Source organism: Mercurialis annua, linkage group LG7, assembly GCF_937616625.2.
Source record: "Mercurialis annua linkage group LG7, ddMerAnnu1.2, whole genome shotgun sequence".
Taxonomy (NCBI): Eukaryota; Viridiplantae; Streptophyta; class Magnoliopsida; order Malpighiales; family Euphorbiaceae; genus Mercurialis; species Mercurialis annua.
The window spans coordinates 3,260,157-3,404,335 of record NC_065576.1 but is presented as its reverse complement, the minus strand read 5'-3'; the positions used below and the strand labels follow the sequence as shown (position 1 = coordinate 3,404,335).

At 31.4% G+C, this 144,179-nt stretch overlaps 9 protein-coding genes across 12 annotated transcripts; 4 read left to right on the top strand and 5 right to left on the bottom strand.

Annotated features, from left to right (window-relative positions):
* Nucleotides 1–11,721: 11,721 nt before the first annotated feature.
* On the bottom strand, nucleotides 11,722–16,955 carry LOC126655616 (uncharacterized). Its single transcript, XM_050349855.2, has one exon. The coding sequence runs from the start codon at nucleotides 16,944–16,946 to the stop codon at nucleotides 11,742–11,744; it is 5,205 nt and encodes a 1,734-aa protein (XP_050205812.2). The 5' UTR covers nucleotides 16,947–16,955; the 3' UTR covers nucleotides 11,722–11,741.
* Nucleotides 16,956–18,772: 1,817 nt separating this feature from the next.
* LOC126655615 (uncharacterized) lies at nucleotides 18,773–20,629 on the bottom strand. The gene is made up of 3 exons (XM_050349854.1): nucleotides 19,256–20,629; nucleotides 18,934–19,019; nucleotides 18,773–18,866 (listed from the first exon to the last, which is right to left on the bottom strand). The coding sequence occupies exons 1-3, from the start codon at nucleotides 20,627–20,629 to the stop codon at nucleotides 18,773–18,775; spliced, it is 1,554 nt and encodes a 517-aa protein (XP_050205811.1).
* Nucleotides 20,630–21,798: 1,169 nt separating this feature from the next.
* On the top strand, nucleotides 21,799–22,739 carry LOC126656505 (precursor of CEP9-like). The gene has a single exon (XM_050351086.1). The coding sequence runs from the start codon at nucleotides 21,840–21,842 to the stop codon at nucleotides 22,437–22,439; it is 600 nt and encodes a 199-aa protein (XP_050207043.1). The 5' UTR covers nucleotides 21,799–21,839; the 3' UTR covers nucleotides 22,440–22,739.
* Nucleotides 22,740–63,086: 40,347 nt separating this feature from the next.
* On the top strand, nucleotides 63,087–68,924 carry LOC126655337 (uncharacterized). The gene is made up of 3 exons (XM_050349467.2): nucleotides 63,087–63,247; nucleotides 64,422–66,279; nucleotides 66,862–68,924. The coding sequence occupies exons 1-3, from the start codon at nucleotides 63,174–63,176 to the stop codon at nucleotides 68,896–68,898; spliced, it is 3,969 nt and encodes a 1,322-aa protein (XP_050205424.1). The 5' UTR covers nucleotides 63,087–63,173; the 3' UTR covers nucleotides 68,899–68,924.
* A 9,161-nt stretch (nucleotides 68,925–78,085) lies between these two features.
* Nucleotides 78,086–82,532, top strand: LOC126656313 (uncharacterized). The gene is made up of 10 exons (XM_050350850.2): nucleotides 78,086–78,336; nucleotides 78,711–78,821; nucleotides 79,003–79,119; nucleotides 79,698–80,225; nucleotides 80,309–80,676; nucleotides 80,760–80,859; nucleotides 81,066–81,125; nucleotides 81,570–81,653; nucleotides 81,764–81,880; nucleotides 82,103–82,532. The coding sequence occupies exons 1-10, from the start codon at nucleotides 78,259–78,261 to the stop codon at nucleotides 82,403–82,405; spliced, it is 1,866 nt and encodes a 621-aa protein (XP_050206807.1). The 5' UTR covers nucleotides 78,086–78,258; the 3' UTR covers nucleotides 82,406–82,532.
* A 698-nt stretch (nucleotides 82,533–83,230) lies between these two features.
* On the bottom strand, nucleotides 83,231–101,322 carry LOC126656312 (uncharacterized). Of its 2 annotated transcripts, XM_050350848.2 has the most exons (24): nucleotides 100,986–101,322; nucleotides 100,781–100,890; nucleotides 100,267–100,432; nucleotides 100,072–100,172; nucleotides 99,060–99,132; nucleotides 98,831–98,966; nucleotides 96,883–97,043; nucleotides 95,574–95,698; nucleotides 95,383–95,482; nucleotides 93,835–93,931; nucleotides 93,573–93,627; nucleotides 91,000–91,101; nucleotides 90,767–90,913; nucleotides 90,456–90,618; nucleotides 90,126–90,356; nucleotides 89,887–90,041; nucleotides 89,135–89,263; nucleotides 88,912–89,029; nucleotides 88,593–88,788; nucleotides 88,273–88,384; nucleotides 88,039–88,193; nucleotides 85,248–86,667; nucleotides 84,421–84,615; nucleotides 83,231–84,034 (listed from the first exon to the last, which is right to left on the bottom strand). In XM_050350848.2, the coding sequence occupies exons 1-24, from the start codon at nucleotides 101,119–101,121 to the stop codon at nucleotides 83,561–83,563; spliced, it is 4,857 nt and encodes a 1,618-aa protein (XP_050206805.1). In that variant the 5' UTR covers nucleotides 101,122–101,322; the 3' UTR covers nucleotides 83,231–83,560. The 2 variants fall into 2 exon arrangements, with proteins under 2 accessions (XP_050206805.1, XP_050206806.1); XM_050350849.2 differs by lacking the exon at nucleotides 100,986–101,322 and having other exon boundaries at nucleotides 100,267–100,418; nucleotides 100,781–100,864.
* A 15,660-nt stretch (nucleotides 101,323–116,982) lies between these two features.
* On the top strand, nucleotides 116,983–120,978 carry LOC126654661 (uncharacterized). Its single transcript, XM_050348597.2, has 5 exons — nucleotides 116,983–117,386; nucleotides 117,581–117,843; nucleotides 118,490–118,583; nucleotides 119,134–119,248; nucleotides 120,144–120,978. The coding sequence occupies exons 1-5, from the start codon at nucleotides 117,251–117,253 to the stop codon at nucleotides 120,334–120,336; spliced, it is 801 nt and encodes a 266-aa protein (XP_050204554.1). The 5' UTR covers nucleotides 116,983–117,250; the 3' UTR covers nucleotides 120,337–120,978.
* A 4,840-nt stretch (nucleotides 120,979–125,818) lies between these two features.
* LOC126654725 (zinc finger CCCH domain-containing protein 62) lies at nucleotides 125,819–129,939 on the bottom strand. Of its 3 annotated transcripts, XM_050348682.2 has the most exons (10): nucleotides 129,717–129,939; nucleotides 129,521–129,605; nucleotides 129,418–129,487; nucleotides 129,132–129,249; nucleotides 128,008–128,069; nucleotides 127,883–127,934; nucleotides 127,659–127,764; nucleotides 127,374–127,508; nucleotides 127,163–127,286; nucleotides 125,819–126,754 (listed from the first exon to the last, which is right to left on the bottom strand). In XM_050348682.2, the coding sequence occupies exons 1-10, from the start codon at nucleotides 129,824–129,826 to the stop codon at nucleotides 126,153–126,155; spliced, it is 1,464 nt and encodes a 487-aa protein (XP_050204639.1). In that variant the 5' UTR covers nucleotides 129,827–129,939; the 3' UTR covers nucleotides 125,819–126,152. The 3 variants fall into 3 exon arrangements, with proteins under 3 accessions (XP_050204639.1, XP_050204638.1, XP_050204640.1); XM_050348681.2 differs by having other exon boundaries at nucleotides 129,418–129,605; nucleotides 129,717–129,938; XM_050348683.1 differs by having other exon boundaries at nucleotides 127,374–127,472; nucleotides 129,418–129,605; nucleotides 129,717–129,936.
* Nucleotides 129,940–131,122: 1,183 nt separating this feature from the next.
* LOC126654723 (CDPK-related kinase 5) lies at nucleotides 131,123–136,915 on the bottom strand. Its single transcript, XM_050348680.2, has 11 exons — nucleotides 135,976–136,915; nucleotides 135,762–135,892; nucleotides 135,633–135,674; nucleotides 135,420–135,528; nucleotides 134,525–134,603; nucleotides 134,119–134,415; nucleotides 133,930–134,042; nucleotides 133,149–133,256; nucleotides 133,002–133,064; nucleotides 132,723–132,890; nucleotides 131,123–131,706 (listed from the first exon to the last, which is right to left on the bottom strand). The coding sequence occupies exons 1-11, from the start codon at nucleotides 136,609–136,611 to the stop codon at nucleotides 131,566–131,568; spliced, it is 1,887 nt and encodes a 628-aa protein (XP_050204637.1). The 5' UTR covers nucleotides 136,612–136,915; the 3' UTR covers nucleotides 131,123–131,565.
* Between the last annotated feature and the right edge of the window lie 7,264 nt (nucleotides 136,916–144,179).

Below are 144,179 nucleotides of genomic sequence, written 5' to 3'. Positions count from 1 at the left end.
AAATTATTCAAGAATGAACGACAATGAGATGAAAGGACTAACTAATTACCACAATTTAACTTCAATGACAACAACTAATGTGATAATTTAGGAACCATCAAATTAAGTCTACATGAAAAATATTCAACGTTATTGACAAATTTACATGATCTCTACATTATGATGGATTTTAATCAATTAATTAATTCGTGGTGGGTTTGACTTGCGATATTATTTTAATTTCCCAACGACCATTGTGCACTAAAATTAAGAAAATAATAAATGGAGCCGCCTAGATTTATATTAGGTCAACGCAAATTAACAATTTAATTTTCGGTACTTACTACAAGAACATTAACAATGGTTAGAAGCCAATCCTATCTTCGTTCCTAAAATAATCTCAATGATTGCTAAGCTAGATATATATTAATTTTAAATGATTTAATTTTTGTTATCTTCAAAACCAAACTCTTCATAAGATTTAAATTAATTAGCAAAATCATGAGTATAATATACATACCACTAAGAAGGAATCTTTAACTTTCAGAGGCCATAATCATTTAAACCTATTTTAAAAAACAGAAAAATATATGAAACGATGAAGCTAAGGGACAGATGTGTTTCACTTGAAATTGTCGACTAAAAGAATTGTAAGCTTTTCATACTAACCATCAACATTTAATACTATACATACTTAAGTGGAGAGTACATCAGAATCCCTCTCCAATATGTGTTTGTTGTATTTTTATGGTGGCTGGAGAATGCCAACTTTATTCAACCTAGGGTTTTCATTTTTTGTTGGATACAAATACCGTCTGATATTCGAAACACTTATTATCATCAATTCAGACCAAATCAGGTAAGATTCGTTAAGGCGACAAACTGCTCTCAATTTTTTTAAAATTGCTCAAAATCCGGGTTTAGAATCTGAAACCTTTAATTTAAGAGGAACGAACCCTTGTCACTTAATTTCAAACTGTTGGTTAATTTTTTTAATTTTTAATGTAAATAAAATTAGATCTAGCTATGTACACATATTTTTAATCCAATTACTTAAAAAGATTTTAAGTTAATTGTTCATTGTTATCGTCAGTGGTGGTCCCGTAATTTTTTACAAGGTTGAAATATAAATCGGTATTCATTTTTTATTACAATTTTTTAAAAATGGAATTTTGGAAAAGTAAAAAACTTAAAATGAACAAAACTCTGCTATTAAATCCTATATTAATTACATTATTTTAAAAATTAAATTTATAAATTCAAAAAATTAATAATTACTCATTATAAGCTATGTAAGACCGCAATGATTGCCTCCTTTATCATATCATATATAGGCAACATTTCAGCATAGTGAAGGGCCAGGGATGAAGCTATTAGGTATATGAGATTTGATCACGAGTTCCACAAGTAATGCTATGCATGAGATTCTACGGGAGGATGTTATTTTATGTATGGAATAGTACTTTATCAGTCAATTTGATTACCAGACCACATGCTTTTCTTTGTTGGATGTTATTTTGGAACCTCTTAATACTAAAATCAAGCTCAATTAGCAAACTACTCCCTTGCTATCCATGGTTCAGTGTTTTGCAAAAACATTATTAGAGTAATATTCTTTCCCTTTAATTTTAAAAGTTCCATTTATTATTAGACATAAATTAAAAATAATTTATTATTTTTATTTTTTCATGCTTTTTTTTTATATTAATAATAGTAAAAAATTTCATAGAATTCTTTTAAGATGACTAAAAAAATAAAAAGAGAAGTTCAATAGAAAATATTCCAAAAATAAAAATAATACTTTCTTAATAGGACATCTCAAAATGGAATATGAGACTTCTTAAATGGAAGAGAGAGAGTACTATTAAATGTCATATTTTGATACCATTTTATAATATTATCTCATTGATGATTATATTATGTGAATTTTACTTTCTTATAGTATTTGTTTTGGAAAAATAAATGAAATTTATTTTTTATATTGATTGTATATATATTTCGAAGAATATAATACTCCTTTGTATACAATTGATATTTGAATTTTCATTTTAGGTATAATAAGTTAATATTTATTTCTATTTTTATAAATTGATTAATTAGAAGCTAGACAACATTATAAAATTTGGTCAAATTTAATAAAGGATGCAACGGTTTGAATTTTAAAAACTAAAATTTAAATTTTTTAATACAATTGCAAAAAAAAAAACTTTTAAATTAAACATAATAATAAAAATTTGAAAATTTGTCGAAATTGATAAAAAAATATAAAAATTTAAATTAGTTAGGTCAAATTAATAAGCTACGTTTTAGAGTAATGAAAGTAATTTATTACTTTCTTATATAAACAAAATTTACATTTAATAATCAAATATTTATTTTAATTTTTAATTAATTATTAAATGTTAATGAAATCTTCCATTAAGTTATCAACTAATGCTAAATTAATAGGGACTATATGGTACTATATGTTTATCCTCCTCCCACAGGGGCGGACCCAGCCCTTTAAGGTGGAGTGGCTTCCACCCCTGCAAATTAAAAGGATCAATTTTAACACTTCAACTTTTTTTTAAATATAGTATAAATTTTATTAACATTCTAATTATTTAGTTGAGTATATATATGCATTATGGTTTGATATATATTATTTTTATTTTTATTATGATTAGTTATATTATCTACGATAATTTTTTTTTCTGCCTCTTTATTTCAAATTTTCTAGTTCCGCCTCTGTCCTCTCATTCACACACACACATATATATATATATATATATATATATATATGATTTTTATTTTGAATGTCCTAAATTGTAGGTCCATTTCTAATTTTAGAAGTCGATTAATAAACTAAATATCTAAAATATCCTTAACTGAATTAGTTTTAGTCAATAAAATTTATGTTGTTATAGCTTTAATAACTACATAATTAGTAATTCATGATAACTTTAGTATGTATTTTATGAGTCATTTTAAATTGTTATTCAATAGAAGTACATTAAAATTATAAATAGATTTAATTATCTGATAAAATATTCTAAATAGCCCGCACGGGTTTGGTCTAGTGGTCTAAACCTCAGCCATCTGTATAAGAATTGAGAGAATACAGAGAATAAAGATTTGAAGAAGATGAAATTAATTCATTAGATTAAAGCTGAGTTCAGCTTTCTAATTATATACAACTGCTATATTGACACTTGTCAATATTCTACTTGTTTAGAAAATAAAGATGCAACGGCTATTTCTGTTAACTGAAGTTAACAGAAATGCTGACTGTACATGCACTAACTAACTGCTAATTGACTGCTAACAGAATTTAACTAACTAATGAGCTGGATTTCTTCAATCTTGAATCTGCTTCTTCTATTCTTGATTTTGATACTCTATTACCCCCCCCCCACAAGCTGGAGTATATATATCATGTATACCCAGTTTGATGAGTAAACTTTGAAAAGAAGATGTAGGCAATGGCTTTGTAAAGAAATCTGCCAGTTGTTGATCTCCAGAAACTGGAAATAGATGAAGCAATCCTGATTGTATCTTCTGTCTCACTATATGACAATCAATCTCTATGTGCTTGGTTCGCTCATGAAAAACAGGATTGTGAGCTATATAACAAGCAGATTGATTGTCACAATATAACTTTGCTGGAGATATCTGTTCTTCTTGAAGTTCTTTTAACATAAAAGTTATCCATTGAAGCTCACAGGTTGTATTAGCTAAAGCCCTATACTCTGCTTCTGAACTTGATTTTGATACTGTAACTTGCTTTTTTGTTTTCCAGGATACTAATGCCTCTCCAAGGAAAACACAGAATCCAGTTATGGACTTTCTTGTATCAGCACAAGTTGCCCAATCTGAGTCTGAAAAAGCCCTTAAGGATATATCATTCTGAGATGGAAAAAAAATGCCTTGACCTGGTGACTTCTTAAGATATCTCAATATTCTGGAAATTGCTGCAAAGTGAGTCTCAGTTGGACAGTCTAAATACTGAGATAACTGCTGAACAGGAAAACATATATCTGGTCTTGTGCTGCAAAGATATATCAACTTCCCAACCAGCCTTCTGTAAGCTGTAACATCTTTGTATGGTGGAGAACCATCTTCTTTGATTAGTCTGGTTTGAGCAGTCATAGGTGTTGAGGTTGGTTTTGAACCTATGAATCCAGTTTCATTGAGTAAGTCCATTGTGTATTTCCTTTGACACAAATTAATACCAGACTTTGACCTTGCTACTTCAAGACCCAAGAAAAACTTCAATGATCCTAAGTCTTTGATCTTAAAAGTGTCATCCAAGTAACTTTTGATGCTGTCAATCTGTCCTTGATCATTTCCAGCCAAGATGACATCATCAACATAAACTAGCAATGCTGTAAATGATTGATTGTTTTTCTTTAAGAATAAAGAGGAGTCTGAAGTTGCTTGAACATAGCCTTGAGAGAGTAAAGCTTCTGTTAACTTCAAATTCCATTGTCTACTTGCCTGTTTCAATCCATAAAGAGATTTTGTTAATTTACAAACTTGATTTGATTTTGTAACAGACAAACCTGATGGAATTTCCATGTAGACTTCCTCATGCAATTCTCCATGCAAGAATGCATTGTTGATGTCCAATTGACTAAGAATCCATCCTTTTGCAGCAGCTATGGCCAAAAGAACCCTGATTGTTGTCATCTTTGCCACTGGTGAGAATGTGTCTGTATAGTCCACTCCATTTTGCTGAGTGTATCCTTTAGCAACCAACCTTGCCTTGTATCTTTCTATAGTACCATCACTATTATATTTTATTTTAAACACCCATTTACAGCCTATAGGAACCTTATTTGCAGGCAGATCAGTTAATACCCATGTTCTATTCAATTCTAGAGCATCAAGTTCCTTTTGCATAGCATCTTGCCAACATTTATATTTGATAGCTTGATTATAAGTCTTAGGTTCTACTGTGTTATCAATACTTACTGTAAAAGCTTTATGAAACATATTCAAATTATCATATGACACAACTTTAGAAATTATATGAGGCGTAGTTTTTGGTTTTTGACATACATAATCTTTTAAATGTACTGGCTCAGTTATTCTCCTAGTTGACCTCCTAACAATCTGTTGATTTGGTTGCACTTGTGACAAAAGATCTGAATTAACATGTGTATCATGATCAATTTGTCTATCTACAACAGTTTCTGGCATAACATGAGGCAAATAATAATCTACAGTAGGAACTTCAATACTAGTAGGCAAAACCACAGAGGAATTAGACAATACAGATACATCTTTACAAGGAAACAAATTTTCGTAAAATTTCACATCTCTAGACACAAAAACATGCTTAGTCTGTAAATTATAAAGTCTATAGCCTTTAGTATTAGCTGGATAGCCTAAGAAAATACATTCAATTGCTCTTGGTGTAAACTTATGTCTGCTATGTGTTAATGTAGATGCATAGGATAAACAACCAAACACTCTTAAATTATCAAAAACAGGAAACTTATTATAAAGAATCTCAAATGGTGTTTTATTATCTATCACAGGTGATGGTGTTCTATTAATAAGATAAGCTGCATGAGAGACACAATCAGACCAAAAACATAATGGAACTGCAGAATGAAATTTTAAAGCCCTTGCCACATTTAAAATGTGTTGATGTTTCCTTTCTACAATAGCATTTTGCTCAGGAGTATACACACATGTAGTTTGATGTATGCTACCTTTAGAATCATAGAAAGAAGGCATGTTAAACTCTTGTCCATTGTCTGTTCTTATACACTTTGTTTTTATAGAAAATTGTGTCTCAACATATATGCAAAAATTTTGTATTAACAACCTAGCTTCAGATTTAGTTTTTAACAAAAATAACCAAGTGTATCTACTCTTGTCATCTACTATAGTCAAAAAGTATCTATGACCATAAATAGAAACTGTTCTAGATGGTCCCCATATGTCAATATGAATTAAATCAAAACAACTAGATGTAACAGATTGACTCAAAGGAAAAGAAAGCTTCTTTTGTTTAGCTAAATGACAAACTTTACAATGAGAATCAGAAGGCAACTTTATTAATGAATACTTAGTTTGTAAACATTTCAATCTTGATATAGCTAAATGACCTAATCTATTATGCCATAGAAAATCATCACTAGCAGATTTTGTAGTTACAGAATTGACAGAAGCAGCCATATTTTTATTCTCAAACTTAGATTTATCAAGTTGATAAAGTCCTTGAATCTTCTATTGGTGAAAATACGCAAGCGTACGTATGCCAACTTGTAATACAGACTATGAAGTCCGGATATCGTACCCACAGAGAAAGTTCTAAAGACAACCAGTTGAAAGACTCGATTCGAATAGCCGAAAAGATAATTGTGTTTATTTTGTAATTAAAAAGAACAGAAATAGACAATTGCCAGTTAAAGATAACTGAGACTGTAATTAAAGTAGAGTTTTAACAATAATGGGAGAAACAGGGATTATTAATCTTAGTTATGCTGTTTACTTGATTCGGATTATGAATTATATGGTTCTGATGACGTTCGAACTAATCTAGAGCACCTAAAATTCTCTCTCGAGCAATTACAGGCAAAAGCATTAAACTAACTAATACTGGGTTAATTATTCACTCTCGCACAATGATTAACCTAAGTATAAATCGATTTAATGATTATTAAGCAAATTCTAAGAACCCGCACTCGTTAATTCACTCTCGCACAATCAACTCTTGCGTTCTTAATTATATTGTTCTATTCCAATTTTACTCTCTCGAGCTAAAATCAAAACACACGGCAAAGACTAAGTGATCAGTTTAGGCTAAGCATTAAGCATAATAATTAAAACCCATCAAGAGCACAAAACCCATAAGTCCAATTCAATTAAACAGACATAATTTCGATTAATAATCCCCAATGAAGGGTTTAGCTAGACATAATAATGAAATAACCCAAAGCAATAATTAAAGAAATCATTCTAAGATTAAATTGAATACTGAATATAGAATTGAAAATAATCGTACCTTGTTCGAAAGTAAACTAATAATAATCGACAAGAAAATTAATGAAGAACTGAATGAATCGATAATCCAACAATAAGAAAACTCTAATCTATGGTTTATGTGATTACAAAACTACGCGAACCTTTGTTCGATGTTAAACTCCCTATTTATACGGCTCCCAACTTCATAATCTGATACTAGGTCAAGATAGATGAAAACCCAGAAGTGCCCTTTGAGTTTCTCGGAGTTTGGAGTTAAAACGGACAATTTTGTCTTTTTCTAGTCGCAACTTTCGACACTTACACGACCGTGTAAGGTAGTACACGTTCGTGTTCTTTATGCCTTAGCCAAATCTTCAAACTTCACAAAATAATGTCCTTCGGCGAAAGTACACGATCGTGAACTCTTGTTCTTCGAGGTAGTACACGTTCGTGTACCCTAGGACTTGGCTAAATTTTCATTCCTTTTGGCTTCACAAAACTCACCCTTCGGCGAAAGTACACGATCGTGTACTTTAACACTGCAGGGAAGTACACGTTCGTGTACTACATTACTTGGCCAATTTTCTGCTTTCTTTCTCATCTCCTCAAATACTACCCTTCGGCGATATTACACGTTCGTGTATTCTTGTATTATGAAGGAGTGCACGTCCGTGTACTTGGTCACTTGGCCAAAATCACTTATTTCTACTCCTCGATTCTCCCATGCTCCACTTCGACCTCTTGCAATCTCTGAATATCATCAAAATCACTCCAAATTACGCCATACTTGCACATTTTCCTGAAATACTCAACATAGCAATAAGTACCCAAATAGCGCTCAAAAACACATATCAACATGCAAATACCGTATCAAAAGTATACCTAAATATAGGGGTATTTCTACCCCTATCAAACATCCTCACACTTACCTTTTGCTTGTCCTCAAGCAAACACAAAATACTGCTACACACTAGTCAGATAACCTTGCTACAATGCGTGAAACTAACACATTTTTAGACTCCCCTAATTAATGAATTGATCAACACATAGCCGTTTAAGCCAAACAACATGAAGTGAATAACATTAAATAACGATGCCAAATGCTCACACATGAGCTAATAACACCGAGACTACTTAAAAGTACATACTCCTGCATAAAGTTCCGATTCACTTCGATCATTAGGGCAGTCCAAACAATCTCCAAACAATAGCGAAAACAATTGCTGAGCGGAAAAACAAAGTATATAGCAAAAATATGGGGAAAATCATGAAGCATGCATCTCACAGGATATTCTCTCACACACAAGTGTTTAAGGGTATAGAAATCTGAAATTCTCACATCAATACATGCAATTCTACCATAAGTTTGCCAATAGTCCACAATTCTACTGCTGATTACATCAAATAAAAAGAATCAAAATGGACTTTCCACAGGTTGTAACGGGGTTTAGGTAAAGGTGTGGTACGGGTAAACAAATATGGGTAGTGTGACTTGACAATTTAAATAAATATCAAAACGAACTACAATTAAACGCTTAGCTCGAAGACCAACTTTCAATCTCTTTTTCTTTACTTGTAATGCTTCAAGCTTTACACTCTATCATTATATTTTTTCTTTCTTCTTTTTTTTTTTTTTTTTAGAATTTCTTTTTTTTTTTTTCTTTTAAGCTCAATTTTCTAATTCACTTTTTTATTTTATTTTATTTTTTCTTTTTCTTAACTTCACGAGGCATACTAATCATATAGCACAAGAGATCATCAACTAACAACACGAGCTTTGGATGTTTACCATCCTCACACTAGTTCTTTTAATATTTATTCAATTTGACAAGTCAATGGGTAGAAAGAGGTAACTGAGAAAAGGAAAATGTGTAAACATAGGTGTAGCAAAACAAATAAGGCTCAGGCTCGACTTGGGTTATCTAGGGGACATTGGGTAGGCTATTTCAAGTGGTTTAAAGAAATGGGTAATCCTAGGTGCCATTTATCATTTTTCAATCTATTCAACCAATCAATGCAATTTTACTACGGACCCATGGCAAATTCTAGAGAATTAACATGCATTGACTCACACCACAACAAATGAGACATAAAAATAATATGCTCGATATGGCTCAAAACCTCTCACAAATTTGGTTATGCTTCATGACTTGCTAATACTTTGTTTAAATGCTCAGAAATTCAATTTTTCTCAATGTTCTTTTCAAGTTTTTATGCCTAAATTACGACTTTCACAGACGTCATGCAATTGCAAAATACAAGCTTTCACCTCAGTCCTATTAAGTCATGTCAGCAAGAAGGTACATTATTTAAGAGTTATTCACCATATGTTGCTCAGACATAAAAAACCATGATTAAACAATTCATTAAATAGGGGAGACAAAAACAAGAAGGTTCCAAACATTCTAACGCAGTATCTTCACAGTATGAGCACAATTATAATCACAAAAAATAAGAGAGAAAATGTCTGACCATCACATCCACTAGAAGCCAAATGATATCAGAGTCATAACATCACAACGTCACGTTTCCTACAAAAAGAAAATGACATAACAGAAAAAAAATAACAGACTGACGCTGACATAGCAGAAAGAAAACAGACAATAACAGAAAATAAAACACTAGTTTTTCTATCCACCCCCACACTAACCTATGCATTGTCCCCAATGCATCAAAAAGATAGAAAGTAAAGAACAATAAAAATAAGGATAAAGTCTAAAAAAAAATAAATGTGAAAGGGTGAAAAGAGAATAAAACTCAGAAATCCTCCGGTGGTGGTGGCGATGGATAATCGCCCTCTGGATGAGTAGCTCGCATGTAAGCCCTCTGCATCTGGAAATGAGCTCGCTGCTCCCTCAGCATCTGTCTCTGAATATCCAGCATGCTTCTCTGATAAGCGTCCTGAGCCTGTGGCTGTACCGGTACACCTCCATCGAGGGGTACCTCAGTAGCCTCTGCGCCCTCTTCTGCTTCCTCTACCTGCTCAACCAAGCCAAACTTCTTTTTGGTCCCTTTACCGCGCTCTGCCACTGACTGAATTTTTCCCTTGGAATCCAGAAACAAAGTCGCCTTGAGATGCTGAATATCGAAACGAGTTGGCTCGCGCAACTCCATCTCAGCAACCTCTTCAGGAGTGTACGCGCCTAACTCTAAAGCAATCTCGCGAACCAAATGACCCATACCCAAACACCTGGATACTCCGGTCCTGCTAGGAAGATCTCGCAGCATCACAAAGATACGAAATCCCATGTCGACGCCCACACACTCAGGGTGCAGCAAGCTGTCCATAATCAGCAAATCTTCTTTGTGAACCTTGTTGGCCTCAGATCGCCCACAAATGGTCTCCACATACCACTTATGCATGATATACAGCGCCGGGTCCTTGATTGATCGGGTCTTGTTAGAAACCCTGGTGCTAAATTTTGGTTCACCAGTCAGCGCATTCCAGATGGCATCCTTGTTGAACTGAGTCGGTAACTCTCCCATGCCCTCCTCGCCTGTCTCAAAAAGTGTGCGCATCCACTGTAAACTAATAGAGTATTCCTTTCCTTTCAACCGAAAGGTAAGAGTCATCACCCCAGGCTCTGGCTGACACACGGTTGTGAAAAACTCGAGTGAGATAAGCTTCACAGTATCATGGTTCACATCCTCGAGTGCAGTCAAATTCCACTGTTTCAGGTGGTTCCGCACATCCTTTTCGATTTTTAGCTTCTTCAGGACCTTAAAATCAAGCTCTCTGGCAACCACAATCTTCCTATCCTTCAAACTCTGATACAAAACCCCCTCTTCCTCTGTCCAGATATCAAACGGCGCATCATACTGCTCTCTGAGATTCACACGCGGCTGTTCCGCATCAACAGTCCTACTACTCTGCCCTATTTCTCTATTATCATCATCATCCTCAACATAGCTAGCAATCTTAACCCTAGGCATAGTCCTAAACTTGTTGAAATTAAGAACGAATGGCACAAGGTAGTAACACTTACGGATGTGGAGAGAAAATTTTGCTGCCCTTATCTGATTCGGATTGGATGTGGACTGAACTGAGCCTGAAACGTAACCCTAATGCTTGTGAGATGGAGGTGCGTGGTAACTAGTCTGCCGGTGAGCAGCGGCTGAAACGTGCGGCGGAGATGGTGGTCGTTTGTGGCGGCAATTAGGGTCTGTGGGTAGAGCGGGTTGTTGTTGATGGCGGTGGTTAGCAGTAGGGTTTGGTGGATGTGGCGGCTGGGGTACGGCGATGTTTGTGGTGGTAGTGAGGTTTGGTGGTGATGGTGGCGTTTTTTCTGGTGTGGAAGGGAGTTAGGGTTTTTGTTGAGAGGAAAGGGGTGTTAAGAGATTAAAAACCTCGCTGTCATTAAATGCTCACGAAACACGACCGTGCTGCATTATACACGTTCGTGTTCTTTTGGGGTACACGACCGTGTAAGGTAGTACACGTTCGTGTACTTTCCAGATGAGGCACGTTCGTGTTCTTTTGTACACGTTCGTGTACCTTTCAAGGGCACGGTCGTGTAATCCAGTACACGTTCGTGTACTTTTCCTGGATTTCAGACCTGACAGCAGATTTGCATCTGTTACCTGCACAATCAAAAACTCCACTACCGGATCATTCTGAACTAGCAAAAATTGAAAAACAACATAGAAAATAAAATAAACAAAAATAAGAAGGAGCTAAAATAATGAAAATTCACCCTAACTAAAATATAAAATAGAGCCAAAATATATTAAAGCATAACAAATTTGGACTTTCGTCCAAATATAGCTTGTTTAAGGTCGCTAGCTTTGACCGTATAATACCTGACTCAGTTTGGAGTGTCGAGAGTGTAACACTCTCTTCCTTCGTCTGTCAACGGACCTAAGTACGGCTTGCACCTCTGACCATTGACTTTAAAAGTCTCTCCATTTGCGTTTTCAAGCTCAATTGCGCCATGTTCAGCTACATGTCGCACCTTAAAAGGTCCACTCCATCTCGACTTCAGCTTGCCAGGAAATAGACGCAAACGAGAGTTATACAGTAGCACATGACTGCCTTCTGTAAACGTCTTAGGCACGATATGAGCATCGTGCCATTTTTTGGTCTTTTCCTTGTACAGCTTTGCATTCTCATATGCTGACAAGCGAAACTCATCAAGTTCATTTAGCTGCAGAAGTCGTTTTTGCTTAGATAGCCTTGAGTCGAAATTAAGCTCTTTAATAGCCCAGTATGCGCGATGCTCAAGCTCCACAGGTAAATGACATGCTTTTCCGTAGACCAGCCTGTAAGGGGACATACCGGTTGGCGTTTTAAATGCCGTTCGATATGCCCATAACGCATCACCTAGCTTCTGAGACCAGTCTTTACGAGAGCCATTGACTGTCTTTTCAAGGATGCGCTTCAACTCTCTGTTGGACACCTCGACCTGTCCACTTGTCTGGGGGTGATATGGGGTTGCCACTCTATGATAAACGTTGTATTTCTTCATCAGTGCGGTAAAGTGCCGATTGCAGAAATGTGATCCCCCATCACTGATGATCGCCCGTGGTACACCAAATCGATTTATCAACTTCTTCAAGAACGCTATGACCACCTTTCCATCATTAGTAGGTAAAGCAGCTGCTTCCACCCATTTCGACACATAGTCGACACAAACCAGGATGTAAAGGTTGCCACAAGACATAGGGAATGGTCCCATGAAGTCGATACCCCAGACGTCAAAAATCTCCACCTCCTGAATGGAAGAGAGAGGCATCTCATCGCGCCTAGAAATATTGCCTGTCCGCTGGCATCTGTCACAGTGCTGCACAAAGTCTCTCACATCTCTATGCAATGTGGGCCAGTAAAAGCCACTTTCCAGTACCCGTGCTGCTGTCCTTCCCGAGGCATAGTGACCCCCAAAATCTGAAGAATGGCACTGAGTCATAATAGCCAACATTTCTTCCTCTGCGACACATCTCCGGATCATCTCATCTGCACAAACTCGGAATAGGTATGGCTCATCCCACAGATAGCGCTTAACATCAGAGAGGAATTTCTTGCGCTGGTGACTGCTCATGTCCGGAGGCATAATGTCAGCTGAGAGATAGTTGGCGAAGTCTGCATACCATGGATTCATCGTCTCCTTAATGAGCATAAGTGCCTCATCAGGAAACCGTTCATTGATGACTTCACCTTCTATCACTGGCTCGGGCACCTCTAACCGTGACAAGTGATCTGCTACTACATTCTCTGTCCCTTTCTTGTCTCTGATCTCCAAGTCAAACTCTTGTAAGAGCAATACCCACCGAATCAATCTAGGCTTGGCATCTTGCTTGGCAAAAAGGTATCGTAGCGCAGCATGATCCGTATAAATGATAACCTTTGAGCCAAGTAGATACTGCCTAAATTTGTCCGGTGAAAACACTACAGCTAGCATCTCCTTCTCCGTGGTAGTGTAGTTCAGCTGAGCGCCTGTTAGAGTACGACTCGCATAATAGACGACATGAAGCTTCTTGTCCTTCCTCTGCCCCAGAATGCTTCCCAACGCCTGATCGCTTGCATCGCACATGATCTCAAAAGGTAGATCCCAATCCGGGCTAGAGATGACTGGGGCAGTGACCAATGCTTCCTTTAACCTGAGAAAAGAAGCTAAACAGGCATCAGTAAACAAAAAAGGCGCGTCCTTGACAAGTAAGGTAGTCAAAGGACGCGCTATGGACGAAAAATCTTTGATGAACCTGCGATAAAAACCTGCGTGCCCGAGAAAAGCACGGACTCCTTTCACTGTGACTGGAGGTGGAAGCTTTTCAATCACCTCTGTCTTTGCCCTGTCAACCTCGATACCCTCTCTGGATATCTTGTGCCCCAAAACAATGCCCTCCTCAACCATGAAGTGGCATTTTTCCCAGTTCAGCACTAGATTTGTCTCCTCACATCTCTGCAGGACCCGGTCCAAATTACGAAGACAACACTCGAAGGAGTCTCCAAAGACTGAAAAGTCGTCCATGAATACTTCCATGATGTCTTCGATCATATCATTAAAGATCGAAGTCATGCACCTCTGAAACGTAGCGGGCGCATTGCAAAGACCGAACGGCATGCGGCGGTAGGCGAAAGTGCCATATGGACAAGTAAAGGTAGTCTTCTCTTGGTCCTCTGGGAAGATAATGATCTGATTGTACCCAGAGTAACCATCCAGAAAACAGTAAAACGCATGTCCTGCCACTCGCTCTAGCATCTGATCAATAAAAGGAAGCGGGAAGTGATCCTTCCTAGTTTCGGCATTCAGCTTCCTGTAGTCAATGCACACTCGCCACCCAGTAACCGTGCGAGTAGAAATCTGTTCTCCCTTGTCGTTCTCTATGACTGTCATCCCGCCTTTCTTAGGCACACACTGAATTGGGCTCACCCATGAACTATCAGAGATGGGATAGATGATGCCCGCATCAAGTAGCTTCACAATCTCCTTGTGAACCACCTCCTTCATGTTAGGGTTCAGCCGTCTCTGTCTCTGCGCAGATGCCTTAGACTCATCCTCTAAATGAATCCGATGCATCACTACTGAAGGGCTGATCCCTCTGATATCTGAGATCTGCCACCCAATAGCCAAGATACGTCCCTTGACTACCTCAATGACCCTCTGCTCTTGCTTCTTGGTGAGCTTGTTGCTGATGATAATAGGCAAAGTGCCATCAGCTCCCAAGAAAGCATATCGCAAGTGTGCAGGCAAGGTCTTGAGCTCCACTTTTGGTGGCTTCTCTGAGGAGGGAGGAGTGATGTGCTTGCTTTTCAACAGTGGTTCGAGGACTGGTTCCTCTAAGTACTCCTCCCTTTCATTCGGCATAGACTGCAGGATGGCATTGGTTTCTGCCAGTTGTTCTTCCACTAACTCATCCACCATGTCTACCCGCATGCATTCACCTCCAGAATTGGGATGGCGTGTGATCTTTCTCATGTCGAACTCAACTCTCTCATCCCCAATTCTCAGAGTCAGCTTTCCATCATGAACATCGATAAGAGCTCTGCCAGTGTTCATGAATGGTCGCCCCAATATCATCGGGCACTCCTTGTCCGCTGCGTAGTCAAGGACAACAAAGTCCACAGGGAATATGAATTTGTTGACCTTCACTAGGACATCCTCCACAATCCCATGTGGCTTTTTCAGAGAGTGATCCGCTAGCTGCAACATCATCGGCGTAGCCTGTACCTGTTGATCACCAAACATACTACGAAAAAGGGATAAGGGCATCAAATTAATACTAGCACCTAAATCGCAAAGGCAATTAACAGACTGCATGTTACCGATAGTACAAGGGATAGTGAAACTTCCTGGATCCTTAAGCTTGGTCGGTAGACTGCTCAATATGATTGAGCTGCAGTTTTCTGTCATCGGTACTGGTCCCTCTGCATCCCAACTCCGCTTGTTGGTGATGATCTCCTTGAGAAACTTTGCATAGTGCGGCATCTCTCTCAATGCGTCTGCCAGACTGATGTTAATCTGTAGCTTCTTGAAAGTTTCAAGAAATTTGTGAAACTTCCAAGTGTCCTGCGGCTTCTTCACTCTGTGTGGGAATGGCACCTTTGGCACAAAAGGAGGTGGTGGAGGTGGTTTAGCAACTACCTTTTCAGGCTCGCCACCCTCACACTGTTCCTTTTCCGCCTCAACTGTAGCACGTCCTGCATATGGATCATCCAGTGCTTTCCCACTTCTCAACTCAATAGCCTTGAGATGCTCTCTGGGGTTTTCCTCAGTAGTGGATGGTAAACCCCCCTGACTTCTGCTTTGCAGTGCTTTAGCCATCTGCTGATTCTGCACCTCAAGGTTATGAATTGTAGCAGCATGATTTTTAAATGTTTGCTGCGTCTCGGCATCCTTCTTCATCATCATCTCCATCAATTTATCAAACTTGCTGTGGAGAGACTCGCCTTGCTCTCTTTGTTGGAAGCCAGGAGGATGCTGCGGTCGGTTATTCTGATGTTGGAAATTCCCTTGATTCTGAAAGTTCCCTTGATTCTGGTAGTTGCCCTGATTGTGTTGTGGCCTCTGTCCGCCCTGAAAGCTCGGACCTGCCTGATTGTTGGCATTACCCCCATTGTCCTTCCATGAGAAATTCGGGTGATTCCTCCATCCTGGGTTGTAAGTTGAAGCGTATGGATCATTGCCCTGTCTTTGCCCTCCCACAAAATTAACTTGTTCATTGTTAGGCTGACCCCATACAGAACATTCATTCGACATATGACCATGCTCCCCACATACCTCGCAGTTACTCTGAATGGCAGCTACACTGTTAATATTAACTCCTGCAGCCTGCCGTGTAAGAAAATCCACTTGATTTTGCAATGCTGCAGTCTTCGATTTTAAAGCCTCCATTGCAGACTCAGCAGTAACTGACATAACTCCTCTCTGCGCAGGTGCCTTCGCCCTTTCAGATGGCCAAAAACAGCCATTTACTGCCATCTCATCTAACAGATCGAATGCTTCATCCGCCGTTTTTCTCATCAGAGACCCTCCTGCGCCTGCGTCAATCGTGCTTCTCCCCAATTCAGTTGCTCCATTGTAAAAGGTTTGGATCAAATTCTCCCGAGTGATGTTATGATGCGGAACTTGCCTCTGCATCTCCTTATAGCGCTCCCACGCTTCATGAACTGATTCCCCATCAAGTTGCTGATAGAGCATAATATCCCTGGTCAGCTTTGCAGTCTTTGCCATGGAGAAATACTTGTGCAAGAACGCTTTCGCCAGATCGGACCAAGTATTAATGCCTGCGCTAGGTAGAGCGTGAAGCCATTGTTTTGCCTTATCCCTCAGAGAAAATGGGAACAGGCGAAGCCATACCTCGTCGTCAGTCATGTTGTTCATCTTGAATGTGCTACATACTTCCAAGAAGTTTGCAAGATGTGCGTTAGGATCTTCCCTAGGCAGCCCATAGAACTGGCAGTTATCCTTCAACAGCTGAATGACACTCGTCTTGATCTCATAATGGGTAGTCGGCACAGGATGTGCAAAATAGCCATGGGTGTTGTTTCCCACATTTGGCTGAAATATTTCCATCAGTGTTTTCACTCGAGGCTCTTCATTGTTCTGTCCTTGAGCATTCTGCGGATTCTGCTGATTTTGATTCTGCGGGATCACTAGATTATCACCCGCATTGTTGAATCCAGGAGGAGCATCGTTTTCGTTCTCCATGTTGAGATTCCTTTGAGTTGAGTGTGTTGCTTTTCTGACACTTCGCTCAAAGGTAGTGAGGTCTTGTTGAAACGGTTCTAACGGTAGTCCTTTGCGTCGTGTATTATGCATACACTAAGAGAAGGGTACCTGAAACAACAAAATCAACAAACCCCACGCGTAAAACAAGAAAAATAAAGACTAAAACAAGCCAAGCAATCCCAACTTAGTTGTTAAAGAAAAACTTTCCCGGCAACGGCGCCAAAAACTTGTTGGTGAAAATACGCAAGCGTACGTATGCCAACTTGTAATACAGACTATGAAGTCCGGATATCGTACCCACAGAGAAAGTTCTAAAGACAACCAGTTGAAAGACTCGATTCGAATAGCCGAAAAGATAATTGTGTTTATTTTGTAATTAAAAAGAACAGAAATAGACAATTGCCAGTTAAAGATAACTGAGACTGTAATTAAAGTAGAGTTTTAACAATAATGGGAGAAACAGGGATTATTAATCTTAGTTATGCTGTTTACTTGATTCGGATTATGAATTATATGGTTCTGATGACGTTCGAACTAATCTAGAGCACCTAAAATTCTCTCTCGAGCAATTACAGGCAAAAGCATTAAACTAACTAATACTGGGTTAATTATTCACTCTCGCACAATGATTAACCTAAGTATAAATCGATTTAATGATTATTAAGCAAATTCTAAGAACCCGCACTCGTTAATTCACTCTCGCACAATCAACTCTTGCGTTCTTAATTATATTGTTCTATTCCAATTTTACTCTCTCGAGCTAAAATCAAAACACACGGCAAAGACTAAGTGATCAGTTTAGGCTAAGCATTAAGCATAATAATTAAAACCCATCAAGAGCACAAAACCCATAAGTCCAATTCAATTAAACAGACATAATTTCGATTAATAATCCCCAATGAAGGGTTTAGCTAGACATAATAATGAAATAACCCAAAGCAATAATTAAAGAAATCATTCTAAGATTAAATTGAATACTGAATATAGAATTGAAAATAATCGTACCTTGTTCGAAAGTAAACTAATAATAATCGACAAGAAAATTAATGAAGAACTGAATGAATCGATAATCCAACAATAAGAAAACTCTAATCTATGGTTTATGTGATTACAAAACTACGCGAACCTTTGTTCGATGTTAAACTCCCTATTTATACGGCTCCCAACTTCATAATCTGATACTAGGTCAAGATAGATGAAAACCCAGAAGTGCCCTTTGAGTTTCTCGGAGTTTGGAGTTAAAACGGACAATTTTGTCTTTTTCTAGTCGCAACTTTCGACACTTACACGACCGTGTAAGGTAGTACACGTTCGTGTTCTTTATGCCTTAGCCAAATCTTCAAACTTCACAAAATAATGTCCTTCGGCGAAAGTACACGATCGTGAACTCTTGTTCTTCGAGGTAGTACACGTTCGTGTACCCTAGGACTTGGCTAAATTTTCATTCCTTTTGGCTTCACAAAACTCACCCTTCGGCGAAAGTACACGATCGTGTACTTTAACACTGCAGGGAAGTACACGTTCGTGTACTACATTACTTGGCCAATTTTCTGCTTTCTTTCTCATCTCCTCAAATACTACCCTTCGGCGATATTACACGTTCGTGTATTCTTGTATTATGAAGGAGTGCACGTCCGTGTACTTGGTCACTTGGCCAAAATCACTTATTTCTACTCCTCGATTCTCCCATGCTCCACTTCGACCTCTTGCAATCTCTGAATATCATCAAAATCACTCCAAATTACGCCATACTTGCACATTTTCCTGAAATACTCAACATAGCAATAAGTACCCAAATAGCGCTCAAAAACACATATCAACATGCAAATACCGTATCAAAAGTATACCTAAATATAGGGGTATTTCTACCCCTATCATCTTCCTAGCTAATCCAATCATCTTCCAATTGATAACATCCTGTATTACACAAACATCTTTGTGTAAAATTAAGCAATATTGATAATAAGATGTTAATTTACTAGTTGAAATCAAATTAAAGAAAAACTTAGGAACCTATAACACATCATGCAATTCAAAATCTTTGCTAAATTTTACTATTCCTATATGTGTTACACTTATTTTCTGAGAATTTGGCAATGTAACAAACACATTTTCTACTGGTTTATAGCTACTAAAACATTTAATGAACAAACAATGTGGTCAGTAGCTCCTGAATCTATGATCCAACAATCATTTTTAGAACTAATAAAAGCAGAAGTAGAAGCAGAAAAATGCACACCAGAATCATGGTCTGTTGGTGCTGAAATAGGAACAAAATTTGTTGACACTGTATTAACCTTGTGACCACTAGTTGAAGCATTATGTTGAAGCATGCTCATGAGTTGCTTGTACTGCTCTTGTGTAAAGACAGGTACCTCTTCTTTATGAACATTCTGTTCTTGATTTTGAGTAAAACCCCTTTCTGCCTTCTCATTTTCAATGAATTCATCCTCATTATAACACATTTGTTCTTGATCACTATAAAACCTGTCTTGTTCATTTTCAGCAACAAATTCTCCTACCTGATTTACATAACCCTGCACTCTAGGTCTAGGCTTGTAACCAGGTGGATAACCATGCTTTTTAAAGCAAATTTCCACAGTATGTCCACTAAATCCACAAAATGTACACATTGGTTTATCTATTCCAGAAGATCTATCCACATATGACCTATTTCCAGCAAAATTTCCAGGTCTATTGTTGTAACCAGAAGATCTATTTCCATAAGGCCTATTATTACCAAAATTCCCATTAGATGGTCTTTTCTGAAAATTAGAATTTCCCTGAGTTGCAAAAACTGCAGGTTCAGCAATTTGTAAAGCAGACAAAGAATCTGAAAAACCTATCCCAATTTGTCTTTCATGTTGTAACACCAAAGAAAACACCTTATTAATCTTTGGTAAAGGATCAACCATTAAAATTTGAGTCCTAACAGTTGCAAAGTTTTCTGTTAAACCCTTTAAAAAACGAATTATATAATCTCCTTCTTGCTGTCTCTTAACAATCTTTAAAGCTTCACAACTGCACTGAGGATTACAAGTGCAAGTTGGAACAAACCTCAAATTCATATATTCATCCCATAAAATCTTCAATTGAGTGAAATAATCTGTAACTGACAAATTATTTTGTTTAAAAACATATATTTCTTCTTGAAGATCAGATATACGAATTGCATTACCTTGCGAAAAACGATCAAACAGATCTTTCCAAGCTTCCAAAGCTGTATCAATCCAAAGAATACTTTGTGCTATAGAGGGGGATAAAGATCTAAGTATCCAAGAAAGTAACATTGTATTGCATCGCTCCCAAATAGCATAAATTGGGTCTTCTCTTGCTGGAACAGAAATACTTCCATTGACAAACTTGAGTTTGTTCTTAGACATCAAACACATTTTCATGGATCTTGCCCATGAATGATAATTTTGATCATTCAGTAAAGGAGAAACTAAAACTAAAGATGGGTTTTCACTAGGATGTAAGTAAAATGGACTTGCAGGATTATCAAATTCAGAGTTGATAGAAGACATAATTTCTGATATTAGGGTTTTGAATTAAAGAAAGATGAGAAATAAAGAAAGAACAGAAGAAATTTTAACTTCGTATGAATTAAAGAAATCAAAAGAAAGAATGACTGAATTGTTTGAACTAATCAGATTTGTGAATAAGAGTTCTTGAATAATCGATTTGACTAAGAAATTCTGAAAGAAATCAGCAGCAGTGTTCTTGAGCGTGAATTCGCTTTGATACCATATAAGAATTGAGAGAATACAGAGAATAAAGATTTGAAGAAGATGAAATTAATTCATTAGATTAAAGCTGAGTTCAGCTTTCTAATTATATACAACTGCTATATTGACACTTGTCAATATTCTACTTGTTTAGAAAATAAAGATGCAACGGCTATTTCTGTTAACTGAAGTTAACAGAAATGCTGACTGTACATGCACTAACTAACTGCTAATTGACTGCTAACAGAATTTAACTAACTAATGAGCTGGATTTCTTCAATCTTGAATCTGCTTCTTCTATTCTTGATTTTGATACTCTATTAATCTGGGCGCCAAAGGTCGCGGGTTCGAATCCCGGCTACGCCCTTTCTTAATATGAAGTGGTTGAGGTTGGATTGCTGGCCATTATAGCCCGGAATTACAAGGTATGTGGGCTTGCGGGCGGTCCACATCGCGGGGTTTGACAATGATATTGAGTTTCTGCTCAGTAGAGTGAGTCCTCGTCACCAAAAAAATATTCTAAATACATAATAAGTCTAATTTTAACTAAACATAAATAGTTTTTTAATATGTATATAAAACAAATAAATTTATCAATCCGGAACGGAGAGAGAAATAAAAATTATGTAATATTGCTTCGGACAAGATTTGTTATAAATTGTTGGATGAAATAATAATTATTATAAGCAAATATAAGTGAGAAAATGTTATCCAAACCAACAATTTATTTATTTTCTCAAAGAAGATCTTTAACACTAACGAAGTCAAATCGTTATGCACTCTAACCATCCAAAATTATAGTCACCTTCCTAGTCCACAAACTTTAATTTATTAGACTGATTAGAGGTGAGAATCCTATCACAAATTAGTATAGCTTATAAACAAATGTGCATATAAATTATAATACACAATTATATTGCTATAAATACCGAGTGGAATTCAAAACTTGTAACCATCACTCACTCATATTAGCTATAATAAATCAAATTCTTTCAGCTTCTTTAATTCCATGATCATGGCAGAAACCCATTACTTTTTCAGACATGCTCTATTTCTTCTTACATTCATTTCCTGCCTTCAAATTCTGTTTACTGAAGCAAGGTTAATCAAATCAACGAACAAACAAGAACTTGGCAGGTCTGTAAACTTGCACCGGGTCAAAGATTCTCTGTCAGGACAAGAGCAAACACAAACTGACAGGTCCCGTGTTTCCGCTGCTCCGACGTCCCAGGATGCTTTCCGGCCAACAACCCCCGGTGTTAGCCCAGGCGTTGGCCATCACAAGGCGGTAGAACTCGCTGCTAGCTCGGACATTGAACATTCTTTTACAAGATTTAAAGATAACTACAAGAATCATCCTGAAATTCATAAAGAATCGGTTTCAGAAACAGAAAAACTGCCATCAACTGTGTCTGAAGCTTCTGCTGCCGAATCGAAAGATGATTTCAGGCCGACTGCTCCGGGTTACAGCCTTGGTGTTGGCCATCCGAAGGAAGTTTCCGGCAATGAACATTTTGTTGCAGGAAATAAAGATGATTACCGACCCACACAGCCGGGTCATAGCCCAGGAGTTGGCCATTCTTATCACAATGCAGAACAAAATCCATAGAATGCAGATTATTTCTTAACTGGGAATATTGGCTCAGTTCAGTCAGTATAGTAATGATGCACGGAAACTTGTCGAGTACATATTTTATCAAGTACCTGGCCGGAAAAATGATCGAGAAAATAAAAAAATAGTGGTATATAAATGATTTCTTCCATTTTGGTAGACCGTGAAGTTCACATAGTTTGAATAATTGTTGTTGTTATTCTCATTAACTGTTTAATCACATTTAAATTATAGGATAAGCTGGCTTACTGTTTAATAAATAAAAAAAACTCAAATAATAAAAATCTTTTTATTGTATTTTATCTCTTGTCTTTTCTGCTATTTTACAATATATATATTGAAGATGAAAGTTGGGTTTAGAGTGCGCATGAAACAGAAGAAAATAGGGAAAAATTGAAAAATATGGAAATAGGTAAAAATAATACCAAATATACGCTGGTTTTTATTTTATTGGTGTCAACACTTGATTATCTTCCTAAAACTCTTCTAGCACTTGATTAATGAAAACTCTCTCACCCAACACGTGTTCATAAAATACACAAACTCTCAAATTCAACAAACTTTTCACATATCCAAAATTGATTTCATCGAACAAAAGGTTTGAGCATTCTTCGTCTCCTTCTTCAATATTTCAAATTATTTCAGCTCCGATATCAATTCCTCCTGAAATTGATTTGATTTCAGCTTCGCTGAAATTAAATTGATTGGATCAAATCTGAGATTTCGATTTCAACTCTGCTTGAATTGATTTCAGCTTCAGTATCGATTTTGTCTGGAAACTAAATTCAGCTTCGCTGAAATCAATTTGATTGCATCGAAGTTGAAATTGATTTCAGATTAAAATCGATTAAAATAGTTTCCATATTGAAATCGATTACAGATTGAACTCAAATTTTATTTCATTTCAGCAAAAATTTATGCACTCCATGTGTTTGTTATATGTTCACTAAATCTATGTAGACATTGATTTCATATTCAAAGTGAAAATCAAAACTTCGGAGATGAGCGATTTCAAATCTTGTTTTATAATCTCATTTTGTATTCTAAACGCATTGGGTTGCTCTGTTTTGATTTTTATCATGTTGTTGTTGCTATTTTTCTTGTCTACTGATGATGAGATTATTTTATGCTTTTATAGCCGTTTTTCTTGCAGCTACTGCTGTTGTTTTTATTGCTACTGTTGTTTTCTGCCGTTAATAAATCCGTACATTTTATGTATATTATCAATATACTTTATGTATTTTTTAATGCTTCACAAATGGCAACAATAACAATTATAATACATTTGTGAAATAAAATTTCACATCATCGATAATTTTCATCCTTTACATGTTATTGTTGTTATTATTTTTCATATGTTAGTATACTATTGATTTTTGCAACACCTTGTGTTAATTTGTTAAGTTTTCAAATTAAGGAATTTTGGTATACCTTCTACATGTTTTTATATTTTATGTATATTCGTAATATGTATTGCTTTGTTATATCTACTCATTCTTTTATTTTTTTTGAAGAATAATGATTATAGTATTTTGGTATACTTTCTGTATGTTTTATACACTAGTAGTTATATATACTAATTGCTATATGTACTTATTCTTTTATTTTTTTTAATGATTACAATGTTTTCGTTTACTTTTTGTATGTTTTATGTATTACTGTAATTGCTTCTTCTTTCAAAGATCTAATATCATAATTCGTGATTGATTGTTTATGCTTATATAATGTTGTATACTTTATGTATATTTTTCATATACTTACTGTGTTTTTTTATTCAGAACAGGAATCAATACTGATTATCATCTTATAATAGAAAGATGGATGAAATGTATAATTTTACAAACTATCAAATCAAATGAGTGTACTTTCACCATATGGAAAAATTGCTTCAAAGAGCTCTAAAATAGAAGATAGAAGACATCTTTTGGAAGAAAAAGCAATCGGTAACGCGGAATATACGGATAATAGGGGCATAATAAAAATATTTATTGGAATTTGTCTATGAGAAACATGTAATATTAATATATTTTAGTTCATAATCATAATTGAATTTTTAATTTTTATAATTAGTAAAATATTACTACTCACATTGTTTGGTATAATTTATATATACTTTATGTATATTTTACCGAAGTCTTTTATTTTTTTTATTTATGGTTATATTGTTCTTGTATATTTTTTATATACACTATGTATGCCGACAATATTAATTTAATGCGAAATTGATTAAATGCTTGTTCAAATAATATAGATTTTTTGATTATTTGAAATAATATAATCATTAAATGAGCTATAATATATGCCTACTCTAATTATACTAAATGTATATTTTATGTATACTTCGTCTATCCTCTATGGATAATGTATGTATACCCTATGTATTTTTTATGTATACTTTATGTATAATTTATGTATATAAAACAAGAACCTGGAAAAAATACGAGTAAAAACTTCATAACAACAAAGAAGAATCTACATTTTACTCTTAGTATACCTTATGTATACTTTATGTCTATCACGCATATCATTTTTAGTTTTTTAATTTTTGAATCCATTGTAATTGTATGTTTCTTTATACAATTAGAATGCCAGTAATATTAAATTAATCTTTCAATTCACTTGTGCAATTAAACAAAATATTGAACTGGACTCTTTTAATTTTTGGAACTAATATTTAGTATAGCAGATGCATATACTTTATGTATGCTATATATATTTTATGTATATAAAATGTGCACCTATAAAAAATCACATCAACTAAAAATTTCATAATTGGAAAAACAATCATCTATTTACTTTAAAAACGCTAAAAGTATATGAACACTATATTATATAATTTGCGACTGAAAATACATATAATTTTTATATAACTTATTTATATTTTAATATACAGTACTACAGCTCTAATATGATCTTGTATATACGTAGTATTAATATTTGTATATTTTTAGTATACTTTCAGTATACTTTTAAAAACATGGTTTATCCATTTCATAATTCACAATGGACATGAGCTTGAACATATAGACATTTCAGGATTGATGAAAGAAAACTTAAGTAGAAACAAACTGATTGAAGTAATTAGCAAAATGAGTAAAATTCTCAACATAACAGTCGCCTTGTCTTTATACCTCTCTTAAGTGAATAAAACTTCATTGAGAAATTTTAACAAACAGTTAATAAGCATAACTGAAAATCTTATGTCACAAATTGATAACTGTAATTTCTCAAAAAATCAAATTGAACACTCATATTAACTGAAAAAAATTGATAGAAGAAGATATCATAGAAGTATGAAGATTTAATTAGATAAAATCTTCAATTAAGAGAACTAAAAAATTCAATAAGTAGTGAAGTGAGTTTGAAATTGAATCTGGAATCAAGATTTAAACAATGTCAATAATCAAAAAACTAAAAATGAGAGTTAAATCAGTATTGAATTGATCAAATCAAACACATCGTTCCCATCAGCATCAACCTCGTCTATGTTCATTTGCATTCGTCATGAAAGATAGTAACAATCGGGACGATCGCTTGCTTAGTAGTAAAATTGTTTGTTTTTGAAAAGACAAGCTGAAGAATCAATGAGAAGATAATAAAAATTAAAAATTCATTTACCTTTAAATAAATTGTATTTACTGGTTTCTAGTAATAATTTTCTCGAACTATTATAACTGTACTCATTATCAATAGACAAAAAAACATGAACAGAAGAAATAAGAAATAATAGAAACCCACGATCATTTTTTTCTTTTTTGATATCCAAACAGTTTAAATATGTAGGCACCATTAGTTTGTGCAGTGGATTAATGAGAATGGTGCAATTGGTTGAAGAAATAGATTACATTAGGAAGAAACAGAGAAAAAAAGAATAGTACGTGTCCATTGTAATTACTTTTACTAATTAGGTGTTCATTGCAACTAATTACGTGTTGAGGTTACGTTTTTCAAATTAAATAGTGTTTGTCCCAATAAAAAGACTACCTAAGTGCTCAGTGAGAATATTTTCAATTTTCAAGTGTATTATCTAATTTCCTCAAGAAAATAGCACAATTTCATTACGAAATCTTTGCAAAATGATTTAGTAGGCCCGTCTTTGCACGCACATGCTTACACCAAATGTATACATATATATTACTACCTCCGTTTTTTTTAGTTGTCTATTTAGCCAATATTGCACATATCAAGATAGTGCTTTTTTTGTCTTAATTTATAAAGAAAAATACTAATATAACCCTATTAGTTAGTAAATGCCTTTTAAATTAAAACATAGGGTCATTTATTAGGGATGGGTAAACTTAGAATATAAGTAGCTAATATCACATGAAATTACTATATGGACAACTATTTGTAGACAAATAAAATTGGCTAAATGGACAACTAAAAAAGAACGGAGGGAGTACGTATTATACATACGACAAATTCTTAGGTTGAATTATGAATCATCTATTTATCACGTGACACGTGGGAACAATTAACGTATTAACCAATCAATAAATATCACATTAATTACTTATAATTTAACATGAATTAATGTGATGTTTATTGAGTGGTTAATACATTAATTGTTGTCACGTATCACATGATAAATGAATGATTACAATCTTACGTGGCGAACTAGATTCATACAAGAATTTTTCGTATTACGTAGTCTAAATAAGAGCTTAATTTTTTAAATGATTAGGCCGTTAAAGAAACAATACTTTCTAAGCTAAACTTTATTAAATAGTAAGTATATATGAAAATAGAATTACTAAACAAAAAATATGATTTATAAATGTAAAATTTAAAATGAATTCAGTCAATGTATTTTAAGTACAATACTGATTTATTTATTTTTCACTATTTTGTTTTAGTAAATATTCAAATTTAAAATTCATATTATTTTTTGATAAATGCAATATCAAATTAGATCTTGATTGATTTTTAATATCAAACTTTTTAGAGCAAATTATTGTGAGGTCTCTATATATGTCATAATTTACAGTTTAGTACTCCTTTTGAAAATCAAAAAATTTAATATCTCACTTTCAATTATACAAATAATTACAACTTTTTGTTATCAAATTGTTAATGAAATTAATAAAAACCTCTAATTGTTAACGAAATTGAAAATAAAATATTAATCATTTGATTTTTAAATAGAAACTTATCAAACTATATATATAAACATCACTGTAATATGCTCAAAATTTGTGCGTTTACCTTCGATTTCGATTTTAATTGTAGACTCAGTTTATCACGTTATTCGTGGACTAGCCTATCATATTTTGACACGTCATTAAAATAATAGCACTATCGTAATTTTGTTTATTACTTTTTTAAACCTTTAAATAATAATATTACGATAGTGTCATTATTTCAATAACGTGTTATAATGTGATAGGTTTAGTTTACGGATAACGCAATTCTCTAAATCTAACTAAGAATTTCTTCTCCTTTTCTTTCTTCTTCAGTTTTTAAAATATTCTAAAGAAATCCTAGCAAGAAAAAATACTTTAAGATGGAAAAAGCACCATAAAGCTTCTTGGAAGTGTGGATTGCTTGAATAGTAGTGGAAGGAAAAGTTCATCGACAAGAAGAGCCAATCAAACACTTTCCAAAATTTCTATTTTCAAAAAGAGAAAGATGCAAATTCAGAAAGAGCATAGCCACAAACGACATAGGGCACGTGAATCCCAACATTTACCAATTTGTGCTCAACAAAACATAGAATAACACCTCTTTCTATAAATAGTGTGCTCATTTTTTTAGCAAAATTATTCTTAAGCTCACATCTATCGCGTAATATTTCTTTTAAGTTAGAATTACATACTAATTTGTTAGAAGGTAGATTCTACTATTTACAATGACTATTATAAATTACAATTAGCTCTCTATCTTGTAATTGCATCGTTTTACCGTTATACGTCGTTTTGACGGGACAATGCTTCCATCTGAAGTACAATTAAAGCTTTTTATATATTTCATAACTTTCCGTCTTCAATTTTCTAATGTATAGTCTCAATTTTTACTAGTTCCATAAATTTTCACTTTATATCTAAGATGACACTCGAATTCATGACCTTAAGAATTTTAGATTTCACTTTTTGCCAATTGAACTAAAAATCATCGGTATATATATCACGAAATTATTATTATTATCATTCTTATTTGAAAATAAAACCATATGATTATTCATTTTTAATTTTGTCAATTTTTATGTTTTTTCATTTACGTTGTATTAGTCAATTAAATTAAAAACTTAACTAAAAAAAATTAAATTTTAATTTAGTTCTTAAATATTTTTAGAGAAAAAAAATTTACTCTATAATTTATTGACAATCCCTAAACCATGTGTTGCCGGCGGTATGAAGAACACATCTAAGATCACTGGAATCAACTTAACCCTACTGTTTCAGCTTTTCTCAGCCCGGCAACCCTTCACTTTGAGAACTTTACCGACTATTGGTTTTACTCGAATTCGCAAAGAGATTTTGCTAAATATTTTTATATATGGATCAGTGACATTGGCAAGAAAGATGAACATATTGAATAAGGGATTTGATTAGCACTCTCCCTATTCTATCCATGTAAGAACTTTTCTATAGCTACTTTTATTAATATAGGGACTAAGTAATGAAATAAAGTAGATTACGGAAGAAATAAACAAAATATAAAAAATAGAGGGACCTGAAAAAGAATTCTGCCACAATAAAATGACGAGTGCATTACAGATTACAAGATTCATAGGAAAAAAAACCAATACCAACTGTATTGGCTGGCGGCCGGTAGATATAAAAAGAAAGAATTGTTAGCCGCAAATCTCTCAAAGCTGGACTAGTACTGTAACCGTCTTAGCATGTATAGATTCCTCTTAATATAAACTATATTTAATTAAAAAATTATTTTTAAATTACCTTGAATATATATTTAATTAGCTTGCGACAAATTAAAATAAATAAAAAGCCAAGTAGATGGGACAAATTGAATAGTTAAAATTCATCAAATCAAACCATGTGCATCTCCAGCAGTTCTACCAGTCGTTTACAGTTGTGCTTGAGACATGTAGCTAGCTAGCTAGGAAGGTTTATGGTTTCTTCGCTCAAATTATACTACTCCACTATTTAAAATAACTATAATTTATTTAGTGTGATTTAAAAAACAAATTGCAGAGATGATCAAATTTATATTGAGCAAAATTTCATTTACTATTCAAATGTTTATGTCATTAATTAACCGCGATCAAATTTCTTAATTTATATAAATAAGTTTCAATTTAAATGTTTATTACAATTGTATTCAAAATTTTGCGCTTCATCAGTTAAAATGCGAAATAGGGTAAAATTGACAAGTTTTCAACGTCATGGTAAGATCGAAATGGGATTATAAGGTCGGGATTTTTTTAAGGTATTAGGCCTTTTATGTAATATGGAGATATATATATTTATGATGATCATATGTTATGGAATTTAATGAGCACGCTGCTTTTACAAAACAAAATGGGCATGCTGTACAAATTATTCTCCAATATCATATTAAATAGAGGTTTAATTTTGAGTTGCATTGTGACTTATACTAATTAAAATCTAAAAAAGGACAACCATTAGGGTTAGCTTAACTCTTAAACATAAAAGTGGTGGAGGGTAGGCCAAAAGAATCTTCCCCCCTATTTGCTTGGGTCAGTTTTTGTCTTAGATTATCTTTTGTTCTAAAGAAAAATCATCACGTGCGAATAGTTGTTATATTTGAATCGGGTCGTTCATATGGATCTATTCAAACCCATAGATCCATATCATATTAAAGTTATATGAGTCATTATGTAAAATGCAAATACTTAAATCATAATTCATAAGGATCATAATCAATTAGTATGTTATAGTGAAATCTTCAATATATGATGGTTATAATTGATGGCTATAAAAGCAAAACTTAATTTTTATTTTTATTTTAATTTGATTTTTAAATTTTTAGAAATATGAGGATTATAATTGAAATTTAAAACTCATTAAGTGCCAAATTTGAAAAATGAAATAAATATGAAGGTTCCATTATAAAATGATGCGTACGTTTCATTTCGGGGGAACAACAAGGAAAGGTGTTAGAGCAAATCCTTGTTAATCCCTAATTTTAACTTTTTTTTTGGGTATGTCATGGGCGTCATATATCATGTCACGGGCGCGACAATTGAGCAGTAAATACTTATTTTTGACCTGCTAACATTGCAGGCGTTAGGGGTGTGCACGGTTCGGTTCGGTTCGGTGTGGAGTGTGATTTGCCAAAACCGAACCAAACCACCCCTAATTTATTGAAACCAGACCACCTACTTCGGTGAGCGGTTTTTTCGGTTCGGTACACCGAAATTTCGGTTTTAACCGACCGAACCGCACCGTTTAACCGAAATTTTGACATCATCAAAGTTCAAAAAAAATTCATAACAAAATTAAAAAGACAAATCTGAAATGAAAAATTATCAGTTACAAATTCAAAACACATACACCAAATCAATAAGAAATAATCTCAATATATTACAAGCAAAATTAATATGTAATTATATAAACCGAAAAAAAATTATTTTGTCTCTACAATTACAGATTTAAAAGTAAAAAAAAATATTCTAAATAAAAATTCCACGCCGGCCGGAGATGAAACCGGCAGCCCTCGTCACTGCCAATGACTCTTGGATTTCCCGATCCCCGCTCATCATCATCACTTCCGGCAACGGCCCAACAATAAAACAACAACCCTCATCTCCGCTCATCAAGAATACTTGTCCGACTTTCACCTTTTTCCTATATTTTGAACATACAAAACTAAGGAGAGAAAAGAGTAGTGAAATATTAAGGTTTTTAGTTTGATTTAGTTGATAAAAAAAGATGGAAGTAGAAAAGAAGATAAAAAAAAGATGATGAGTGTTGTTGAAATGGTGGGCGGAGGCGGCAGAGATGTAGAAGAAATGGTAGGGTTTTGAAGTTAGAAGAAAAGGATGTATATATAGTATTGAAGACAAATGACTAAAATAACCCTTCTTATTAATTCGGTTTTTTCGGTTCGGTTCGGTGGCCGAACTCTAAAACCAAACCGAAACCGAAAACCGTAATTTTTAGAAATCCTAAACCAAACCACTCCATATTAACTATTTTTCATTCGGTTCGGTTCGGTTTGGTGTGGTTTGACCCGGTTTTTCGGTTCGACTCGGTTTTTGCTCACCCCTAGCAGGCGTGACATGTATGTCACGGGCGTGAAATACTAGACCATTGTAACAACGGCTATTTTTAAACATCACATGCGTGATACCATTGTCACAGGCGCGACAATATAATATTATTTTAAATTTTTAACCGTTTTGACACTTGTCAAAATGGTATAGTTTTTAAAACTTGTCCGTTTTATGACAGTTTTAAGACTTTCAATAAGAGATAATTAAACTTCATCTATTTTGCATTAGTTAACAAAGAAATATACTCGTCCCTATAGGTAAAATAAAGATAAATATCAGATAGACTTCGTTCAACAAATCATTTGTAAACAGATCAATCACATTATAGCATATTATTAAATATGTAAAAGTTTCAATGAATAAATTACATTATAATGTGATTGTCTTTGTTCATGGATGGCGTGTTGAACAAAATCTACTTAACCACTTTGTTTCTTAGTTTTTTTTTTGAAAATCGGATATTACATTAATTCTATTTCGAAACAGATACAGACGTAAGGAATTCGAGAATCAACAAGCCAAACCCGATAACCTGACATTGAACGGACAGATTGCGCTAAAACAAGCACAGTCTGGTTCCACCTCATATTCAGTTTTTCATTGGTTATTAGCTAGAAATCGAATTTCTTCGAAAGCTAATTTGGTTAGACGGAGAATTATTCTGTAGAAAAATAGTATCTGTCTTTTATGTATGGAGGAGGAGACGGCGGGTCATATTATGATTCATTGTCATTATATTTGGCGAATTTGGATGTATGTCGCGTCATTGAGTAATATTTATTGGGTTCCACTTTTGTCTCTAGAGAATTTCTTCATGCAATGGTCTTATCTTTGCAAGAAGAAATACATGACTTTATGGAATTTGATCTGTTTTTTTCTTATTTTATGGAAAGCGAGAAATATGCTGAGTTTTCAGATTCAAGACTACCAAAATTGATAAACTCGTTTTGGATAGTATTAGCAAGACGGTTTAGTTTTATAAGGCATTTGACCCTAGCTTTTTTTTTTTGGTAAAAGATACCAGGAATTATATTGAAGCTCAAAACGTTAATTACAACAAAAACATTAGCTCTAACACCAGAGCAATAGAAAAAACCTCAATACAGATAGCAAACAAACCAAAACTAAAGCAACACCATCAATCAAACTCTAATCCAGCTCTGGTAGATCTGCATAAACTGAGGGGAATTACTCTTCTTTGTGAACATGTTCAGCAGCACATCTTGTCTAATCCAGGTTTTGATAACACCTGCAGAAATATCAACATTCTCAAAAATCATATTGTTCCTTGCTTTCCACAGATTGTAAATTGTGCTGTTGAAAGCCACCCTCCTAACTCTAGCAAGAATGCTTTTTCCTTTGGTCTTCCTGCTAAACCAAGAAACCTCTCTGGTCCAGCACATTAACTCCCTCCTGATCAGGCATTTCTGCATAACCTCTCTGAAAATCTCAGCAGAAACATGGCAATCAAAGAAAAGATGCTTTATAGTTTTAGATTCAGATTTGCAGAAAACACAAATATCATCATTAATACAGCCCCAATTTTTGAGTCTGTCTTTTGTTCTGAGCTTTTTTTTTAACACTAGCCAAGTTATAAAACTTTGTCTAGGAATAAGGCCCGAGCTCCACAGCAATCTCCACCAAGAAACCTCAGGATTCTTCTCTCTAAAATGCTTCCAAGCCTCTCCAATTGAGAACCTGCCATTCTTACTATACTTCCACTTAATGATATCATTGTTGTTGTCCACCACCCTATACCTTTCCTTAATCTCATTCCACAATTCATTAGTACATTCATCAAAAGGATCAGGTAAATGCCATTCCCCTCTATACCACAGATCATTAACCTTGGCATGTTTGGATATGTCAGAGTCTTGAATAGAGACATTTGGATACACATCAGCAATGGCCCTTCCATCCATCCATGGATCGTACCAAAAAGAGACATCTCCTCTACCCAAGACATAACTATAACAGCTTTTTGTCTCCCCTCTAAGCTTGATTAGATTTCTCCAGTTCCAGCTTGCTACAAGGGGTTTGGTAATACCCCAGAAGCTTAACAGCTTGAGCTTGTTTCTAGTAGTCCAATGAGCCCATAATGAATCTTTTACAGCCACTAGATCCCATATATGTCTCATAATAGCTACTTTGTTCCATAATACCATGTCTTTGATTCCAAGCCCTCCCTCACACTTCCTCATACAGACCTCTTTCCATGCCACAAGATTACCATGCTTGAATTCTGCTGACCCTTTCCAAAGGAAATTCTTACACAGCTTCTCCACTCCTCTAGTAACAGCCAGAGGCAAAATGAAAATGGAGCTCCAATAAACTTGCATACTAAACAACACTGCATTAATGAGTTGGAGTCTTCCTGCATAGGTCAAATGCTTAACTGTCCAGTTAGATATCCTCTTTGTTATCTTATCAATTGGAACATTACAGTCTTCTTTTGTCAATCTTTTACTGATTAAAGGCACTCCTAAGTATTTTATAGGAAGATTGCCTTCTTTAAAGCCCAGATCCTGTAAAATATCTATTTTAACCTGCTCCTCAACTCCACTGAAATAAATGTTACTCTTTAAAGAGTTCTCCTGCAGACCAGATACTTCATAGAAATGTTTGAGCACCATGGAAATCTGTCTCACACTACTCATATCTCCTTTGCAGAAGATAAATAAATCATCTGCAAAACACATGTGTTTAATCTTCAACTCTTTGCAGCCTGAATGATACCTAAACACATTGTCATTTATTGCTTTCAGGCTTCTGGACAGATATTCCATAACAAGTACAAAAAGTAGAGGGGACATGGGATCCCCTTGCCTTATACCACACTCTCCTGGAAAATAACCTTCTGGATTGCCATTGACCATTACTGAATACATGGGGGACCTCACACACACCATTATCCATTTTATGAATTTTTCTGGAAAGTTCAGCCCTCAGAGGATCTCCTCAATGCAGTCCCATTGAATGCAGTCATAGGCCTTTCTGAGGTCAATTTTCATTGCACAATCATTCATGCCTTTGACTTTGTGGTAATTAAAAACCAGTTCATGAGCTAACAAGATGTTATCCCCTATCTTCCTCCCAGGGACAAAGGCTGGCTGAGCTTTATCCACAAGATATCTAAGACAGTTCCTCATCCTAGCAGAAATAATCTTTGTGATGCATTTGTAAAGCACATTGCAGCATGAAATAGGCCTGAAATCAGTTAATTCCTCTGCATTCTCAACCTTTGGAATAATAGTGATGATAGTGTTGTTCAACTGTTTAAGAAGGATTCCAGTTTCAAAGAAGTCCTTAACAGCTTCACACACATCCCTGCCTACTATATCCCAGCTCTCTTTGAAAAATTTGCTCCCATACCCATCTGCTCCAGGAGCTTTATCACTATTGATACTGAAAATAGCCTCCTTTATATCCTCATCAGTGACATGTTCACACAACATAGTTCTATCATCATCACTAACAATACAACCACTCCTTAAAATACTATTGTTAATATTTGCAGCTCTATTATTCCTCCTCCCCAACAGGTTTTTGTAGTACTCCACAATTTGGCTAACAATCAAATCCTGGTCAGAAATGATGGCATCCCCTACTTTTAAATGATTAATTCTATTAAAAGAGCTCCTCTGCTTCAGGGATTTATGAAAAAAACTAGTATTCATATCTCCAAGATTAATCCATTGCACTCTAGATTTCTGTCTATAAAATTCCTCTTCCCATCTCAACAATTTCTTAAAATGAATGTTAATAGCATGTTCCTCATCTAATAAGATGGGATTAAGGGGGTCAAGTTGTACCCTCTTCTGGACTTCCTCTAACAACCCTCTACAATTACTGACTTGAGCAGAAATACTATTGAATTTTGACTTATTAAGATTCTTAAGCTCATACTTTAACTGTTTGAGCTTGTGGACTACTCTAAACATTTTATGCCCATTCAAGGGTTTATTCCACACCCTCTTCACAATCTCAACAAAATCCATACAGTCAATCCACATATTAAAAAATCTAAAAGGCTTGCTTCTAGATCTAATAGGTTCATTGAAAACAATAATTACAGGAGAGTGGTCAGAAATACCTTGATTAATGATTCTGGCCTCAGCATTAGCAAAGGTATTCATCCAGCTCTCATTGACCACAGCTCTATCCAGCCTCCTCCATATTCTGTTCTCATTCGCTTGGTTGTTAGTCCAAGTGAACTTGTTCCCACTCCATTTCAATTCCTGCAAATTAGCTCCCTCTAGGCAATCTCTAAAGTCTTCACAATCAGCTTGATTTAGCATGTTCCCTCCACACTTCTCATTTTCATTTAGGATAGCATTAAAATCCCCCACAACTAGTCAGGGATCTATAACACCTCTACCAATATTAATCAGGTCATTCCATAAACTCTTCCTTTTAGCATTGTCATTCGCAGCATAAATGAAAGAGCAAACAAAGGACTTATCTCCACTATCAACCTTGCAATGCACAAATTGATCAGATTTGCTTAAACAAGTGACTTTTACTCTATCTTCTCTATACATCACCCAAACTCTACCAAGATCACAGACATCACTATTACTAATCAAATTCCATCCCATCAATTTCAGACTCCTCCAAACTTTATCAGAATTAATAGTTCTCACCCTAGTCTCCAAAACAGCAATTGAAGATAATTGATTATTAAAAATGCAATTTCTAACCTCTAACTGCTTGATGGGGTCATTTAGACCCCTAATGTTCCATGCTCCTATCATTTTCCCCTTTCAGGGGGAATATTGGTCTTCTTTACTCTATTGTCTCCAATAATGCCAATCTTAGTAGTCATAGTATCCCCCATCTTGTAATTCATCCTGACAGGCTGACTGTAAACAACACTCTTGCTTTTCCCTTTAGCAGTAGAGGTAGTTCTTGTCTCTATCACAACCTCTTGTTTCTCTCCACCTATAGTAGTAACCACAGGATCTGCATCAGCTTTTTTACTCCCTACTTCTTCATCTCTCTTAGCTGTCTCATTGGAACTGTTATCCTCTACTACTTTTTCTTTCGGAATCCACACTTCCTGTACTGGCTGTTTGTTCTTACAGTTTGAGCTATTATGCCCTAAAGTACTGCATTTTGAACATGCTTGAGGCCTCCATTCATAAACTATGCGTTGAACCAATTGCTCTCCATGTTCATCCTCCAATATGACTTCCTGAGGAAAATCACCAAAAACTTCCATTTCCACCAACACCCTTGCATATGCCAGTCTAGAAAGGTCATTTGTACACTGGTCAGTGTACATTGGTCTTCCACACAGGCTGGCAATTCTTCCAAGCATTGTAGGAGATCAAAATTCCCAAGGAAGATTTGGAAATTTGATCCATATAGGAATCTTGACAAGCTCATCTACCTTGAACTTCATCCTCTTTTTCCATTCCTTCAACACTACTGGTCTTTGATCAAAGAAGATAGGACCATCACATAATGCCTTCATTTTGTTCTCCTCACTATTAAATCGCAGCAAGAACATCTTCTCATTGATTTGAATCACCTCCAATAAGCCATTATTCCTCCACCTATTCATCAAAAAGTTCTTAAATCTGAAGAATAGAGGCTCAGCTCCTATTACCGAACAGATAAGAGCAGATTTCCACTTCCTTTCCTCCTCATACACATCATCAGACGAAAATTTTACCACTCTGTTTCCATTACTAACTGATGGAGGTTGATACTCAAGCTTAGCCCCATTTTCACTCCCTCTATTTTCCGTGAATAACGATCTCCATGTCTTCATCTCTTTTGGAACAGTTTCATTCTCAGCAATCTCATTCAATCTCTCCTCTGCAGAAACCCTAGATCCAAATAATCTAGATCCAGTATTTCTTTGAGAAGAATTATTCAGGCTCTTCTCACTAACAACTGACTTCACGCTTTCAACATCTTCTCTACCATTATCATTGTCATCTCCTGTAAGATCAGTATCTATTTGAATCTCATTATTCGCCTCTACGATCGATTCACAAATTTCCTCCATTACTTCCTCTTTTTGCTCCTCACTATCGAGAACCTCCTCAATCAACTGTAACTTGAGATCGTAAGCTTGCTTTGCCGTAGCACTGGTTTTCTTCGGTCTTCTTCCCATGGTGGAAATGGCGTATATTAGCAGGAACTAAAAGTGCGCCAAGAGAGGACAGAGAGAGAAACCATTTTTTAACTGATAATAAGCTTTCCTTATTCTAGTATGCATTTTTTTAGATGTTTGAATTTTTTTAATTCAAATTTGATTGTATTAGTTTTTCTGCCTCTCATTTTTTATGATTGAGCTAATGCAAAAATCTTTTATCAAAAAAAAAATTGTTATGAAAGTTGAGAATAAAAATATGATGGGAAACTTAGTAAACCTTATCTTCCTCACTCTAGAGAAAGAAATACTAGAATGACTAAAAATTTCAGCCAACACAAATTAATAAATATATAGATGGCCGAAGAAAACGACCCTTGAGCTTACGATGGAGGCAGGAGTCGCATGTAATTAAGAAGGAGCTTCCATTGCATTTGCATATACTCCAAATATATTCCAATTTCCAAATCCTAAGCTGTCATTTCTATTTTTTTAAATTTTCAAAAATTTGGTGTAACAGACACAAAATCTTAAAATCAGTGGCACTATACTGCGGTCCACACCTCTTTTTCTTCTTTTAAAACTAACCCTAATGGAATCTTCCTAGAGGTTTGGAATTTTATTTAATCACCACTTCACATGCAAGTTGCTTTTTACCTCTTTAAATACCGATCCAATGCTAGGGTTTTAAATCACACCAAATTCAGCTCAAAATATTTTAGTATTACAGTAATAGTATAATTTCACTCAACTCGAGTTTTAGGGTTTTTGAAAGTGATCTCCCATGGCAAAAGTAGGTTTGATTTTCTTGCTAGTGATATTATTATCTTACAATCTTGTTTTTATTGAATCGAGGCCATTGGGACTAAGGGAAAATGATAAATGTGTCGAATGCTTTAGAAGTAGTCGAGACAGCAAGACGATGATCGTCGGAAAAGAAAATGATGCTTTAAGTCCGAGCCAAGATGGCGTTGAGCCTCGAAAAGGGTCTAATGTTGATGCTTTTCGACCTACAAATCCAGGACACAGTCCGGGCGTAGGTCACTCCGTTCAGCATTAGTTAGTTAATCATAGGTCATTTTGTTCATCAGCTCAATCAATTTGTATTAGTAGATATTGTTGTTATCATTAGTTTATGGTTAATTGTAAATGCATTATTATCCCTCACTAAAAAAAATTATTTTCAACATTTTCATGCAATCTTTTTTTTCATAAATAATAACTAGAGCACAACCACAAAATGTGAAAGGTAAGAGAAAATCTGAAAAGAGATTATAATAAATTAGAATATCGTTATGTTTATTCTTAAGTCATTTGCCCTAATTAATTTCAGGTCTTTAATCTTCGACTGCTGTTAAATCATTTGACGTACTAATGCCATGAAAAAACTCTACGGAATCTCAAAGAATAGGGTTATACTATAGAAGGTTCTAAAGAAAAAGATGGAAAAAAATTGTAAATAAATTAATATTAAGCCTTAATTATTACTATTAAATAAAAATTGCTGTGTCATTTTATAATTACTAGTTTCGCATTACGTGCTATGCACGTGGCTCGTAATGTAACTCGTCAATGTACATATTAGTAAATTTATTATAATTATATTAATTTTTTATTTATAATTAATATTAAATTATTTAAGAATTTTTGTAAAAGTAAATATAATATATTCGGTTATTAAATTTTTTTTCCATACGGAATTTATTCTTTTTTTGGTTTTATAATAACCATAATTAAATAATTAACTTAATTTTATTAATAATATCTTTAAAAATAATAAGATAGAAATTTAAATAATAATATATGGACCAAATATAGTATTTTAATTTTATAGTTAAATTAAACTAAAAGATAGATATTCCTACTAATTTGGAGACAATTTAATTATTTTTTACATACTAAAAACTAAATTAGAGATAATTTAGCTACCTATTCTAATTAGGACTTTAATTATAATAGTGATTAATTAAATAACTAATTAGCTAATAACTATAAAACCTTTATTTAGTAATAAATTGAGAAGGATTATTCAGTAAATTTGCCCGTCCCCCCCCAATCCGTGCTTTTATATATAGTATAGATATAGATAGATTATATATAGTATAGATACTAGTAATTGAAAAGAGCAAAAAAATCTCAACTAAAATCCTATCTTATACCAATTACTAACTGTTAAAAATACCAATGAGCTGTAGCTCAAATGGTATAAGCGCTGTCGTGGGTTCAATTCCTCCACAAGCGCTCCTCCTCCCTAATTATCAAAAAAAACTGTTAAAAATCAAAACTAAAAGAAAAAAATCAGGATATAATGGACTATATAAATTAATTTCCAGCAATAATACATAGGAAAAAACTTTGTTATGATGCTTGAGGTTCAAATTCACATTCTCCACTCCAAATGTAGAGAAAATAAAAGTTTTTTCTTTTGAACTTGAAAAGTTTGGTGTGTTATGGTAATTTTTCCATTTTTTTATTTCAAGACAAGAGTTTAGTGTATTTTAATTTCATAACACCACCAAGTTCTTCATTTATAAACAAATTAATGATAAATGGAAGAACAATTACTGAAATAATAAAAAAAGCGTGGGAAGATGAACTAATTATACTCAAAACTATATTGAATTCGTTCAAATGTATTCGAATAAAAGAATTTTATATGCTGCCACTAATTTTATAATTTATGTTTATTATATTCAAGAAGCAAATACAAAATATAGAATTTAATTAATATTTTATGATATATTTATCCATAATTAGAAAAAAAAAACTTATATATTTTTAACTAATGATATTATGAATTTATATATTCATTTTTTTATCAAAATGATAAATATATACTTTAAAGAATTGTGACAATATGATCCGTTAATTTTATGATTTTTTGACAATTATACCCAACCTTCAATTTAAATATATCCACACAGAACCCTCATTTTAAACCCTCATAACCTTTCACTAATTGAAATAAAAGATCAATTGTACTGTAAAATGATCATTCATGAAATCAAAAATAAAATCACCCACTATAAATATATAAATCATGAAAATAGATTTAAATTAAAGATTAATTTTTTTTATTACAAATCATGAAATTGACAGATCATATCGTCATAATTGTTTTTAAGGATATGTTTATCATATTATGTATAAAATCATTTTGCCTAAAGAAATTATCTATCTAGTTGTATTTTGCCATTAAAATATTTTTGTTATCATTAAATAAATTATAAGTTTTTTCTCCAATATAAACTAATAATAAAAATAACCTAAGATGTTAGATTATATTTTATTTTTATTAATTATATCATTTATTTCTTTTATTTGCTTATTGAATATAACTAATAACTTAAAATATAAAATTATTAAATCAATTATTCATTTCATCATATATACTTTTGGATTTTAAAAAAATATTATCTAATACTATCTATATACATTAGTATTATCTTGTTTTAAAATGTACATTAGTATTATCTTAGTAGGTCATTATAGTGGAAAATCGTACAATATATGAATATACATTAGTATTATCTTTGACTCTTTGAGTCCTTTGGAGTTTAATTAGGAGGGATACAATTAAATAATTATAAATGATACAAAGAAGTTCAAAAGTTTTTAGGAAGATATAAAATATATATTAGTATCCAATAGGCTTGGAAAGATATTATCCCTTTTCGTACATTAGGTCTCAACATTACTATTGAAAGTTGGGTTTAGTGGACCACTCTACTTAGAAAGAATATATAGAAGGTTTCAAAAGCTTTTCTGCTTGAACTAAACTATCCAAAAATTGGGTGGAGGAACATCTTTTTACATCTATATATGAAATATTGGGATTTTTTTTCTGAATTAATTATGACAGTTCGATCTGTTAGGCTTAACCTATTCTGAAGGTCTATACTTTTTATTATAAATTTATTTCGTCTAGACATTTTTATTCTTTTACTTAGTTTCTGTATTTTTAAAAACAGTTTTATGAAGTTCTTCTGTTTCTTTACTTAGTCTTTATATTTTTGAAAACAATTTGATTTGGTTTCTAAGAATACTGTACCATACTTCCGCACTTTATTAAAAGGAATTTACAAAACTGTTTTCGCAAAAGGACCAAATAAAAAAAAATTAGGGACGAAATAAAGTAAATATAAAAAGTATAGGAACCTTAAGATAAGTTTTACCTTTTTTTTTAATTTATCTAATTACATGTTTCTCAAATATTTTTAGAAATGGCCATGTGTTTCTTTTGTACACGTTTAACCATTATGTGTATAGATTCCAACTATAAAACGGAATTTTAATTATTATTTTTTATTCAGGTTTTTGGTCGGTATTTTTTATCGAAAATAAAATTTTATTTCGAATTCATGGTTTCATTTAAATTAGAAGATTTAGCTCGTTAACAATTTAACTGCATTCTGATAACTATGTGTTTGACTAAACGAGAGTTGTTTGGCAATAAAATTAGGGCTTAATCTTTTTTAAAATCAACATATGAATTTTTGTATTAACTCGGAACAAAAACAGTGCAAGATTTAGGATAAACCTTAAATCTGACAACGTGTCGAATGAGGACTCGATAAAAACGGAAGTTTGAAAAGGACTCGATAAATAAATGTTTAAAACTACAGGAATCTAAAAATGTGTTTAGCCTAAACTAGCCATCTTCTGGAAGAAAGTCAAAATGATAGCATGCATGATGCATGGGTACCAACAACATACTTTAAATAATTTTGAGTATCAAACTGTGGTATAAAAACAGGAGAAAAAAAAACCACCTTCATTTTATAAGCTGCTAAAATATTTCAATCTTAAAATGTAGTATTTCTGTATATGTATTCAATAATAATGTATAATCAATATTAAAAGTAAATTAGTGAATATTTTGCAAATCTTGCCACCAACTTCAAGAGAATCTTGATCTTTGAGTCACTGAGTGGCTAATGAACACATATTACCTCAAAAATTATTTTTGAAGAAGAATTATTTTAAAAAGAAAACAATAAAAACAAATGAATTTTTAAAATAGTTGAGCTTTAGTTGTAAAGTTAGATTTGCGTATAAAACTAGAGAAGACCCTAACCGTCCAAATAAATAAACAGTACAATCATGTTCATTAAAGTGAACTAATGCCCAAGGCAAGTGGTGGGGAGATGCACGAGTATAACAGAGTATATTAATTCTCAACCCTTATATATAGTTTAGGAAAAATTCTTACCGACATGGAATAGTACTTTATAACTATTTATAAAATTTAATAATGAAAAAATTTAATTTTTATATTTGACAATTGCAAAATTTATTTTGTATATTTATTATTAACCAAATTATTAAATATATTAATGTGCAACCTTCATATCAAATTAATATGCCGAATTTTCATTTTAAACGACCTAAATTATAGGTTGATTTTCATTAATCAAAGTTGATTAATTAAGTAAACATTTAAAATATTTTTAATGGAATTATTAGTGGTCAATTAAATTAAATTAAATTAATAATAATAATAACAACAATAATAATATTAATAATACTATTTGATCATTTCAATATTAAAATTAATTTTATGTACATTTTAAAATCCATTTTGAATCACTATTTAATAAATGTACTATAATAGGGTGTTGAATATGAATCACCTATTGAATAAAATTATTATAAATAATTAATTTAATTTAAACTAAAAATTTAACTTTTTTTCAAATATGTATAACTAAATAAGCTTTACTAATTTGAAAACAAGAAGGTAGTTGCTTAGTTAAGTGTTTTCTATAAAGTAAAATTTACAAATGTTGTGAGCAAATGTGCATATCTAACCTTTGAATTTCTGAAAGGTGGCTATAAGATTGTACCTAAAAAAATACTACTACTAATTAACATGAACGGGTCCTAATATAAACTACGAAAAAAGGTTCTGACATTAATTGTGTATTTTGGTCACAAGTGACGTGAAAATAAAGCGTATGAAATAGTATATATTTACACTTTGCAAAGTTAATTAAAATTAGTTAAATCAAGAAATATCCAGCTATAATAGGGGCCATGGGGGCAAACAGAATATAGACAACTAAACAGAAATTGGATGGTTGTGGCTATTATTTTTGTAAGTTATGAGAGGTAGGTATTTAACCCTTAATTTAAACCGTTCAATAGCTTGTTTTCACCTTTAAAAAAATTGCATACATTCTTTTATAGTACGATACTTGAATAAAACTTGATGGAATCTTCCCACTAGTAAGGACCCCTCACATGCTTTTGTCTTAACCTTAATTGCTAAAATATTTAATGAAAACTTTGCCCTTTTGAATCTCGTGTTTAAAAATCGAACTGGACTTACTAGTTTAACTGGTTTGATTGTGAACTGAAAGTCATTTCGATTCGTTTTCTTCTCAGAAATATGATTGTCCTTTCGAACTCGTTGAATTGGAAAAAATAAAAAAAATAAAAAAAAAATCATTGAATCAGTCAAACTATAAAATCATCAATCGCCCGCACGGGTTTGGTCTAGTGGTCTAAGCCTCAGCCATCTGGGCGTCAAAGGTCGTGGGTTCGAACCCCGGCTACGCCCTTTCTTAATATGAAGTGGTTGAGGTTGGATTGTTGGCCATTATAGCCCGGAATTACCAGATATGTGGGCTTGCGGGCGGTCCACATCCCGGGGTTTGACAATGATATTGAGTTTCGACTCAGTAGAGTGAGTCCTCGTCACCAAAAAAAAAATCATCAATCGTTTATTTATTAATTAAAGTGTGATCTATTTACTAGTATTTCAATCTCCAAATATTTGCAATAAAAATATTTACCTTAAATGTTTGTATCAACTTAAACAAGCTCTGTAAATTTTGGCATAAAAAACCCATTTTTTATTATTATTTGGCATTTTACTATTCAAAGTCATTATCTGATATTATTTCATTCATTTAATATTGGCAAAATAACATTGTTTGGTAAAGAAATTATGTCTTGATGCTAGAAAATGCTAAAAAATAAAAAGTTGAGTCGTTTTATGTCAAATTTTAAAAATTATGTTTAAACCGCCATAAACATAAAAGATTGATTTTGTTTTGTACAAATAACCTTTTAATTTTTTTATATAGCTAATCAAATTGATTGAATCATCAACCGGTAGCCAATCAACCGGTTTGGTCACCGGTTTGATTATTTAGAACAATGTTTCGATCACTAGTACCCTTATATAAATACCACAGTCACTTGCTTCAAATTTTAGGTCAAACATAAGAAAGAAAAATATATAAAACTATATATTAATCACCTTCTTCTTCTTATTCTTCATGGCAACTAAGTTAACGGTCACCTTTCTTATTGTTTTACTACTGTGTCATGAAGCTGTCTACGTAGCAGAAGGAAGACATTTAAAACCCAAGTTGTGCAAAAAATGCTTCACAAGCAACAATTTCAAAGTATCTAAAAATGGTTCATTGAGCGGTGATGATCAAGTGAAAACAAGTAAGATGGATTTTATCGATGATTTTCGACCTACTGCACCGGGCCATAGTCCAGGGGTTGGTCATTCCATCCATAACTAATCTTTTCGGAGAGCTTCGTCGTTCTACGGGTCTTACCCTGCTCGATTCGGACTAATCGGACTGTGGCTCAGGATATCGGACGGTACTTGTATCATAGCTAATCGATCGTCTTGTTCCTTATTTCTTAATCATCCATTCGTGGGGTTTTAGATAGCAAGAAAATATAATGATCTACGGAGTTTAATATCCTTAACGGATATTAAACTCTATAGATCACTAAGCTTTCCTCAAATTACAGAATGGTCATTAAAAAAACTTTTGTTACAAAATGGTCATTAAACTATACCTTTTATTACAAAGGGGTTCAGCCATCTAAAACGTTGCGTTTTAAGCAAAAACGCAACATTTTTGCTGACGTGGCATGCCAAAATTTCAAAAAGGAACATAGTTGAGTGACCTTTTTGTAATAAGAGGTATTATCTAGTGATATTTTTGTAATTCACGAAAAGTTTAGTGTTGTTTTTGTAACAACATAAACATTTTTGTAATAAAAGGTATAGTTCAATGACAATTTTGTAACAAAAGTTTTTTTAGTGATCTTTCTGTAATTTGAGTAAAATATAATGATCTACGGAGTTTAATATCCTATTAAACTCTATAGATCACTAAGCTTTCCTCAAATTACAGAATGGTCACTAAAAAAACTTTTGTTACAAAATGGTCATTAAACTATACCTTTTATTACAAAGGGGTTCAGCCATCTAAAACGTTGCGTTTTAAGCAAAAACGCAACATTTTTGCTGACGTGGCATGCCAAAATTTCAAAAAGGAACATAGTTGAGTGACCTTTTTGTAATAAGAGGTATTATCTAGTGATATTTTTGTAATTCACGAAAAGTTTAGTGTTGTTTTTGTAACAACATAAACATTTTTGTAATAAAAGGTATAGTTCAATGACAATTTTGTAACAAAAGTTTTTTTAGTGATCTTTCTGTAATTTGAGTAAAATATAATGATCTACGGAGTTTAATATCCGTTATTTAACTGTATATATCGAAGTTAATTAGTTGCAGCTTTCTTTGATCTATCTAATTTATTTTATTTTATTTTCATCTAATTAATATCATGTGTAGTAAGAGTAAATGTTATATATGTGGTTCCCTGCACCATGCGAATACCATTTTACATAATTTAATATATAGAAAAATAAAAGACGAAAAAGAAATGTATACTAATTAATTAATTCATAGTACTGATTAAACAGATAATTAGACTAATATAATATAATGTCCACATGATGATGGTCCAATTTTTCACTCGATTCGATACAAAGGACTTTAACTTTGCCTTATAAGCCATGCATAAGCCACTCTTATCATTGCATTACTATAATATAAAGGATGCAGAACAATAGTTGACTACAATATTATCATGTTTATTATTGTTACCCTATTTATAATTTATGTGATAATAATTATATTCTCCCTATATTATAAAAAAATCTCTTTACTACGAATTCAGTTATCTAATCTTTGGAAATATAACAAAAATAATAACTTCCAAAATTTACATTAAAAAAATCAACCTAACTTTAGAAAAGATTGTTATTAACTTTAGATTTAATTACTCAAAAACCTTTGAATTTTTTTTCAATTGCATTATGATGTAGGAAAATGGCCAATTATACCTTAACATGCATGTTTAACTTTCAATTATATCCCAAAATATTACATAAAATTGACTTTTTTATTTGAAAAAAAGTTTAAAATAATTTTTCATTTTTAGCCTATATTCTAATTAGATTTTAATGTTATTAATAATATAAAAAAGCCTTCTTCCACAAAATTAAACAAATAATAATAACAATTTTTATTTAATTTATATTAATTATTACTAATTTTTTTAAAATAAAAAACAGTAAGAAAATACTCTTTATACAAAACGGAGTCGATTCACGAAACAAATTAAAAATGCTTCGCCTGCGAACTGAGAAATCAAGGAGAACTGTCTTCTCCACTATGGAGAAGACGAGGTTCTTCGGAGATGGTTTTCCGGTGGGCGCGGGGTTTTTTTCGATGGACGCCGATGATTTTTTCAATTGACGGCAGTGGGTTCGTAAATCGGAGGAGCGGGGTGGATGGTGATGGGGTCGGAAGCGGTTTTAATAAAGTTTTATTTTTAATTTATTTAATTGATTTAATATTTTAATAAATTTTAAAAGATTAATTAATTATATATCAAATTAATTTTTATTTAAGACTTATTTGAACGTTTTTGAAGATTAGGGACTTGCTTTTATTTTTCCAAATAGAATTGAATATGATATTACCATTCTATTTAGTTGTTGTGAATGTTTTCATTTTTAGAGTAATACAATTATCAGAAAATTTTGATTTGGGGTTAACACCACTTAGATTTGGCTTAGGTTGAGTGTAAATCAGAATTGAGAGAAAAGTAATAGTGTTTGAGTTTGAAATTCAAAAAAAAAAAGTTTTAAAGCAAAACTCATATCTAAATAATATGGAGATAGACGATCATCTAAGATTCTAGACGGTTGTCCAAAATATAAAAACAGACGATCGTCTGAAATCTCTAGACAATTGTATCCCGCTTAAAAACAACTTATTAAAATTTAAACAAAATTTGGTAAGTGCAATGATTCGAAACCCGACATGCACCCTAAATGAAACCATACATAGAACCACTCAAGAACTCATCAAGTCAAACCATAAATCAAACATTGAACAAAAATTAAACATGTCGACAAAAATCAACACATACACAATTGGAAAGTAAACCGAAACCATTCTGAAATCTCGCCGAAACTGCTGAAAAAATTTGGAGTATTACAATTGCATATGGCACCGCAATTTTGAGGGGGCATATAACAGAAACCACTACTCATCATGCTATCTTTTTTAAAATTAATAATATTAATTCCATTGTAATTATTTAGTCAAAGATTTATTGTTCTAATTGTTGGAACCTACCTAAAATAGAATAAGGAAAGATCTTTAATTTTCTTGGATAAATACTCATTTTTGTACAAACATAATTATCAATTAAAAAGAATATTATTTTTGTATATCTTTTTAAAATATATCGAATTGTATATGTTTGTTATTCCTTTAGACTCTGTTAAACGCGTAGGATGCGGGAGCCGTACACTTCCTATGTCATGAGATCTTATGTGGTCCCCCACGCTTTGTAAAGGCGTGTCCCTCTAGCCATTGTCCGTAAGGTTGATACTTGCTCATATGTTCTTTTGGGCAGAATCTCATCAGTACGTATCGTGATAACCATAGACGTTTGTATATTCCGTGCAATGATAGATGGACCATTAGTATTTCGGCGAATGATACAGCGTAGCCTGAAGATGTCTTGTTGGAATTAGTGAAATCACATATCGTTGAAGTTGCTTCGCCTTTATGATGATATTTTATCAGTTAGCAAAACCCACTTTTCAGAATTTAAACATTTATCTTCTAATCTAAAAAAGATCAATAATAACGTTAACTCTAATTCAAAATTTTATAACTTTCGGTGGTTGAAGAAAAAAAAATTGAAACTAAAATGATTAGAAAAGATAAAACATATATATATATATATATATATATATATATATATATATATATATTTTGTAGTGAGATAAAAGATTGAAAAAGTCAAATTGATGGAACAAAAATGATTATAATTGCAGTAAAATGATGGAATCTAAATATTATAATAAAAATTATAAAAATTAGTTTAAATCGCAGAAAAAAATTAGATTCTTTTACGATTACATTTAAGTTCATAAACAATTTTTATAAATACATTGTTGGAAAATATTAAACATGGATATTAAAATGACATAATTAATTGTCATTTTGATGTTTAATTTTAAGATGGACCCACTATCTGAAAGTGTCGGATTTTGGTGGTTTTGTATTCTCTATTGTGAGTAGATCAAAACCGTATATTATATGCTCAAAATAATTCAAAGGGTGAATGAGAATTGATGCTCAAAAAGCACACCTTGAAAAATGAATTTGAAAAGAAAATTATCCATTTTTACATAAGTTGGAAAACTTCATTTGATGTGGTTTATATTGAATTATTCATTAGTTTAGTTACAAGGTTAGACTCACAATTCAATGAACCAACATGCAATGATAAAATTAGCCTTGTGTAAATTTTATTTTGCATTTTTAATTTTTTTTTAAATTACATAGCACCTCGTTTATTTTTGATTTTATTTAATTTATTAATATGAGTTTTGTAACTTGCTATTTAAAACTTGTAACATGTCTCCTTTATTATACAATAAAGGAGATGCATGTTATGGAATTTTGATGGCTATATAAAACCGTCAATTTCAATACAAAAGATCATCCAAAAAGTTTAAAATATTTTTCTCTCCAAAAATATATTTTTTTGTGATAGAGTACGGACGATAATTTTGGTTCGTTCAGAACAACGCTTCTGAAATGCATGTAGTACACGTGACTCAATTCGATTTAATTACATTTTCTATTTTTAATTGAATTCACTATTTTTATTTATTATTTATATTATCAATAAATAATTATTTGTATTTGCATAATATTTTGCCTAACACACATTTTAAAACAAAAATACAAGTCAAAAACTCTTGAGCAGTCTTATCCTTAAAGGAGCCACAATTATAATATGTGAAGGAAATTACCTAATAATTATATCAAAGTTCAGACAATGAACAAAGGATCATTTTATCCTTTGAATTTGACATGAAATATCAAAAAGACTCAAATTTGTGAAACCGGATCAAACAAAATCAAAATTTGGCAAATCATATTGATTTCACTTCTACCTCATCCTTTCTCACTTTCAACTAGTGTTTAAAACATACTCTCCATAAAAAAAATTGATAAAAAGTCCAATATGGTACCTAATGTTTTTTCAATTCTTCAAATTAATACTTAAAAATTTTCAAGACAATGATCCTTATAAATTTATGAATTTTACTGTATTTTTTATCCACCGACCGAATACCGCCGACTCACAGCTACCGATCAACCACCGTCGCCGGAAAAATAATTCTGACAGCAACCACCGACGGAAATGCTCTTCTTCGTTAAAGAACAGACCCCTGGGATATGTTCTTCTTAAAATTTCTGGCAATGAGGCTGCCATAATTTTTTCTTGGTAGGAGGCAGGTCGGTGGTATCTGATGGAGAAAAAGTTTTGGCGATTGTCGTCGGGGAACAAAATTTTGCGGTGAGGGTTTTAGTGAAAATGGAGGAGTGAATTGATCCACTTTTCTATAGTTTGGGGGGGGGGGGGGTGTATTCCCATTCTTTTAGGGATATTTTTGATACGATTTGTAAATTTGGACTTTTTTAATATTTTGTGCCAAGTTTAGGGGTGAAATGGTCCTTTGTTCTTCAAATTATATACCTCTCAAAAAGTTCAAACTTCAAACTATATAGGCCAAACCCATTTAGAGGCCCCTGTACTTTACACTTTTTTTTCCGTAGGTCCTTATACTTCATTTTTGTATTATCTGATCCTTCTACTTACCTATTTTTATTTTTCAGGTCCTTTTTGAGTGTTTTTCAGTCATTTTGTGTGACTGGAGGAAAAAAATATTGTAAGTATAGGGACTGGAGGAAAAAACAATTGTAAGTAGAGGGACTGGAAAAAACTCAAAAAGGACATGAAAATCAAAAATAGGTAAGTAGAAGGACTAAATAATACAAAAATGAAGTATAAGGACCTACGGAAAAAAAAGTGTAAAGTACAGGGGCCTCTAGATGGGTTAAGCCAACTATATATTAGAAGTCATTTCCTTTCGGTCCCACGTGCACAAACACATACATAGTGGTATCGTTAAGTTAGTTCATAAGACGAAAAGACAAAAGATCAATTATTTAACATATCACAAGTAGTACTATGGAGATTTAATTGACCCTGCCACCTTTTTTTTATCAAGTTTTTGGATTTTATAACGACAAAGATTCTATCAATTAATCTCACACTTAAAAAAAGGCTGCTTAATTTATTTTTGTTTAAGTTTAATTGAAATTATTACCTTTTCTATTTTCGGGTTTGGTTTTATAATGGAGACAAGACCTCGTGGGTTTCTAATTTTTTATTCACAAGTTGAAGCATGCGTTGTGTACGGATTTTACAATGCCTTTCCCAAAATTTTAAATAATTGTTAATTGCCTTTCCCGACTCTCGCTAACATAATCTAACGTAATTAAAATTTATCTATCGATAAAAAAATTGTTAATTGATTTCTTTTTATTTTTTAAAAGCTATTAGATAATTGTAAAAATGTAGGATGAGAATGTAAAATTATGAGGGCAATTTTGAAAGAGAAAACTAACTTTGAAATAGGATTAATGATTTTTGAATTCTTTTAAATCTGTTAATCGAGTATTTGAACTATAGTTTGATCAAATAAGTTGTTAATACAATAATGTTATATCACCAAATAAACAGAAGTTTTATCATATCACCAAATAAACAGAAGTTTTATCATATCACCAAATAAACAGAAGTCGAATATGCTTTAAGAAAAAATAAAAAATAAAAGCTTAAAATGAAGCAACTTTTCCAAATATCAAATGTGTATCTCCAATAATAATCAATTAATAATGTTGAAATATATACATATGTATCCTAGCTAGCTAAAGCATAGATGATCAAAAATGATAAAGGCAAATCTCATATTATATTTTTTGATTAGAAGCCTTCACTAATTGTAGTATATAGACCACCTTCAAGTATATAAATATTTGCATTATAGAAGAATATATTTATTCTAGCCATGTAGCTAGGTTAATCATGCTGTCTTGCATAGGCATCATATGATATCAACATTGATTAATCAGACTAATCTTACCTAATATCATCAAATCTTGATGTACTTCCCAGTCTCGAATCTAATCATAATATTATTTGAATTAAAGTGTAATTTTAATTTTTTTTTATATAAAATTGAATAAATTAATAAATTAAAATTATTACATTTTTATTTTTATTAAAAGATAAATTAAAATAAAGAATTGATATTAGATAATCTGTTGACGTCAAAGTAAATTTCACTATTTATATTTAAGATTTTTTATAGTTTACAAAATATGCTCTTTAATATAAATAGTACTATTAAAAATACTTTTAGTCGTCTAATATATACCTTTTTTAGAAAATTCATGTCATTCAATTCATTTCAGTATTTTTTTTTCCTCATTTCGTATTGCTACTATTGTCTTTTTAGCATTAAAAGTAATAATAAAATTTAAAATGATATTAATCTCGGCTGGACATTAATGCTTTGAAGGCCAAAGGCCCGGTCCATAACTAACCGGAATGCCGAATGAATATTGGGCTTTAAAGCAGCGACTTTTGGACTTACATTATGAGAAAGTTATAGGAAATCTCGAGTTAGCCCATAGTCTAGAGGCCCAAAATATAGTTAGAGTGTGATTCAAGAATTACTTATGAAAGTAGTGGGCTTTCTTGTATCTCACCAACTAGCTCTTATAGGCCTGCTTTTCAAGGCCTCTTTAGATAAATACCAAAAAAAGATAAAAAAATTCTTAAAAATACTATCTCAAAGTTTTTTTTTGAAAAATACAATCTATACTTTTTTTTTGCAAAAATAACTTTTATTATTCTCAAAAATATTTTTTTTAATCTCAGGAATACGATTTTGGTTACCCAGCGGTATACCAACACCGTTGGTTAACCAACAAAAAAAACTATTTCAAATTCAAACCTCCATTTTTATTAAACTACTTGAAAATTTTATTACAAACCCCTCCCCTTCATCACTGCAAGAGCAACCGTCAAATAAAACGTAAATCGTCTTTTTTAAAATTTAAAATTATTGAATCACCATTTGTTAACCAACATGGTTCTAAAAAAACAAAGTCATTGGTGTACCATTAGTACACAATTGGTTAACTAGCAACAAACATAAAATTCAGCAACTGTTTGCTAACAATTTCATTAATGATATATTCAAAATAAAAATTACAGGTTACCTAACGATTTACCCAATGTTAACCATTGGTTACCAACCTCCAAAAATATTACAATTCTCATAAACATTTTTTCAAACACTTAGAGTGCAACATGTTGTGCAACACAAAAAAATCAAACCACAAAAATAAAATTCAACAACTGTTTACTAACGATTTCATTAATGATATATTCAAAATAAAAATTACAGGTTACCTAACGGTTTACCCAATGTTAACCATTGGTTACCCCAACACCCAAAAGAAATTACAATTCTCACAAGCATTTCTTCAAACACCTAAAGTGCAACATGATGTGCAACACATAAAAATCGAACCACCATTACATCAACACCATCGTTCAGAAAAGAAAAACAAAAAATGGATTAAAACAACACACAAAACATTGATTCGATTTTAGATCTGAAAAAGACTTGATTGAAACGATGGTGTGCTCTGGCAATGTTTTTCTCTTTTCAGCAGATCTGACCAGATTCGACGAGATTGCAACACCATCGCCGGATCGACCTATTTCCTCTGCACTTTCCTGTCGACGCCGTCGCAACGCTTTTCTTAAAAGCGCCGTCTCGGATCAACTTCTATCTTCTGAAACAACGCCATCTTAGATCGGCTTGTTTGTAGAGAAGAAGAAAAGGAGCGTGAAGATTTCTTAAGAGTAGGAGATAAATGGCTTAGGGTTTGCTTAAAAGCGTGAAGATGAATGAGGTGAATTAACTTTATTGTATTTGTGGAAAAATAAAAGGTTAAAAATCAAAAAAGAAAAGATGATATTGTATTCTTCAAAAGACAAACTTATCATCGTAATTGTGGGATTATTTTAGGTAATTACCGTTTTTTGTTTAATTAACTCGCTTTTTAATCGAATTTGCCACAGCCTATTACAACATTTCCAGAGCTGCAAAAAAGAACTACAATTATTTTCTCTCCATAAAATATAAATAACTTTTTACACTCAATTTTATTTTAAAACAAATGCAAAGAAAAAAATGTTATTGAAATGTAAGAAATTGTTTGCGGAGTGTTAATAGTCGTTGCTGTGCAAAAATAGTTGATAATGCTGGTAGGTTATTTGTTTTTTGTTCAAATAAATATTTATAGAAATTAGTTTACAAATTTATTTATCCTTACACCTTTTAAATCTTTAATAGTTAAACATAATAGCCTAAAAAATTAAAATGTTAGATTAATCGGTTATTTAATACGCATTTAGAATTTATCTAATAGATAATATTTAATGTTTGACAATGTAATTTAATTAATAAATAATTATATATAGATAAATGAAATTGTATCTATATGATAATAAAATTATAATTTGAGCTTCTATCATTATATAGTAGTCCAATTGTTGAATCAATTTGAATCGATAAGTTTATTGCAATTTAATTTTGTTTAATATTACTAAAATGATTTTAAATTCAGATAGGCCTTGAAAGTAAAATAGCCTGTTTATTTTTAGTACAAATTGAACGATCAAATCTGAAATTCATTTGTACTCATTAATTTAATTTAAAATAATTTAAAATAATTTTTAAAAAATATAAGTGTGATTCCATTAAATTTTAAAATTGGTTATATTATATGCCAAAAAGAAAACAAAAGAGAAATTTGGTCTTCATTGGTCCATTAAAAGCTTAAAGCCACTTGCAAATGAAAAGATATTGCTCCTGACAAACAATTAAAGCACACGTTCAAAAGAATTGCACATTTTGTTACAATTTGCAACTTTACGTCCCTATCTTAAAAAGTTAGCAAATTTGCCATCCAAATATGTATAATAAACTAGGATTATGGGAGCCGACCTAATTATATTGGCTTATTCTTACCAAAGTTAATTTCAAAAAGAAGTGCTGCATTCTATTCTTATGATAAAGTTGATTAATTTTAGAAAGTGTTACAACTCTTTAAGTTTACATTAACAGAATAAAACGACAAGCAAGTGTTTATGAAAACGACATCCCACTAGAGAAGCTTTTCAAATTGGTATTTTGATTAGTTTGGATTTCGCAATCAATTTTGTCACTGAAAAACATCATTTTGCATGGAATGAGTACATTTATATAATATACATAACGTATATATGACAATCATTTTCAGTTTGTGTCCCTCTTTCTCTATTTTTAGGGAATTTGTTAATATTTTTTCTTGTCATCAAGTTGTATATAGTAAGTTTATATAGAGTTGCATAATTAAATGAAGATAAGAGAAATAGTATGATGTTTTTTTAGAAGAAAATCTAAATTATCAATAATTCAAAATTTAATTATGACTTCTCTAACAACTTTTTTTTTATTCGATTAATTTTCAATGTGAAGTCGGAATGTGAAAAATTATCTAATATATAAGTAAGTACGAAAATTTTACATATAACATGTGCATTTCAATTTCTCTCTTAGCGCAATACCTAAACTTTAATTCGTATGTATAATATACTTGACCTAATAATAAAATAAGACATCATTCGTTATTTGTTAAAATAGATTATAAGGCTAATCTATATTTAACACATGGGATCATTATGTCTCTTTCAAAAAGTAAAAATAATTTTTTTCCATCTAAACCGCTTAAAGATTAAGAGAGACAAATAATTGTAGAAATACAATGTAATTTAAAGCAACAATAATCTCTTTAACGCTTGGAGAATATAATAGTTTCACGTGTAAGGTAAATGTCCAAATATGTGCCACGTAAATTTATTTTCATAAAAATAAAATTTGATTAATGTAATTATATTTTATTTATAGATTTAAATACCATATAGAGAGAGATACTTAACATTCATATATTATCAATAAACAAATCCCAAATAAATAATAATTATATTAAAAGGAACTCATTGATTTTCTTATAAATTCATATATGGATATATTACTACAATAAAAATTAAAATATTATCATTCAACCTCCCACAAAAACTCCTTCCTCCTTAATTATTAAAAAAATCATTCAAGGGAAAAGATAAATTAGAATAGTTACTTCCTATAACTCAGAAATGTGAATTAAAGTTCAAAATTGTTGGAATAGAGTTTTCGGTGGAATCAAAATTAGTTGTTTTATGTTATTTTTTTTTTGTGAGAATATGATTCTGATATTTATAATATTTATCACAATTCAGATTTATATTATTTTACCACGTAACAATGTGATAATTTATTTTCAATAATATAAACAATTAAAATATTATGCTAAAGTTTCACCATATTATTGTCAAAGACGGAGGAAATTCGATAATATTGTTTATAGTTGTATTTTTTATTTAGTTGTTTGAACTTTTTCAATATTTTAGTCTCTTTCTTCAGAATTTTCAACCAATTGGTTCTATATATATTTTAACTTTGAATATTATCGATTTTCAATTATAGATTATCTTAATCAATAGTGATAATTAGACTTAAGAACCACAATATTTAAATTTTTTAGAGACACAATATTTAATTCTTTAATAAAAGAAAAGTAAATGTGAATTATGATAATATTGCTAAAGTGTCGATAATATTTGTTTCCGAGCAAATTATTATGAGGCCTCATAAATGTCGTAATTGATACTTCTTTTTTTTTCTGTTTTATTAAAACGATATAATTTTTCATTTTTATTTCGTCAACAGTTGAGTCTTTCTATTCATTTTGGTATTAGTTGGTTGAGTTAATTGATTGAGTTAGAAAAAAATAATTTATTTTTTAAATTTATACTTTTAATATATTCTAAATAAGAATTATATTATTATAAAATTTAGTGAATTAACGGTTTTCATTTAATTTAAATTTTTTTTAATGTTCCAATTTTTTTAAAATATTATTCATTGTAAATTTTATCATTTATAAAAACTTAATATATCAAAAAATAAAAAATTGAATAAATTGAATAAATTGAATTTACAAAGCCATAGAATTTTGTATATTTGTAAATTTTATGTATATTTGTGTCATAAATAAGTTTATGGACCAAATTTGAATATTAATTTATTTAATTATATTTTTTTATTTTAGTTGACTAACATAAAAACTTACCAAAGAACTAAATCGTTACCGAAAAATAAAAACAAAGAATCATAACAGGTCAGAAAAAAATGAATTATCTTATGTAAGGGCCTAAGGGTAACTTACTTTTTTATATTAAAATTTTATAAAAATAATTGTAAAAGCAATCTCTACCGGGTCGGGTCCTACTCAATAATCAACGCATTTCACACGACAAATAGGTGGGGTCCCCACTCATTGATAGTCGTTTGATCAAATGAGAGTCATTTACAACCGCCAGATGAAGTCACTCACACACAACAAGACCGTGCAAGTGGAGAATGTTTAACAAATTGCTAAAAGCGTCTTATGGGCCAACCAAATCGTGACCCACACCGAAAGAATCATATAGTTTTCTAGTATTTGTATTAGTTGATAGGTTTTGAATCCGACGGCGAATAAAAGGCCACTTTTGTATCCGACGGTGCAGATTCGATATTATGTTCAAGGAATCTAGGGGATCGTGACACCGCCGCCGAGCTGTCTTAGCCGTTAAGTGCGATTCTCCCTCTCTTTCGAGGTGGGCCGTCCTTTATTATTAATAGTAGACTGATAAATAAATTTCATGTTTAGTACTTCTTGTGTTCTTTTTATTTTGTCACTTACAATTAATTAAAAGTTATTTTATTTTTCATTTATCTACTATATGATAAAAAAATAATTTATAAACTTATAAAATATTACTTAAGTAATTAATATTTATTATATTTTTAGTTCTCCATTCGTCTTATTGAAGACTTCTTATTTTATTTATAAAGACCAAATTTCTATATTTTTATTTAACTTTCATTAATTATTTTATAAGATATTTATGTTATAAAAGTATACAAATTTTTATGTGGAACATTATTAAAAAACACCAGAAGACTTTTTGATGGGATCAATAAAATATAATTTTTTAAAATATTATACTACTAATTTATTATATTTTAAATTTTATGAAATATATATTAACAAAAATACAGCGTACATAGTTTGGAAAAAGTAGAACTATTAAATAATTACTATATTTTTCTCCAAATATTAAGTAATACAAGTTGTGTGCATTGGTCAACGCCATGACATGTTTAGTAAAAGAAAATTGTAGCATAATTTTAATGTTTTAGCCTGATAAGTGACACATTAATAGTTGAAAATATTGAATTTTTTTAAGACATACGAGAATGATATATTTTAATTGTTTTTAATTATTTTATTTTATTATTTTAATATATAAAATAAAGTAATTATAATTCTCTTAATTGTCATAAATCAATAAAATAATATTTTATTATATAAATAATAAAGAGTAACAGATGAAGTATAGTTCAAATGATATAAGAAACATTTTGTTAGATTACGGGTTCAATTTCTCCTATAAACGCTCTTTCGTTTTCATTAAAAAAATAACAAGAGCATCCACTGCCATGTTATTATATACCCTAAATTTGACATAAAAAAAATAACAAAATGCTTTATTTACTATAACATTTTAATTTTATCTCCAAGGCAAATGTGAAAGAAAATATTATAACTATTTATTAGGGGAATTCTCTATTTTTTTTATTTTATAAAAAAATCAACCATATAATTTGTAATCTTTATTAAATAAATTTTTATTTTTATTTGACATAATAATGAGCTCTCTTTAAAAAAAACTGTTAAGAGAATCAATGAAATATATAATAATTTTATAAATTATTTTAACATGTTGGTGTATGGTCAATTATTGAAATATTTAATTAATCGAGATCGTAAAACAAAAAAATAGCATAAAATTTAAATGTAAAAAATAAAATAAAATAAAATAAATAAATAATATAAAAAAACTAATAGTTAAAAAAATATAATTAATAATAAATTTTAATTGGTTGTCAAAATTTAACATATGTTATAGTTTATGCTAAATTTAACGGAGGATATAGCATATGTTAAATTTAACATTTAATATATCATTGTATTGAAGTTGGATTTTAGAATTTAATTATAGTATTAGCATGTTAATATAGCATTGCGTTGTGAATGCTTTAAGATATTTAATCAAAATTTAAACATGCTGATTTAAATAAAATTAAAATTAAAATCTAAATAAAAATATTTTTGCAATTTTATCGCATTTATTTTACAATTAGATTTATATGCCAAATTTATGGTATTTGTTTTGTTAAGTATACCAAATTGATGATCTTGCACAGGGCTCTTCATACATTTTAAAACATCTAAAAATATTTAAAAATACCCCTCAAAAAAAGAAGATATTTAAAAATTTAAAATATTCATTAGTTTTTTTAAATATTTCTTTTGAATCAAATTATATCAAAAAATGTATTTGATACAAATCTAATTTTGTTTTAATTTATTTGGATCAATGTTCAACACTAATTCCCTCAGATTATGCCGATCCAAAAAATTGGAATTAAAATTTAAAATAATTTTAAACGCCTTATTATTATATTTTAATATTTAATTGTAAATATAAATAATTCAAAGTTTTAACTCTACCATAATAAAGCTAATACATTTAAATTGACTCAATATAAATAAATATATTTTATGATTAAAATTAATATTCTTTTTTTTATTTGTATATTTAATAAAAATGTAAAAGAAAAATTAAATACTTTATTGTAAAAGTTTGTTTATTTGATTAGTTTATTTGTTTGAACATTTAGTATATTAGATAATTACAAAAATTAATAATTTTTTGAGAAACTTATATTTAGTTGCGTATTAGCACAATATGAATTGATTTAAAGCTCTTGAAATTTTAAACTAAACCATCTTAAAAAGTCAACACAATTGAATTTGGAAATCCTTAGTATTTGGTTCGATTTCAATTTTTAAAATGCTGAATATCTGAACTTCTATTTGATACAGAAAATTTATATATTATAAGAGAAATTTTTAGGTAGATCGAGTCTATCACGTTATCCGTAGACTAAATCACTCATAATACAACACCTTATTAAATGATGGTAATATCGTAATAATTGTACAATAAATGCATTCAAATCTTAATGGTGATATTACAATATTGCCATCATTTAATGAGGTGTTGCATTATGAGTGGTTTAGTCTACGAATGACGTGGTAGAGTCGGTCTATCTAATAGCTCTTAAAGGTGTAAATGAATTAGATTACTTGTAAGTTATTTAAAAATTAAAAAATCGACTTAAAAGATTTGAGTCGAGTTCAAGTTACTCGAGTTTCATCTTGAGTCGAGTTTGAATATCATATAAAGAGATTTTTTTACGAATATAAACAAGTCGCTTATACGCATTAAATAATAATATAGTATTAATCTATAATTCTTATACCTACAAAAGATTAAATATATAAAGTATGATATATTTTTAATTATCATTTTTATATTTTTATTAGTTCGAGTCCCAGTAGCACGAAAAATAGATACAAGAAATGAAAACGACATAAAACAGACACATGGAAATGACGTGTTTTTTAAAATAAAGGACACGAAACGTGTAAACAATAAAAATATAGAAATATATTTAAAATTATAAAATAGTATATATATTAATATTTTATTTATACATTTGTGGCAATTAATAGAAAAAATCAAATATAATTAGCTCAATAAACATCAAGATATGATTTATTATAGATAATGTGAATAATAAAAATTGTGAGTAATTGATTAAAAAAATTATTTGTTGAGAATTTTATAGGTGGTTTTTTTTGCAATTGTCTAACTTTTAAATTTACCGAAACGATCCGAAATATTTCGAATGAGTTTTCAAGAATTTTTTGTTTCCGAAACTTTTCTAAAATGGGACACGCGATTTTGTCGAAGTTTCCGTGCTTCTTAAATTTGAGTCATTTCAAGCTCAAATGATTCAGACGTCGTTGGAATTTGAGCTAAATTTTAAAAATTTAAATCCATTTAAACTCGACTTTAAATTTGAATTTTTATAAAAAGTTCGATCTTGAACTTTGCATCATTCGACTCGGTTCATTTACACCTGTAATTTACCCTAACTGTTTTATTTATTTAATCAGCTTGATAGCAAATTTAAAATCAAAATTGAAGCGGCTTAATTATTTAAAAACCACTCATCTTGAACTTTTTTTTCATTTGTACCCTGATCTAGGAAAAAATTCATTTATACCCTGACGTATGTATTTATGTTTCACCTCTACCCGAGACACTAAATTAACCTCTTTTCATTAAGAAACAAGTTTAAAATAGTTCTTCATTTTTAACCTAAGCTAATTAAAATTTAATTAGAAATGAATTTTTCTCTAAATAAAGGACTAATTTATACATTTTTTTAAATAAAAAGAGGTAATTTAATACCTCGGGGTAGAGGTGAAACATAAACACATACGTCAGGGTATACATGAATTTTTTCCTAGGTCAGGGTATAAACGAAAAAAAAGTTCAAGGTGGGTGGTTTTTAAGTAATTAAGCCAAATTGAAGCATAGTTTTTGTTTCTATTCCAAATAACACAATAGCATTTGGCGTTCGGTTAATTTTATATTCCAAAAGTACCCCGGTGCTGAGGCCTTGATTGCCACGCCGTGAGCTGCGGCCAGGCTCGAACCACAATGCACCAACCAACCAAAGAGTTCAGTTTTCCATACCAGCTGGCAGTCAGATATGTAGACAACGTCATCAGTATTTAAGGGGCAAAACCGACCACCGAACGTCAAATATAGAATAGCAAATCATTTTTATAAGGACGGTTCTTGGGCGTCATTGTACTACAGTACATTGTTTTTCAACTAGGCAGGGACCCCAAATAAATTACCCTACGCAATGCCCATGAGCCAGGAGGCCATTTATGTATTACCATTTTACCCCCACCTGCTGTGTGCCCTATTTCTAGCCTGAAAAATAATATCCCTTCATATTTTCAATAAGTCAGAAATAATAATAAAATTGTTTCAAAAAATACTCTATTTGATCAAAACTTTAAGTTAATAATTACAACTCTTAGGTTTCAAATAAATATTTATCTATTTATAATTGATGCTTCTAATATGGGTAATGTAAATTTTAATTTTTTTAAATGATTATAAACTTTTATTTAGAGAGTGATGAATAATTATCAATAATTAAAATAATATTTAGAGATATTATGCCTCTTATTGGAAAGGAGGTTGAAATAGAATGTAACTCTATCAAACCATATTTATTTGAATTGTAACTTATTTTTAAATTTTTTAAATTTTAGTGAATCTCCTTTTTTTTACTATACACTTTAAGGAATTACATTGTCCATATCAAAACTATCAATTCTATTAAATAAGTGTAATTATTCTATTTTCAAAAAAGTTATTTTATTTAATTAAATAAATAATGATAAAAAAATACAGCAAACATAAAAACATTTTCTTACAAAAACCTCCTAAAATTAATATGTGAAATTATTATTTTGACACTTTTGCAAAACAAGAGTATAAATCACACTTTTTGAATCAAATTTGTTTTCATAATCAGTATTTAAATCTTAAACAAAAAAAACAATAATTTTTTTTATATTAGTTATAAGTAATTTTGGCATTGGAAATAGTCTTAGTCTCAACGGATCAAGTAATTTTCATTCAATTAATTCATCAAGAATGTTTAATAAATTTTTTCTTTAAAAAAAAAGAATGTTTAATAATTTTATTGTAATAAATAGTACTTCGTGAAAGAGCCGTCAAATGAAAGAAGGGTAATTTGATAATTTGAAGCGCCCCACTATTGGTTCCTTTTCTTTCTGTCTGCTGTCGTCGTCGTCGTCTTAGTGTGTCGCTGTGGAAGCCATTCATTCACTGATTCTCTCTTATTATTATTATCACTTCGCCTCCGCTGCTCTCTTATAAAATCACACCCTTATACCTTCTTCTTCCTTTTTCAATATTTTTCTCAAAAAAAAAAACTAAAAAAAAACGAGTTAATCGCCGATGATTACCGTTGTGAAGTTTTATCAGCTATGAAGTTTTCTTCTTTAATAATCAGAGCTTATCAAAATCAGCAGCAGCAGAAACTCTCCATGTGTTACTTCCGGTAACTATTTCATCATCGCTCGCTAATCTTTTCTTTGTAAAATAGTGTTTGTATACACTGATGATTAGCTTGTGATTATAGCGGAGCTTGCGTGCTGTAAAATAATCGGTTTTCGTGTTTGTTTTTGTTAATTTAATTTGTTTAGTTGTTTTTTTTTTTGAGTTTTGTTATCGGTTTTCATTTGGCGGCGGTTTAATTCTACTGTATTTGGTATTGAAGAGCTTTTTTTAATTATTTTATGTATTTTTTTTATTTAAATAATAGTATTAGGTTTAGCTCTTTGTAATTCTAAAATTATTTCAGACTGTAAATAACGAAAGATTGGATTTTTTTTGTTTTGTTAGTTTTATAGGTAAAAATGAAATGGTTAGAAATTTTTTATTTTGTTTATGTCTGTGAAAATGCTTTTGCATTTTGGTATTGACATTTATTAATGCAAACAGGAAAGTTTAATTAATTTTAACTATATATAAGAGAAAATATGTCATATAAATGCTAAATTAGTTCAATGATCATGTGCAGAAGAAAAAAAACTGTATAATTTCATTAGATTGCTTTCCATTTTTGCCTATATTACGATTTTGTTCATTAAAAATTTGTGTTATTGTTTACTAAATTGAGACTGTTTCTGATTATTTTTTCCTGCTTATATGCTGTTAAAGCTTGGGTTTTGGTGTGAACCTGATATTCTTTGTTTTGAAAGAGAAACTACAGTGTCAGTGTCAAGTCAATGTCTTTCACATTGAACAATAATATGGTGAAATTGACTTTTATAATTTGCTGTTCAAGTTCTACATGATTTTCATGTGATTGTATTGTTTCATCTTTTTTACTCTATTTTATTGCCTTTTGGAATGTTGTAAATTCTTTTTGTTGTGTGAAAGTCGGAAAATGCAAGAATTTGATCGAGTTAGTTCTCCTGTTGGAAGCTTTAGTTGCTAAAATTCAACTATTTTGAATTAATAATGCAAAGCATTTTGAAGGTATTATGGGAGTAATAAATGCATGCCAAACTTGACTTGATTTTGTGATTTATGAAATCAGTTGACTTTCAATTCTGATACATAATTCACCCTAACAATGAATTTAAGTATAACATGACAAGAAGTTTATCAATATTCTAATTGTTAAGCCAGTCTCACCTGTAATGTATTTGATTTGGTTGTTCGTTCAGGGAAATGTTTCGCCAGGTCAATCCGTTCCTTTTCATTCTGCTTTTGTCATGTACCTTCTTTTACCTTGCTGCATGTGGACCGTGCTTAAATGGAGGGATTCAGAAATCAGCTGAGTATAATGGCTGCGAGTCCCTTGGAGATGATAGTGCTTTATATAATCAAGATGCTATTGTTGCTGATGCGAGGTCCGACTATAGTGATGGGAGTTCGGGGGCCCACATAAGTATCAATAGTATTTGTACCAGCTCTCATACTTTTTGTTTTCCTTCAACATTGTCTGGTTTCTCATCTTATGAGCACAAGCTCAAAAAAGATTCTTCTGAAGTTTCTAAGACGGAATCTGATAGATTGTCATCTATAGGACCAACTAAGGGGAGCAAGGGGGCTAGTAACAGGAGTTGGTTTTCAGATTCTGGTATGTTTGAGTTACTGAATGGGCAGATTGTTTCTTGTTATTTAAATGCCATGGACGGTCTCAATGAGCTACCATCTATGCAAACGGGTAGTGCCAATCAAAATGATCCTTTATGTAGAGGTCCTCTAATGATTGAGAAAAGCACAGATTTTAGGCTGAACATGAATATCGAGATTAAAAAATCTAGTTCTTTTGATGTTTCAACATCACCACCTCATGTTGAAATTAGCCCTCCGGTTCTTGACTGGGGCGATAAGCATCTATATTCTCCATCAGTAGCTTTCCTAACAGTAGCTAATACATGTAATGATAGCAACTTACATATCTATGAGCCATTTAGTACCAATATACAGTTTTATCCTTGCAATTTTAGTGAGTTTATTATAGGACCTGGTGAAGTGGCTTCAGTTTGTTTCGTGTTTTTACCAAGATGGCTGGGCTTGTCCTCAGCTCAGTTGATCTTGCAGTCAAGCTTTGGTGGTTTCCTGGTCCAGGTTAAAGGCTACGGTTTAGAGTCCCCTTACAAGATTAGTCCTGTTTTCAATCTGGATGCTTCTAGTGGAAGGCTGATTCAGAAATTGTCTTTGTTTAATCCTTTCAATGAAAACATACACGTAAAGGAAATAAGTGCATTGATATCTGCTTCTCAGGGAAATGATTCGCATCACACTAAAGCAATCTGTAGTCTAGAGAACTTACAAGATTTTAATGGGCAGAGCCTGCTGAATGTTGAAGACTGGTTGGTTGTCAAGAGAGGCCAAGTAGGTTTCCCATTGATGGCTATGAGGCCCCATGAAAATTGGGAGATTGTTTCTCATGGTAATGAAACTGTCATAGAGATGGATTTCTCATTTGAATCTGAAGCAGAAATTGTTGTTGCTTTGTGTGTCCAGTTGCTTAGGTCTTCTCAGGACGAGCCTGATACCATTTTGGTTCCTCTTGAAATTGATCTGGATGGAAAAGTTGTTCATGGTGGTGTCCAAGGTTCAGCTTCTGTTTCTTTTGAGGCTTGGGTGCCATGTCATTCTAGGAAAACTTGCATTGCAATCTCTCTGAGAAATGAATCTCCTCATGTATTGAGAGTTGTCAAAATTAATGAAATTTCAGCAAGAAAAGTTTTCACGATGAAGTACATTCCAGGCTTGCTACTTTTCCCAGGAGCTGTTACACAAGTTGCTACAATTACTTGTGCTCGGCTGGTTGATGAGTTACATGATTCCCCACCTGAAATTTCCAATGGAAATAAGAACTGCAAACTAGTTTTATTGACAAATGACTCTAGCAGCCCTCAAATTGAAATTCCTTGCCTAAACATAGTCCATATTTGTTCGAGACATCAAAAGACTTCGTCCATTGGACTCGATCTTCATTCTGAAAATGAATCTTTCAATAGAAGGACAGGAGCATTGGACAGTGGTAGGAAGTTTCCATCAGAGATCGTGGTATGCTCAATCTTATTTGTCCTTTTCGATTTTGCAGCCTTCTTGATATTGCATTCCTCGCTTATACTTGCATGATTAATTGCATTCCTCGCTTATCATGGTATGCTCAACTTTGTCTGTCTCAAAAGTTTGGGGATTGAATTGATAATGTGCAAATTGACAAGTTAAAAAATGTGCCGATATTGACTGGTGGCTGTATTGAAAATCCAGTAAAGCGAAAAAAAGGTAGACATAGGATGTGAGGGTAAGTGGTGGAAAATGTCAAGTGGTTTTGGGCTTGATATTCGGCCTTTGCCGCTGTTCCATCTATATTGTTATCAAACCCTAAGATGAATGAAATGGGAAAGAGGTGCGTCTGCCTGTGTTGGTTCTCGTCTTGTTGACCATATATGCTTTTATTTTTTAATACATGGAGTCAGTTTGGGCGTGTGAAGTCCATTAGTGTCATGTAACAGGTTGCAAGATATTTGATATTTTAGTGTCGTGTGCTATCAATTAATTTTTTTTATTAGTCCCATGTTCATTAATATCTTATCATCTATGTTCATAATAACCGAGTTAATGATGTTTTTTATATTGAAGGCATCGGAGAGAACGGAAGGTGATGATAATCTGCTAGAAAACTGGAAATCTCAAGGTACTTCTAACAGCATGTCTGTGCTCGATTATCATGAAGTACTTTTCCCAATGGTTCAGGTTGGAACTCAACACTCTCAGTGGATCACTGTAAAGAATCCTAGTGAACAGCCAGTTGTAATGCAGCTCATTCTTAACTCGGGACAAATTGTTGATGAATGCAGGGGCGCAGATGACCTTATGGAGCCCCTTTCTCCAAGTATGTTGGTCCATAATGAGTTTACAACAACTAGGTATGGGTTCTCAATAGCAGAGGGGGCACGAACAGAGGTGTATGTTCATGCTTATGGTGAATCATCTCTTGGGCCGATTTTCTTTCATCCTTCACATCGATGTGGGTGGTCAAGTTCCGCTCTGATAAGGAACAATCTTTCTGGTGTGGAGTGGTTATCTTTGAGAGGATTTGGAGGATCACTTTCTCTTGTCCTGCTTGATGGGTCTGAGCCAGTTCAAAGCATTGAATTTAATCTTAACTTGCCATTTCCGCTGAATATCTCTACTTCAGACCTGTTATCTCATGTAGGGGAGGCTACTTATGCATGTTCGAAGCCATTAACAAAAGAGCTGTATGCCAAAAACATGGGAGACTTGCCCCTTGAGGTGAAAAGGATTGAAGTTTCTGGAACGGAGTGTGGGTTGGATGGTTTTCTGGTTCATACTTGTAATGGATTTTCTCTCGAGCCAGGTGAGACGATGAAGCTTCTGATATCGTATCAGTCTGATTTTTATGCAGCAATAATACAAAGAGATCTTCGACTGGCCTTGGCTAGTGGGTTTCTTGTTATACCCTTGAAGGCAAGTTTACCGTTACACATGTTCTATCTTTGCAAGAAATCAGTATTCTGGATGTGGTTGAACAAATTCACGGCAGTGTTCCTTCTTTCGGCTTCCCTGATATTTCTGATTTTTTGTTGCATATTTCCTGAAGTGATCAATTTTGGCTCCCAGGAGTACTCGTACAATAGTGAGAAAAACTCTATGACCGCAGTGAGAAATTCAGGAAAATCTGCTCGCCTGCATCATAATCAGAAGAACAGTAAAGTCTCTATATCTACAGAAATGGATGGCTTGTTAAGATCAGCTACAGGAGGAAAAATCTCAAGGAATAAATCAGGTTTTAAATATCCTGATGATAAATTTGGACCGTCCACAGACCACGGAACTTCAACCTATCATAACGGGCTGTCATCTCTGGAAAAACACAAACAGGTTCCGTCTTTGTTGTCTAAATCTGTAGAAGTCGAGAATTCTGTTCCACTTGAAGCTTCCCAACCTTGTAACCTCACCGTCAAGATCATAAAAGAGAAAGGAAGACGACGGAGGAAGCGAAAAGGTATTGCAGCAGGTTTAACAGGACTTCTTGACGTCTCGAGTAGTCAAAGTGGAAATTCTACACCTTCATCTCCACTGTCTCCTGCGACATCTCTTACTCCTAATCGTACATGGTCACCATCTCATGACACTGACCGTGCAGAGGCTAGAGAACTACTTAAACAAGTAGATGATCAACAATGCGTGAGGGTTCAAGTGGCTGAGCCCGCTTCCAAGGCAACTATATTGAAGTCCAAGGATCCCTTAAAACGCGTCTCATCTAATCTGGAGCAACAGTCATTGCCAGAAAAAACTACGCGTAAACCTGTTCTATCGCCTTCCGCTACTTTTCCGTCAACTGGCAGGACCGTCTCTAATCTATTGGGCTCCACACCTTCACTAGCTTCAACATCTACAATTGCTCCTCATGCTCGCGCTCCTGGGCCGAAACTTTATAGCCAGAACAAGGTAGAAAAGGTAAGCGATGATTATACATATGATATCTGGGGTAACCATTTTTCTGGACTCCATTTAGTAGGTAGTTCAGATGTTACAACCTTGAAAACTTCAGTGACAGAGAACAATTGCAATAGCTTCTTTGTAAGTGGTCCGCAAGCTCTTGTTACAAAAGTTCAACCCAAATCAGTAAGTTATATTCAAGAAGAGGGTTAATAATATATTCCTAATAATTTAAAATATCTCTATGGCTCACATAATCTTCTTAACTTGATTTTTTTTTGTAAATGCATAGTCAAATTCATGCATAGTCGAGCTACTTTGTGCATGCATAGTCGAATTCATCCATGCATAGTCAAGCCTAATAATTTAACTAAATGACCATCCTTTTGCAATTAACTTGTTAAGGTTAGCAATCAAGCCTAATAGCCGCTATTAGCTGCTAATCAATACTTTATCACCAAATAGTTGGAATGTCATTTTTCTATTGTGTTGATGCTGTTGCTTGAACTTTTCTTCTTAAAATCCTGTTTAAGTAAGTTTTTTGGATGTTGCATTTGATCACTGGTTTTCCAGAGCAGAGCATAAGATGACTTTTTATTATTATTATTATCAAGTGTTTTCTTGGTAGAATATGATTTTTAATTTGAACTGTTTGGTAGAATAATTACTTGTTCACTACAATTCAGTGCTATTTAATTTGCTAAAATCTCTTCTACGTTTGTAGTTTCTCTAGTTTGTTTTAAATTTGACTAGTTGCATTTTTAAATTGTAATTTGATTTATCTAAAAACAAAAACCTCCTATATATTTTTTTTTTTAGAACGATACCTCCTATATATTAGTAGTCTCTAGTAGTGTTCAAGTTTTAAAATTGATGAAAATGAAGAATAACATAAACTAAGTGAAATTGGTAGCAAATAATTAGGTTAGTGCAGGCAGTGGTGGGCTACATGATGGAGGAGTGTTGGAAGTTTGTCTGATGGGTTATACTAGTCACTTTGTTTTTAGTCTTGTTATGGGCTACTTATTATTTTTCCTTGCTTGTACTAGGTTTAAGGCAGGGAGGTTTTGTCTTAGGCCTGATTCATGATATCTCATACTTTTGATCCCATATCTGTCTAAATTGACCACCCTTCAGTAAAGTGACTCTTTTTCTGCAGTCATTATTTGCAGGTATCGTCCGCACGATAATGCACGAAAAAAACAAACATTTACCACTTGTTATAGATAATACTACTGTTAGAGTTTCATCTAATAGTTTAATTTTGGAGCGAATTAGTTATTCAACTCGGATACACTTTATGATAAAAAGACCTAGAGTTTGATCTTTGGCATCTCTATTTGATTAATTAATGCACAAAGTAATGCATGCTTTAAACCCAACCAAATGAGTATTTGCATGTATGGGAGTGTGTTAGAGATAATAATATCATATGAGTGAATAATATCATATGAGTGAATTTTACGATTCAAGAGTAATGAAATTTTCACGAAAGAGGTTCATAGATGATCCGGCCTGGGGAAAAAAATTCTATTTACATATAGTTGGTGGAGCTAATTGATAATTTGGAATGGTGATATAAAATATGAGTGGTACAATTGGTCGACTAAAAAATATTCTGAGAATCAAGACTAGTGAATGTGCAAATAAATTACGGTATCATACGGTCCGGTGTCCTGCATCCTGCATATATGATGTATAACTGCAATGACAAACTGAGAGCAAGCATGGTAAAAGAACAGAATAATAGGTCTGCAATACAGATAGTTAGAAAGCTGTAACTTTCAGGATAGGTGGAGGCAAGCTTTAATCTGCAAAATTGCTACAAAATGAAGAGTATAGAGTACAGATTACAGATAAGACGCCGATTATAATCCGTAAAATGTTGATGGTGACGATAGAGTGCAACTGTTTGCCATGAGCCAGCAACAATTATGGTGTTGCATATAATGACTCCATTAATTGGTAGCTTACTGGGACCAAATTGTATATAATTGTTTTCTCTAAGGAGCTGGCAGTACCCTTTGGACAAACTAAATTGGACAGAGACATAACTATTTGCTAGCAACAGAATCATATCTTTCAATGTCATCCCTTGTTTGTGGTCTCATTTTGTTTTAATTGGTTTTGAGAGCCTTTTTGCCTCTCTATTTCTTGTTTTTGGCTCTTGAGTGAGTTCATCATAGTAAGAAACACAATTGCATTGCTAACCTTCCGTAACGCGGAAATGAAAATGCCGAAACAAGAGATGTCCAAATTAAAATATCTTTTGTAAAAATAAATTATAACGATAGAGTTGCGGGGTTTTAGAAATATTTTTGAAAACGAAAATGAAATGTAAGACTAGAGAAGTTTTCATGAGACGTACCTTATCATTGAGATGTTTTTTTGTACTCATTTTTACTTCAAGTATATGTAACCAAACCTTTTTTTATTTATTACAATTACAGAAATTTGAACATAAAATTCTTACCATTAGATTATATATGTTTTCATCTGTTCGGATTGTCAAATAATCAATCCACCATAAACCTCAAATTGTGGGGCGAAGATTCAACAATAGCATTATCTCTAACATATCTTATCATACTTTACGTTGTTACTTTCGTCATACAACTCTTGTATCATGTCAAATAACCAATCTACTAAAATATCATATTATTGGTGAGACTCCAACAATAATATCACTTTTAAAACCTTTGCACGTTTACCTTATAATATTCGATCATAAAGATTCGGGTCTCATTAAATAATCAATCCACTCAAAATGGCAAGTCGAGTGGCGAGGCTCAAACAATATATAATATTATCTCTAACACGGACTAATAACACCTTTTATCTAACCTAATTTGAGATTAATGTTCTGTTAATTCCTTAAAAACATAGTCTTAAATTCGATGGAGAAGCATGTTGAATTAGTTAGGTTTGCATGGGAGAAAAAGGAACCGCTGGAAGTGGTCCAAAATGAAAGGACCACAACAGCAAATAAAGAGTGCGACACAGCATCGTTTGCCATGGCTGTTGGGTACTTTTCATATGCTAACAAAGGTGCCTCAGACAATGATGGCTTCTTTAATTTCTTCCCATCTAAATAAAGTCTGCTACCGTTTCTGTAACTCCGGTAACTTGTAATCAACTCTTTTTATTATCCACTTCACATTAATTAATGTAACATGGTAATATTAAATAGAGATCTCAGTTCTTCAGAGTGTTGCTTTTTGTTGGAGATATGAAATTAATCGCGGTTGAAACTTTATTTAATAGTTTGATTTAATTGTGTCTAAGTGGCGTATCAAGTTCGCACAAAATATGAACTTATAATTTATTCGAATCGCGTGGCATCTTGATTAGCTACCTTTTTTTTCTAAATTATATAAGATTACACATTCAATTGTCGTGTTATGTGTAGGTGCAATTAAACAATATTAAATTGAATAAATTTCTTGCAAATTAAAAAATTGAATAAATGTAATTTGCTAATTAAGACGTATGTAATAATTTTTTAAGACATAATAATTATTTGTAAATTAAGACTTAATAATTATTTTTTTAATTTTTGTGTTAAAGACAAATGCGATAAATATTATGAATCGGAGAGAATACTCATTAAAATAGGTTGAAATTGATGTTTTATTAAAAATTTGAAGAATGAATTAAAAAAATTGAAAAAATATGATATTTTTGAGTGATCATACTTTTAATTATTATATTTTGATGTTCAAGGTTTTATCCTATCAATTCAGTTACCATTATAACAACCCAAAATCGAACTTAATAATTAATTAGATTATTTCTATTCCATCAACTTAATTCAATCTATTATGTTAACTCCATTATGATCCAATTGTACTCACCTCTATGTTTGTGGATATATGTGGTAATTAATCATGGTGTCCTTTGAAAACCAGTTACTTTGTGATTTATTGTGAAGAATCTAATAATTAATTTAATTGGTCCATTGTATCTGATTGATTACAAATAAACTTCTAATTCAAGAGTAGCATAGAATCCCACTATATTAGTACTTCTATAGTTCTTTATAATTTTATTTAAGCACAAATGGATTTACCTATCCAAAATTTTACTCCATCGATGGAGCAATGTTAATTTTGCACATGTAAATGTATAGCATCGCGATGCATAACTTCAAACGAGTTACGATTAATATTTAAAAAATATTGAAAAGAGTATCGTATAAATTAAGATTTAAAAGTCGCAATATATATGACCATTGCATTGATAAATTATTATTTTTCCTTTTATTTATAATCTCCGATATATAAAATGTCCAGCCATAAATTTGGTGAATGTACATATAAAATGTAAGAGATAATTTAAACAAAATTAATTGTTGGCCTATGAAGAAAAACATCATATTGGTTTTTTTACTGATTATACGTGTACATAAAATACAAGCTATAATTTGATATAAATAATAAAAAAATAAATCGTTATAAAATTTGGTAAAAAATTACTTAAAACCTCCTGATCACTTCCAAGGAAATTTAATCACTAAACTAAAACAAATTAAAATAGACTCATCAAATTGAAATAAATGCAAATTACATTGATAGTCAGAAACAATTATCCGAACAACTCCACAATCCCTCACAATCATCCAAGGAGCCCTAAATTCTATGATATAATCAACCCTTGTCCCTTGCTGTTTGGGACCATACAATGCATGCTTCTTTACAATATACAGTTATAAAGTTTTATGTAGGACACAATTTTGGGACCATATTATTGGAATTTTTCTAAGCTTAGTATTTTCTTTTTTATTAATCAGCCATAATATAATTCATATCTTAAAGTTTCTCATTTGATGACACTTTGTACGGACATGAAAGGTTTGTGGCATCTCTTATTTGACATTGTTAGAAACATATGGTTTATTATTATAATATTTTTGAAAGATTAGAATCTTTTTGTAATAGATTTTAATTTACTATAGAATTTAATTTGTTAATTAATATGAAAATTTGGGTGTTCTTTTAAATATTAATAATTTTAACTTTTTATGTTTATATTTATTATCTAATGATAATAATTTTTGAAAAGTATCGTTAAAAAACATTAGTATCAAAACTCATCTAACAGTAAAAATATTGTTTACCAATTTTTGTTGTAGTGTCTAGTGATATTAATACACTAATCAAACTGTATTAGTTCTTGAAACTTTTAAAAAATATACTCCATTTATCCCGAATTGATAATCCACTTTATTATCTTAGCGTCTTAAACTATTGACCACTTCCTATATTTGATATATAATTTAAAAATTAAAAACCTTATTTACTACTATAATTACCTCCAAATGAAATAATTGTCTCATATTTTATATAAAATGCAACAACAAAAAACTAGTTATTAATATACTTGTTTAGTACGATTACATATAATCATGCTAAAGATACTTTGTATTTTAACTAATTTTTTATTGTTATGTTTGTGTTTGTTCAAATGATGTATTATTTTATTAGTTCATAAAAATGACTTAATTGGCTTGCTTTGTTTTGTGCTGACAAAAAGATTATGAAATGATGTTGTGTGCATGACAATGCGAAAAGCATATGATAAAAGAAAATAAAAAGACAATGTGATTGCAAAGCATATGATATAGTGAAGGGAAAGTGGGAGCTTGAGACTGAGTGGATTAGGCACTTATATGAAAGATCCATGGTGGGATATAGCTATTTTCTCCTCTACCATAAATCTATTTTTTTTCTTTTGATAAATAGAGTATAAAGATGATAAAATAAAGGTAAAATTTATTTTAAAATTATTCATAAAAAAGAATTTATTTTACAGTTTCTATATATTTTTTAATTTGTCCCTAATTTTCTTTTTTATTTGGCCCTTCTATTTTTAAGATAAATTTATAAAATCCTTGTGTTAATAAAATGTGAAAGTGTGATATATTTTCAGGAATCGAATAGACATGTTTCCAAAAGGACAAGAATTAGATAAAAAAAAATAGAAAGATTTTATAAAAAATTTCCAAAATATATAGACCAAATAAAAAATAAGTATTAATTAAATTCATTTAATTTGAGAAAAACCCTAAAACTCTCTATTTTCTCTCTAAAAATCCTAGTTGTCTAGAGTACTTTTTATTTTTTTCTCCGACAGCCGTCAATTGGTTAATTTTTTCGTTGACGGTAGCCATTCTTTTATTTATGTTATTTTAATTTTATAGAATATAATAAATAACCCACTCTTTTTCATTTTTTTATGAATTAAAATTTATCCACGACGCACATATCCAATTCAATTTCAAGTAGCAAAAATAGATTGAAAATCTTTCAACAACAAAATGGAACCATTTACAAGCTATATTACTTTTATTTATTGTTTATTATTTGTCTTTTAAAAATAATAATTTATTATGTCTTTTCTTTAGATTTGTTGTCATTTTCTTTGTAAAATATTTGTTTATGTAGGGTTTATCTGATTGCGGTTGATTGGAGAAGTTTGATCGTGGATTGATTAAAAACTGCACTTAATTAGCATAATAGTTCTTGTAAAATAAAATAAAATTTGCATAATAGTAAATAATTTAATTTTTATTTTTGTAAGTAAAATCTGCGAATCAGGTATCATGTTGTATGTTCAATGTTAGCTTATGAGGTTTAATTTTCAAATTATTCTGAATTTTATAAATGTAACTGTTTCATATACGATTTAATGAGATTAGATGAATAAAAAAAATCATTCAAATTAAATTAAGCTCATTTCTTCATCTTATGATTTTATGATTAGTTTAATTTAATGCACCGTTATATCTTATAATCTTCCAGATTTTACTTTTAAGCAACCTTTTCGTCTTGAATATATATTTTAAATATTATACTACTACTTTCCTTTTTAGGCATTGGCAGCTATGATTTGAGTAAATAAACGGTCGGTTCATTCAAATTAACCAAAATATTTAGCTTAATTTAACCAAAAAAAATTAATTAAATCGATTTAATTAACTGTTCACTCACCCTAGGTTTAATATACAAATAAAACACACTACATTTTAGAAAGAAATTTCTTTTGAGCTAAAAAAGTCAGCTCTCTATCATATAGAGATGATGGAGATTAACAACTAATTTTGTCGATTATTCATCAACTAATTGCTTGCTCCTAACGGCATTATATCAGTGTCCTGGCTGTAATGACCAACAAAAGCTCATTAATTGATTACTTTTGGAATCTGAGCAACTCAACAAATCATAATATGGTGCTTATACTAACAAATAATAAAAATCTATAAATAAATAATATGCTGCTTATATTAATTGATTATGGTTTCATTAAACTAGCTAATTAATTGAGCTATCTTTTTTTTTTTTTTTGTACTTAACCTGATTTGTACAATTACTTGCTTAATTAAGTACTCCCTCCGTCCCGTTTAAGAAGGGACAAATGAGTTTTGCATAAAAATTAATAAAATAAGACAATATTTTATTTTCTCATATCTACCCCTATTTATTAGAGCATCTCCATTGCATGTTGTATTTTTTGTGCTATTTTTAGCACAAAATAAGATAAAATGTTACATATAGCACATATTATTGAAATTCACTCCATTGCAAAATGCTAAACTAAATGATAAATTTATAATTTTATAAGTGGTTATCATTATTGATGGCAAATCTGTAAATAATTTAGATATAATAAAATTTGGCATATGCTAAACTTTCTAACAAATTTGGCACAAAATTTAGCATATGCTAAATTTAGCACATGAATTAGAAGTGCAATGGAGATGTATTTTTTATACTAAATGCTAAATTATAGCATTGTGAGGTAATTTGGCACTAGAGTGGAGATGCTCTTAGTGTAGTTTCTCCTAATAATAGTATAGATTTATTGTAACTTAAGTTGCATTTAATACATATTGAAATAACTAACGGGATAAAAGTGGAAGTTCAATATAAATTGGCACAGAAAACACGATATGACCTTCTTAGATGGGACAAATAAAAATGGGATATGTCCCTTTTTAAACGGGACGGAGGGAGTATATGATATGCCGAGAAGAAACTTAAGGAGCATGACAAACAACTGTTTTTTTTTTAAATTGTTAGGTTGTTTTAATTATTTTATTTGTTTTAATATTATTACCTCCGTCTCAATAGAGTTGTCTACTTTACTTTATCAGAAAAGCAATTATTGTTTATAGATTTTGTAAAAAAATTCTTACTTTTCTTGTCATACCTCTATTTAATATAGGGTCCACTTGCAATTTACTTATTAGTGAATTTTAAATAGGGATAATATAAAAAATTTAAGTGTAAAAGTTAGTTACTTTTTAAAAGTGTATAAAAATTTTGAGATAATTTTTTTTAAAGTGGACAAATCTGTTATACGGAGGGAGTAGTAGTTTTTTAAACTCATTATGTCCTTTTCTCTCAATCATACATTATTTTACATGTCTCACCCTCTCTTGATTTTTTGGTCTCACACAAGCTAGCAATTTAATTTTTCTTAATTAATTAATTATGTTAAGTGATACCCCATGACTCATGAGAATTTTAGAGTCGATATATGTGATGGACCACAATCGATAAATACAATTAGTTATTAGGCTAATTTTTATTTAAAATGTTTATTCTATTTAAAATATTTTTAATTAGATTAATTTTAATAAATTAAATTAATAATTATAAATTTAATAATAATAATAATGAATGATTTTTTATAGTTTTATTATCAAAAAAATTATATATATATATTATAAGTCATTTTAAATTATATTTAATAAAATTGTATTCAAATGATGAATGAATGCATTAGTGAATTAAAATATTATAGATAGTCAATACAATTTTATTTAAAAAGTTAAATATTGTAATATATATATATATACTTAATTAGGGACTTAAAGAATATTTTTTATTTACAATTTCAAGTGTTTATGTGAAAGAAAAAATGCACCACTGAATATGAAAAAAAATCATTATTAATGTTGGTTCTTGCCATGTGAGCATCAACTATCTTTGTCAAAGAGGAATTAAAAAAAAACAGATTAATTGAATATATAAATAAAAAACAGATCACAATCATAAATATTATGAACACAAGATGACATGTAATCATTTTAATATAAAAAAGTAAACAAGAACAACAAGTAGAAGAAGAAGAACACATGACACAATGATATAAATTTGCATGCAAAATCTGTAACAAACACTTTAGCAATCTAATAAATAATAATACTGTTAAATAATTAATAATTCTGTCTTTAAAGCTTCTTGATTTGTTCAATTCAAAGCTTTGAAAAAAAGAATACGTAAAATGAATTTTTGTTTTTCTTGATTGCTTTAATTAAAATATTGATCCATGCTCGTCGTTTTGTTCTTCTTCTTCCTGTCGTCTTCTGCTTGCTTTCTTTTCACTTCTCACTCTCTTCAATAATTTTCTTTCTTCTTTAATCTTAAACTCTCGACATTTTCTGTTTCTTGGGCTTTTTTTTCCCGCTCTCTGTCAAAGAAAATATCGAGTGTTGCTCTGTTCTGCAAATTTGTTTTATTTTTTTCTCTGCTTTCAAATTTTCAAGTGAGAAATTTTAATACTAAAAAAATGAACATTAGAGACCGAACTTCTCTTCAGGCAATGAAACCTCCATTAAACCATATGGATATTAACAATAACAACAAAGTAATTTACTTCTTCTTTATAATCACTTTTTATTTTTATTAGTTTTTTAATTTACTCTGTTCATTCAAGAATTTGCATGGTGTTTTGAGGTTCCTTGTTTATTGTTTATTTTGAATGAAAACTGATAAATATAAAATGGGTTTTCAAGTTTATCTCAATAGAAAAAATGGTTTATCTGATATTTCAGATTTTTGAAAGAAATGGGTGAGTTTTTGTTGATTAAAAAGAAAAGTAGAGTGTTTTAGATCCAAAAATCTGCATTGGGTTCTTTCACTCATCTCAAGAAAAGAATAAATTTGATAGCTTTTGCTTTTTTCTTTTTTCTTTTTCATCACTTAATAAAATTTCATTTTCTTATTGAAAATTTGCAACAGAAGAAGAAGATGGAGACTACTACTAAAGGAAGCAGATTAATAAATACTCAAAAATCTTCAGTTAATCGTCGACGGTTCAACAGAGAAAGAAAATTGGCTTTACTGCAAGATGTAAATATGTTATTTAATTTTGTGTTTTTTGTTTATTATTAGAGAGCGGAACGCTTCTGGGCGGAATTGAACCCACCACGTAGCAGAATGCTGCACAACGTTTATATCATTTGAGTTATAATTTATTCGGCATTTTGAATTTGTTTTTGATGTGATTTTTATGTTTGTGAATTTGTGGTAGGTTGATAAGTTGAAGAAGAAGCTTAGACATGAAGAGAATGTTCATAGAGCTTTGGAGAGAGCTTTTACTAGGCCTTTGGGTGCTCTTCCTCGTTTGCCTCCTTATCTTCCACCATATGTTAGTACAATTTTTAGTATTCTATTGATTTTATCTCTCTGTTTTTGTTTCTATGTTGAATTTTGGATTGTTGATTGTATGTTGTGCGGAAAATTGTCGAGTCCTAGAGCCTGACATTTAGGTGTTTTGTTTCTATTTTCAGAAATGCTTTTTGAAACTTGGCAATTTTGTGTTTATAACTTATTTTTGTGAAAAATGTAGTTTCTTCCTTGTCTGTTTCAGTGTTTTTCGATTCAGCGGTTTTCTTGTTTCCGCTGCAAGATAGGATGCAATGGTTTAATGAAGGAAAAGGATGATAACCCGGTCATCTTGTTGAATTGATTGATCTAATCTTTCAATTTCAGAAAGTTGTTTTTTATTTTGGTTGATTGGGCTCTAATTGTGATCCATGTTGCACGAAAACTTGTTGAGTCCTACAATTTGGCTTTTCATTTCGGTTTATATTTATTACCTATTATTATAAAAAAATCATTTTGACGTTTTCATTTCAGCATTTCCGTTTTTGGAGTCGTGCTAACGATTCAAAGATCATAGGTAAACGAACATCTTGGTTTAAATTTGTTTCTACTATGTTTCAGACATTAGAGCTGCTAGCCGAAGTAGCTGTTTTAGAAGAGGAGGTTGTTCGCCTCGAAGAACAAATTGTGAATTTTAGACAAGGGCTTTATCAGGAAGCTGTCTACATCTCTTCAAAGAAGAACATGGAGAATTCTAATGATGCAATTGAACAGCCTTCACCTACAAGGCCAAAACACTCAAGATCGAAGTCACTCTCACATAGTGAGTTCAATTCCGCTGCATTTTCAGCCAGGCATCAACCTTGTCTTTCTAGAAGTACTTCAAGTAGAAAGCTACTATCGCCTGATCCAATTCTTGATCGATCAGCACGTACTTCCGTTAGGTCTCCGCATGGGAAACAAGTTTCTGGTAAACCCAATTCCTCTTCATTTCTCGTGGATGATGGACGGGGAAAGGAGAATCAGTCATATATTAATTCTTTGAAAGATAAACAGTCTCCAGACAAGAAAACTCCGAAAATTACGACTCCAATTAAGAGAATATCAAACAAGCATGAATCCCCGGAAAAGTGCTTAAATCCATTGAAGGTACAAAAGTTAAACAGTTTTTGTATTGCATTATTGTCACCATTGTGATTTCCGTTCTTATGATTGCCCGTTCTATTGGTCAGTTAGAATCCAGATTAGTTGACCGGGAAAGAGCACAAGAAAGTTCTTCCGGCGATTCAGATGATAGAGTATCAGAACCTCACATCACACCGAATAAAGTATCCGAGGATGTATTGAAGTGCTTGTGCAGCATTTTGTTAAGAATGACAGCGTTAAAAGATAAAGCAGTGGAATCGGGGAATTTAGACATGCGTTCAGCCGTAGTTCCTATCGATATTAATCAAGAAAATGAGATTCGTGATCCCTATGGTGTCTCCGCACAGTCTACAATTAGAGATATTGGGTACTATAAGCATCTTTGTGCAATTGAAAGTAGCTCAATTGATCTCAATCGCATGATAAGTGCCTTGTCTTTTATCCAAAGATTAAAGTAAGTATTCTATTGCTCTTAAATGGCGTAAAATTTTAATTGTCTATTCTATATTCTCACTCTGTAGTTATAACTTTATTCAGATTCTTATTTGGGAAGCTTGCCTCGGTGAATTTAGAGGGTCTTACTCATCAGCAAAAACTTGCTTTCTGGATAAACACTTATAATTCATGCATAATGAATGTAAGAACTCTTTCCTTAATAAAGTTTACTTTTCTTTCAATATGATCGGCCTTTGACAAAAAAATAGTCTAGTGATTAATAATATGACTTTGGATCAGCAATAAATTTATTTTCGGGTTTTGATGACGATGAACTTCCGAAAAAAAAGTCGGCAAACATTCTACTTTTCAGCTAAGTTATGGAGCTACATTGTTTTTATCTTTCAGGCAATTTTGGAGCATGGAATACCTAAAACTCCTGAAATGGTTGTGGCACTAATGCAAAAGGTAAAATTTTTTACCTTTTATTCGTACTAACGTTTTAATCAATCAGTACTAATCAATCTCTATGGTTTCCACCAAACTGGATCCAGTGCTTATGCTTATATTCTAAGTCGCACGGAAATTAAAAAACAACAAAATGGTATTGTTTTTAGAAAATAGGTTATATATATAAAGTTTCGGAGTTTTTGAAGCATTTTCAGAAATGGAAATGAAACACCGAAACGTAAGACTCACCAAGTTTTCCTGCTACATAGCTTGTATCCACATTCTGGAACTCACCTTATACTTTCATTGCGTATCAGTATCTGTAGCATAATAAAACCTGAAATTAACAGTATTACTCCATATTGTACTAAAGGGGAGTTATTTTTCTACATGTAAGAATTTTCGATTAAATGATGATGATTTTTTTTATTGAGTGAATTAATTAGAACTATGCTTCCTCAGGCAACACTAAATGTAGGAGGGCGACGAATAAATGCAATTACAATGGAACATTTCATCTTGAGACTTCCTTATCACTTAAAATTTGTAAGTTAAACAAATCTCTCTGCTATACTGTTTTTCGTGTTATATTTAAGCACTGGATTGAAATCTTTTGTTGGAAGCCTTTGTCATGCTCTACTATTTCGTAAATATAGACTTGTCCGAAAGCTGGAAAAAGTGATGAAATGAAAGCAAGGAATGTTTTTGGATTGGAGTGGTCTGAACCTTTAATTACATTCGCGCTCTCCTGCGGAAGCTGGTCATCACCTGCAGTAAGTTTTCTATAGTCCTTAGCTATGTTGCACGGAAATTCGTCGAGGGCTATGTTTCAGCATTTCATTTTCATTTCCAAAAACGCTTCTGAAACTCCTAAACTTTATTATTTATAACCTCTTCTTTTAGTTCCACTGTTTTCTGTTTTCGTGCAACAAATATGTCCGTAATAGACTAATAGTACAATTATTCTCAGCTGACCGTGTTCTCATTACAAACAGGTAAGAGTATATACAGCATCTCATGTCGAAGAAGAATTAGAAGCAGCAAAGAGAGAGTATTTACGGGCAACGATTGGGATTTCGAGGAACAATAAGTTACTTATTCCAAAATTATTAGATTGGTATAAATTAGACTTTGCGAAAGACATCGAATCGTTGCTGGATTGGGTATGTCTGCAGCTGCCTGATGAACTCAGAAATGAAGCAGTTAAATGCCTCCAGAGAAAGGGTAATGAACCTCTTTCACAGTTGGTAGAAGTTATGCCTTATGATTTCAGTTTCAGGTTGCTTCTACATCGGTGAAAGATTTTGTCATTGTCTAGTTTTCTTTATTTTTCCATTTAAATTCTGCAATATGGAATAGACTATAGAGGGTCTGAAGTACATGTACAGTGCTATATCTGTAAACAAGAAATACATTTTTCTCAAATTTGGGGTTTTTTTGTGGCAGTTAAATTGAATTTGAAAAAACAAAGAACAAAAAGAAAAAAGAAGAACTAAATATCAACATAGAAAAATTATTGTTGGAGTTTCATTTAACAGTTTAATATACGTAGCAATTTGAAGCTGAGAGGTCAAGAAAAATTCTCGTTTGACCAATAAACAGTTGAATTATTATAGGAGAATTTGTTATTTATGTAGTATTATGATGAAAAGTTCTGAAATTAAATATGTGGCAATCTCATTTAATAAATTGAATATAGATGTATGCTTGTCCATGTATCAAGATTAATGAACATCATTCGCGCATTGAACGGTAAGGGAACATCCATCTAACTTAAACTTTTAGGAGATGAGAAAAAAAATTCAATTTTCTTTTTGGAGTAACATTTGAAGTTAATTTGCAATCACCTGTAAAAGATTCGTATCCGGACCATTATCATACTTAAATCGTCGTGTTCGTCTCCAGTTTCCAAAAACAAAATCGTTGATTCATCATAGGGCATGTTTCACAAAATATTACAGCATGATTCAGTCAAAGTAATTGCGTGCAAGAGAGCCATATACATCTCTTCAAGCATCAAACTTCAAATATACACAAGCATCAAACTTCAAATATACACAAGCGCAAAATGTTATTACAATATCAATTGTTTCAAAACGAATGAGGATAAAAAAGAACACATATAACAAACCAAGCAGTCTCATCACTAAAAACCCCGGGGCTGCATCATTTTCTACAAAATTGCAAAGTCTGTTATGTTAGTTACATGCTACAACAACTGCAAGAATGAAATGACAAGAAGAAAGGTAATAATTATATAAAACGCTGAGAGCATGAGAGCGAGAAAGGCTAAAGTAATATAACAAACAAATGAATGATACAAATATACATGAATGACATTGCTGGATCTTCTCAATGGCTCAAGTTAAGGACTAGCCGAGGAACATGCACTCAAACGAAATTGGCGGGAGCTGTCTGAAAAGGAGCAAACAGACTTTTCTTTCATTTAGACCTCAGCCAAATGGCGAGGAAGAGACAGGCCCTGCTATTGCATCTGATCTTTTAATGCTGCCCATACCGCAGATGATGCATCCAGGTGCTGAGAGGGCAGAAAACTTGGCTCCACAGAGATCACAAACGTCATAGCCAATGGTTGATAAGCGGCTGAGCGTAGCAGCACAAAACTGGGAAGGATCTTCCAAGGGATCAATGGACTTGTTTGATGATCCTCTCTGAACACACATGTCGAGCAGGCTTCTCAATTCGTCCTGCTTGCTTGGCGGAGCTTTTGACAGGAGAAGCTCAAGCATCTGCTTGGAATAAGCAAAATTTTGCATTTCCATGTTCCGCTTGATGGCTGTACGTATACAATTTATTCGGTGCTTTGCCAGAAGAGGTAAAGAGCCTAGATGCCGCGACAGTCTTGCCATCTCGTCTTTTGCGCTGAGGGCACTTGGGCCGTGTACTTTCTGCAGCCGCGTAATTTCCTGTTCAAATAATTTTACAAGTATTATTTCGGTCAGTGATTCGTATATTAATGTTAAATGAAAAAGCAAATAGATAATTAGAAGGGATAATTACTATAACCCCATGTGTTTAGGTCCGAATTACTCTTTCCTCCCTCAATTTTGGTAAATCACTCTTTCCCTTGACTTTTAGGTTTTATTTATAACTGAAACCTTATAAAGGGGTTTTCAGTAAAAGATAATTAAAATGTTGAACTTCATTGGGGAAAAAGTAATCCACACCAAAACATCACAAGTTAGAGCAGAGAGCCCAGAAAATGTAAGACTTTTCGATCCAAAGGCTATTTTTGAAATGTGGATGAAGTTATTTCACTTGTAAAATTTGGTTCTGGTAGTATTTATAGCACCTGAAGCAGAGTAACGGCTATCTTGTACTGAGCACAGATGGTTGCTTGAGACTTGATATCCGCTCCACGAGAGTTATCCTTAGCTAGTGCAAGGAAAGCTTCGTCAAAACATGATAACGCATCAGAAAGTTGATTCTGCTCAAGGTGGGCGAGTCCAACTTTAAAACAAACTGAAGCAGTAGCTCCTCTGGGAACCTATTAAAAGCCAATAAATAAAAAGGAAATATGAGAATGGAGCAAAAGCAGAAGGAAAATCACACTGGTCAACTGAGGGGAACTACATATATGCTGGCCCACAACATATGGAATTTGCATTGCCACATCCAATGTTTTAAGAACCGAATTGGACAGGCCAGTTCAACAGATTTAACTGGAAATCGGAGGTCAGTCTGGATTGAATTAATTATATCATAAAAATTGTCTGGTTCTATATTTACTAGTAACAATGATCCACTTGCTACTTAGAATGTAATCCATTTACTAGTTTTTGTACTTTATTTGCTAGTTATAATTTTATATACTTGTTTAAATAAATATATAAACAGATATATATATAATAGTATACATATTTTTATTTTTTATTTAACTGCTTGAACCGGAAATTGAACCGCTGGCCACACCGATCAACCACCACTTTGGTTTCTAAAACACTGGCCACATCCTAATTCAAAAGCCATATAACAAATAACCTAAGTTACAGTGGGATTGGCTTAAATAGTTTAAACAAGAAAGAATGCAATCCCCTTGAAAGCCACCAAAAATAAAGAAAAATAAAAAAGATAACAAAATAGAACATGAAGTAGAATGAAGCATAAAAGAAATATAACCTGCCCAGCCCGCACAGATGATGGTGGAGCAGCATCTTTCACAGGAGGGTTTCCTGAATCAACAGAATTTGGAACTCCAAGGACGCTGAGATCGAGAGGTTGTGAAGAAACTGGCACCTGAGGTGCCTGAACATGAGGCTGAGGCATGGAAGCAGCCTGACCAGAAGCTTGTGGTGGGACGCCGCCACCAGGAAGTCCCACAGATTCAAATGAGACAGCTTGCTGAGAGGCTTGTGGAGGTACACCGCCATCTGGAAGACCAATGGAAGCCATAGTAGCAGCTGGATTAGGAGCTACCTGGCCCTGCCTAGAAGTTTGGTCTAATTTTGAAAGATATGTTCCAGGAGGAGGTAGTGATGCTGCAACTTGGACAGAAGAAATAGTATTTTGGAAAAAATCTTCTGGAATAGGTCCCACTGTAACTCCTACACCTGTAACCATAGGACCCTGCTGTGACACTGGTGCTAATGGTGCAAATGCATCAGTACCAAACAAATCACCTCCAGGGGAAGCGCCTGTTGCATTTGCATTCGTTGCAGGTGGTTGGGATAATATTTGGCTAAGGTCCTGGGATCCGGTTAATGACTTTGTTCGCATGGGTGGGCCCAGCCCTTCACCAAGTTTAAATATCTTTGTTGCTTCTTTAATCTTATCAACATCTACTGTAGCAGATGTAAGCGGTTTTTCCCGTATTCTAATTTGTAATTTTCGGGCTTTTGAAGGTCCTTCCTCATCACTGCTGCTACCATCAGCAGCACCATACATAGTTTTCTTAAATTCTTCTTGTGCTTTGGCCTGTTCATCAGCAGCAGACGAGCCTGCATTTTTTTTAATAAGAGTCTCCAAACCCATTAAAGAATCTCCCTTTGAAATACCATCAGGCAATCCCTTGGTCTGATTAGATAAGGTTTGAGCTAATGTGTTTGCAAGTCCATTAGGCTTATCATCACCTGTTGACTTGAAAGCTTTGACCAAACTACCTTCCCTTACTTCAACAACATTGCCTCTTCCTTTAATTGATCCCAGATAAACACCTATATGATCTGTAATAATGGCTGGGATAGTTCCATCATCGGTTTTCATGTATGGCATTACTTCTCCAGCCAGTTCCCACTGAGGGATACTCTTCAAATTAGTTGGAGTTTTAATTTCCCAGTTCCCACCACCCCATTCAGATCCCTTGGGAACCATACTCTCAGCAGCAAAATTAGCGAAAATTCCTTGTGTCCATCCACTAGAACGAATCCTTAAAATCCTTTCACAGTACCGTCTTAACTCGGGATCTGCACCTTCATCTTCCAACTTCTGAGCAAGACGCCTCATGGCACTAGGGTTAAGGTGACATATGAACAAATCAAGCATGCTCTCATAGTCTGCTATAACTTCAAAAGTTTCTTTTGCACTATCAAACTGACCATACCTGAAATTTGAAACTTACAGGTAAATACTTAGAGCTAGAACTGAGCCATTTAACAAGAATGGTACACTTAAAAAGAAAGAACCATCTCTGAATCTTAAACAATGGAAAAACATCAAAATTTTCAGATGTCAGCAAAGATAAAGTTACAATTTAAATTTCATCCATAATTTTATGATAGTAATATATGGTGCATCAGAATTCATCCAAAATAAACTCTGCATTGACAATCGCAAACAGAAGAACTGAATGCTTGAGCTACGATACATGTAAACCTTAAGAAAACTGTGTTTCTCCAATTCCAAAACAATTTGAAACTTATACGAAATGTTTTGGAGTCGTTTCGCTGAATAACAAAAATTAGACACCCGTTTCAGAATAGAAAAAAAAGGAATTACCCATAAACAACAGAAACCTAATTAATTACCCATATGCTTATTGTTCACGTTAAAAACAATAAATCTTATCTTATAGTTTTCTTGGATTTAATTATATTTGTATTTTAGTTGTGATTTGTGAAGCTTAAATGTTAATTTCCAAATGGTAAGGAATTCATATACAAGTTATTAATTGTTTATTTAAAAAAATTATTTTATTGATTGTCATAAATGCGTAGTAATTGATTTGTATCTTTTTATAAATAACATTTGATATATTTAGAATTTTAAATATCTATGAACATATTCCTATATCACATTATTTATACGTTTCCCCACATTTCGAGTTCTTTGTTTATAAATAATGTTGTTTTTTGGTATTCATTTCACGTCTCTATTTCTAGTTTCTGTTTCCGGGCTACTCAGTGCTTGAGAAAATAAACATTTGAGATAATAAATCACATATAGGAAGTTTCAAACTAAAGTCCCCACTGCTTAAGACGGTATACAAATTTTTTTGGAAATGATGAATCACATAGGAATGTTCATAGTTTACTAGATCATTGATAACATGGAACTTCAAAAAGCAACAGTCATTAACCATAAATGTTGTTGCAAGCATGCATGGAGTTTGAATGAATATTCAAGATAAAAATTATTAAAGCTCAATGCAGCACTGGAGTTCAACATTGAGCATGATATCCAACCATCTAGAATGCTAATTAAAAAGATCTTGACAAATTACCAACTCCAATAGAGACAGTATTAAATGAGTACAGAACAAGTGAACCAAAATATGATGCAACTTCTGTTCAAAATAAATTATGATTGCAGCTGCCGTTACAAGTAAATGCAATGTAATGAAAATGTACTTACCAACTCCCACAGCATCAAGTTTTAAATGAGTACGGGAAGTTAACGGAAATAAGATTGCAGGTGTAAAAACACACAATACAAAGTGCAAACACATGTAATCAAAAGATATCAATCTGCTTACTTGATACAGGCATATCCCAATTGTCGAAACTGGTAGAACAGATGAGAGGTTGGAGGACATTTTGGATAATCTCGAGAACGTAAGAATTCATCTTTCAAGACTGATAAAGCAGTAGAAAATCGAAGAGCTTTGACAGCATAGATGCCTCGCAACACCTAAGTTCATTGCACTTCTTTAGAAACTACGCGGAAGAAAAATGAATAATGGGAAAAAATGTACCAGTTTCCATCTTACCTGTGTGAATTGTGGACCTGCTTGGGATAATGAAACTGCTAGATCTCCACAAACTGGAGGACCTTTAGCAAGAATGTCAAGAGATCTTGGAGTAATGCGCAAACTATCGAACCTTCATTCAATAACACGCAAGATTTATGTCAGATATCATAAAGCAATGATGAAAAGTGCATGGATGATGCAAAGAAGGCATGTAAGAGGGATACAAAATTATTCTAATGTTTATGCAAATCAAAAAAATAATATGTGCTTTTCTTAATAGCGAAATAGATTTACAATTGATACAAGAGATAAAATATGGTTCAGTAGGGCAAGGAAACCTTGACGTTATTTGGTACAGTATTTCTGACAGATCAAGTTTCTGCTCAAATGTTAGTTGCATTGTGGAAAATCCAATAAGAAGAGGTTCAAGGAGTCCAACAAGACAGCTTCTAATCTCCACCCCCTTTTTCTGTCTCGGATTTGTCTCCGTTGGGTTCGCAAACAGCAGCCGGTCATTCAAAGCACCAATTAAAACTGCACATAATTAGTTCACCCGTAAAACTACAGGATAGGACTGGCATTTATAAAGTAATCATAACGCCAAAATAGCAGGAAACGCATTAAAGAGACGGAATCTCATAACAACAAGTTATTTACCTGCATAGGGCATGCTAATAGAAACAATGGTTCTCACAATTCCATCCCAGCCAAGAATACTGACTGCAGTGGCAGTAGAAAAAAGAAGAGCAGGGCCAACCCATAAAAGGGATCTAAAGTGCACATACGTTAAGTGTTAAACAAATTCAAAAACCTTAGTTATACCAACTAAATATCATTAATATCAGAAGTAAGCTTTAAACCAAATTCAGTGTAAGGATATTGAAGGAAGTCCTTTATCGAACTTTGTCGAACTACTTGCTAGTATATCTAGATCCGCTGAAATCATAAGCACTCTTTGAGTTGTTAATACTCCTGCAACATAGCCCCGAGCAGTTTCTTGCCAGTGCACCTGTAGAAATTGTATGTGTCAGCTAATGGATTTAAAATGTCCTTAATTTCACAAACTCACAAACATTCGCATAAATGATATCCAACAAACAATATTTGCTGTCATGATCCTAGTTTAAAATTAATGATTTTCGACAACATAACTGATAGGAGTTTACTGCCCCCGGACCATCAGGAAATGAGTCTCAAATACGAGTTCTGATTTTGAACAAGACGGGACTAATTCGACCTTCACAGTTCAAGACTCGCAAGAAAGCAGCCCAGCAAATTGCCTCTATTGTCTTGTTAAAGAATAAGAATAGAAAATCACTTCACAGTGAATGCTCTAAAATCTAACTAATCTTCTCTTTTATTTTTCCTAAATTTGTTTTAAGCAATATCTTGTAGTTCTCATGGGAAGTTGACTTATTTACCTAGAGTGCAATCTCATTCATTTTTAAGACTTTTTTCCATCAGTTTTTGCTGAAATATAACAGCCATCTGAAGTTGGAAGGCAATATCCCTGAACTAACTTTGCGACACCCATCACTTCAAAGTGCAGGCTCTAAAATCTAGCTAATCTTCTCCTTCTATTTTTCCTAAATTAAATAGCTTGTAATCCTCATAAGAAGTTGACTTATTTACCTGGAGTACAATCTCATTCATCTTTAACTTGATTGACTTTTTCCCATCAGTTTTTGTTGAAATATAATGGCCATCTGAGGTTGGAAGGCGATATCCCTGAACTAACTTTGCAAGACCAATCTGACTCCCATGAATAACAAACATCAAAGTTGACTCTGCAACCACATGAGTCTCTGATTAGCATACTAGATGTAACTGGATGCTATTTAAAAGATGATGAATCATGTTTCAGAAATCACCTAATGGAGTGGAAAAGATACGATCAACTTCACTTTCAAACATAAACTGAACGGGACCCCGAAGAGAGCCAGCATTTGTTTCCGCTGACTGGTTTTCTTCAAGTAATAAATTTTTTTCACCAGCTTCTTTTGAAGCTCCTCCAGGCAGAATGTACAGAGCCAACCCAGTCTTGTCTTCATCAAGAAATGCAAAATGATTTTCACTGGGGCCAATGAATGCTGCATCTCGACCTACAGAGACCCATGGGCAGCAAATCAAGAAACTATAAAATTCACATCCCTCTACATGAACATATTAGTAGGTCAATGGAAAACAAGTTAAAGACCTACCTTTTACAGTGTTCCCTTTGCTGTTAGTTGGCTGAGATTCAGTATTCTCCCAATAAAGAACCACCTCGTTTGTAGAACCACTAAATTCATAAATGATAAGATACAGATGCTGCTTTTTACTGTAAACAATGTGCTTTGGGTGGAACTCCACATTTCCAGGAATCTGAAAGCACGAACTAAACTAAATCAGCTCAAAAAGTGAAATAGTATTCTACTGAGAAAATAAATCCCTTTTTCAACATCCAAAAAAATCATCAAATGCTCATTGAATCACCATATTAAGAAAAGGAAAAACATCAATAGTAATTTACCGATGTATAAAGTTTCTTGTATATGGTGTCCACTCCGGAACAGATATTGTATCCCATGAGATTGACTCCATCAACATAGAAAGCCCTAACAGGATAATGAAGCACTCGGTTCTCTTTATTAAAGAAATTTAACTCCAAATGGAAGGGCTGACAACAAAACCAACACCATCAAATGCTGATATAGGCACGGACAAAGGAAAAATAAAAAGAAGTAAGAATAAATAGTTCATTACCAGGCAAATTGGAATATCCTTCAGATGATGCTTGGTATCCAAAATGCTTATGAGAGGCAGCCGAGAAATAGGAGAACTTTTGGAATGGCCCTCCATGAAATGCTGCGAAGAATCAAAGACATTCTTAAGCCAGTAATACACCAGCAGGAGAAGCATAAGCTGAATTTTATGCCAAAACATGGGAACATTCTAAAAGATGTCTGTTGGCTTGCAATAAGGTAACATGGACCAAACAAGTAAAGTTCAGCACAAGAAGATAACATAGAAGATGAAGACATTTAGAAACTAAGTTGATTATATGATCCAGTCATGTCCTCCTCTCCGATTAATCAATTCATCAGAAGTCGATAAACATAGACAAAGATGACAGCAGAAAACGAACACCAAACCGATGCAACACATAGCAGGCAACAGTTATTGATGCTTTTGAAGTAGCACCGAATGACTGAAACCATAAATATCTCAGAAATATGAAATAGTGCAAAGCTTTTCCACTCTTGCAATCTGGACTGTATTTTTGTAGAAGCAGTTCAGTGGATAGCATGAAGCAATGATAATTAATGTTTATACAACAATGAGGTTCTATAGCATGGCTACAAATAATTTGTCTAGTAGTCAAGAATAATACATGGGATCCTATTCTATGATAGGTTTGAGGTGATGCCCAAAGTACCATAAAAGAAAACGAAAAACCTTAAAATAAAAATAAAAGAAACCTAATCCACATTCAGACAAGCTGCCGCTTTTACAAGACATTAGAATCTTTAATTTGCATTATTTCAGCACTAAACTCATATGGAATCAACATATGCAGACAAAAATTTGAAGCTGAATCAACAACAGTTTTAAACACATAAAAGAGACATAAAGGACCAAAGTCACTCTTAATCAATGTTTTTAAAACCGGACCGGAAAGCGAACCAGCTTCGTTGGGGGTTCATGGTTCGACCGGTTCAACCGGGTTGGATCGGAATTTTTAATTTTTAATAATTATTAATTATTTAAATAAAACATATATAATATCATAAATAAAAAATATAATAAAATATTAAATTAATATATTTGTAAATTTTATTTGTAAGATATTATTGTAAATGAGCACTTTTTAAGAGTATAAAATAATTATTTATATGAAAAAATGATTATATTATTTTAATGAATACAATTATTAAATTGAAAGTTATAAATAAAAGATACAATAATTATATTCAAATAAAATTAATTATTAAATAAAACTTAATAATAGAAGAATATAATAACGATATTTAAATAAAATTAATTATTAAATATGTGAAATATAATTATAATTGATTATAAAATGATGATACATTTTTTTAAAGAGGAAAAAGTAATGATACAATTAAATAAATAGTTGTATTGTATAATTTTTATAAGAGAAAAAAGTGTATGTGAGATGAAAGAGAACTTGATGGGACCACACATGCAAGTAAAAATGAGAGTGCAAAATAGGTATAAACTAGGGGGGACCACGTCCTTTTTCTGGAACAAAGTACATTTTTGGGCATATTTTCAAAAACCGGATTTTACTGGTTTTTATAAATAACCGGATTTTACTGGTTTGACCGGAGTTTTGACCGATTTTTTTTATTCGCTGACTTTTATACATAACCGGACCGGACACATGGCCGGTTCACGGTTAATCCGGTCCGACCGGCCGGTCCGGTCCGCTTTTCAAAACATTGCTCTTAATAGCACAAATTGGAAGGATTTAAAGTATCAAGGCTGGTTCAGTTTACTATGTCTCAAGGTGAGAGACTGAATAATTAGGTGTTTAATTAGAATAAAACAAACAAACAAAAACAATACAGGTGGTTAGTTACCACGGCATAGCCTACTTATCGAAAAATGGAACAATAAGGCACAGACAATTTAGAAGACACAGGTTTACCTAAGTGGTAAAATTCTACAATATTGTTACAATGCTACTTGAAACTTAAATTTATTAATTACCAATAGTATTCTTATGGGCAAGTAAGGGAGATGATAGCAAAGTTTTAGTAAATGATGTGTTTTGAAAGAAGTGGCCTCTCATTTTTGTATTATGTGAAATTTATCAATCGTGATTTTACCATTTAGCATTTTATTATGTATTGTGTTATGACCAGCTGTTTTATTACAGCTGTAATAACACAGTTCCTATTTTGTTAGCTAAAATCTAGACTCTTAAGTAGGAAGTATTTTATTTCTATTATTTAGGAAGTATTATTTATACTTATTAGGAATCCTTCTTAAGTAGGAATTCTTTTCCTTTTGTAGTTTTAATTCTCCTCTATTTATAGGAGAAGATTATATTCAATAAAGTAATCAATAATTCAGTCAAAAATAAAGAAAAGGAGAGTTGGTGATCTCTTGAACAAATCACCATTAACATCTCAAAAATAGGTTTATCGAAGAACAGGAAAAACAAGGGAAATCGACGAGATTTTCCGAGTAGTAGACCTGTGACGAGATCCTATTTGCGGGACCATATCATATTGGTGCGAAACATGTAGCATATAAAGTAAAGAAAGCTAGAAGATATTAACATGAAGTGCAAAATGAATGTAACATACACTGTAAAGGAATGCTTTCCTTGCTATGTCTGAAATTGTAAGCTGACTTTGATTGCTGAACAGACAAAAAAGTTTCATCAATATGCGCATAGATATAGAATAACTTCAATGAAAATGTACTGATAAAAGTTACTAGTAAAGAAATAAATTCAAAGCATTGAAAAAATTGCCAACAACAAAAAATACTTAGATCTCCAATCCTTTAAAGAATATGTCACTCTAACTACTCCGGTATGCTACCAGGTAATTGTTTAAAACTCACCCCTTAAGATGGTGCTCTTGCAATTGTGCTTGAAGTTGATGGTCGGCCAAAATTCCTGAGGACCCTAGGGATGAAAGCTTTTCCTTTAAAACAGATGCTGCAGATCACATTCATCATTAGCATGTTAAAAATAAATAAATCACAACAACAAGGACCCGAGAATAAGTTTCAAGAAATTTGCAAAGTATGTGTAAAAACTCTGGAACATTCAATCCAGCACAGATACAAGTTTCACGGGTTACCTATTCTCTGAACTATGGTAGGCCCGCATATCATACCAACACACAAGCTATAAGCAGAATTTCCTTTTTACTTTTCACTGAAATCTTAAATCCTCATACACCCGACGAACTCTAGGGTTCATAGTCACACATTACTTTCGCTCTCTATCAATCATATCCTTGTTTGTTCTTTTTGTGACTCATTGTAGTTTTGGACTAGCCCTTGGTTGAGTTAGCTATTGAGTTAGACTAACTGAAAGGGCAAGGGGAGAAAGAAGTTTGAACACTTGACTAGTTGCAAAAGGCAAACACGTGTACTTTATGAGAGGTGTATAGGGTTACAGTAAACATACATTTCAATCTAATTTTGCTTTTCAGGATGTAGACTCGCATACAAATTAGAGCTTCAAAATTTGTACTGTCAAAAGTTTGATAAAGAAACAGATCAATCTGTTACTTTCTACAGGGTTAAATTTGTAAATGTAGGCAAATAAAACAATTAAGAAATATTAACCAATTTAAATAAAACCCACGGAAAAGAATGTAAATTAATTTTTTCCCCTACTATATTGGACAGTATAATCTTTAATCTACATACATTATGAATATCATAGAAGTCTAGAGTGCAAATATTTGGCTGTTACCAGTTCTGTAGTGAGCTACTACTGCAAGACTGCATAATAGATACTTTGTTTTCAGAGATAGTATATTTTGCAGCAACTGTTGCATAACTAGCAACTTCAACTATGCTGTGTGCCAAGTTCAGAGATAGTATATTTTAGAGCAACTATTGCACAGATACTGCTACTATGCTATGTGCAAAGAGACAATGACAGCATAAGCTAATATCTTTTCTTCAGCAAAGGGGAGATGAAGGTATTTGACCCTCTAGGTTAAATAAATTACTTATCCGTGCAGGCAGTCAGGCATGCATAAATTACAAGTAACTCCTCTACTTTCTATTTCTCTAGATTGCTATTCCAACTAACTCGTCCACCTTCTTGATTGACCAAACAACCTAGCTATCTCAATTTTTCCATCATGCATTAGCTATGCTAGACTCCAATGCAGCTACAATCCCAGCAACAAACTCTTGAATTCCAACAATCAGCATTTAAAATGAAATTTATCTCCCGGACCTAAATCTCACATTCCCTAACCTGAAACCCTGGCACCCCATTTTCTGAAGCCTAGTTCATACCCTTCATAAAAGGCAGTAAAACGGTAAAGCTGAAAGATGATATGAAAGATTATAGGAAATATATCAGACAAAACATTGTCAAAATTCGAAAGAAACCCAAGGTTACAGATTCAACTAATCAATTACCTGATGAACCCCTAGCATTTTGCAGAACTGCAAAGAGTTGTTTCCTTCCCTCCCTCGTGAATGAAGCCCTGTTTTTCAAATTGTCACCACCAGTCATATTCTGTCATTAAGAGAAAAAGAAAAGTAAACTTTAGTTATTCTGACATTCTTTAACCAATTCAGCTTTGACAACAGATATTGTGGCACTTAACTGCAAATAGCAAAGCTGCTAAATTCAATTTTGAATGAACTTCTAACACTTTAATTCGTGGTAAAGGATAAACTGTTTCTCCACCCTGCTGAGATAAAATTCGAGGGATGTCAATTGATTCAATTCCTGCATGTGAAAATGCAGATAAATCACCTCCATGAAGATCATACTACAATTTGCTTGACAAAATGCAATAAAGCAACAATAAGTCTGAAGAACTGGGTTGTCTTTCGGACAACTTCCTAAATCCTAAAAAATTAAGAGATTTCCACTCCAATATTATTTGAAGTCCCAAGAAGATTGCAAGGCTGCGCTTTCTATTGTAATAGAACAAACAAACAATTTTTTTCACTGATATTAAAAAAAAATGGAAAACCCATAAATCCCCCATTATGTTTAAGATGATTAAGGAGTGAAACATGCAGCAGGAAATATATTTTTATTTGGCATCAGCCCTTTGGCTTTAGTTCAAGTGAAATGGAACTACCGTAGGTAAGTTTTGAAGTTTAACAGCAAAGTTAAGTAATTTGTAATACAATGGAAGTAGAAAGAGATAAGCCCCATAAATCTGATTAACAAAATTTCTATGTTGGGAGGACACAGAAAACATGGAATTCGGTGCAATAAAGCTTAAGGACGTGAGACATAAAGATGTTTAGATGAATGACCTAATTCCATGTGGGACTTATATTGGGAGTTGCTTCCTAATCCTCATAAGCTCCGCAATTTACATTTCAGTAAATTAGCTTCTGGCATGCAGTGTTTTAAACTTTTGTACTGTTTCCGGTCTTATAATGAATTTTCACAAAGATTGAATTATTTATAACCTAATGTGACAAGAGCTAAGCGTATAATCTTATTTGTTTGTTTCAGAAAAACTAATACATTTCCATGCCTATGGATCATCAGTTAACTAATAGATTTATAAAATATTCCAAGAAATTGTGTTTCTTTTAAATTGAGTAAGAAGTTGACAGAACCTTGATATAATTGATGCCGAGAACCTCTAAGTTTGAAGCTCAAGTTCTTTTTATTTCAAATACTTCTAATTAATATGGAATAATACTTATACAGTGCTCCATCAAATTCTAACAATCTTCCTTGATATAATTCATCTTGCTGAACAAACATAAAAAGCCGCCAGAACTTTTATTTAAAGATTTTAATTTTCTATGAAATTCACTAGCCTAGGCTTCCAAATCAAGCTAAAACACATTACACTCATTACTTGCCTCCATTAGTTAATAGAGTAAATATACTAAATATTCTATTAAAACCAAAGCACAAAAAGAAAAGCAGAAATATCTAACCAGCAGACTCAAAAAAGTTTGCTTGCATTGGGGGTCTATTCGGATTGAGCATCACTCGCGTTTTCCACACTTGCAGAGTTCCATCCTTGGAAACTGTGACAAGTAACCGCAAAGTCGGGAGCCACGAAATTGATGTGATTGGTTGAGAGCCCACTTGTGTGCTACATTAAAGTACATTGTTAGAAAAGAGGCCATATATATCAAGTTATCAACTATATTCATTAGAAGAAGTCAAAGAAAGATATACAAATGGAATAATACAGCTCAAATACTTCTCTAGAAATTTATTAGAGTTAATCACTATTACTCTCATGAATTTAGATTTAAAAGAATGTTTGCCCCATAAATTTTTAAATATTTACTATTTCCACCCTCATATTTTAGGTTTTTCTAAAATCCCCTTTATAAGGAGGTTTTAGTTATATAAAGCTCAAAATTGAGGGGGAAGTTCGGACCTAAACTCATGGGGATAATAGTAGTTAACAAATCTGTTATATTATTCCTCCCAATGTAGTCAAATTCACCAAAGTAGCATCTTAGGGTAGAAAAAATTTAGAGTATAAGGGCCTTTCAACAAATTTGCATGCCTTCATAAAATTCAATAGTAGATCTTCATAAGAGCAAATGTAATTTGCATGCCTTTATAAGAGCAAATGTAGAACATAACCATTGAAAATATTTTTTCACATTCAGACGCCCGGAAAAGTTCATTTTGCAAATAATCAATCTAAGAAAAATCACTTACTTCCCACATTCCGTTGCCAGAATGCTGGTGGCACCAAGAATTGGTTAGTAAACTTTTTTTTTGCCTTTGGCCTTTGGCATTTAGAACCATAGTTGTCAAATCGAGAATCGACTCGAGAATCGAAATTGTAATTTTGTGAATCGAGAATCGAATCGAATCGTAAGATTCGGTTCATATGAATAAAAAAATATTAAAAAAATATTATATAAAACTATGAATATAAAATATTATAATAAAATAAAATATTCTTATATCTCTAAAAAAATAATTTTATAAAAGTAAATAAAAATTATATTCCTAACTTAGTTAGTTGTTTAATTTGTAACACTACACAACATCCTGATTCCTAAATTAAAAAGAATTCTATATTAGTACAACATATAAAACTTCTATAAAAGTTAAAATAGACAAAAGATAAAAAGTATTTTAAAATTTGAATAGCACTGTTGGCGTGAAAAGAAACACTTTTTGACAATACACAAAAGACAAAAATTCCCACTCTTCCACACTCTTCTTCTCTACGTTTCTTCTTCAACAAAGCTTTTATCTTTTTTCTGCAACAAAAGCTTTCTCTTCTATTTTTCCTTCTTCAACTAAATATATGGAGCTTTTTTGTAAGAGTTTATCGTTTTCAGGGTTTTTCTTTTCTTTTTCACCTTAAACATATTAAAAATATGAAATTTTAACTGAATCGGATGTATCGTCCGAGTCGACCGAGTCAACCGATTCACGACCGATTCGAACGAGTCACGACCGATTCTAGCTCATCTCCGATTCACCCTATAGAGTCGCATCGTTTTTGCTGCGACTCGACTCATCCGAGTCGACTCGTGACTCGTACGAGTCTAATAACAGTGTTTAGAACACAGTGGAAGATGCTATTTTCTTTTAATGGATTTAACAAGCAATGGTTTGTTGTGAGTTTAACTAGGAGAGTATATTGCATCACCAAGTGTCTCAAACATTAGAAAATGCAGCAAATGATTAGCAAGAAAATTCAACGAAATAAGTTAAACGTGCAGAATTTAACGTCCCAAACTGCAATGCAAGTTATCCATGAGTAACCCTCCTTGTGCCTCCTCAATAGACACATGCAATCCTTGCAACTATTAATGCATCCCATTAAATCGCTTATAATTACAATTCCATGCACTAATTTCCTATATTTTACTTAAACGAGAAAAATAACAGCAAGAAACTCACATTCCAATCATATAAGGTTTCTCTGTTGAGACATCCCATGCCAAAAGGGTACCACGTCTATCACCAACAAAAATCCATTCTAATGTAGGATGAAAAGCAAATGCGCCAGCACCAATAAGCTTAATTGTATTATCAACTGCATTGCAGGCAAAAGTTAAGGTAAAAAAACATAAATAATGTTTGCGAAACAAAGATTCTAAATAAAGAATAAGCAATATCAACATCTTACGTTGTAACGTGTATGCAACAGCATATGAGTGAATACTATATGCTCGAATCAAACCATCTGCATAAGCCACATACTGGAGAAAAAGAACACATAACTCCATTAACAATTGTAAAAAGTTAATTCTCAACATAAAGTGCAGAAGCTAGAACAAATTGTGGAACAAACATGATTCAAGTAAATAAGATCATAGTAATTCTCAATTCAATCTGATCTGATGTTCCAGTAAAAAAAAATCAATTTTCAATAAATATTTACTAACTAATAAGACCTAAACAAATGTATATATATTCACCAAAACCATACTCCTCTCATTATAAAGATTCAACTGCATGGAAATCAAATTGAGCCTTTGAGAATAGAGATGAATATATCTAATTCAAATCCAAATGACATGCATGTCAGTACATTGATATGTTCATCCACAGACATGATGCAACAAATACTGATGAAATTGAGTTTAAGCTTAGTAGACATCTAATGTAATAGATGTCATGCCATGTCTCGCAGCAAGCACTGAAACCAAACGCTATGCATGCCTATCATTATCTCTTTCAACCAAAGAAAGTCATCTCTATCATTATTTAATTTGTTAACAGCATTTGTAACAGATACTAAGATAGCCATTTTACTTTATTCAAATGAGGATCCCCACCTTCCCAATATTTTTCTATTATACAATACTAGAGGTAAACATCGTCCACAAGATATCATCATTGTCAAATATGTCATATTGAATATTCAAGGAAGTTTTGGTCACCACTAAGTCTACAACACAGCAGCTTAATAAATATCACTAGATCCTTATGTACTCACATGAACTATTTACAGACGCTTCTCATCATCAGATCATTAACATTGCTATTTTAATTCACATTCACTTTTTTTAACGAACAGCTAGAACTAAGAACAGGCTAAATTATATCCATTCAATATTATATAGCCTTGCCAGAGATAAGCGTATGCTATCGTAAAGGAAATTTACTCTTTGGAGCTTATAAAAAGAATTCCGTACCAGCACAGGAAGGCGAGGATGGCAAGCAAGATTTACAATAGGCTTCTTCAAGTCCGTCTTTATTTTTGTCGGTGCTCTGCCCCCTTCAACAGTTCCAACAACTACATGCAAAACAAAATAAACTTAAAAAAACAAAAGTCTCAAAAGTTAATATAAATATATTACATTACAGTCAATGATACAGCTAAAACGAACCAGTAACACTCATCCTGCGGTGAAAACCAAAGAAAACAACAGGCTGCAACGGAGTCAAAGCTAGATGAACTTCAGTATCAGAAGATAGATGTTCCATTCTCTTTTCAGGTGAATGCAATACACATGTTTGCTCCGTGTCGAAATCACACGACCTAATTGTACAATCCTTAATCAAAATTTAAAGACAAAAAACATAAACAATTAATAATCCACAACTCCATCAAAAGCACAATGACTCTTTATATAATCAAAAGAAACCCTAACACAATTACAGTTACTAGCTAGGTAGCACCGACACTTCATTTAATCAACGTGTCCAGGAACGTTTCAGACACTTGACGTTCCGGACACGAAATTTCATTTTTTACATGAATAGCCTTAAAATAACACCGTTTCACCGTGTCCGAGTGTCCTATTTTCCCGTGTCTGTGCTGCCTAGATTACTATCTAATTTTCCATAAATTTCATAAACAACAATAAATTTCAAATTTAAAGAAGACATAGAACTACAAACCTCTAAAATGGCAACAACTGAGTGGCCACTGATTGGACTATAAGCCATACGAACAACAGGTGATCCAATATCAATACTAGACAGCTTACTTCCCGTTAACGCATCAAATTCTACCTCCAAAAAACACAAACCGTTACTTCAAATTTAAAAAAAATTAATCAAAATCCTGAACTACGAGTTTAAACATAATCAGTTATTTTCATACCGACAATGTAAGAGCCGATCGCGGCGGCAATGAGAGCTTGAGTAGGGTGAAACGTAGCGGCATGAGGCTGCAATGGTTTATGAACACCGCGACCTACGTGTCGTAGATCTAGATGCTGTACTGTCGTCCACTCCATTTCTTCTCAACTTTAATTTTGAGTTTCTGAGATTTGCTCTAAATCATATCAAGATTAGATCTAATTTGGAACCAGAAATTGAATTTTGTTGCTGTTTCTGGTAAATTTTTCTGATGAGTTTTCTATAAGTTAGAATTAATTACAGGGGAGAAACCATCACAGCTTTAGAATTCTTTTTACTTTTTTTTTCTATGGAAAGAAGAAAGAAATGCAGCTGTTGAGTTTAGACTTTGGAGTTGAAAGCAAGGACAGCATAAGAAGATGGGCTTGGGCCTTGTTTGTCATTGAGCCCTTTGGGCTAAATAGTCGCCTAGATGTTGATAATCATAGAGATGGGCTTAATAGTGGTCAAGATGTTAGCCCGTTATTACATAGTTGGGCTGAATAATTACTGAGATGTTTTGTATTAGGCCCAAATTGAAACTTAAAAAGGGTATATTGAGCAATTTCAATAATCGGGTTCATTGGTATTTCTGATATAGTAGATGCTATCACACATACAATCATACTCAATTCGATGGAATTGTTTGATCTTAAAGAGGGTCTTCTATAATTTCGCACGTGGGGGGTTATTTCTTGGTTTCGTCCAGTCATTAATAATTTAATTATTTTTAGATAATAGTAGATAAAAACAACGCTCGTTAGGAGTCCTATTAAAACCAAGAAATATAGGCCTGCTTGCATCCACACCAGAATAAATGAGTTTTCCGGAAAAAAAACATGCTAGTGGAGGAAGATCTCCTAGGGATAAAATACATAGGACTAAAGAGCGAGCCAAAAAAGGATCTTTCGTGTATACTCTTACATGATTTCGAATGTTATCAGTTTCGGTACGTAGACCAAACAATAAAATACAAGTAAAAGTTTCTAGATTCATGGATTTTGTATTAAAAAGTGAGAGATTTGAAAATAATTTTTCTAAGTTAAAATAAAAATAAGAAATCAATATATTTTTATCATTAGAATAATCTTTATGTATTAATGAGCTTTTTATATATAAAAAAAAGCATTAATGAGGTAGAATATCATATTTTATTTTTCAGACAATAGTCCTCCTTTGCCCGTTAAAAAAGTGTTTTTTGTTCATTTCAATATTATTTTCCTTGTAAATATATCGTACATTTTCTTTATTAATATATTTTCACATGTTTAATTTTAAAAAATATCATTTTTTACTATATGTTTCGTGTCGTTTAAGTTTTTATTTATATTTCCGTTTCCGTGCTACATGAATGTCCTTCACTATTAGAATTTGATTAAAGTGGTCCTTGAAATTAGAAGAAAAGGAGATGGGTAGAAGGTAGATAAAGATCCATATAATGAAAAGAGTATGGATTTCATGGGTCCAACATAGATTTAGATAAATAGCAGTTTAGATTCTGATAAAATTTTGGATATTGAAAAAGTTGAATCCAACTACATATAAAAGAATTATTTTCTTTTAATATATTGTTTATTTTATTTGTAATTAGATGTGTTGTACCTAAAACAAATTCAACAAGCATGTGCTCTTTTTCTCACTAATGGAAAAGAAAATAAATTTTGTGTAGCAACATATATAATTCGTTAGCTTTATTTGTTTATAACATTTAATTGGTAGTAAATCAAAACTGTAGTCATGGAAATAACAATATTGTACTCTATATTAGGGGTTCTCAAATATAGATTATGTAAGTTATGAACTTTGAACGAAATGATATTTTAAGTGTGATATCGATAATCTGATATTTTTAAAAATATTAGCTCACTAAAAAAATGAACTCTTAATATTTTATAATCCATATAAACCAAATTTGAACATCCCTAATCTTTATTCTCATTGGGAAAATGAATCCAATCATGTAGGAGAATTGAGAGACGGATAATAATAAAATTAAAAAAAATTAGTGCGGACTCAATGATATAAAACTGTTTAATTCACTTTTGATTTTCCGGCAGTTCCGGACTTAACTTTTCTTTAACTTTAGTTTCACTAAAACCTCTACTTCCGTCTCTTGAAAATTTTCATACACCGGTCTGTTATAGAACCTACCCAAGTTTCTTGATGATTTTTCTCTTGGAGAAGAAATCGACGGATCACTTTTCTGATAGTCAGACATTGAATATTTATAATTTCGCTCCATCTTTTTCAATAATTAATCGTCTCATGTTATCTCTTTTTTTCAGTTACTATCTTTTTTTCAGTTACTAATTTTTTCTCCGTAATTGTTGACAATTTATGAAGGGAAACAAAGTTTTTTTTTTTTTTTTATAAACACATCTACAAATTTAAAAATATTTAATAAGTTAGTGTCTTTTTCTCTCTAAAAGCTGTTATCTCACTACCACATAAATCATTTTCAGCAACACCAGACAAGTGTTGCTGTATCTACAAAAACTGTTGCCTTAGATCTATTGCAACGCTTTTGAATCTGCTACATTTGCGGCCGCTGCAATAGGTTTTGATAGCTATTGCATCAATGTTTTTATACTATTGTAATAGAAATAAAATCGCTGCAATTTATAACAAAAGCAACGGTTTCAAACATCTACCGCAACAGTTTTGTAATGCATTTTAGGCAACATTTATTTTTTTAAGGCAACATTTTTTATAGTACTTTAGGCAACATTTATTTTTATAAGGCAACAATTTGTATAGAACTTTAGGCAGCATTTATTTTTATAAGGCAACAATTTAAATAGTACTTTAGGCAACACTTATATATACTAATGCAATGGTTTGGCTAAAACTTAAACAACAGTTTATATAGAAAACGCAACGGTTTATATTTAAGGAACAAGAATTGAAAGCGAAAAGTAAAATTATCCGCCTTGTCCTCCTTTTCATCTTGCTGCACATGGAATTATAACACTATGACATGAAAATCCACTAGCTACACTTCACAGATCATGTCCAAATCTAAAGAATCAACAAAAAATGATCATGTCAATAGAAGATCTTTTTAAATTAGCAAGTAACAGTGTATTGCAGATTATTACTCTACTATGAACTACATGATGTGATGTTTGCCACTAATTTAAACTCTCTCACGACTCCGATGGTAAATGAATAAGTGAAAAAAGAACATATATACCAAAACTGAAATATCTAACATATATTACCAAAATTGAATTGAATCAGTGTTAATTATGTTATAGCCATAAAACCCCAATTAAATGAAAGCAAAAAGGCATATTCAATCCACATACCTAAGAAACCTAAGCAACCCATATTTTTATAAACATGAGCTACTCTTTGAAATTAGAATTTGGGTATAAACATGCCAACCCATATTTTTATATGAGTTCACTTAAGTAGATATGCAAAAGCACCTAATCTGAAATAACGAAAGATCTCACCTACATTTCAAAATTAATGCAATTTGTTTCTATCAATAAAGGATGTTTCCATAAACAAAAGAGATGACCATACAATTATATGGAGGAAGAAGCATAATTGATCCAGGCAGCCAGTTGGAGCTTACAAGAACAGTACAAAATAAAATCTGAGGAAGTAATATGCTTGTGTTACAGATCACAAAATATATTTGGTATTCCATTCTAATGACATCCGACTTGTATATATTTCATTCATGCTCTACCATATATAACAAACAGTAAACCCTAACATTTCATAAAATCCTAGGATATCTAACATATATACCAAAATTGAAATATAGCTAACAATTCACAAACAGAACAAACCTTAACAATATTTCACAACTAGAACAAACAATAAACCCTAACATATATACAAAATTTAATTAAAATGATACTTACTTAGCATATGAAGACATTGAAGAGATGGCAGTTGCACTCTGTAAACCTCACGCAAAGAGAGCAACGACAATGAGAGCTTACAAAAATGAAATTGAAAATAAAACTGGTGAAAAGATATGGGGATTATCTTTAATTGATGGAGAAGGGAGACGGAAATGGCGAAGAGAACACTATAAAAATTTGGTGCATGAAGACTCGATCTAGACAAAAGTTCACTGAAGATAAATCAGTGTAATTGCTAGGAGAGAGGAGGATGGACTAGCAAAAAGCAGTTAAATACATTAGAACGGCTAGTGCTGCAAGCATTTTACTTATCTCAAAAGATAACACTACTTCAACGATGATATAGCAGCAATAGATTTACGAAAGCAGGATACAAAAACACCAGCAACTTGATCTCAAAATGAAAGATAGAACACTAGCAACAGACTCTATGGATCAATGTCTTAAAATCAGTGACTAAATACATACACCAAGTTCAAAGAAAACAACATACAGCTTTACATTCGAGAAAGTTCATTTTCTTTCTTCTGTCACTATCATCTATTTTTTCCACAGATTAAGAATTAAATGAGAATGGAGCCAAATTATGACAACAAATAAGATGAGCAAGTCATAACAGAGTATATCACCAACTAGCATTGACATCGTAACGTAAATTCCATAAATTCTATGAAATTACTAGAGGAACTTAACACATGAATTCTAAACTGTATTTTCCAGTCTGTTAATTAATATTATATCTCCCGAGTAACATGGCATAAATCGCAGCAAATATTTCAAAAATTACCTGATCCCTGCTAGTATAACTATCAGCCAGTACCTTAAATGCAGCACCTTTTGCATTTTGCATTCAATTCTATGCCATACTTCCACTTGCATTGTTCCAAAAGAAAAAACATCGAATCTGAAACAATTCTAGTACAAAAACAACACATCAGATCAAATTCAAATATAGAAACAAATAACAAATGCATCAAAATCAATAAACAGTTCTATATTTTCATACGTAGAATCCAAGAAGATAAAATCAAATACGCATAGCCTAATGACATACATCAATTAAACCATAAATATGAAACATATAAACAGAATTAAAAGCGATTTGATAAATAAAATGTGAAAACGTTATGAACTAATATTCGCACCTAAAAGTTAAGCTAATAAATTACGGAAAAATGCGATTAGAGTGATTTTACCTGTAACAGCGGCAAAAAGCAAATTCTAGAAACCCTAAATCCAATATAAGCAGAGAGAAACCTAATCGCAAAGCTGAGATAGAATTGCAGTCTTTAGATGGCTGGTCAATGGTGTTTAAACGACAATTACTGGTTAGGAGATCGGGGATGACGATGAAGGATAGTTTTGGAGAGAAGAAGTCGAACAGAAGCTATAGCTCGTTCTCAAACTAATCTCAATTTGAAATGTAAATTAACCTAAAGTTTGAGTAATTTCGTTTTTTATGTTTTAGGGTATAGTTAATTCTAATTAACGATATTATCTTATCTAATAGTTTTTTTTTATATAATTTTATCTTATCTTATCTAGTTATATTAGTAATATTTGGGTACAGTTAAACCTAAAGTTTGACATTTTGTGACATTTTATAACTAATTAACTCATGTAGTCTAGTTATATTAGTAGTATTTGGGTACAGTTAAACCTAAAGTTTGACATTTTTATGTTTATTTCAGATTGTAAATTTTTTATCAATTATTTTTTAAAATATCTACTAAAAAGGCCGTAAAGATAAAAAAAACTCCAACTCACGTATCTTAGTATAAAAAGTGATACAGATGGAATTGCGCACCAAAGTTAAGGCACGGAAAAAAAATATAAAAAAAACACCAATGATTAAGACTGATTTTATGAGGAAAGAAAAGACAACAGTGTATAAGTGTTGCTTGATTCAGTTAAACTGTTGCATTTTCTTAAGCTAATGCAACCGTTTACAATATCTGTTGCCTTATGTTGTAAATCTCTGAAATTCATTAATTTCTGTGCAACAAATTTTAACCGTAACTTTTCTGTTGCCTTATATACACTATTGCAACAGTATCGATACTGTTGCTTTGTCAGTGTTGCTGAAAGTGACTTATGTGATAGTGTCTCATCATATCTTGGCATTCTATAAATATATGATATTTATTTGAAAATGGTCCAAGTTATTGTTGATGCATTAACTTGGCGTTGGCCCCTTAGGTAGCGAAAAGCTACTTAATAAACCTAACTTTTAAAGCTGCAAAAAAGATTCAATTGGTTACACTTCTTGCACCAATCATTTGCTCGAAAATGAAGCTTTTAAACCCCTTTTTAAGAGAATGGACTATATCTAGTCAAACATTACTCTAAATTTAAAAAGCAAAATCACACATTAAAAAAACTACAGTTACTGAACTAGGTCTCTTTACATCACGGTAATCATTTTTTAATTTATTATATTTTAATAGTTGTACTTTTTTATATCAAAGGGAAGTTACTATACCAATTTAGGTCATCATATGACAAGAGAAAATTGTGTGGTTATCAAATTTTTGTGTTGCCAAATAAGCAATTATTTGTTTAAAATGCAATAATAATAACTTGTTGATGCATAAATGAAAGTCTAGTTACCAAAATATAATAAATTAAAAGATTATTTGCATATAAAATTTAAACCCTTTACATTCCTAGCAAGCACAACGTTTATAATTTGACATAAAAAATTAACATTTTTTTGGCAATTTTAGCACCAAGGCATTTTTCACCAAATAATGCCGTTTTGGCAGATTTTAATTACTGAGACGATATTTTAATAACTTTAAGCTATAAAATATCAGAAAAAGAAAATAAATGGTTCGACTTTTATGTCAAGTTTTTAATGTTATGCTAAATCGATATAAATGTGAAATATTAAGATTGTATATGTAAATAAATTTGAATTAAACGACGATAACTTTTATATAAAATGCTTTTCAATGAGGGAGATAGGAGGAGGCATGGGAGTGTCATGACCCCCTCTAAAATTTCAAAATTGTTAAAATTAGTATCAATTTTTTTATTTTTTATAATTTAACACCCCCCCCCCCCCCCTTCTCCCTAATTTTTAAGATTGTCTACTTTATATATTATATATTGCAATTTAGCCCTTTCTATGTTGAAATTCTGGCTCCGTACTGATGCTTTTAATCATTAAAAAAATTAACCAAAATGAAAATATGGATAGCTGTGGTGTATAGAAATATCATGTGGAATGGCTATAATGGTGGTGGGGTGGGATTAGGTTTGGAGGGCAAACAACTTGGATGACAGAAATTAAAGCTACCTTGTCTTCAAGTTCATATACGTATATATAAGTTTTTCTTTAGTGATATATACAATATATAAACGTATATGGTGAGCTCATATGACTATGTGACACTCTTGAGGAATAAGAATATTAACCAGAATGTAGTGAAAATGACTATACATTCCATGCCCTAAAGATTTATTATCAAGAAAATGACCTTTTGTTCAAATCGAACTTAATTACATATTCAAATCCTGATGTACAAAATTAAACTAAGCAAACAGTCGGTTAAAGAGAATTTATCGATCTATATTCGGTGAATTTGATTAGGGGTTTTAGTTAATTTGGCTAATTTGGTAAGTTAATAAAAAACTTAGTTCATTTATAATTATTTTTTTAAAGGACAAATCATTTACAGAAACTGACCTGAATTTTTTTTTATCAAATTAACTGAAATAATTAACTTATTCGATCGGTTCGATTTTATAATTTCAAGATTTGGTTAATTAGGATAAATTGGTTTTTGTCAAAATTACATATTTGATTGGTTCGCCTTTATAATTTTAAAATTTGGTTAATTACGCTAAATTGGTTTTAGTTAAAATTACTAATTCGATCGATTTTTATTAAAAAGATAAAACAATTCGGTTTTATTTATATATTAGTTTTCAACCTAACTTATTGTTTTCTTGTTCGCCCCTATTCAAAACTAATTAAAAGTATTTTTTCACGATGTGACACCGAGTCGAGCCAATTTGCTAGCTATTCGGCATTGACTTGAACGATATTTAAAATCGACTCAATTTATACCAAATCGAGCACAAGTTTTGGCTACTCAAGTTAATTACTAAATCGAGTTCTAACTCTAAAAGAATTGTCCCAATGAGCTCGTGAGCCTAATCGAGCTTTAATTAATTTATTGTTCTACCCTTACACACATACATAAATGGTTGCTATCAAGCGAGCTTGCTTTTGCTTTTGAGTTCTTAACTACTCTGAATCTCTATCGCTTTCACCGAAACCAAGGGAAACATGATACCTTTGTTTTTATATTAACATTTAATTTTAAATATTTATAAAAATAATCAAGTCGAGTCGAACTCATAATTTAATTATTCTAAGTTCGAGCTCGAAATCCCAAAATAGAACTTGGTCGAGTTTAAGTCGAGATTCGAACTTTAAATTTTAGAGTCTACTCGATCTCGAGCTTGATAGAGTTTTAACTCGACTTAATTATAGCCCTATTCACGATATTTAAGTGAAGATCGAGGCTCGCTAACAAATAAAAAGGGAATATAAGACATATTTTCTCTAATATAATATTCAACATTTTTGACTTTATTATTTAAGGTCCAACTTTAAAAAAAATTAGCATTAGTCTTGTTGAATAAGCATACTTCAATTATAATAAACTATTAAACTCTTAAAAAAATGACAAACATTTTCTATTTTTATTTTATTTATGACCAATGTTTTTAATTTCGTCAACTATACTTAGTTTTAATAAGTATTATTAGATTGAAAAAAATATTATGTTAGGTCATAAATAAATAAAAAATTGACTTTAGGTCGATTAATATGTCTAATTGACTACAATTGAGATGTACTTATCGAAATTAAATTAAAAATAATATTTAAAAAAAGTTCGACTATAAATAAAAAATAAATATCTTTCATATTAAATTAAAATTAACGTTTCTGAAAAGTTGGTTGGTACTTAAAAAAGCTTAAAATGATATAGGCTAAACGCCCCATAAAGCCTCTACATTATTGACTTCTATTTTACTTTGTCTCTAATAAATATTTTTATTTAAACAATCTCTTAATTATTTATTTTTGTATGTTTGTGGTCTTTTTGTGGATGTAATTTCATAAAATGCGGCTGTTTTGATTGATATGAAACGACAGCATTTTATAAGCATTTTATAATTAAAAGACCACATTATATGAAAGATAAATACTTAAGATGAGGAGAAATTTTGACATAAACTGAATCTAACACGTCATTCATAAATTAAACCAATCACGTTATAATATCTCACTAAAAATATATAATAATAATATTATAACAAGGTATTATAATGTTCTAAAAATGACCTATATAAATGAAAGACAATATTATAATAGCTATGAGAATCTAAGATGGGTTTGTCGAGTGATATACTAATTCTAACACCGCGGAATTGGTATCAAGATTCTCTAACCAGCTAGCATTGCTATTTTAGCCATACAACTAAATTTATATTCGAATCTTTGACATTGGTAGTTATTTGTTTGTTTGGTTCCTATCAAATTTACTTGCAAAATATTCTAGGAGTAATTTTTATGTCAGAGGAACGAAATTTATAAATTTATTTGTTTCCTACGAAAAAATATCATAAGAATCCATAAATTATAATAATCTTTCATCCTCCAAAATTTATTATTTAATTTTCCCACCTAGGAGGTGGGAAGTTAAAATTCATCATTTTTAATGATTGATGGATTATGTTACGATTTAAATATTCGGAATATATCCATATAAATTCATTACGTTCAATCCGAACAATGTAATTTATAAATCCATCGATTCTACATTTCATGCATTTAAAATTCATATATTTAGTAAAACTGCATTCCAAAAACCATCGATCCAAATGGTGCCTTAGTATTTTGGCACCATTAGACCTAAAAATAATAGGAGGAGATGAAAGGGAAGACAACAACGGGTGAATAAATAAAAATGGAATGAAATAATTAAAAAATAAATATAGTGAAATAATCTATTTATAATGTTCCTTTAATTCCTCCTCTATTTATTCTCGTCTTGTAAGAAGAGACAAGCGAATTCTGCATCAAAATTAATTAAACATAATATTATTTTATTTTATTTATTTTTATTAATTAGTAGATTACGTCTAATAATAAAATAAATGTATTATAAACTGAATTATATTTAACATATGTAAATTTATTAAAAAAATACAAATAAAAGTTTAATACTCCATATGAAAGAACATGCAAAAACGGACACATATCTCTTTCAAACGGGATTTAAAGAGTATATAACTAACTATTTTTATATTAAAAATAATAAAAATATACTCTCTCTAGTTTGAGATGATTGTCGCTTTAGATTTTTTTTTATATAATATTTGTCACTTACAATATCAAATATATGTATTTAATGTTGTTTTTTCATAATTTTCTAATTAATTCAATGAGATAGAAAAAAATATAAATAAAAAATTATAATTATAAATATCTTTCTTTGTCATAATTATAAATGTTAACAAAGTTTGAAAAGGAATTAATTTAGTAAAAATATTTATTATTTTTTTAATCCATATAAAAATAGAGAAAGTGACAATTATTTCAAATCATAAAATTATCTCGTATTTATATAACGGAATCTGAATTGAACTTTTCATTTGAAGAAAAAGAACTTAAGGATCTAAACCCATCTTAGTTTTTTTTTTAAAGAATGATTCAAAATTTCATTCTGATTAATATGAAAAAATTGTCAATTAGAAATTTCCTTGTTACTAATTCCCTCTCTAATAATAGTTCCGGTTATGTCACTGATATATGGATAGTCCAACTGTATAATTAATGAAATGATTATCATTGAAGAAGTGTGGCACTCAAAATGTTGGAGATAGGACTTTTCTGGTCCCATGAATAATGATTGAATGAGTACCTCTTTTTCTTCTTTCTCAGGAATCAATAGCTGGAGTCCTTATCTACCAATTAAATCATTTTATTTCTATTGAATTGAACTTGCATATTCTTTCCCAAAAAGTAGTATGTAATTTTTGTAAGAATCAAGAAATTCTAGCATCCTTTGTTAAGATTTTGGGATTGAGTCCAAGTCCGCAGAAGCAAAGTGAATAAAGAATCAATTCGAGTGAGGATAATGATATAAACGTTGGGCAGTAAACTCTCAAAGTCGTGAGCTTAATTCTTTCTACGAGCATCTCTCCCTTCCAATTATTAAAAAAAAGTACATAAAAAATAAAATTTCATTTTCATTTTTTTATTTTGGCGGTGTTATTTTAATAATCGGATTCAGGTGGTGTTTGACAAAAAAACGATGATTATTTCTAAATACATGTAAAATAAAATTTCATTTTTATTTTGCCAGCATCATTGTAATAATCGGATTTTAAAATAGAAATTTATGTACTTGAAATTAAGTGATGGTATGGTATTGTGATACGAAAACTTTTAAGAGCTGAAATTATTATTATTATGTTTGATAATTTTATCAACCAAAAAAACTTAATTTTTTATTAGACATGTTTTAATGCTGAGATTTTTTAAGAAAAATATGTATAATTAATAATTGTAATAACTTTTGTACCAAAATAATGTCTATATAAATGTATATAAAAATAAAATAGTCAGTAATATTAATATAGGATATAAAGGTCGAAAAGGTAATTTATACACCATTAGTGATACTTTATTAGTAATTAAATATTATAAAGTAACTTTAATAAAATTACTAATGAAGTAATAGTTGAACATTTTTAATAGAAATTTTAAGTGAACAAAATTGACATATTATGTAATTGATTTTTGACTTAGTCGAATTAATTAAGTTGAATTTGAGATAATTATCAAAAAAAAAAAGTTGAATTTATTGTTTTACAAAATAAGTGTTTAAAATTTTAAATCAAATGATTAATTGGTTATAAAATACAAACGTAGAGATAATTTATAATCTAAACGGTTCAACAATAAAAATAAAAAATATTTAGTCAGAGACGTCTAATTATTCATATAGTTTCATTTTTTAATTTGACAGACGATCCTATGAATAATGCACTTATTCAAACATTTCGTTCTACATTAGATAGCCGAAAGGGTTTTTTTTTTTATAGAAAATTACCTAAAAAGTGAGATATTTGCAAAATTTAATTTTAAAATTAAAACTTGAAAGTCATACTCCAACGTGTCTGAACTTTATATTTTACACTCTTATACTGTGGGTTTTTGCTCTGGAAAATTTCAAACGGTTACAAATGGTTTTTAAGACACATTTTGACAATTGTTTTTCAAAAGCAGTTTATAGAAAATTTTCAAATGGTTTAGAACAATTTTAAAAGGTTTCTAGAACACAATACTATAATCTTAAAAATTTATATAATGGTTCAAACAATTTATAAATATTTTAAACAATTTACAAAAGTTTCAAACAATTTCAAAAAATTTACAAAAGTTTCAAACAGTTTACAAAAAAATTCAACAATTTCAAAAAAATAGTTTCAAACAGATTACAAAATTTTCAAAATAGATTGCAAAAGTTTCAAACAATTTACAAATGTTTCAAACAGTTTAAAACATTTAATAAAAAAACAGTCTCAAAAAAACAGTTTCAAACACTTTTTAAAAGAATAGTTTCAAACAATTTACAAAGATTTCAAATATTTTCAAACAATATTTTTAAGAACCTAGTCACAAGGATTTCAAACAATTTATAATTTTTTTGAATATTTTTAAAAAAACAGTTTCAAACAGCTTACAAAGAATTCAAAATAAAGGAAATATCCATTTCTTTTACACCAACTTCTCTGAACAAATGAGGTCTAAAAGTTAGAAGTTCACTAATAACATGAAAATAAATATTAAAAAAACAAACCAATAAGATAAAATATTGGAAAAGAAAATCAATATTCATGATTCATAAGAAAAATAAAAAGTTATTGACATGCAAGCCAAAATAACTTCAAAAATTCATATTTATATCATAAATCTTATACATGCAACTTAAAAAAATCATGAATAAAACATGATTTTTTTCAAATTTTTTTAAAATTAAACTTATAAAAGAACACAAGAAATTCCAACTATAGAGTAACTATTGATGAAAACCGAATTGATATTAAAAATAAAAAATGGAAAGATAATTTTCCGGCCAAAACGCCACAAAAACCACCTCCTTACTAAAGAGTTTTGAGTTTGATTTAGAGATGATAGTTACATCAAGTGGAAATTTTCATTGATGCGTTTATTGGGATCAAAATCCACAAGACAATTTATTTTCACAAATACATGAAATTCCCTTATACATACTATAAAATATATACAAAGAAATGAATGAAAAATAGCCCCAAATTAAAGGCGTGGTGCAAAATAAAAGTTGCCATTAGACTTTTGGCAACTTGCCTTGGGTTTTAGAAAATTCTAGAGGGATACTACCCATTTAGTTGTTATCAATCGACTTAAGAAAATACTCCATCAAATATCATTAAATTGTAATTTAGTAGTTGTAATTTAATATGAAAAATATTAAATAAGATTTATAGTTTAGACAAAGAGTATATATATTTGTGTCATTGTGTGTATGTATAAACTGATAGGCCGATGAATTAATTTTAGACCAAACATCAATTTTTTTTTCATTACAACCATTAAAGGTGTTAATAAGTGGGACTATTCGCGAGTATTCAAAATCAATTTAAAAACTTTAAATTGGGATCTAGCTCGAATTACTTGAGTTTAATCTCGAGTCGAACCTATTTATTAATTAAAGAAGCTCCCAAGTTTAATTAACCCTCTTACATACTTAAAATTATAATATAATTTTTATTATGTTGACTTTTTTTTATCTTTAAATTTAATTTTTTTATCATATTAATTGATTGTATCTTATACTAAAAAATGGATGAATATAATTATTATTGTTAATTCTAAATTCGAGTTAAATTCAAACTCGAACTATGGAAATTCGAAATCAAATTTTACACCTCAAAATAGTACTCGACAGATAATCTAGCCAGAGAGTAGATGGAAAATGCTCCCTCCGTCCTATAAAGATAGAAAAAATAAGCGTTTTTTTGTCCCATAAATAAAAAAAGTAACCACGTTTATTGATAATTTAGAATAAAATTATCAAACTATCCTCATAATTTTATTGCATGAGCATTAAATACAGGGGCCGTTTAGTTCGCAAAAAAAAGGGGGGGAATGGAAATGGGAATGATTCCAATTGTTTGTGTTTGTTTTGTCAAATTAAATTAGGGAATGTGAATGTGATTACCTCTTCAATGGGAATCACCCATTCCCCCCTTACCCCATGGGAATGAACTTTTGAAAATGGGAATCAAAATTTAACAAAATATTTTAATGATAAATAATAAATATATAATTATTAAAAAAAATATTTTTAAATTTTAAAAAATATACTTAAAATTAAAAAATATTTTTTAATATTTTTTTTAAAATATATTTTAATATTTTTTTAAAAAGTATATTTTTTATTTTTTTATTTTTTTTAAAATAATTTTTTTATTTTTTTTAAAATATTTTATTTTTTTAAAAAATAATTTTTTATATAAAAAAATATTTAAAAAAATAAAAAAAATAGTTTTAATAAATAATAAATAATTTTTTTCTTAAACTTTATCCATTCCCATTCCTACACTTTGAACCAAACAAAAAATGAAAACAATCATTCTCCTTCCCATTCCCATTCCGATTCCCATTTTCAGCCTTAAACCAAACGGCCCCGTAGTAATTTCATAATGATTCATTCTTAAAAACTTTAAAAGTTAATGTTGGAATATTTAAATATATCAATTATAATTAATGAGTTTTTTAATTCTTACAAAATCACTACTTTTTTCATCTTTGTAGGACAGAGGGAATATGTATTTAGGGCCTGTTTGGTTCAACTGTTTCTTATACCTGTTAGCTGGTAGCTGTTGCTGATAGGTGTTAGCGGCTGATAGCTGATAGACCGTACGTGTTTGGTGAGATTTGATTAGTTGTTACTGTTTTATATGTAAAATGACCGTAAAGGACATAATTATTATTTTTATTTATTAAACTATAAATATATTATTTTATATAATATTTAATAAAAATATTGATAATTTTTTTTTATAAAAAGCTAATATTTAGTTTAAATTTATTTAGATTTTTTTTGATTAATTTTTGATTGATTTAAAAAAATTATTAAATTATAGTTGTTTTAATATAAATAAAATAATTTTATATAATTTATAAATGATTAGAGTATTTAAAAATAATTTAAACAATTTTATATATTAAAAAAAGGTATATTATAATGGGATAATTTTGTCAAAATAATTAAAAATGTTGAAACAGCTATCAGCTGTTGACAAAAAACTTCAAAATGGAGGTCTTCAAATAACAGCTGTTGAAGTTTAAAAAAGCTCCAAAAAACTCTTAAGAAAATCTCACCAAATGTAAAAGTTAAAAGCTCCAACGAAAAGCTGAACCAAACACCCACTTAGTCTCCCTTCCAGTGAACAACATACATTCAAGAAACTCTTGCACATGTTATGTTGCGGGTATATTGAAGATATCAGACACGTTTCTACAAGAATGTGATGTCAATTTAATTTCACAATTCAACTTTTGGTTTCGGTTTGCTAGGGGACCTATAACAAATTCTGATTTGTGTCGAGTTCTTTTTTCGTGAATTATGGAGTTAATTTCAATTTTAAACTTTGCACAGTAAGCAAGATTTTCAGGCAACGAACTTATGGCCGATGATTTTTTCATATCAATTAAGACTGATTTTAACTAATTTTTTTCTAAATGGATTTACATTTTCAACCAATTCTGACAAAACGGCAAAGTTAAACATGATTATATACGAGTTGTTCGTGTAAGTAACAAGACAAACACTATTATATGTATCCATGTTAGACTCATTGAAATAAATGAATATAAAATAAAATTCAAACTCGATTCATTGAAAATACGAACAATCACTAACTGAGCACTTATAGAATCGAACGCGAGCCACTCATGAGCAGCTCGGTTCGTTTATACGGCCCTAAACAGGTGAGGCAAAACTGAGAATTAATAATGAGTAGCTTAAGGCAAAAAAATGCCTCTGATAAAGGAGACATGGACTTAGACATGTATGAAGGATATTGTGGTACAGCCACAGTCCCACCTCATCATTTCTTTTCCCCTTTCTAACTGTAAAATCACAAATCACTCTCTTTCTCCTTCAACTTCTACAAAAATCTACAACACAGCCAAACACTTCTCTATATATTATAATTTCATCCATTAACTTCAAATAAACAAGAACTGATAACTGAGTTCATTTTTCTATTGCACATTTCATTCGTAGCCAAGATGCGGAGCATGAGCAGCTCCTCCGCCACGAAAGGCATCGCTGCTATTGTCGGTGTCGGACCAAAGCTCGGCCGATCAATTGCTCGTAAGTTCGCTCACGAAGGCTACACTGTCGCTATTCTTGCTCGTGACTTAGGTAATCCGTTTTCTTTTCGTTAAAGAATTGCTGTTTCACCAACTTATAACTTGTATAAGCAGTAAGTAGCATTCTGCTAGGTCGTAGGTTTAATTTCTACCACAAACGCTCTCCGTCTTCAATTATCAAAGAAAATTATTGTTTTAGGCGACAATTTTAGGGCTAATTAGTCGAAAAATTTCGAAATTTGGCAGGGAGATTATCAAGATTTGCGGAAGAAATAGCGAGGGAAGAAAAGGCGCAAGTATTTGCGATAAGAATAGACTGTTCGGATTCGAAAAGTGTAAGAGAAGCATTTGAAGGAGTTCTTTCTCTTGGATTTGTAGAAATTCTTGTTTATAATGCTAATCAATCGGTTCCTAATTGGCGTCCTACAAATTTTACTGATATTCGAATCGATTCGTTCGAGAAATCTCTCGCTGTTTCCTCCATTGGAGCTTTCCTTTGTGCTCAGCAGGTGTTATTTATATCTTTAATCTCATCATTTTCTTTCCAATTCTGCTAGTAAACTGATTAAACTGCTATAATTTGAAGTTATTCATTGGAAAATAATATTTTATCTTTAACACTTTCCGTACACCGAACCTTTTTTTTTTATAATTAAGAAAAGACGCTCGTGTGAGGAATTGAACTCGCGATCTTAAGACGCTTATATCATTTGAGATATAACTAATTGATAAAACTCATTAGTTTTAAGCATGAGTGTCATAGATTGAACTCTAGACTTTCCGATCACAAATGTTTTAGTATCATATTAAATAAATTCAAATTGTCGGCCTAACGTTCCAACAACAATATTATCTCTATAATTATTAGTTAAATTATCTATCGCTGAAATGGAAAGGTGTGAATTAGTATTAGTTAAATTATAATGAAAAATGAAAAATTCTATTTTTTTTTTGTAAAAATAGATTGTGAATTTAGAATTTTAAAAGTATTTATTAAAGTTGAAAATGAAATGATGACTTCTTAAAAAGTTTAGTAGATATTAATAATTGATGGATGGGCAATGATAGGGTTTAAATTATGCCGATGGGTATGGTTAATTTTGTATATTTTTTTGACAAAGATATGGTATTTTATGTCAAAAATGGAATCTGCAGGTACTTCCAGGCATGGTGGAAAGAGGAAAAGGGACTATTCTTTTTACTGGATGTTCAGCTTCTTTAAATGGTATTGCTGGCTTCTCTGAATTATGTAAGCAATTCTGACTGAATCCAGGTTTGAATCTTGAAAAGATTCTATTTACACATTTTCATAAATTTTATTATAAGTTCCATTACAAAAAATTCAAAATTTTACATAAATTTATAGTTCTATTACGTACGTCTTTTAATAATTGATAATCTTTTTTATCGTTGTTTCATTTTTATATTTCTGTTACTGCTTAAAATTCGGTATTTTTCAGCTGGCATGGTCATTAGAATTTTATATGAAAACAATTCAACATCAACATACGAAACACATTGTTGCATTTGTGAATTAAATTATAAATAAATTTATGACATTTTCACAAAATTGTAATATAAATCGTGGTAGAATTGTAAGTTCATGTAGAGGTTATAAATTTAGTTATAGTTAACTTTTTATTAATATTATAAAAATGGATAAAATATAAATTTTAAAATGGATAAAATAAAATATTTAAAATGAATAAAATGCACTATGAAATGCATATTTATATTATTTTTTATATTTATAAATTTATATAAAGGCTAATATTCATGCCTATGTATACTAATCCCAGGCTGTGGAAAGTTTGCATTGAGAGGATTATCACAATGCTTGGCAAGGGAGTTTCAGCCTCTAGGAGTGCACATTGCGCATGTTATCATCGATGGTGTTTTGGGCCCACCATCTAGGTTTGTTCTTCTTCATCTACAAACATTTCTATATTTAATTTTTCTTTCTTTTTTAGTATATAGTTGCTATCTTGACCATAAAGATAGAGAATCTATTTATTATCTTTTTGTTTCATGAATTCCCTATATATTTATATTCATTACCATTCATCCATATAGTATCTTTAGATTTCACTATTTTCCAAAATGTTTTAATTTTCTTATTGCAGAAAAACTTTGACAAAAAGTTGATATTCTCAAAAAAAATTTCCTAATAATATAAGTCTCCAAATTTAAACTCATGTAAATCAACTTTTTCTTTACCCGTCAAGAAAAAAGCGTCTGTGAAAAAAAAATTAACCTACGATAAAAAAAACCTATGACCTTAATATAACATTGATTAGTTTTTATAAATATCATTTGAGTTATAGCGCATTGGTCATATAATTCAACTTTTAAAAAATATAAAAGTAATGCAAATATGCCGGCTAACTCTCTCAATTCCTCCCCTATATTTAGGGTGTGCAATATATAATTTAACCGACTCGAATTAAAAGATTCAGTTTAATATTATAAAATTACTTTATTTTTTCAGTTTTATTGGATTTTAGAAATAAGACAATTCTAATTAAATTTTGGTACAAACAAAGGCTAAAAGTCAAATCAAACCAAAAAAATTATTCAAACTATTTAGTTCAAATTTATATAATTTGTATCCTTATAAATGTTTTAGTTGGGTTTAAAAAAATGAAAATATCAGCTTGGTTCGTTTAAATGTAATACACACCCTAGTCATAATAACTAATTGGTTATTCTATGAAGGATTTTAATAATTGTATTATTGTGAATTAAAATAATTAAAGACTAAATGTCTAAAACATTTTATGCATAAATAAATAAAATATGAAATTAGCAGGTGGGCATCAAGCTCTCAAAGAACGTCAGCTGGGGAGCAACAACAAGAACATACTACTAGAAGGGCAAGTGGAGGTGTAGAACTAATGGACCCAGACTCTGTTGCATTAACCTACTGGCATTTGCATGTTCAACACCGCACCGCTTGGACCCAAGAAATCGACCTTCGTCCCTCCAATTCCACACACTCATAATTTTTTCGAGGTAAAATATATTTATTTATTCATAATTTTGATCAGTTCGTTAAATATATCAAATTTTTAAATTTTATCATAAATATCATTATTTTTTCAATCTTTTATCAAACATATTCGTAGTTTGAAGCTGACATGAGTGATGATATACGTCTATCCGACGTATATAACATCGTGCACGTCAGCTTTATATAAACTGCAAATTTATTTGACAATGATCGAAAAATAATAATATACTACATGATAAAATTTGAATATTATTGTGTATTTAACAAACAGACTCAAATTATGATTAAATAAACATATTTTATCTTCTTATACTCACCAAATTCCATCCTTTTGCTTTCAGTTTGTCATCTCCCATCTCCATGCATTAATTCTCATGTTCATATATCCAATATTTCTGGTGCTTTCCATAGCTATGATTATGTTAATTTTGAGCAAAATTGCATTACTTTGATGATGTTTAGCTATATTTTTTATTTGGTTTGTATCATCTTTTTGCTTTTTGTCATCCACATGTACCATTTTGTTTTGTTCCTTGGCCATATCCAATTGAAGGATGCACTCATTTGTAAAAAATTCTTTGTTACCCATTATTTTTCTCATCATCCCTTTATGGAATTGGAAGTACTTGTACTATAGGGACTCTTTCTTTGATTGATTGATTGTTCTAAATAACTACATGATATAATTTTTATATTTGATGGAGTGTATTTTTTTTATTTCTTAAACCACTTTTGAAATAATTAAATATTAGAAAAATACATCACCTAGAGAAAATGATGAATTTAGTGATGAATTTTTGGTTATAAATGAAAAGGAATGAATTTTCAGAAGAGTAATGATCTCATATGTATTTTAAAATCAGACCAGACTAACCGGTCGAAGGGAGATTAATGGAAACTACTCAACTATCTGATTCAATTGGATTTAAAAATATAAAAGTAAAAAATTGGATGAAATCCGAGTTGAACCGATAAAATCCAATTTTTCATAAAAAAATTAGACAAATTTAATTTTTGAATAGTAGGACGAAGAAGCACATTTTATCCAAAACAATTAAAGTGCAGCTCCATTTATGTGTGTCTTTTTTATTTCCATAGTGTTTTGTTGTGCCATGTCATGTTTATAAATAAGTCAATGAGTATTTGCGATAGAAAATCTTTTGATTGTTATTTATTTTTTTAATTATTAAAAATTCCATATGATAACGCACAATTGGTTTGTTTCACGAATGACGTGACGCAATGGTTGTATTGAATAATTTTCCCTATCTCCAACTCATGTGATTCTTTTTCTTTTTTCTCTCTTATATACAACACTTTTTTCGAAAATAACTCTCTCACAAATTACTTTCTCTTTCTCTCTCCCATATACATTAATTATTGAGGTAATATTATAAAAACTCATATATTATATTTGTTTTTTAAATTTAATCACAAACAAAATATCTCAATTATATGCAGAAAATTCTATTTTTTCTCAATTCGATACACGAGATTATGATATGATTACGTGACTGCCAAAGATGATGTTCGTGTTAGTAAAATCACACTAATAAATGTGTGTCATGTCAACATATGCATCGAATTGAGAAAAAAATAAAACTTCTATTATACAATTAAGATGTTTTTAAATTTCGTGGTTAAATTGAGAAATATGTATAATTTATAAATTTATTTAACATTGAAATTTGTATACAAGAGTTTTATTTTCTCTTTTGAGTCCTTATACGTACCATATTTTATCGGATTAATTCCCTATAAATCACCACATTTACACGTTTTTTTATTATAATTACGTCTTTTGAAAAATGTCAAATAAAGTCAACATCTTTTGTTTTTTCATAAATCTATCACCAATGAGCCACATATGAGAAAATCATGTATAGCACAAGGCTCAACATACGAGTCCATCCTTTTTCTTTCATGTAATCGAACAAAGGATCATTTCACCTCATAAACTGGACATTAAATATAAAAAAAAAGTCCAAATTCGTAAAAGTTGATCAAATAAAATCACACAACTTGATGAATTATAATAAAAACATCTCTAAAAAAAGTGGGAATATCACCCTCCCCTTAAACTTTGCAAACCAGATCAATTCACCTCTCATTTCTCATCGAATATCACTTCATTTCGACTGCCGCACCCATCGGTAACTGCCGTCGACTTCGACACCCAATGTCGGAAATTTTATTTCCCAACGGATACCACCGACTGCCGCCACGGGAAAAAAAAATTCTAGTGCAATTTTTTTAAAAAACATGGGTCTGCTACTTGTTGTTCTTCATCAACTGTAATGGTTTTAAAAAAAATTCTGACACCAGAATATTTTCTCCCGGCGGTGGTGGTCGGTAGCGGCAGGCCGATGGCATCTAGTGGATAGAGGATAAAAAGTGCAATAAAATTCTTATATTTTTTAAAAAAATTATTAAATCTTCAAATACTAATTTAAAAAATTTAAAAAAATATTAAGGACTATTTTAAATATTTTTTAATTTTTTTTATGGAGAGTGTTTCAAATGCGGGTTGAGAGTGAGCGACAACGAAGGTGAAGGAGGGATGAAACCGATCCGGTTTTTTAAATTGTGAGTTTTTTTTTATAAGATTCTGCAAAATTGAATTTTTTTGATATTTCGTGTCAAGTTTAGAAGTCAGATTTTGCAAAGTTGGATTTTTTTTAATATTTCGTGCTAAGTTTAGGGGGCGAAATAATCCTTTATTCAATGACATGAATACTCTTACTAGATTGGATGTGACTTGTAAAAGGGTCAAACAACAGGGTAAAGGGGTGGGTAGAAGGACAGCGGGGGCCTTGTTTGCTTGGATATTCTAACGTTTCGTGTTCTATTTCAGGACACAACTTCATTTATGTACATTCTTTTTCTATTGTTTAACAAATTGGGCGACCCTAATAATAATGGCTAAATCTATTTTGAGATCCTTAGATTATACATTTTTAATTCATTAGTTCCCTTAACTTTTATTTAATTTTTTCAGGTCCTTAAACTTTCATTTTTTAGTTAATCAGGTCCTTCAACTTTTATTTGCCTTTTTTAAGTTTATAATTGTTTATTTTTTGGTTCATTGGGTCCTTAAATGGATCTTCATTTAAGGACCTAATGAATCAAAAAAATAAAAGTTTAAGAACTTGAAAAAGTCAAATAGAAGTTGAGAGACTCGATGAACCAAAAAATGAAAGGTTAAGGATTTGAGAAAGTCAAATAAAAGTTGAAGGACTTGATGAACCAAAAAATAAAAGTTTAAGGACCTTAAAATGAGTTTAGCCAATAATAATTGATAATAACAGAGTAATAATTTTTATTTTAATAATATTAATTTTTTCTATTTTTGTATATAGAACAATATTAAATAATAATCGACTATAATAGAGTAATATTTTTTATTTTGATAAAATTATATTTTTCCAATTTAAATTTATTTTTTTATCATTAGAGAAAGGAAAGCGCTTAAAAACATAATTAAACTCATGACCTAGTAAAATGTTACTTAGTGTTTATACTTTGTAATTTATAGCTCATTAATATTTAAATCCATTTCTTACTTATTTATATAAATGGGCAATTTTACAGTATAAAAAATGTTATTTTGCCATAGCCATTATTATTTTGAAAATAGTGTTATTCATATTTTAAAACTTAAAAAAAATTGGAATTATCCTCACTTACCCTATTTTAGAAAGTAATTATAAAAAATTGGGCCATGAATTATTAATTACATTCGGTATTCAGTTTCATAAAATATTTATAAAATACTTTTATTAACCAACATTTTTTTTACCATAAATACACTATAAATATACCATAAAACACTAACAAAAAAAACACTAGAAAGGATTGTTTTGAAATTAAAAAGCAAATTTGAAAAATAAAAAAATATGAGATTTTTATTTTTAAAAGGTGGGTACAGCTGTAATTATTTTCTAAAAGTAAGGTATTTTGGATCCCAAAACAATTTAGTCTGAAAATCTCCTCCTTCCCATTTTTAGAAAATCATGATAGTAAACATCTATCTACTAAAATAATTTTAATTAATTTTTAAAGTGTTAAAACTAAGTAAAAGTATAGGATATTTAATTTTAATAAAAAATAAAATAAAAAATATCTAATTTAATACTAGTATAGTTTGAATTATATAAAGAATATGATTTGAAATGCCAACATAACTTAAAATAACTAATAAAGATGAAAATTTATAGTGTCAACAATAAATAAATTATATTAAAATTAAGGAAACGCAATTAAAAAAAATTCATTAATTTTATAGCAGAAAATTGGCCCAAATTTATTTATGCAAGTATTGATGTATTTTATTTAGAGTTTAAAATACGTAATTTAAAAGAAATAGTAAAAAGGCATAAGTTTACATAATTACATTAAAAAAATGAAAATAAAATACAATTGATATAGTTTCTTATTTTTATATGTAATCAATCCACACAGTTTTATAATTTTACTAATTTTTATCACCATATTTACTAATTTCACATACTTTGAATTTTCAAAATAATTTTCGTTGTTAATATAACAATAATTATATATGTATTTATTGACTTAATTTGTTTACATTGACATTAATTAAATTAAATAGAAAAATGATATTATACAAAAACTTTTATAGAGTAGACATTTTTATGCATGCAGCTTTTTAGAACACGAAATTTGATAAAAATATGTATGATAACCGTTTAATATTTGAGAAAGAGAAAAATATTGCTAATTTTTTTTAATATTTATTTGATGAAAATAATACAATTTTACTTTTTTTTAAATTGTACAATGAAATATTAAAGATATTATATTTTTAAATAAAACATTAGACTAATTTATAAAAATAAAGACAATTTCGACTATTTAGCCAAATATAATCAATTCAGAAACCAAGTTGATCCCTTTTTTGGCTGATTTAGCAGTGTTAGAGGCTGGGGGTTTATTTTGAAACTGTTTCAAAGGTTAGGGCTTGTTTTGTAATGAAACATACAAAAAGATTTAATTTGACCATTAAATAAAATTTTAGGACTTGTTTTGCGACGAAACATACTTTAAGATTTAATTTGACCATTAGAAAAAGGTTGAGGTTTTTTTAGTAGTTTTCTATAAGAGTGAACAAAAAAAATCAATCAAACCGGACCTAAACCGGAAAAACGAACTAAAAATATTGTTGATCGATCCAAGTTGGATTTAGATTTGAATTTTATAACAAGTGGTCTAGAATTAATATTTGAAGTTTTAAAGACCGCTATTAACCGATTATCGGTTTATAATTAATACTATACTTTTATAAATTTTTTATTTATTTTTTATTTAAATAAGTTTTTTTTTAATTTTCTATGTTATTTTTTTATTTTCTCCAAAAATTACCTCTTTCAAAGAAAAGATTACTCGACCAATCATCGCCTTAATTTGAGATAATTGGAATACATATTCCTATATTTATTCTTAAAAAAGGGAATAAATTAACTTCAAAACCTCTCAAAAACTTGAAATTTACACTATATATTTTCTGTATAGCTTTGAAATCGAGTAATTTGTTTCCACACTCTTATGTTATAGAGTACAATATGATTTCCATTTTGCTAAGTAGTCTACACTAAACAAAATTTACATAATCCAAGAACAGAATTCTAAACCATTTATGGAGGAATATAACTAAAGTTGTTAAAAGTTCGCGCATCGAATTTATAGAATTTCTCCGTTCTGACACAAGGTACTCGCAATTTAACAAGCCCATGGCACATCCCTTCACTATTAAGGCACGAGCTCAGCATCCAAATCTCAGGTCACTATGTCTCATCTATGATAATGCTGAAAACTTCTCTTCCTCTGTGCATACGTCTCTCTTCCTCGTGATGATTGGTGATTGGAACCAAACTCAGAAAAGTGGAGCGAGTTTGCCCTTCCAAAGTTGTTGCTAGGATGATTCAACCGGTCATGGTGTATATCATTTATATGGTTAGACCATCGATCTTCGAAAGCAGGCATAGCAACTGTATTAGCATAAGCTCTCCAAGGAGGCATTATTGAAGTGGACCCCATGTCATGATGCGAAAAGTGGAATGCTACAGTTGGATTATGATATTCTCTTTGCGGTGGGTAAGGACTTTGCTGAGCGTAAGCATACGCATGACGAGCTGCTGGGTCCTTGCCCTCATCAAGATGCCGAACTTTCAAACGCTTCTGAGTAGGGTTAGAACCAACAGTACCTGACTTATTATGTCTCTTCAAGTTCAGTTGTCTAGAATGTGGGACAGTATGACGATGATTGTGAACCTTTCCATGTTGCTGTGACGTGTCCTTTTTGTGCCCGTAAGCATGCTTTTTTCGTCCTGGTTCAGCTGTCTCTATCGTTCGAGATGGTCTTGTATGATGGGAACATTTTTGACGCTTCACATCTGTTCATACAAAAGATAAGCTTTGACATAATTTCTTCAAGGGGTGGTTGCAAAATAATTCACGAACTTTAGCATGATAATTTGCAATTTTAACACGAACTTTAGCCTTTGCTAATTTAAACCAAAAACTACATTTCTTTACAATTCAAAACACCTAGCAATTTTTCGATAAAAAAAGCATGTGGACACTACAACAGTAACATGATAAAATGTATTTTAGCGTCCACATTAACGATTTTTGCTAGAAATGTTTTGGGTATTTCGAACTGCATAAAATTGGTAGTTTGTGCTTTAGATTGTCGAAGTTGAAAATTCTTAATAAAATTTCAAAACACGTTCATAATTTATTTTGTAATTAACCTTTTTCTTTAATAATTCAAAAGGATTGTAATTTAAAACAGAACTTACTTGAGCGTCCGGTTTCCGACAATTTTTTCTTCGATTTCTTCATTGCTCTCACAAGTCTTGCAGCTGTACCTCGTTTGTGTTTCTCAGCAAGGACTTCTTGTCTTTCTGCTTCATTATTCCAACGCTAAGAAGTGTATGAAAACAAATAAAAATCCTAATATCAGAATTTTTATCACTGAAGACACCGTAACAAGTCAGAGAAGCTATTTACCTGCCTAAAGGTTTTTAATCTGTACAAGTTACGGCCTTTCACAAGCAAAGGATACAGCGGAGGCAATTTCTTTGCTCCCTTGCTCCAGAGTACTTCAACCTTGTATATCACAATCACCAAATGATCAACTGCATGCTTTGCCACAAAAGCAATTAATATGAAATGCTCTAAACTAAGATAAATTTGTAAGTGTCTAACTTATAGGCTCAAATGTTTATCAGAAATAGATCTCGGGCATGAACCATTTAGACCAATAAAAAATTTCATTATTATGCATAGCCTTACTGTAAATGTATGTTGTTGTTTGGCAGAACCGTAGCTTTCATTTACAACCCGGCCCGCTACTGTTCTTTTTCCAAGTAGATTCCCATGTCTTATTACTTTATCAAACCTGTTTAAAAGAATTATATCCATTTTAGAAAGATTAAGCAACTAGAGTTTGAAGATTCTGACTAAAACAAAAGAAAGATAGAGACAATAATGTACAAGAAACAGAGACAACAGTGTACTTCTTGTAAACTTTCTGGGTGAAGAGAACCACATCTCCATTACAGACATCACCTATATCATATAGTACAGAACGTCACACCAACTTCACTGCCACGGAAACATTTGACGTATGAAAGACTTTTACCTGTACAATTAATGACAAAGGATGATCTAGGATAAAGTGATTCCCCATTCCCATCCTTTATCCTGTGATGTAACATAATTAAAATAATCAAAACGCACTTCAGAGCTACAAACATAAAGAGGAGCGAGCAATACTACATCATACATGTTTACAAAAATGTCCAAATATTGCATGCTGCAAAATCACATTAAAACCTAAAAAACGGTCAAATTTCTGAAAAAGTTTGTGGACATAATGGCTAGTTGCACAAGTCTCAAGTGTGATGCATTTGAAATGTATTAAATCTAAATGAAATGACATTTAATTACGGAAGTGCAAAGAAAACGAGAAACAATATTTTCCATTACATCAAAAAGAACAAGAAAAATAAAAGAAAAATTAGACACTTCACATATCCATCTCCCAAGTCCAAAAATGGAATGCCTAAGTGCTATATTTAAGAAAGCATTTTGAGTTGGGTCAGCAACTTCACTGCTATAGCAGGACCTAATCAGATTCACGTATAGCAGCCATGAAGAACATAAAGGCCACACCAACTCACTAGGACAGTCAATAATATTGTATGTTGAAAGTTGAATATCAACTCCGCTTCTATATCATTTATCCGACTCCTAATAGACTTCAACAAATTCTAAGTTTAAAGAAGTTCTATGTTTAACTTTTGTTCCAAAACAACACAAATTTGGTCCTTCAAACTTCAAATAGTTTAGCTGTGCCGGCCAGGTAAAAAGAGCGAAAGACCACCTCTTTCTCTTGAATTCATCCTTCAGTTGAAACAAGCCAAGCTGAGAGAAACGCAACAAGATTTGAAGGTTCGAGATGCAGAACTTTAAAGCATAATTTTAACAGACTGACATGATGAAACATTTTCATCTTCTCAATGACTCTTAAACTATCTTCTACAGATGTAGCCACATTCCATTCATTTATAACAATTAAAATTCAGCATGTATTCTTTTTTCTACGGATTAATTCTTTTACAAACCGTATTCACACTGTTTCATTTCATTTATTCCATTATAGGATATATAACTAACAACAACAAATGTATATCAACATCCAGGCAACATGACAATACAATTAAAAAAGTACAAATAAGTAAATAATTAAGCGATAATGATTACCTCCAATGGTCCTTAACTCTACTCAAACAAACTGACTTAGTCCCAGCTAGCCTGAGGCCATGCTTCCTGAGATATGCTTTATAATCTTGTAAACTTAATGCTTCTAAATCCTTTCCCTCTGAAACAATACCGTGTCGAAAACTAGAACTTATAAATTTTCATTGTTACCTACTCAGTTGTTTTTTACTTTTTGTTAATTAAGCAAAACAATTACTAAACATAATTCAGAATTGTTTAATAATAATAAAAACAATAATAAAATGAAAGAAGAAAAATAAAAACGAACCTTTGAGAAAGCAAATGACTCTTTGGCAGAGAGACTCGTCATTTTCCTTAGCCACGTCATCATCATCATCATCTCCCGTGCAATCACTTGCATCGTCATCATCTTCATATACGCTGCAGTTATCATCATCGGATTCTGCCTCATCTCCGTCTCCGGTGTAATTACTTGCATCATCATCATCATCTCCGCTGATTTAAAATTATAACAATAACAATACGAATCATAAATCAAAAACAAAGAAATTAAAATCACAGGCTATATGATTAACTAATAACTAAAGTGCTGTATAAGTCTGGCACCTGATTTCTTCTTCATTTTCTTCACTGTCGTCGTCGTTTTGTTCTTCTTCTTCGCTGGATGAAGAAGAAGAAATGCAAATAACGGAACGTTTGTGACTCCGGTCAGCCATTCCGTTAATTATTCTCTGTTTTTCTTTACCTGATCGAATCCTTGTTGTCGGAGATTTTTTGTATGTTATATAACGAACTTTTATATTTTCATTCTTTCATTTTTTTTATTTTTTGAAACTTTGAAATGCAGTCATGAAAATTTTAGAAAGTCCATTCTCTACAGAAACCAACTTCAACTGGCCCATTTCTATACCCATTATTTCATAGTGCTGGTTGTGTAAAAATAAGTCTCATTTCATCTATATATTTTTTTTTTAATTTCAAAATTAAATTTGTTGTAAATTTCTTTTGATTTAAGTATGCTGAATTTTTTTCCTAAAAAAAATATGATAAATTCCAATAAAATTGAAGATATGGTTATTTAAATTTTATGTTTTATTCACATGATTAGTATTATAAAATTTAAATCCAATACAATCAATATTTATTTGTAAATAAATAAATTTCATAACATTGTTTGACGATTAATAATAAATAAATTTCACAAATTTTAATAAAAGTAATTTATACTATAAATCGAGGCTGCTCATGATCATCGGTTATTGTCTTATCCACATCCCTAGCGACATTAATTATTATTTTTTATTTAATATGTTATTTAAGGAGTGCTATAACTAGCAATTCGTATCAATTTGTTATGTACTTGTTTAAAAATAGATAGATTTTTCAAACTCAAACACGACACGTTAGATTAATCATACTAGAATGTCATCTAAAACATATTATTTGGCAACTTATCATGGGTCGAACTCTCTAGCTCATTTATTAAAAAAGGTCACAAGGAAATCACATGTTTAACATTTTAATATAACCCATTTAACATTTTTAACTAAATGAGTATAGTCAAACAACAAACCTTATAAACAACTATATATCTTATTCTTTATACTACAAAGAGCAATTAATGAGTTATATTAGTATATTTAGTCATATACAACAATTTAACTAATTAACATAATTAATAAAATAAATTAAACATGTTTTAAATTGATTAGACAAGTTTAATCAGAGTGACCTATTTTATAATCGGAACCCATATAAACTCAACTTAAACTCATTTAGTTTCGTATCATATCATGTTGTATAAACAGATCATATTGGAATTGCCAGCCTTAGGTGAGAGTAATTATAGCATAAAAGATGAAATAAAACCATCAAATTTTTTAGTATCTATATTCGAGTTCACGAGCAGCGATGTCCAAATTTAAAGGTTAACTGATCTAATTTATGCTCCCTAATTGATAAAAAAAAAGTGTCAGTTAATCGAACCCAACTCACCAATTCAGAGATCACAATAAAACCAAAGCAGGTGAAGACCATAAAATTCAATCATCAAACGGACCGTAGCCCAGACAGTCCATTATGTAAGAACATGAGTCATTTTTTTCTTTAGAGAAATTATATCTCGCCCTCACCTAAAAGCAAACACACTTCAACTACACAGCTTTACAGTGGAAAGTGGAAATTATCATTAAAAATGCCTAAGCTTTCATTCAGAGCATTACCAACAACCGCACAACTTTTCTTTTTTATCCTAAAGTATACAAAGTTGGGCCACAAATTTAATTTACTGCACCTTCATTTACGGCAACCAACAAGCGAACACACCTTTCATTTTTAGCTCTCCGAATTGTTAATTCGTCTTCTAGACGCCGCACACCATGTTTATTGTTGGCGAATACAGCTTGTGGACATGCACCAGAGAGTATCTTGAGCTTCTGTTGATGCAGAGAAAATTCTATTGAGCTTTTGCAAGATTCCGAGTAGACACGCCGTGCAACAATTTGACAAATCCTAAGAAGCTTAATTTTCCATCTGTATGCCTAATCCAGTCGTGGAGAACAGCATGTACAGGGACAGATGGACCGAGGCCAAGCTCCTGGAGAAATGGAATATATCATCAGTCTATGATTTCTGAATGATATCAGCCAAATTAGTTGAACACATAACACAGAAACGTAAGTACGAGAAACAGGCAGCAAATCGAGAAATCATTTAGTAGAATAAAGCGGATAAGACTCATATTCTATTTTTAGTTAGGTACATTAATGTTTTTAAAAACTTGGAAATTACAATGTCAAATGAATTGAAATGTTCATAGTTTTAGGGAAGTAAATTTTTTTTTAATCTATACTATATATAAAAGCACGGATGGGGGGGGGGGGGGGACAGGCAAATTTATTGAATAATCCTTTCAGTTTATTACTAAATAAAAGTTCTATAATCATTAACTAATTAGTTATTTAATTAATCACTATTATAATTAAAGTCCTAATTAGAGTAGGTAGCTAAATTATCTCCAATTTAGTTTTTAGTATGTAAAAAATAACTAAATTGTCTCCAAATTAGTAGGAATACCTATCTTTTAGTTTGATTGAACTACATAATTAAAACACTGTATTTTATCAATACATTATTATTAAATTTCAATCTTATCTTATTATTTTTAAAGATATTATTAATAAAATAAAATTAATTATTTAATTATGGTTATTATAAAATCAAAAGAAGAATAAATTCAGTATGAAAAAAAAATTAATAACCGAATACATTATATTTACTTTTACAAAAAAATTTAATTAATTTACTATTAATTATAAATAAAAATTGATATAATTATAATAAATTTATTAATATGTACGAGTTACGTTACGAGCCACGTGCATAGCACGTAACGCGAAACTAGTTATCTAAAAATATTGAAAATAAAATTTGGATTAGGGTTTCATTTTTCCTACTAGGATTTTCAAATTCCTTGTGTAGACGAAAAAAAATTGATGCTGAACATGCTAATAAATCCTAGCCAAGGATACTTTGCTGAACATATAATTAACCATGGACATGTCTAATGCAATATAATGCCCCAAGTGTCAAACAAAATAATTGATATCATACCGAAGCCAGCTCCTCGATCATAATTGCCCTGTTACCATCCTTTTCAAAAAGTTCATAGGCACAACGAGCATGTTGCTCCCATCTATCAAGAGCCTCTAATTGATGAACACTCAATGCAGCTGCACAGAATTCTTCAAAATCCATCCTTCTGTACTGAAGTGCATTAAGCTGACACAAACACAAACACAAACAAGTGTCAATTAAAACAAATGGAAGCAAGTTGAAAATTATTGTTTCAACATATAAGGCCTATAATAAGTATCACATCCAAGCACTTACAGAAGCTAGAAAATCAGGGATACGTGACTCCTTCATTGCATCGGTTGCATTTTTCATCAAGGCCTGATTAAGAAACAATAAAGAAAGAGTAAGCATAAATAAAGCAAAGTATGTAAGGAAAAATAAAAAGAATTAATAGCAACCAACCGTTTTGATATTATCTAAGCTTATTGTGCCATTTTTGCTTGGTTCCAACAGCGCAAACTGTTCTTTCAAATAAAATAACTCATCCACCGTCAATGTTTTAGACAAAGCCTGCAGCGATGCCAACAAAAAAACACATAAATTCCAGGATAGCACAAGCCTGGATTCTAGAAACAAATAAAACTATACTGAGGAGCATCCATGTCCAAAGAGAAAAAATAATGAGCAGAAAGAGCTTCATGCAGCGAGAAACAGACATCTTATTTAGGAAAAATACAACGGATCCTAAATTGGGTAATCTTTGACATATGTGGTAGAAAAACTACTGCACTTTCTTTGGACAGTACACACTGTAGAAGCAAAAAATACTTGAGATCATTTCTTTAGCTCCCGGGTGTCGTCAAACTCCAAGTAACAAAGTACTTAAAATAGACTTACTTCCACAGAAACCACTAGCTAAAACAACAAAATTGAATACATGAAGAGGAAATATGAGGCATGTTATATAAATTTCAGCAATGCAACTATCTTTCCTAGCCAAGAACAACCTTTCAGATGGAAAAATGAAAATAGGCTGCATAGGCAATGCAGTACAGAGGATCTTCCTTGCAGAAACCTTTATTAACAATCTCACAAATCTAAATGGAATAATACAAAGCGAAAAAAAATTGTAATAGTTGAAGCTGCATAGAGTTTTATACAAATTACTTCAAAGTCATGTAGACAGAACAGAGCATTTTAAAGTCAACAAAAATCTCATATATTAACAGGATATGATACACACCCTCAAAGCAGCTTTCCTAAGAGATGATGAACGCATATAAGCCTTCATGAGTTTGAAAATTAGAATATCCAAAGGGACTTGAACATTTGTAGAACCTTTAATCCAGGGATGACCTGAAACAAACAATAGCCGTTACCAATTGAAAAAAAAAAAAATAGAGGCGAAATCCTGACTAGAGTTAGCACTCACATAATGCTTGGGCTGCGGTCATTCTTTTTCTTTGGTCTTTATTCAATAGGCGCTTGACAAAGTCTTTTGCCTCCGCCGATAGAGAAGGCCAAGGTGTCTCATCAAAACTTGGATCAGCCTTTAAAACAGCCCGAAAGATACCAGATTCTGTCCGAGCCCAAAAAGGACGGCTACCGCACAAAAGAATATATGCAATGACGCCTATACTCCATACATCAGCCTCTGTACCATAAGATCTATGCAGAACCTCAGGTGCCACATAGTACGCGCTTCCAACAATGTCATTTAGTCTCTCATCTGCAGGTTAAGACAAAGCATAAGCAATAGAAGCCACATGCCAATATGCAGAGTTTAGAACAAACAGGCAGCCAACTGAAAAGCTGCAGCATAACAAGTAAGGACAAACCTGGCCTGACAAAATCCGACAAACCAAAATCTATGGCCTTCAATTGTGAGTTTTCATCCTTTGACGTGAAGAGAAAATTCTGATCCAGCAATAAGCTACACTTAGATAGAAGCATTTGAACGACAACAAAAAATTGCAGGCATGGGGAGCATGTAGTGCAAAGCTAGGCAGTCCAATTTCCAATAAAATGGGCTGATAAATATTTTGGCAGAAGACCCACTTATAAGACCATTCACCTATCTCCTATCAATATGCACACTAGTAACTACAAAAAAAGGGTGCATCCAAGCAAATTGCAAGAAGTGCAGGCCATCCTTTACTCCTATGGTGGAAATGGACCCAGATCTAAAATAAAAATTTAACCAGATGTGCAGGTAGAACAAAACAAAAATTCTCTCTTAAAGGGCATCCAAGCTTTATATCCTACATGTGTTCTGTTAAAAGTGAAACCAGGTATCTATGAAGATAAGAAGCTACAGAACATGACAGACAATTGTTAAAAATGGCTTTTTTTATTATGCAACCAAATCTGAGTATTCAGCCTTACGCAATGCAGTCTCCACTACAGGGTTTGAAATATTTCAGTGCACCAAGTGCCTATACAAATAGAGCCCCTTCAGTGAAGCATGAGGTATAAAACTACAAAATAAGCCTATCGCCACCACATGTTTGAGTAAGGCATTTAGACCAGCGCACTGCTTGAATTCTCCACCGAAAAACAGGCTAACATTTCAAATGGAAAGGACTCTCGCAATCCTAGCAATAACAACACCTCACAAAATAATGTGAATGTAAATGCTGAACCAATGTGACTCTTAATACAAGATGCACGCACTGATTTATATTATACCATGCAAGCCACCCAATTTCAAATGAGAATGAAAATGTATTTCACCTCAGGTTTAAGATCCCGGTGCACCACACCCTGAAGGTGACAAAATGAAACAACATTAAATATCTGAATCAAGACAGTCTTTGCATCATCCTCTGAATATTTTCCACCCCTGTGACAAAAACAGCATCAATTATCAACTACCATTAGCACTTCGGAAAGTTTCTTTATCCCATCAACAACTTCCTTAATAGAACGTAAAACCAAGAAATTCACCTTGCAAGTATTCTATCCAAAAGCTCCCCTCCTTCACATAACCTGCAAAATTAAACAACTTATCATTAAAAAAACTTACCAAGTAATATCGTATCCAACGCGTGCAACTAAAATAAATCTAAAACTTACTCCATAACTATGTACACATTATCATGATCTTCATAAGCATCATAAAATTGTACCAAATTGTTATGCCCAGTTAATGCTCTTAAAATCTTAACCTCCCTTCTCACATCTTCAATTGCAATAGCTGTAGTCATCTAAAACAAACACAAACACAACAATTAGCGACTAATACAGATCCAATAATCTCATACAATTCCAAATGGAAATCAATTCATACCTTAGCTTTAGGTATAACTTTAACAGCAACTTGTTGCCCTTTAAGTTCACCTTTCTTAAACTTAGCATTACAAGTATACCCAAAATGGCCTCTTCCAACTTCATCTCCCAACTCATACTTATTCCCAAAATGTTTTGAAAATCCAAAGCTCTTATCAAGCCCTGCTCCTGCTGCCACGTCACCACCCTCACTCCCCTCCGGTATAGCTGCCTCATTAGGCTTCACCGATCCATGCCGCCGAGCTAGCACTGCGCGTATATGCTTCGCCGGAGACGGCGGCGGAAACGGCCGCTTGAAGAATCTCTTCGGCGTAGAATTCGCACTCGCCCCCGGAGATCTCGCCGGCGACGACTTTTTCGAGAAAAAATAATGCGCTGGACTTGGACTATAAAACGGAAAAAACGGAGATTTCTTAACATTATCTAAAGACGACGTCGTTTTCTCTTCTCTCTCTTCTTTCTCCTCATTTCCAGATTTATCCTCCTTCTCTGTCTGACCCGCCTCATTTTCTAACTCCGGCGTCGGAATAACATTATCCTTCTCCGGAACAGAAATAACGGCCGGTCTTAAATCTGAAACCGGCGACGAGATTGAACTGTTAGGGTTTGGGGAGGGCTTTGAGCTACACAGCCCCATTTTTCAACCTCTCCCCAAACAAATTCAAATCAAAGAGAAGATAATTAAAAAAAAAATTGTTTAAATTTTTTGAAGGGTCAAAGTAACAGCAAGAACAGCATTAGCATTGTTTTGTTTGAACAGCTGATCAAATGGAAATCAAAATCCAGCGACTGATTTCCATTTCTAGGGTTTTCAATTTCAATTACTCATTTTTTTTGGGGGATTTTGGGTTTAGCATGAGAGAAAAGAAATTGAAAATTTGTTCGTTTTGTTTTGTTTGTTTTGTGAAGAGAGAGAGTTGGATAGGATCTCCAGATCGCGATAAAAAGGAAAACGACGACGATTTGTATGTGTGTTTAATTAATTAATTAATGTTTCAAAAATACCAATTAATTGGTAATTAGTGTAATGTATTATTAGCTGAGCTAGTATTTAGTTTAATTTAATAATTAGGCGGAAAAAAGATAAGTTGAAGACTCTTCTGTCATATTCAGAGGGGGTTAACTGTGGGGCTCATTTAGCTGTTTTACACGTGGCATAATTATGAGCTGTGATATTTTGTTAATTGCTGTTAATATCAGTACTCTCTGCACTTTATTTAATTTTGACTTTAAATATTTCATTTTTTTTTACTTTTAAAATGGCAATTATGAAAAAAAAAACTATTCCTCATCAGTCGGTTTCAATAGAGTTATTTTTTTTACGCCAAATGTCTTAAAAAAGCCAAAATTTTTATAAAAGTTTCACAAAAGTCCCGATCTTTCAATTTTGTCGATTTTGGCCAAAAACAAATTATTTGGTTTCAATTGTGGCCAACTCTCAATTTGATTTCAATTTGCCTAGGTGGAGCCTATGTGACGTCTATGTGGCATGTCATTGAAAGGTCAGGATTTTTTTGAAACCAAATAATTCATTTTTGGCCAAAATCGACAAAAATTGAAAGGCCGTGACTGAAACCAAATAATCAGTTTTTGGCCAAAATCGATAAAATTGAAAAGTCATGACTTTTGAGAAACTTTTGTGAAAAGTTTGGCCTTTTTACAACATTTGGCCCTTTTTTTACTATCGCACAGTTTAAAAAATAAAATTATACTATAGTTTTTTTGAAAAAAATAGTTTCTCTATCTTATTTTACATATTCACCAATATACTGATGAATAGTATACTAGTAGTTCATTAATGATATTTTTTAAACAATATACTCCTTCCGTCCCGTTTATGACAATATTTTATTTTATCATGTTTATCCCTATTAATTAGTGTAATTTTTCCTAATAATAGAATAAGTTTATTGTAAATTGAATTGCATTTAATGCATATTGAAATAACTAAAGGGATAAAAGTGGAAGTTCAATATAAATTGGACAAAAAACACGATATGGCCTTCTTAGATGGGACAAATAAATATAGGATATGTCCCTTTTTAAACGGGACGGAGGGAGTATAACATAACAAAATTAAGTTTAAATAATTTTTAAAAATAGACAAAAAAATTATAAAAATAGACAATTTTATTGTGATTGATGAAAATTAATTAGAGAAATTAAAACATCAGTTCCTTATATTAAGATGTTAAAATACTATTATTATTATTTTAATTTAGCCATACAACATTAATTTTCAAAAATTAGTTGACTAGTAGTTTTGTAAATGTATAAATGCTTGGAACAACACAAGATTTTCTTTCAAATTCATCGATAAAATTTATATATATTTCTATCTAAATAACATGTCATTTCAAAAAAAAATCTAAATAACATGTTAATAGCGGGAATTTTATGAAAATACTTTTTAATAAAAAAAGTTTAAATAACAATTTAAAAGGGAAGAAGAAAAAAAGCTCAAATGCTGAGAGTATATCATGAAAACTAGGACATTGTTAGTTTAATTTATATTATTTGTTTAACTTTTGATAATGACTTTAATTCGTTTAATTTTGGCTTTATTTGGCTAAATAGAGTTTCTTTAAACGTAAATACAAAAAGTCAATACGCGGTGCCTTTTTATTTGATTATGTTATCTTTGATCTAAAGTTTTCAAAATGTAATATTATTGTTAATAAGAAATTATTTAATTATACTACTAATTACGTAGAAGTACTAATTATACTAATTTGTTGTACGGTAATTATTTTTCAGTTTAAACAGGATATAGTTTTGTAAGTTAGTTCAGTTGTTGTCCGTTTCAATAATGATACCAAGTAGCTGGAAATCAAGCTGACCAAGTTTGTTTGTGTCTTATAATTAAATTATTATTGTTGATTAACTGAATTTGCATTAATTAATTTAAAGCGACTAAATTTTAAAGTGGAATGTTTTCTTTACTTGCAATTTTTAAAAAGAATGTAATCTAAAATTCTCAAATTAAATAACAATTTTTCTATCTAATGTTTATGAAAGTAAAAAGTCAATATGGTAATGAAATTAAATTTGAGGTTTAATTTGTTTTTAGTGAATCAATTCACATTCAATTGCATGGTAATTATAGAGGTGATTTTCTTTTCTTTAATTGAATAATTATTAAATTCAACGCTTATATCGTGTCATTTGTACAACAAAACAATGAGATATTTATAATATTAGAATTATTAATGTTAAAAAAGTTAAATAATAATTGAATATTTCAATATATAAATTGTTTTAAAAATGACGTGACATGATTGTTGCGTGTAATATTATAAACAATCATTGGATTTGAATTTTTTTTAGAATTTTTTTAAAAACAATTGTAAACTAGCACTATATTTTTAAAAACCGTTTGAAATTGTTTTTATAAATAGCTACAAAGTGAATTTTAAAAATTATTTAAAGCAGTTTGAAATCATTTTATTAAATAATGCTGCAACATAATGTAGGATAGAAAATAAAAGTACAGAACTATAAGCTTTTAAATAGAGTGTATTTTTGAAGTGATAGGATAAATTTTTATGAAATGTTTTGATAAAATGTCTAAAAACAAAAGCTACTTGTACATTCAATTAGATCATTAATAACAGTTAGGAGCGGACCCTATTCACATGAAATAGAAAGGGTAGCAATTAATGAATTGAAATTGAGAAGTTGAAAATTTATTTCATTTTTATGTTTATTTCCTTAGCTGATTTTAATATGGTTAAAGATTTTTGTTCCCCATGGTTTAATTTGTGCACTTCACATCTATTAATTTTAGGCCAAATGTTGTATAAAGGTCAAACCTTTTACAAAAGTTTCACAAACGTCCTGACCTTTCAATTTTGTCGATTTTAGCCAAAAACTGATTATTTGGTTTCACAAAAGTTCTGACCTTTTAATTTTGTCGATTTTGGCCAAAAATGGATTATTTGATTTCACAAAACTCCTGACCTTTCAATATTTGGCATGCCACATAAGCGCCACATAGGCGTCACATAGGCAAATTAAAATCAAATTGAGAGTTGGCCACAATTGAAACCAAATAATTTGTTTTTGGCCAAAATCGACAAAATTGAAAGGTCATGACTTTTGTGAAACTTTTATGAAAGGTTTGCCCTTTTTACAACATTGGGCCTTAATTTTACACTTCCTCTTCTATTTTAATCGGCCAAATTTCATTTTTTAAATGCTTCATTCTAATTGACATTTTTTATGGGAAAATGGTCATTCATGCCTTTAAGGTTTGACTTCAGGATCAAGCAAGTACTCAACGTCCGGAAAGGTTCAAATATGCCCCTAACGTCTTGAAAAATGAACAATCAGGCCCTGTAATTTTGACAATCAGGCCCCCAACGTTTCATTTATAAGTTAAAATGGGGGCCCGGTTGTTCACTTTTTAAGACGCTGGCGGGCATATTTGAACCTTTCTAAACGTTGAGGGCTTACTTGATCCTTGAGACAAACGTTAAGGACATAATTGACCCTTTTTCTTTTTTTTAATTCATGTCGTCTTGACTTGATTTGTCACGACCCAATTTATTGAGCCGCGACTGGCGATAGGGAACGGGAGTGGTAGCTCCGGAACCCGTAGCAAGCCTAAATCCACTATAAATTTTTCACGAATTAAATATATTATTCCATATAAAACGTTTTCAGAAAATCCTTTTAAACATTTTCATTATACGTATCAATATATTTAAATTACTTTTCGAAACCGTTGCGAACCATCATTATAGACTAGGGTCTTACCGAGCGACACCTCATGTCCAGCTCTGCCCTGTCTCTAATCATAATCGTGACCAATTCCATTTTATGCCAATTGGTTAAAGAAATCAAACGGTTAAAATATGATCTTTATAAATAAATAATGCATATACTTTATATCAAATCAGAGTTGCCCATTTAAATATACTGTTTGAATTTAAACCTTACATTATATGTAGATATCTACCGACTACTGCAGCTCTACGAGGAAAACATCCTTTGACATACTCTTTCACTATCATAGACTTCCGGAAGAAGGAAAGGAAGTCCATCCTTTAAATCGCTTTGACCTGAAAGAAAGACTGTGAGGGGTCAGTATATGGGGATATACTGAGTGAGTTTATACATTTACTAATAAGTATCCATATAAAACATAAAGCATAAAACAATGCAATAACGTTCAAACCTCGTGTAGCCAAGTACAGGATCCGATTGAAACCTTAATCCTCAAACCTACTAATAATCAATCGATCAACCCAATCATAAATATCAATTGCGAGTCCAACTCGCTGGTGGCCCAACCACTAGATACGGGGACTTCCAGGCTACACCGTAGCCGAGTTCACTCTCGTATCGAAATCATAACCCAATCGTAAGTTTCATATTCATCATCAGCTCCCAGCTGAGTTATATCAAAAACTGGTGATCACACAGTCCTATTGTCGCCCAATAGGTAGCACGTTCCATCGGATCAATACTGGTTTCAAATCAAGCATATGCAATTCATAAAAAGAGTTCGCATCGCAATCATGTAAAACAAACGTAAAGTAATATAAAACATGTGCTTAAATAAATACTTTAAAAGCAAATTGTATAAACTCACTGTGACCGCTTATTCCAAAAACACTCTGGTGCCGGTGCTCAGAAACATATAGCTCCCCGAGCTCCTAGTTCATCGGCTCCTTGCCTTGCCGAATCTAAAACTATTTCAAAATAATTGACTTACGTCAGAATCCTATTCTAGGATTGACTCTGGACTCGAGACGTGACACTCAAAATTCATTTAACCGTCATGCTTTCCACGTATATCCCGATAAACGGTTTTTAACTCGTTTACAGATCGAACATCATTTCTAAATCAATTCCCTTTTTAACCTCGTTAGGTTAACGTCTTAAATTGATTGATAATCCATTGATTTTAAGTCTCGATACACGAATATAAACGGAGTATCAAAACGGAATCACTGAGGTATCAAAGTTCGGGGCACGTTCGTGCATTGGGGTGCACGATCGTGCACGTCCTGCTGGTGCACGTTCGTGCACCTTGGTGCACGGTCGTGCACCACACATAGGTGCACGTTCGTGCACCATTGAGGGTACACGTTCGTGCACCTCGTGTGCACGATCGTGCCCGGAATCTTTTTTCGGGGCGTTCCGACGTGCTATTAGCATAAAAACGCTCTAAACTCATCCAAAACGCTTAATCTATAATCAAAACGCTATATCTCAATCCTAAAACCATTAAAACGATAGAAATCGTTTCGTGGCCTAAAACTTTAACTCGATATAACTCCAAAAATATCCATTCAAACGGAAAAACGTCAAGCTTACCGTGATTCGCCTCTGGAATACGATCAATTCGAGCTATTAAACGTCGGAAACGGACGAGAAACGGAAACCGCGCGACGAACCGTACGAAACGAACGAGAGAAATGAAAATGGCTTTGATGGTGATTCTGTAACCTTCCTCATGAAGGATTCCTTATATATTGGTTAATTGCACTTTTAATCCTTCATCTCATTAACTTAAACCAATTCTCTTTAAAACTTTCTATTTTAATTTATCGATTAATTATTTACTTTAACTCAATTACGTACGTATTATTTATTTCCAAATAAATAATACAACTCTAAAATTATTATTTCCCGTCAATAATCCTCTAATTTCTATTCTCGAGGCTCAATTGGCTAATTTACATTTTAGCCCTTAAACTTTTCAAAGTTTACAATTTAGTCCTAAACGCATCCGCGTCCAAATTTTAAAATGTCCCCGATTGACTCGAGACTTTTACCATAAATATTATAAAATATTTCGCGGACCTTGGCGAAATAATTCTTATCTCGGGATTTATAATTTATTTTATATTAATTTCCGAAGTTATTTTCTTAATTCCCACCAATCCGCGCAATAATTATTATTCTTTACTCCCGATATAATTAAATTAAATCCTTCTTATTTTAATTTATCGGAATTCACGACACGTGGCACAACTTAATTATTCTAAAATATTTGGGGTATTACATGATTCTCTTTCTCTTATTTCAAAAGAAAAAAATCTCTTTCTTTTATCGTTTTCATTACTCCCTCTGTCCCAAAATAATACTCCATCTGGTCCATAATATTTGTCGCATTTGAGAAATTTTTTTGGTTCATAATATTTGTCATGTTATAATATCAAGAGAGCATTAATTGCTATTTTTTCATATTTGCCCCCCATTAATTTATTGAAAGAATACAATAAACAAATGAAGATGGTAGTTATAAATGTAAACAAGTTTCAATGTGGGGTTAACTTAGTAAAAGTGTTTACAAACTAAGACATATTAATTGTTTTCTTAGTTCTTGTGCCAAATCTAAATGCGACAAATATTATGGACCGGAGAGAGTAGTTCACTTTTTTCTTTTTACACAATTTAAAAAACACAATTAATGCTTTAATTTTTTTTAAATATATTTTTATTTTTCCTATTATACCTCATTAAATGTTATGATTATAGGCTAATAGCAATAAATGATACACCTTAAATAAAGACAATATGAAAAATAAACACCCGAAATTGTGATTTACAAAAAAAGTGGACTATTGTTTTGAGACGGAGGGAGTATTAATTTTTAAGATGAGATGTGATAGTAGTGTGAAATATTTAGACACCCTTTGAATTGAGGGGTATCGGAATTCATAAATTTTATTAAATCAATAAATTTTAAATGTATAATGTGAAATCAATGAATTTACGAATTCCACTAGTTTGTTTAATTATAAAACCATGAATTTATAAGGATGAATTTGGAATATTTAAATTGTAATACAATCCATCATTCATTAAAAGCGATGGATTTCAACTTTTCCGCTTAAGAGGTGAGAAATTAAACGATGAATTTTGGAGGATGAGGGATGGCAACAATTCATGGATTCCCATGCTATTTTTTTCACCAAACAATGGATTTCTATAAAATTCATGGATTGTGTAAAATTATGGATTTCGCTCTTTTAAAATCCCTCAATCCAAACGGTGCCAATGTAATTGACGATTGAAAAAAATTAGGCTCTATTTAATGAGTTATTTTAGACAATATGTAGAAATATTTTTGTAAACTAAAATGGGGCATGTGAAGTAATATTTATAATTAAAAATTTATTTAATTTAATAACTATCAACAAATTAATTTCATTTATTGTAAACTAATATTTTAAAACTGAATTAACTAGC

Coding starts and splice junctions, on each gene's coding strand:
- LOC126656312 (XM_050350848.2), bottom strand. CDS start 101,121: ATGGAGTGGACGACAGTACAGCATCTAGATCTACGACACGTAGGTCGC. Junction 99,133..100,071: donor ATCCTCGCCTTCCTGTGCTG/GTACGGAATTCT, acceptor CTTTTTCTCCAG/TATGTGGCTTATGCAGATGG. Junction 84,035..84,420: donor TAGCCGTTACTCTGCTTCAG/GTGCTATAAATA, acceptor TTATTTGAACAG/GAAATTACGCGGCTGCAGAA.
- LOC126654661 (XM_050348597.2), top strand. CDS start 117,251: ATGCGGAGCATGAGCAGCTCCTCCGCCACGAAAGGCATCGCTGCTATT. Junction 118,584..119,133: donor TGCTGGCTTCTCTGAATTAT/GTAAGCAATTCT, acceptor TACTAATCCCAG/GCTGTGGAAAGTTTGCATTG. Junction 119,249..120,143: donor GTTTTGGGCCCACCATCTAG/GTTTGTTCTTCT, acceptor TGAAATTAGCAG/GTGGGCATCAAGCTCTCAAA.
- LOC126654723 (XM_050348680.2), bottom strand. CDS start 136,611: ATGGGGCTGTGTAGCTCAAAGCCCTCCCCAAACCCTAACAGTTCAATC. Junction 134,416..134,524: donor GTCGGATTTTGTCAGGCCAG/GTTTGTCCTTAC, acceptor CTTAACCTGCAG/ATGAGAGACTAAATGACATT. Junction 134,043..134,118: donor GACCGCAGCCCAAGCATTAT/GTGAGTGCTAAC, acceptor TGTTTGTTTCAG/GTCATCCCTGGATTAAAGGT.
- LOC126656505 (XM_050351086.1), top strand. CDS start 21,840: ATGATCATGGCAGAAACCCATTACTTTTTCAGACATGCTCTATTTCTT.
- LOC126655616 (XM_050349855.2), bottom strand. CDS start 16,946: ATGGAAATATTTCAGCCAAATGTGGGAAACAACACCCATGGCTATTTT.
- LOC126655615 (XM_050349854.1), bottom strand. CDS start 20,629: ATGTCTTCTATCAACTCTGAATTTGATAATCCTGCAAGTCCATTTTAC. Junction 19,020..19,255: donor CAGGAGCTACTGACCACATT/GTTTGTTCATTA, acceptor TGTGTAATACAG/GATGTTATCAATTGGAAGAT. Junction 18,867..18,933: donor TTAGGTATACTTTTGATACG/GTATTTGCATGT, acceptor TGAGTATTTCAG/GAAAATGTGCAAGTATGGCG.
- LOC126654725 (XM_050348681.2), bottom strand. CDS start 129,826: ATGGCTGACCGGAGTCACAAACGTTCCGTTATTTGCATTTCTTCTTCT. Junction 129,606..129,716: donor GAAAATGAAGAAGAAATCAG/GTGCCAGACTTA, acceptor ATTTTAAATCAG/CGGAGATGATGATGATGATG. Junction 126,755..127,162: donor GTCGGAAACCGGACGCTCAA/GTAAGTTCTGTT, acceptor TTGTATGAACAG/ATGTGAAGCGTCAAAAATGT.
- LOC126655337 (XM_050349467.2), top strand. CDS start 63,174: ATGAAGTTTTCTTCTTTAATAATCAGAGCTTATCAAAATCAGCAGCAG. Junction 63,248..64,421: donor CTCTCCATGTGTTACTTCCG/GTAACTATTTCA, acceptor TTGTTCGTTCAG/GGAAATGTTTCGCCAGGTCA. Junction 66,280..66,861: donor AGTTTCCATCAGAGATCGTG/GTATGCTCAATC, acceptor TTTATATTGAAG/GCATCGGAGAGAACGGAAGG.
- LOC126656313 (XM_050350850.2), top strand. CDS start 78,259: ATGAACATTAGAGACCGAACTTCTCTTCAGGCAATGAAACCTCCATTA. Junction 80,677..80,759: donor TCTTTTATCCAAAGATTAAA/GTAAGTATTCTA, acceptor AACTTTATTCAG/ATTCTTATTTGGGAAGCTTG. Junction 81,881..82,102: donor GAAGCTGGTCATCACCTGCA/GTAAGTTTTCTA, acceptor CATTACAAACAG/GTAAGAGTATATACAGCATC.